The following is a 130,294-nucleotide window of genomic DNA, read 5'->3' on the forward strand; positions in this document are numbered from 1 at the left end:
GGGCGGGGCCATGTGAGGCCGTGGGGGCGGAGCCAGGGAGTTCTAGCCTGAATGCCGTTGGCTGCCGTCTCGGGGCCGGCCAATCGGAGCTCGGCAACCGTGCTGGGGCGTGTCGCCGCCTCCTTAGCGCTCGGGAGTGCCCGTGGATGTGGAGCTGCCGGCCTGAGGCTCACGGTCAAGTTCAGACGAAGTGTCTGAGTCCCTGACCGAACTCGAGACTAGGGATGATCCTGATTGACTGCCCCCTTTTCTGATGGGGCTGCAAAGAAAAGCAAAGCTGCCCCAGCATGAAGAGGATAGACTATCAATGGGTCTGGGATGTTAACCAGCTCCTGCCCTAGCCTAGGGTAAACAGTGTAGTGGGAGGAAGACCACCCCAGCTGGGAGGCAGGAGACTCTTCAGTCCTGCCCAGGCCACTAACTTCCTTAGGCAAGGTCCCCCTCCTCCCTCTCCCCCCCCCCCCATCCAATAAGGGGAGGGGTAGTTAGACCCTCTGGGCTCTGAGGGCCTGTCGAGCTCTGACATTCCGTCTTCTAAGAAGTCTCATCAGAGGTTTCCGCATTCGATTCAACAAAGATTTTTTGCTGAATTGAATTCCCCAAGGCTAGCTGTCGGAATGATTTCCCCTTTCCAGCCCCGGAAAGCTGGGAAAGGAAGGAAGCAGCAGACTTGAGGTACTGGCCGGCTAGCTTTGCACGTAAGCCACCACCTCGGGGCTGAGATTTGAGGGGTGAGAAAAGGCCTCCTTCTTCCTCTCCCTCCCCCTCATGTCTCTCACGCTTAGGCTAGTCACTTTTTGTGCCTTTGGCCTCCAGTGGAACACAAACACATAAGCTATTGTTAGTCACTAACACTCTGGTGTGAATTTGATTCTACAATTGTTTTCCACCCTGGCAACCAGCCAAGAGCCAGCAGGCCTGGATCTGGGAACAGGAAGATTTGCTTGGGGGGGTAGGGAGGGCAAAGCTATGGACAAGTTCAGAGCACCGGCACAGTGTGACAGGCCAAGCCTGGGTAGAGGCCCTGAGTATCCAGAGGGAAACTGAGGCTAGGCACCACAAAGGAGCCTGGTGAAGTCAAAGGCTAAGACATCTACTTCATACTTTCAACTCCGGCACAAACCTTGCAGTCGGACTGTCTGGCTGATACTGGCTGAGTTAATGAGGGTAGGAAGGTCTAGTAAAAAGAAGTTTACAATCCAATATAAAAAGTTTCACAGGCTTTGTCTTTAAAAAATCCTTTTGAAAATCTCCACAAAGCTGTTGGGAGTTGCTTGGAACTTTCCGTCCCAAGGAAATCATTAACCTTCCCCATTTCTGAGGGAGAGATGCAATCAGTTTATTAAATGCCTAAATTAAAGGGAGAGAAAACACGAGTTTGGGCTTTCCACTATAATTCATTTAAGGAGCTCTGTGTCAGGGATATTTGAGCCTGGGGTTGGTTGGCTGTGCTTTGGAACCTCTCCTTGCTACCAGTTTTACACCCATTTTCCCCTCCTTTGAAGGTCCAGAGGTCTTTTCTCTCTGCTGACATCTAGTTAACCTTTTGAGGATTGGGTCCTGTGTCAGTGGGAAAATCCACAAACTTACTGATACTCAACTACTGGCTAATCTTATGCCTGAAATGCTCTTCCTTGTTATCTTTGTTGGATTCTCACCTTTCCTTTAAAACCCAGCTCCACGATTACCTCTGTGAGATGCCCTCCCGGTTACCTACTGTTGGTGACTAACCTTTCTGCCTTCGGATGTCACAGAGCAATCGTGAACTTTCGTGCCTCCTCCAGCACAATCCCCTGCATACTTTGTAGACATATACTGAAGTGAATTTCTCCAAGGGCTGCCATCCCCATTAAGGATTCTTCAGCCACCAAGTTGGTATTCGCTGAGCAAGACAGAACCATCTATTTTGCTTATGCTTACTCTAGCCTTCCCAAACTGCTTAATATGGTCCCTGGAACATGCTGTTCTTGAATCATTTCAGTCCTGTCTGAGTCTTTGTCATTTTGTCATTTGACAGTTTTCAAAACCCATTTGGGGTTTTCTTGGCCAAGATACTGGAGTGGTTTGCCATTTCCTTCTCCAGCTCATTTTACAGATGAGGAAACTGAGGCAAACAGGGTGAAGTGACTTGCCCAGGGTCACACAGCTAGTAAATGTCTGAGGCTGGATTTGAACTCAGGAAGATGAGTCTTCCTGACTCCAGGCCTGGCACTCTATCCACTTTACCACCTAGCTGCTCTGGAACATAGTAGGTGCTTAATAAATGTTATTGAGTGAATAAATAAAATGCTTAAAATGTTCTTTGATAGTCATTACAAATCTTTTGTAAGTGGCCACCTGTACTGTGGTGTGTGTGTGTGTGTGTGTGTGTGTGTGTGTGTGTGTGTGTAGGAGTAGGTGGGTAAGGGGGCTTGGCCAACTTGCTTAGCCTTTGGGACCTTTGAGAGGATCTACTGGGAAGGGTGAAGACATGCCCACTGGCACATTCTTGAGAGGACTGGGGATGCCACAAAGATGATTTGCTTGGATTCTCCTCCTGGGGGACATTTGTGGGAGGAACCATTCCATGTTGGCCTTTTAAACAGAGCCCACAAACAATCTCCCCCTCCATCCACTTACGCCTTTCCACAGAGCTATGACCGGACTGGGATTCTGGCATTCAGGGAGCCACTTGGGGCAAAGCATGTGAGAGGCACAGGCTCTCTTTGAATAACATGGCAGCTTTTTGATGGCACCGACTGTCTTTTGCCTTTCTCTGCATCCTCTGCACTTAGTACAGGGCCTGGCATATAGCAGGCACTCAATACATGCTTATTGACTGACTGACTATGGAGCAGGGAGCCACGTGGCCAAGTGCTCAGAGATGGCATCCCAGAGATGGCATCAAAGATACAACAGCAGCCAGGTCAGTGGTGGAGTACTGAATACACTCTCAACCACATGGCAGCTGTGGAAAGGATTTCCTGGGTGGTACAAGACCAGTCTCTAGCCTTCTAGCAAGAGAAAGGATTTCCTATATAGTACCTGCCCCAAAGGTTGCCTCACAAGTAACCCCAGGTTCAAGAGTTTAGGGGGATGGCATTTTCTTGAAAGACAATTTCCTAGGCAGCAAGAGAAAAAGATCCTGACTATGGCCCCCAAAGCTGGAGGGGCCCTTGGGGGAGAAAGGTACCCAGATTTACTCTCTACCATTGCCCTGAGTTATAAACATGGTGACCATTTGATGGAAATGTCCAGGTGTCATCTGTCTGGCAATGTATTTATTTCCCTTCTGAGAGGAATCTAAACCACAGAGTGATGTTATGAGAATGAGGACTTTGAGTCCTGGGGGAAAGTGTGAATCATCAGACAGAAAAGATCGAGGCATTGTCCATTTAGAGCTGAAGAGACCATCTAATCCAATCTCATTTTACAGAGAAGGAAGCTGAGGCAAGTGAAGAGACTTGTCCAAGATCATATGTGGGATCTTAGGAATAGAGTTGGAAAAGCCCTCAGAGGCCATCTAGTCTAGCTCTCTCCCTCATTTTAGGACTAAGAACCTCCAACTGAGGTTGGAAAAACAGTTACTTATCCAGCTTTAGTAAGTGGCTAAGCTGGGATTTGAACCCAGCTCTTCCTTTTCCAAGTCCAGTGCTTTATCCAAGACATCAAACTGATTCTCAGGAGAAGAAAATGGTTCCTACTATTTATGGGTAATTGTGAGTCCTTTGTGTATTTTCTGCATTATGTACAGCCTCCTGTGAGTCTTTCGCATTTTGTGTATTTCTTGTGGGGTGTGATAAAGGTGATCTTAAATTTAGTATACATATTGCACCCTTTTACTCACATCTGTGAAGACCTGAGGCATGAGCTGTATTCAGAGATTTTCCCAAAATACACTTTGGGTGGGGGCATAATGAGCCAAAGAATTAGTGGATTTGGAGGGAGGGAAGGGGGAAGATAGCCCTTGCAATTAATTGGCTCCACGTAAAGCCACAACCCGGTATGCTGACGGTGCCCCTGTGCCCTCTGTTTAACCAAAGAAGGAGATGAGAGAGTGCTGAATTGGCATACAGTTGAGGGCCTGGGGTTCCAGGTTGGCTCTTGCTACTTGTGTGAACTTGTCCAAACTGTTTAACTTCTCTGGGCCTCAGCTTCCCAGTCTGCGAAATAAGGGGGAGGGAGGTGGGCTAACTGGCCGCTAAGGTCTCATTCAGCCCCAAAGCTGCGATGCTCCTTTTCTGATCTGGTAGCGCTCTGCCCCTCAAACTGGCTCGCATTTACTTATTTGTGTAAAGACGGGGACTGTTTTTGATTATGTTCTTGTATTCCTCAGCACCTTGTGCATCTCTGAAGGAGGATTTGCCGTATGTGTCATTTTGCTATGATTTCATGCATTCCGGTGTAGGAAGTCCCTCCACCAGTGCAGACAGCAGACAACCATCCATGACTTCATACTTCAGCCCTAGGAAACTGCCTGAAGAAGATGAGGTGACTGGCCCAGCATCACACTGCTGCTAAGCATCCGAGGCAGGATTCGAATCCAGGGTTACCGGACCACAAGCCCAACACCATTCACAGGACCGTGCTGCCTTACACATAACTGAACGTCAGGTGATGTTTGTCAAATAGCATTTCTAATGTCCCTTCCAGCAGGGGAACCCCAAATAAGTGGGATGCTTTAGCCAGAAGCTTGTGGATAAACAACCCTACCGTCTAGGGCTTTAAAAGGCAGCAGCTTCCCCTGTATGTCACCCAGGAGAACACTGGCTGAGCCCCAACATGCGTCTCGGACAAAAATTCGAAGCTTGGTGTTCAGCCCATCAAAACCACAAAGTTAGCTAAAGGCCCCAATTCAGCTGGCTTACCCGTGGGGGAGGGAAAGGGGAAACAAAAGCATTTATTTACTGTTTTTTCCTAAGGGCAAAAACAGAATGTTCAGCATTTCGGGGGCGGAGCTTCAAGGGCTATTGGCCCCGCTAATCTTAGCTGAATTGATGAGAGGACCAGTGGAGGGGTCAGCAGCGAAACTTTTCCAAAGTTCCTCCTCACAGCAGGTCTGACCCTGCAAAGGGGAAAGGACTTTTCTCTGGGTGCTTGTTTCCCATCAGCTCATCTTAGGGCTTGGGGGTGGGGCCGATCTTTTGTAGCTCCCAGCCCAGGGCCTAGTTCATGGTTGGAACATGGTAAATGTTTGTCAACTTCAATTCAACCTGCAAGTCTTGGTATCTTAGGGAGAGGGGCACCATTTAAGGGGGTGAGGCTTAAATACCCGCAGCAGAAAAATGGGGTCATAATTACAAGTATTTGAAAGGAACTAGCCTACCCCTGGTAAATTGCTAAAAAACGAAAATAAACTAAAAAAATCACTTAACTGAAGCACTGGGTCCTGGGAACCTCTAATTTAGGATTGAGAGAAAGGTGGTGGTTGGCAGGATCCAATTGTCCTTAACATGGTGCCTTAACAATAAGAATAGGTATTATTATTATAAGATTTGTGTAAGCGCCAACCATGTTATTAATAAATATTGATAATAGCTAGCATTTATAGGGCACTTTAATGATAACAATACTACTAGTATCACAATAATAATACTATTGTTAACAATAATAATAATGCCATTATTAAGGCAAGGGTCGGATAAGGGTGATCGGCTCCTCCTAACTGACATCTTTCTTCCTATTCCGAGTTGGAGATTAGAAATCATTATTATTATTAAAATACTAGCTATTATTACTATATTATATAAATGCTAATCATTACCATTGTTAATAATGTTATTAATCATAGCAATAATGGCTCATTACTATCATTACTATTAACAATAATGGTTACATTTGTGTAACGATTTAATACCAATAACTTCCAATAATAGCTAGCACTTACATAGCATTTTAATAATAACAGCTAGCACTTATACAGTAGTGTTATAAGGTTTGTAAAGTGCTCTACAGATATTATCTCATTTGATTCTTATGACAGCCCCAGGAGGTAGGTGCTATCAAGATCTCCATTTGACAGATGAAATCTTACACTTTATAGGCTGATCGAGGTCAAGGGTTAGATGATGCATACCAGTTCTAAATCCTATAACTCTGTAAGCTTTTCTGTTTAAAGAGAGCCCGGGTGGGCTTATACCCTGAGAATGTTAAAGATTGAAAGAAAGGTCCTTTCTATAACAAAACGTAGATTACAGGACTTTTTGTGGTAGCAAAAAACTAGAAATGAAGGCGATGCCCATCAACTAGGGAATGGCTGAACCAATTGGACGTGATGGGATAATACTCTTGCACCCTGAGAAATGTCACAATGGGGACTGAACCTGTGATTTCACTGATATAGGGTGCTCCCAGGTGAAGAAGCTCTCTCTACCAGTGCAGGTTGCTATCCTCTTCTACCCCATCTTCCCTGCTTCCATGGCTTTAGTCCTTTACCTGCAGGGCTCTCATTGGTAAAGGATCCTGTCCTCTCCAATGTAACTCAGAAACTCTCATTTGCTTAGGAATTTGCAAACAGGCCATTCTCAGGAATTCTAGTCTCTGAAAAAAAGAAAAGATGAAAGAAGGCATCCAGGAAGTGGGGGTCCAGCAATTCTACTCTCTAGCTCCCCATGTGTTTCTCATTTTTTGCTCCCAAGGGGTGGGGGGGGGTAAAGGGGGGCTGTTATTGGTCCTTCGTTTTCTAAGAGGACCAGTAACATCTTGGGTGAGTCTTGACTTACAGGTGAATTGGATTTAAGTGAGGCAGAGTTGGGTGAAGTCATCAGCCTCCCTCTCTCTTCCAGAGTCATTGACGTCCAATGGTAAGACGAAAGTCAGGACAACTGGCAACGACCCACGATGCAGGGGATGACCTTGGCATCTTCCATGTTTCACCAAGCTCTAAGCACTCACCATACCACCTCGATGGCCATTGGAATAAATTGTTCCTATCTGCTCATTCTGCCAGGGAAGTCTTCACATGCTTGGGGTAGACACAGCCCCTAACTCACTGACCAGTTTGAGGTCTGTCGGTTACCTCTAACCTGGTTTAGCTTGTCTGCACTGGGATGTGGCTTCTGTGCATGCTACAGCTTCTTGGAGCCCCAGGTGAGACACCAAAGGTGCATGAGCAGCCCTGAAAAGAGCTCAGCAGCTCTCATATCAGAGCCCTTCTGAACACTCTATACAGCCCTGCTAGGGGCAGGGACTGGGAGAAAACCTCTCTCCCTCCATACTTCACACTGGAAATCCAAGTTATAGAGAGTATGAAAAAGAATGTTAGCATAGAGCTAGAAGGGACCCCAGAGGCGCAATGGTACAGCTCTCTCATCTTATAGATGAGGAAACAGGCTCAGGAAGTGACTCATCCAAGGTCACACACACTGGATCCTAGATCTAGAGCTGAATGGCACCTAAGAAGAGGCCAGCTAGTCCAGCTTCTTCATTTTACAGATGGAGAAACTGAAGCCTAGAGAGGTGGAGTAGAGTGCCTTCTCTAGAATCTGCTTCCCTAAAAGGTAAAGAAAGGGCTGAACAGGTTCATAGCTAGCTCTTCTAGCCCACTGGGAAAAGACCAATAATCCAAGAAGAGTCCAACCTTCGGACTGTCAATTATCAGTCACATCTGAGGCAGCCTCAGTCACTAGGGACTAATCAGAGGAGGTCAAGGTCATGGTTACTTAGCAAGCAGCTAGGGCACATTTTTCCTTCATGGAAGTGTTTTTTTCCATGCCCTGAAATCTCATCAAGTTAATTGATCAGGAGCTCTCCAAAAAACAAAATAAAATAAAATAAAATAAAACCAGAGTCTGGATTCCTAGGGTGGGGGTGAGGGGAATAGACTCTTCTAAATTTTATTCTTCAATCTCCAACACCCCCCCCCCCCACACACACACATACATGTAATTCCCTATCAATAGTTGCACAGGGTTATCAGTCTTTAATGATGTCCTTTCGGACAAGGTGGGGTGGGGGGTGAGGTGAGGGGACCCTGCAGTAGGGGCTAGCTGATAATGGAGTTAGTTAGAGCTGGGGCTTAATGATTGATCTCAACCTGGAGAGAGTTTTTGAAGGTCAAAGCCTGCCTTAGGCTTTGTCTAGGCTTAGAGCCTAGGGTAAGCTCTGTGTTTTCTTTTTTTCCTTTACTTCAGTAAACAAGTCTCCCAGACTGTACTTCCTTCCTACATCTGCACCCTATTCTCCAGACCCACTGCTAGCACCCTGTTGAAGGACCTTGGTATTCCTTACATAGTAGGTGTTGTAAGAGTCCCCTAACTGGTCTTTCCAGCTCCAGCCTTTTTCCTCTTCCAATCCGTCTTTCACATCCACTACCAGAATAATCTTCTTGATGCAGAGATCTGATCATGTCAACTCGGCTCCAAAAATCTTCAGTAGCTCCCTAGTGCTTGCTGAGTAAAGTTACAACTCCTCTTTGGCATTCGAGGCCTTCCAGGCTGCAGAATTTCTCTACCTTTTCAATCTCATCTCCATGTTGTCGTTGAATTGTTTTTCAGTTGTGTCTGACTCTTTGTGATCCCATTTGGGATTTTCTTGGCCAAGACACGGGAGTGGTTTGCCATTTCCTTCTCCAGTTCATTTGGCAGAGGAGGAAACAGAGTGAAGTGACTTACCTAAGGTCACTTAGCTAGTAAGTGTCGGAGGCTGAATTTAAACTCAGGAAGATAAGTCTTCCTGACTCCAGGCCCAGCACTCTATCCATTGAGCCACATATCTGTAAGGGCAAGCAAAGTAGGACTTTTTACTCTTTTTTTCTTTGGGAGTGCTTCTCAGCACTAAGGCAATCGAGTTCCTTTGATTAAGTCTTGCCTTTGTTTGTAGGAAGGTCCCTTTTTCTAATTAGGTCACAAGAGATGTGAAGCCCTCAGGCCCTGAAAAAGGGTATATATACTCTGAGGATAGCCTTTAAGCTAGAACTCTCAGAACTGTGGGAGGAGAGGTTTTGCTTTGGGGGCTCACTCACTGGAAGAATGTTGTGTGATTTGCCCAGACTAGACTCTGGGTAGCCATTGGAGCCCCCCCACCCCCCCTTTGGAAAATCCAGATGTTGGTGCTTCTATGGTAACCATGTATGTAATGTCTTGGTCAGAAAGATAGAAGCCTGTGTTGATTTGTGTTTATTTGCTCTGTTTATATAATTTCTGCTTGTAATTTCTGTTTGTATTCTCTCTGAAGTCCAGGGTGCTGGCTTTCCCCCCTGAACTAAGTGAATGGTATATGTATGTTTAATTAAAGTAAGATTGTTAAACCCTTAAAGTTGCTTTCCTTAGAAAAGCAGATCAAAAAAGCTGTGCTAGCAGCCCTCCTGTGTGCTGGTGCTATTGGTCTTATATAGCTACAGTAGCGGCAAGTAGCATTGTTGTTACAGTATCTGCCTGGCATATACATTCTGCTCTTGTGTTTTCGTCACTTCAGTTGTATCTGACTCATTGTGACTCCATTCGGGGTTTCCTTGGCAAAGATACTGAACTGGTTTGCCATTTCCTTTTTGAGCTCTTTTTACAGATAAGGAACCTGAGGCAAAGAGGGTCAAGTGACTTGCCCAGGGTCACAAAACTAGTCAGATTTCAACTCAGGGAGCTGAGTCTTCCTGACTTCAGGCCCTGTACCCTATCCGCCAAGCCACCTAGCTGCCCTCCTTATTATTATTATACTAAATTATGTTACCCCCGCCCTTTACACACTCCAGTTTGCGCTTCAGCTTCAATGGAAAGCTCTGCCCCCAGAATCCTGCCTTTGCTTAATCTATTGCCACTTCTAGAGTGCCATCCTTTAATTTGCTCTGATGGCTAAATCCTTATTCATCCTTTAAAGCCCTAAAGAAGCCCTACCTACTCCAACAAACCTTCTGTGTTCCCCCCGGCCTTCACATATGCCTCTAAGCCATGCATCACATAGAAATTTGTTCCGCCTCTCTCCCTAGGACAGAACTGGGGTACTAGGTAGATGTAACAAAGAAGCCCATTTAGACTTGCTATCTGGAAACATTTCCTACCAATTAGAGCTGTCCTAACATAGAACAGGCCGCCTCCGGAGATAGTGGGGCTCTTTTCACTGGATGTCTTTAAGCAAAGGCTGGGTGACCGCTAGGGGAGGTTCAAGTGGTTGGGTTACATAGCCTCTGCTGGGCTTTCCACGTTGGAGATTCCATGAATATTGTGTGTTTTGATTTTATCTATCTATATGTTAACCCCCTCCAAGAATGTAAACTCCATGAGGGCAGGCACAGTTTGAACTTTGTATAATCCCCAACAAAGCTCTACATGTAGGAGGTGTATAATAAAGTTTGAATTTAATTGCAGATCTCTTATGGAGTGCTACTTGACTTTCCACTTGGCCTTGTTCTGATCAATATTCATTTGATTTTTTAAAAAATTAAATAATCTGTACTCAGAGTACAGATTGAGACATTTTTATTTTTTGGATATGGCTAATGTGGGAATTTGTTTTGCTGGAATATACACATTTATTATAAGGCCTTTGTTTTTCTTTACTTTTCAGTTAGGGGGCAGAGATGGGAGGGAGAGAAGGTGGACTTTGGTTAATTGAAAGAAATAAAATTTAATTAAAAAATAAATCTATGACCTATATCGGATTACGTGCCATTTTAGGTGGGGAGGGGGGAGGAGAGGGAGGAGGAGGAGAAAATTTGAGACTCAAAAACTTGTGGAGCTGAATGTTGTAAACTAAAAATAAATAAATTTAAAAGGAAAAAAAATATATATCCCCATTACATAGCATGCTTTCTTTTGATTTTAGATAGATGCTTTTTATGCCTATACTTTGTAGGGTTTTTAGCATAAAAGGATACAACACTTTGTCAGATTTTTTTTTCTGTATTTATTGAGCTGATCATTTGGTTTTAGATGTTTTTATTTTTAATATGATTAATTAAAGCAATTTTTCCCCTAAAAAATAAATAAATCTATGGTTCTTTGAGCCTATGAAAAATGTATGAAGGATGTTCAAGGTTGGGGCTCAAGAGTCCTGGGGGTGGAGAAATGGGGGAGAAAACCTCAAGAAAGGCCTCCTGGAGGAGGGGTAAAATGTTGAAGGGAGCTGGGGATTCCAAGCATTGATAGGAAGAAGGTATGGGAGAGCAGATTGCGGAAAAGCTGGAAGGGAGAGGGGACAAGTTAGGATAAGGTGAATTAAGTTTGGAAAGCAAGGCTTTGTGTCATTCAGTTTGGGAATGCCACCCAGCTGGTATGACTAAGTGACAAAATCGGAATCCTAGCTTGCTTCGAAACCCACCTCAGAGGCTACATCTTACGTTAAGCCTTTCCTCATTTTCCCAGTTGATAGCATTCTCTTCCTCTTGAAAATACTTCGTGTATATTATATGTTTAACAAATCTGTCTATGTTGTATCCTCCACTTCCTTCTCCCCCTCCAAGTTATACATTCCTTGAGGACACAGAGTATTTGACTTCTGTTATTATATCTGAATGCCGAGAATAATTAATATATGTTGAATGGGCCTACACTAATGAGATAATACATAAATGTAAAATCCTGCACTTAGGTTCAAAAAATCAACTGTCCAAGTCTAAGACAGGGAAGACTGGCCAGATAACTTCACATGAGAAAGGTCTGGGGGTTTTAGGGACATCACACAAGTGTGATGACGATATAACGTTGTGATGTAGCAACTAAAAAGGCTGTTGGGACTTTAGACTATATTAATTGAGTGTCTAGAAGGAGGACTGAGCCAGGCCAGGGTCAGATCACATTTGGAATATTACAGTCAGTTAGACAACTGGAAGAAAACTTAAAAATTACCCAAATCACTATCTTCATTTTATAGAGAAGGAAAATGAAATGAAGTAATTTGCCCAAACTTACGCAATTAAGAAGTAGCACAGAGGGCAGCTAGGTGGCACAGTGAATAGAGCACCAGCCCTGGAGTCAGGAGGACCTGAGTTCAAATCCGGCCTCAGACACTTGACTCTTACTAGCTGTGTGACCTTAGGCAAGCTATTGACCCCAATTGCCTTGACTTCTCCCCTCCAGAAAGGAAAAAAGAACCCAAAAACAAACAAAAAAGAAGTGGCAGAGAAGGGGTTTGGTGCAGATCTTTAGACTCTAAATCCAATGTTCTTTTATACCACAGCCGTCTCTGGGTACTCCATGGTAGGGAGGACATTGGCAAACCAGAGAATGTGTGCAGAAGGGTGATTAGGATGGCCAGCCCTCCAAAACCCGATCACAAAAGTATCTTTCACAAATACCTTGTGTGTCATGCCTATTTTCTGCTCAAGAACTTAATGTTGGCTCAAGAACATATTGAAGGGCAGCTAGGTGGCACAGTGAATAAGAGCACTGGTGCTGGAGTCAGGAGGACCTGAGTTCAAATCCAGCCTCAGACACTTGACACACTTACTAGCTGTGTGACCTTGGACAAGTCACTTAACCCCAATTGCCTTGACTTACCTCTTCCAAAAAAAGAACATATTGATATCCATTAGATGAAGACCAGACTCTTTGGCCATCTGACACTCCAGGTCATTCATCTACTGCTCTGACACTTCTCTACCTCTCTACCAACCACTCCAAGATCAGTGTTCATTATTCCTCATCGAGTCTCCTCTGTTGTAGCTAGGGTGATCACCCGGTATTCCCTGAGCACTTCTGGCCACATTTGGAAGAACTAGGGAGTTGTGAAACTGTCAGATTTTCCTGGGTGACCTTGGGCAAGTCACTCACCTCCAGGGGCCTCAGTTTCCCTCTCTGTAAAATGAGAGACTTGAACTAGATGGTCTCTGAGATCCCTTCCAGCTCTATGCTGATGATCTTATGATTCAGTACTGGAAAGATTGACCAGAAGCCCTTTCTAAAACTTCTGGAGAATGGGGCAGATGGTGGTTTGGGTTTCATGGTGGGGGGCGGGGTTCAAAGGGCTTCCATAACTATTTTTGAGTAGAAGAGGTACAACGATCAAGCAAAGGCTCCAGGGTTCAGTAGCATCTCAGGGAAACTTCAGAGTTTGTCCAAATGAGGTATACTGTTTACCCCTGTCTCCAGGCCTTCATCATGACCTTCCCGTGCTGGGGCCAGAGCCTCTTTACCTGCCCACCTCCTTAGTCTGTCTTCTGAACTTTCCCAGGAACTCTTCCTCCAGTCAGAGGATTCTAGAGGTCATTAGAAATGAAGGGACTTACCTAAGGTCACACAGCTAGTAAGCAGCAGAACTGGGATGTCTCGGCACCACGGGCAAAGAGTTTTCTGGGACTGTTTCATCATATATCAAATGAAGAATGATAATCTGTCCTCTTTTTCTTTCTTTTTGTTTTTGGAGGGGGGAAGGGAGGGCAATAGGGGTTAAGTGACTTGCCCAAGGTGACACAGCTAGTAAGTGTGTCAAGTGTCTGAGGCTGGATTTGAACTCAGGTCCTCCTGACTCCAGGGCCTCACTGCGCCACCTAGCCACCCCAGATAATCTGTCCTCTTTATCCCCTAAAACTAGTGCTAGGATCAAATAAAATTATCCCAGAGACACCTTCGGCTCCCCTTGATTCTGAATGAAGCTTCCAGAACACAGGGAATTTAGTGTGTGTGTCTGTGTGGACTCACTCTTGCACCTAGTAGGTGCTCAAGAAATGTTTATTGAATGAGGTGAAAGGGCTTCAAAAAACCAAGTCCCAGGAAGACGTATGCTGTTGTTTTTGTTGTTTAGGCCCCCACCCCCACCCCGGAAGGTCCATTTAGGGCTTTTCCATGTCTTCTCACGGCCTCCTTCCCTCCCCCTGCAGGTCTCCTGTGAACTCATATATGTGACTAAACAAATCTACACAAACAGTTCCTCTTATCGGGTCGACTAACCACTGTAACCACAAGGGCTGCCGTGTTTGTCTCTGTTTAACCGGGGTTGCCTAAGAAACTAAGTTGTGTTCTCTTACTTACCCCGGGCTTCACAATGGGACAAATTCGATTCCACTTCCCATACAGGAAAACTTACTGACCAAAGACCAGGGCTAAGGGCTTTGTTTTTTTCTTCTGAATTTATTTTGTCATTGGTTCTTACGCTAAAAACAGGGTGTAGGAAGCAGAGGGAACATGAGATCATAGGGTCACAGATTTTGAGTTGGAAAGGACCCTCAAAATCATCTTACAGTGGAACCCTCTCATTTTTTTTCTTTGACAGCTGAAAAATCCTGAGGTTCAGAAAGATCAGGGCACCTGACCAAGGTCTTGTAGCACAAGAGTATTGAGTTGGGATTCCAACCCAGATCCTCTGACCCAATTCAGCAATTTCCTCACATTTCCAAACACCTCTCTTGAAAAGTTGCTTATGAATACTCAGGCAATAGATCCAGCTCTATTGGAGAGGGTGGCTTATATGGCAGAGTTGCAGGGTTGCAAATGCTTGCCACTTTGAATGCTCGGGTCTGAAGTTTGTATTTGAGCCAGCAAGCTATGTAGCAAATGCAACTGTCTTTGGGTTGGGGGCAGAAAATGTTTCTGTTGGACATTAGAACAGCAAGAACATGGAAAGTGAGAATGTGGCAATGGATTGAATAGCAGGGGTGGGGAACCGGCAGCCTCAAGGCCACCTGTGGCACTCTAGGTCTTCAAGTGTGGCCCTTGGCCCGAATCCAAACTTCACAGAACAAACCCCCTTAATAAAAGGATGTTCTGTAAAACTTGGACTCTGTCAAAAGGCCACACCCAAGGACCTAGAGGGCCACATGTGGCCTACAGGCTGCAGGTTCCCCACCCCTGGTATAGGGTCTGGATGAATGAGCTGGTGTCCAGAATAAACATTAAAAGGAAAATGAAGTGTCTGGACCAAGCAACTAATGAAGTATCTGGACCAGGGCAGGGAAAAAGTAACTTCAGAGTCATCCAGAGGTTTGGGATTCAGGAAGTACAAGGGTCAGCTTGGGTGTCTTGAATGTGGGCTGCTCCAAGGGCATCCACCGTTGAGATTTGAGTCAGGAACATCCAAGTGAGAGATTCTCCCACCCCTAGCCAGAATCCCCTCCCTAAGTTTCTTTGAAAAGAGATCTGTCCCCCTAACTACTCCCCCCTGTGAGTCCTTTAGCAAGCTGTACAGGGTAGCCTGGGGGGCTCAGGAAGAAGTGAGTTCAAAAATTTTCCATTTCAGTGAGGGACTTTCCTCCTTATCTGCGCCACTCCCCCCCAATTCCCTGCCTTTGAAGTAGGGTATAACAAGCCACCCAAGCCAGGAAGGTCCCAATAGTGGACACCCCATGGACCCATTCCCATTCCCCTACCCTCACTCGTTTCCTGTAGTCCCATAACCCTCTGCTTTTTACAAATTAAAAGAACTCTAATTTTCTATTTAGAAAAGTTTATTGAAATTTCAGTCTACATTTCAGCAAGTAAAGACCCACTCTTGAAGACATTAGAATGGGTGTCAAAAAGTGGGCCCTGTCTGCTGCCACAGAGAAAAAAGCAGAACTCGCTAAGAAAACCATTAGGGCCATTCAGCTGAAGCCTGACCCTGTCTTAACTGCTGCTGGTTTCCATTTAAAAACAGGTTGTGTTAAAAAAAAAAAAAAGAACCACAACGACAACAACGCATACAGCCCTGTTCTGTTTTCAGGAATAGCCAAGGTGCGTGCCTTGGTTGTCCTGGGGCCAGTGGGTGTGAGCTGGGGTATCATCTCCTTGTGTAACTCAACTTCCAAAAAGAACTCTTTCTTCAGAGGTCAAACACTTAGGGCGGGCCCATGAAGGTCCGCCCTTTGAACATCTCAGCACCAGCTGATGCAGGCTGGGCAATTCTCCATGTGAGATGATACTTAGGGATGAAAAAAAAATCATATTCTTAAGGAGCTAGGTAGAAAAAAGTTCTGTGGCTCTGCCCACCCCCAGGACAGAGCCACTTACACGGCAGAACCTGCATCCTGCTCAGGTGAATTGGTGGCAACAGGGGTGGTCTGCTCATCAGGGCTCAGCTGGGACTCGAATTTCTCCAGTTGTTCGGGGCTGGCGAGGGTTTTGAGAAGGCTGTTCTCACGCTCCAGCTGGGAGTTTTTCTCCACCAACTCCTTGATCTGCTCTTTCAGGATTTCCACCTCCTCACGAACTGCATACATCAGGTGATTTTTCACTAGATCCTATACGGAAAAAACCAAACCCAAACCAAACACTTGATCACTAAGCCATACTCTACTAACCTGGAGAAGCTATCCTGAAGGCTTACTTACTTTTCTGGTGTCTTTCTTGTCAGTTTGGGGGTGGGGGTGGGGGTGGGGGGACTTCCAGACACTGGCCAAGGAGATACAGAAGGAAGATTCCCTGTATCCAAACTGGCCCCCCACATCTTGCAAGGCTTCTAATGAGGGAGGGCTGCCAGGATGCAGGGCTGGGGTGACAGGGTTTCTTTTGGTTCACCTGGATGCCAGGGTCTTGTTTGCACCGAAGCCTTTGAGCCTACCATGTGTGCTAGGGACTGGAGATATTGAGAAGAAAATGAAGCAGTCCCTGTCCTCCAGAAGGTTACATTCTATGGGGGTGAGGGGGGGAGGGGAATGATGTGTCCATATGGTCATGCCAGATGAGGGCACGGTTTAGGTTCCTCCCCGGCTTTCCTGGTATATTTTAATAATGGCCTGGCTGTTTTGATCCCTACATTTCTGTCAGCCAAAGCATTAAATATGCAGCTGTACTGCAGTCCGACCTCATCTCCTGGCTAGGACTCCTGCATCCATTGTGACAAGAGGCTGGCCGTGTGCACCGGTCCCAGGACCCGTGGCATCTGATGCAGTCACTCGGCTGCCAAGTACAGGAAACAGCCTGCATATCTCGGGGGAGGGGGGAACCCAGGGTCCCTTCCCCGTAATCCCGGTGGGGGGGACCACTAAACAACTCCTCTGTGCCTAGCAGCCCCAAGCGTGGCGTCAAGAAGCACTCACTGCAGAAGCGAGAGGCTGCTTCTGTTCCCTTGCTCTCTGCCCAGGGCTCTGGGTTCTCTGCAGAGGGACTGCAGCAGGGGCTTCACACTTTGTTAATGCAGGCTTCAGACAAAGGCAAGCCATCCATGTCTGCGGGGGGATCTCACCCAGATGGAAGCGCCAAGGCGGGCCCTGCCCTGCCCCGCCACGTCCTGGGCAGGTAGCTCTGGAGAACGCCCCAGGAGGCCCTCTCCTACTTTCGGACTCTGTCCCAACGAGCTATATGTCAGAGACACGGCCCTACCTCAGTGGTCTTAGCCGATCTGGGGGAGGGGTGATGCAGACTCGAGGGCGGGGGAAGGGCTGAGGAGAGGGTGGGGAGGGGGAGTGCATGGCAGGGTGCACCCGGGACTCACCATGGCCTGCTCGATCTTGTTGTCGATGGCCACCACGGTAGCTCCGGAGGCACTGAGGAGATACAAAGTGACAGGCACCCATCACAAAAGCCGCCCCGCAGTGCAGCCCCTCACCTGGGTACCCACAATCAGCGCCCCCAGGCGTTCAATCTCGGTCCTGGAAACCGCCCTCCCCTCCCTCCCCCTCCTCAGGCACCGTTGGCTCGCGCGCGCGCGCTCCAAGCCAGGCCCCGGGCCCGAGTGCCATTGACTCTGACCCTGACCCTGACTCTGACCCTGACCCCGAACTCTGTGCCCGGCCGCACCGCAGCCCCGCGGGCTGCCGGGGTGCAAGCCTCCCGGGCGAGCCGCGGGCGGGCTGGTTACCTGTTGTCTAGCTTGACAGAGACCACGTCCCCGCCCAGGAGGGACGAGAAGAAGGAGATGGAGAAGTTGTGCAGCTGGTAGACAGCCACCTCCATCGGGGACTGGTACATCTCGGAGCTCATGGCTCAAGCGCTTCGGCCTCTGCTTTCCCGAGGGCTCGAGGGGTGGCGGCGGCGGCGGCTGTCCTGCTGGGCCCTCGGGGGCTGCGGGGCACGGGCGCGGGCGGCGGGGGCGACGGCGACGGCGGCAGCGAGGGCACCACGGGCCACACGGAGATCGCTCGGACACCTCACCACACCCTCCCGATCACCCAGCCCGGATTCGGCTAGGGCGCAGCGCGACCGCCTTTTTGTAGAGGGCGAGCCCGTGACGTCACGTAGCGTCAGGCGGCATGCAAATGAGGCTTCAGCCGGCTTCGAAGCGCGAGGCCACGCCCCGCTCTGGCAGCCTCAGCCTGTAAGGGGGCAGCTTGCATTCCCCGGCACGCTTCTACCCCCTGGGCGGGAAAGCCTCGCCGAGCTCCCAGGCAAGGCAGGGTGCGATCCCCTGGGTGCCCGCTCAGGACACCGACGGCCGAGTTCGAATCCCGCCCAGGGAGACTTGGGGCAAGCGGCCGATGCATTTGACCTTGACCGGAGAGCCGGTCAAGGCCGGAGGAGTGTCTTTGTGTGACCTTGCGACCAAGTGTCCTCATCTTCTGACCCTCCTCTGTAAAAGGAGGGGAGACCGCTTCTGTGTAACCCTGGCCAAGTCACTTGAGCCCTAGCACCTCAGCTTACTCATCTGCAAAAGGATATGCAGCACTTTCCTGTCAGGATGAGTTACACGGAAGGCCAAGTGTGTGAGGAAGAGATTTAAGATTAACCAGCCATTTTCTACGGTTGTTTAATAACCCGACATCATTTATTTTCTGCCTATCCAAGTGCCAACCCCAGTACATTCTGACTCTTCCACATCCTCAAAAAGGCTGGAAGGTGCCCTCTCTCTATAAATACCACGAACTCGGGAGTTCCGAACTTTTTGGGGTCCTGTCCCTCCTGCTTTGGCAGCCCAGGGGAGCCTACCGGCCCCTCCTCAGAATGAGAATGTATAAACGCAGAAAAAAGGGAGCCAGTTATATTGAAACACAGTAATCAAAGCATTAAAAACAAAAGTTCACCGATGCCAGGTTAAAAACCCTGACATAATACAACCACTGCTTTTGATCCAGGGAGAAACTGAGGCCCAGAAAGCCAGAAGGGACTCCCTCCAAAGGATCGGTCAATGTGAGAAAGCCCCCTGACCTCCTACATTGGCTCCTCACTGGTAAAGTGAGGGGATTCAGTACTGGACAGCCTCTCCTCTAAGATTTCATAGCACGAGGCAAGATTCGAACCCAGATTTGGGTCCCAAACCAGCATCCTCTCTCCTCCAGCACCTCAGAGCTCAGCTAGTATTTATGACCCTTTGGGTACAAATCCAGTGTTTTCTGAATAAAGTGTGAGGGGTCAGACTCCGGCCTCCAAGGTCATTTCCAGCTTGGAGCCAATGTCTTATGACCCACAGCGATCTTTTCCTGGCCTCACACTGCCCTCTTCCACAGCTCCCCACCACAGGCTGCTGTTCTCCTTACCCATCTAACTCCCTCACTTCTCTGCCTACTGGCCCATCCTATGACAAGGGTGCACATAGAAGCCTGGTTGTAGAGCTGACAGGGCTCTCAGACACCATTGAGTCCAACCCCCTCATTTTACAGGAAGGGGAAGAGACTGACCCAAGGTCACACAGCCAGTACGTAGCACGGGCAGGATGGAAACCCAAGCCTTCTTAACTCCAAGGGTAACTCTCTATCCCTATACCAGGAGATGCCAACCTTTTTCTGTCCCCATACCCCTTGGCTCTCAGTAAATCCTCCTGTACACTCTAGTTACAAAAGGAACTAAATATGAGAGTTTACCATGTGTCTGCATATAATACAGTACATTAATTATTTACCAAACATTCCCTTATATGCTTTGCCAAGCGCATTTACCTGCTAGGAGCATGTGTATCCCAGGTTGGAAGCCCCTGATTTGTGTACTACATGGCCTCCCCCCAAGTGCCCTGGTATTTATTTTGCCTTATTCTGTATATGCTTCTATCTGCAGTGACTAGAGTACTGGGCCTGGAATCAGGAGGACTGGTGTTCAAATCCAGCATCATATACTAACGGTGTGACTCTGGGCAGGCACTTAACCTTTGCTTGCCTCAGTTTCCTCATCTTTCCCTACTTCTCAGGGTTGGTGTGAGGCTCAAATGAGATAATAATTGTAAAGACCTTAGCACAGTGCCTGGCACGTGGTAAATGCTATATAAATATGAGCTATTGTCCTCCTCCTTACCATCATCGTGATTATTACTATATGTACATGGGTCTGATTTACTTTTGTCTTTGTATCAGCATGACACTTGGCATCTAGTAGGTGTTTCATAAATGCCTGTTAACTGGTTGGCTGATGGCTCGCCCCCATTTTACAGAAAATGAGAGGCTCTGAGATTCAGTTGCTGGGTCCGGTTCATGGCTTACCACTCACCAGAAGCCCAATTCGAACCCAGTTCTCTGAACTGCAAGGCGGGTGCCCTTTTCACCTTAGCCATCTACAGTGCCCAGAGTTTACAGTGTGCAGAAGAAGCGAAATCACCCCTGCCCAGACCTGTCTGTGTCCCTTCTAAAACAGTGTCTCCCCTTGTTTCTTTCCAACAGTAAACAGCATTCCCAGTCAAAAGGCAGCCTGTTTCTCGCTGGCTGGGGAGAGCCCGCACGGGGCCCAAGCGCATCACAACGCTGGAGGTTCCTTCAGGAAAAACCAACAAGGCTGGGAGATTCCTAACCGCAGGGAACACAAGGAGCCTGTTGCTTCATAACAGCTCCAGATATTTTTTTCCACTGAAATCTATTTTGACTCTCCAAGTCCTTAAGTTACTCCAAGGGCTTTGCCCTCAAGATCCTGCTCTGTGGCAAGGCCACCTAGTGGTTCTCAATGGAACCTCCAGGCAGGAGGGACAGCGACATGAGGACAGGCTAGCTCCCTACAACAATCCAGCTTGGGTCCGTCTGGATGCAGTGCACTTTGGGGTAAACTGTCACCTGTAGACATGAGTCAGTGCTCGACAGGCTGTGGTCTGCTGGGATATGGTCTAATGGGAGTCCAGGGACACACGGCAGCATGGTACAGCATTTGAAAAAGCACTGGCTTTTAGAGTTGGAAGGCTTGGGTTCAAATCCCACTTCTGACACAGACTACCTGTGTGACCTTGGATAAGGCACTCACCTCCAGGCCTCAGTCTCTGTGAAATGAGAGTACTGGGGCTTTAAGACCTCTCTTCATCTCTAAATCTGGGATTCAGCCTTTTTCACTAGCTGGGCACAACTCTGAGACTCCTTAGCTTTTCTCAAGCCAATACTTTATCTGGGGTTCCTTGGCTGATCTGCCTTACCTACCGAGCGTGTCTTTAGTGGTTCGAGCAGCAAAATGGAAGAGCCTCGAGGGCAGGGATTGTCCTGTTTTTGTCTCCTTAGACCCAGGACCAAGGTAGAAGGTGGTGAACATATTTTTGTCGCAGTTGAGTGTGACATTGGGCAGGCCATTCCCCAAACTGAACCAATGGTTTCTTTTTCTGTAAAATGAAAGGGGTGGACTAGATGCTCTCTCTGGTCCTTGCCAGCTCGAAATCTTGTGAAATCTATGAAACTGCAACTGGAAAAGTACTAGGAACTCTTATCAGCAACAAAGGTGATCGCCATTTCTCCTGACCAGGTGCCTGGCACAGACATCCTGGGCAAGGCTCCAACTGAGCTCAGGCTGAAAATGCAGCTCAGACACTTGTTTGCCTAGAACACTGGGCTCAGAATCAGGAGGCCTCGAATTGATCACCAGGCTGGGGCGGTAGAAAGTGACTTTTGTAGTCAGAGGACCTGAGTTCGAATCTAACCTCTATCACTACCTGGGTGACCTTGGGTGAATCACTTCTCCCTCCTGGGTCTCAGTTTCTGCCTTTGTGAACAAGACTAGGTGGCTTTTGGGGGCCCTGCCAGCTATGAATATCAGATCCTAGGGGTAACCTCACACCAGTCACTAAACACATCCCCTCCTCAGTAACAGGAGGGGGTTGGACTCCATGGCTTTGGAGGGCCCTGCCAGCTATGAATCTGGGAGCCTATCTATGGGTGATCTTATGCCAGTCACTAAAGCTCCTAGGCCTCAGTTTCCCCTAAAGTCCCAGAAGGGAATGGGATTCTAAGACCTCTGTGAAGGCCTTGGCATCTCTAGGACTAGGACTGTGGGGGTGGTCTCACACTGGTCCCTTCAGCTCTCCAGGCCTCAGTTTCCTTGGCAGTAACAGGAGGAGTTGAACTCAGCCTCTGAGGGCCGTCAGCCCTAAATGTATGATCTTATGGCCTGGGACATGCTAATCAATCTCAGGTTCCAAGCCCTTCGAAAGAGGCATGCCGTAAGTAATGTGTAGCAAACAATAAAGTACTACCTGAAATTACATTGGCTAAAATTAGCTAATTCCCTAATCTGTCTGTGGTCTGGCAGCAGTCTGAGAGTCAGCATTTTCTTGCCTTATAAATTGTTCCCAAAGAAATGATTGCTGTCCCCTTCCTGCCCCAGGATGTTGCACTGGCAGCTGGGGGTGGAGGAAGGGGAGAAAGATTGGAAGACAGCTCTGGAGTGAGGGTGCCTATTGCTATGAGACCCGGGAAGGGAAAGCAAGAGGGTCTAGGCTGGGTGGGGGGATTTGTTCTGTGAAGTTCGGACTCAGTCAAAGGGCTGCCCTTGAGGACCTAGAGGGGATTTGTTCTGTGAAGTTGGGATTCAGTCAAAGGGCCACACCTGAGGACCTAGAGCGCCACATGTGGCTGCCAGGCTACAGGTTCTCCACCCCTGGGCTAGGCCGTCCCATGCTAGACCCACCAGCAGAGTCCATAGATAATGGTGACTAGGCCAATGAAGGGATGCACATGGAATGATTGCACATCTCGGGGGAGGGGAAGTGCACAGCTGGATGGGATGAGGTAGTGGTCAGGTGAAGAAGAGGAAAATATGGCCCTTGAGACAAGGGGACAAGGGATCAGGTGGGCAGGAAGAAGAGCAGGCAATTAAGCGAGAACCCAGGACTCAGTCAAGAGACCTGGGTTTGAGTTCTAGCTCTGGTACTTTCTGTCTGTGAGCTTCCTGAGAGCAGGGACTGTCTTTTGCCTTTCTTTGTATCTCCAGTGCTTAGCACAGTATCTGGCACATAGTAGGTGCTTAATAAATACTTAGGAGGCAGCTAGGTGACTCAGTGGATAGAGCACAGGCACTGGAGTCAGGAAGCCCCAAGTTCAAATCCAGCCTCACCCTTACTAGCTGGTTGACCCTGGGCAAGTCACTTCACCCTGTTTGCCTCAGTTTCTTCATCTGTAAAATGAACTGGAGAAGGAAATGGCAAACCACTCCAGCATCTCTACCAAGAAAACTCCATGGGTGGTATAGTCCACGAGGTCATGGACATGACTGCATGACTGAACAACAATAAATGCTGATTGACTGACTAGCTGGGGAAGTCTCTTCCTCCTTCTCTCTGATCCTCAGTTTCCCAGCTGTATGAAAAGAGCACTAGCCTTGGACTCAGAGAACTTAGTCTCAGCTCCTGGCTTTGCTCTTTCCTACGTATGTGAACTTAAGCACTGCGTGCCTCAGTTTCCCTTTTCTATAAAGCAAAGGAGTTGAAGTGGGTAGCTTCTAAACTTTGCTTCTAGGTTTTTGAAGAGAGGATCCGTAAGCTGAGAGCAAAAATCGTGTTATGCAGAGGAAGGCCAGAGAGCTAGCCTGGGATCAGGACTAGCTGATGGCAGTCCAGCACACCTTCCTATTGGGTGGGCTTTCTCCTGCCCCAAATGATCTTGCCTTTTTTGATTTGTTCTCGTGTCTCCCCTAGAGGACAGGGACTGCTTTTTATGTTGTCCTCATGTCCCCAAGGCCCAGCATACAGAAGAACCTTGAATTCAGTACTTGTTTGTTGAACTGAATCGATGTTAAACTGGTTCTTACGCTTCCTTGTGTGGTACCCAGCCTGGAAATCATTGAGTGTAGAGCTAATCTCATGGGGAGGGGTTGGGCTGGGCTTCCTGGGGAGTTCTGCTAACACTCACCATCTATCGATGACAGATGGCTTATCTGCAAGGGTGTCTGAGAGCCAGCATTGAATCCTAGGATGCTGGGAGGGCCCCCCTTGCTTTATTATCCCCACTAGAATGGGTACAGCCTCCGGGGTGGTTCTATCAAATGCTGGTTGTAGTGAATTGGGCTGCACTGAGTTATGATTATCTTACAGGAGTGCTGTTAGGGAATGCTTATGGGTGCATAAGCTTCTTGTAGATGGGACAGTTATTACTATTGGGTGTTCCAGAAGTAAGAATCTCTTCCTTAGATCTGCAAGGCAACTTAGATAGCTGCTGGCTTGACCCCTTCATTTTCCATATGCTCATGACCTTTCTATGGCAAATGCCTAGGGGAGAGGTAGCTGGTACAGTGGAAAGAATACTGTCTCTTGATTCAAAGCTCACCTCTGCTGCTTGCTACCTATGTGACCTTTGGCCAGTCCCTTCCCCTCCCTGGGCTTCAGTTTCCCCATCTGTAAGGGGGTTGGACTAGATGGCTTCAGAGGATCTTATTAGCTCTAAATCTAGGAGCCTATGGGTGACCTTGGGCCACTCCCTTCCCCTCTGTGGGCCTCAGTTTCCTCCTCTGTAAAATGAAGGGGTGGACTGGAGCATCCCTCAAGCCTTCATGGGAGCTAGGATCCTCTGATTAAGGCTAAACTATTAACTTCAAGTGCCTTCTAGATTGTTCTCCAAGCATTGGCAGGATGAAGGTGGGAGAGCAAAGGGATAGGGATTAGATCTGAGATTTCATTAATATAGAGAACTCCTGGATGAGAAAACTTCCTTTACCAATGCAGATTAGAAGCTACTCTGACATTTTTGGTCTTGCCCAGAGCATTGGGAGGTTAAGTGACTCATCTGAGGCCACACAGTCAGTACTGAGCAGACATGGTTGCAGGTCTTCCTAATTCTCTGTCTACTACATCATGGCTGAATCTTGGCAGAGAGAAGAAGAAAATTCATCTGGGACACCTAGCTGGAACAGGCTCAGGAGAGTCGGTTGTTAAATTTTCAGTGTGACCATTTACAGACCGGAAACAGGACTTGCGTATTTGTTTTGAAAGTTATGAAGAAAATGTTGATAATGCAGGTGAAACTGGAGAATGTTGAATACACTGTTGGTTTTTTTGTTTCCTGGAGAGTCGGTTGTTCAACATTTACCAGCACAGCCCTGGGGTCAGTGATGGGATTCAGCCAGTTTGCACTGGTTCAGTAGAACCGGTACCTAATTTTGGGTTGCTAGCGGGGGCACGGCCTGCGCCCACCACATCAGTGGTGGTGGGGGGCGATGCCTCGGCTGGGCTCCCTGGATACCCAGTAAGCTATGAAGGCATGATCACAATAACAGCAGTAATAATACCATCATCAAACTGCTGTTCACCAGAAGACAGGCCAATGACATCCTTAGCCACTTCACTGGCATGTGGTACATGGAAAATTCTACAGGCAAATGACTAGGAAGCAAGCCGGCATGAGGGACCTAATTAATAGACAAGCAAATGGCACAGGATGCTCAGAGCCCTGTTCATACCCCGCCTGATCTCCTGCTTCTTTTTGGAGTACTGCCTGAGGGACGAGAGCTCTCACCCTGAGACCTTGAAAACCCTTTAATCAGCAAAGATTCAGCTAATGCTGACTGGACTCCACTTATTAAGACAAGAAAATGGACTCAGGCATTATAGAAAGATTGCCAGAGACCAGGAGTGAGACAAAAGGGAGTTTATACTTATCCGGAGGCTAATCAGAGAATTTCATTACCCAGAACAGCCTGTTCCCCGGGCAGTCAGGTTAATAGAGGTCTGCCAGGACTTCATTTGTGTTGTCTAATCTAAAATCGCCAAGTGAAGAGCTACACTATTCACATCCCACCGTACTCGGGTCTTTGTCTGGCGGGTTGCGCATGGAAAATGGAAACACTGAAAGAATCATTGATTCCAATAACATCAGAGGCTCAGATCTGGAAAGGCCCACATGGGTAATCGGGTCCAGCCTGCCTTTTCGTTGTTCTCAAGGCTAGTGGTTCAGCAATGTAAACGTCGTGATCTTGAACCGATCGCTCAACTTTTCGGTATCTCAGTTTCCACAGCTATAAAATGGGAGCAGTGTCCTATGCTCAGGCCCTTCGGGTATTTTCTAACCACATTCATTGGAGGTTTATCATACCTCAGATTAAGGAGGGGGGATGATCTCTGGGCTAGGGCAACAACAGCAGGTGGCTCATAGGCTAAGTCAGTTCAGGCGTTCAGTGGGACTTTGCCGCTAAGACATGACTGAGCACATCCACGTGAGAGGAGAGGAGTTTCCTTACCTGTAAACTGAGGGAATTAGACTAGATGGCCTTTGGGGCCCCTTCCAGCTCTACATATGATCCTACTCATGACTTTCTCCTTCCTGGGTATCAGTTTCCTCCTCTGAAAAATGAAGACTAGTGGCAGCTAGGTGGTGCAGTGAGTAGAGCACCAGCCCTGGAGTCAGGAGGACCTGAGTTCAAATTCAACCTCAGACACTTACTAGCTGTGTGACCTTGGGCAAGTCACTTAACCTCAATTGCCCTGCCTTCCTCCCTCCAAAAACAGAAAAACAAGGACTAGAAAGGCCTCTGGGGGCCTCTCCAGTTCTAGATCTAGGAGCCTATGATCTTATATATGACCTTGGGCAATGCATTTCATATCCCTGGGCCTCAGTTTCCCCTTCTGTAAAACCAAGAGGTTGGACCAGATGGCTTTTGAGGTCCCTTCCAGCTCTAAGATAATGGAAAATGAATGAAAAGTATTTATTATGAGCCAGTCACCGCACTAACATTGATGACCCTGGGATCCAATGAGTGACCTTGGACAAGTCACATCCCGTCCCTGGGCTTTACTGGCTCTTCAATCTAGAGCTGGAAGGGATCTCAAAAGCCATCTGGTCCAACCTCTCATTTTATAGATGGGGAAATTGAGACCCAGGGAGGGGAAGGGACTTGAATAGGGTCACACAGTAAATGTTCCTTCTCTGTAAGATGAAGGGGTTGAATTAGCTGCCAGCTCTAACATAATCTGGGACAAGTCCCTTCCCCTCCCTGGGCCTCAGTTTCCCCATCTGTAAAATGAGAGGTTGGACTAGAGGGCCTCTCGGGTCCCCTCTAGCTCCAGAACCCAGAGCATTTGATCCTGTGTGATCCTGAAATGTTCAGGAGGAACAGGTCCCATCTCCCAAGCTTTTCAGAGAGCTAACAACCAGCTTACCCTGGGAAATAGGACCAAACGCTTTCTTCCCAACCAGCAAAAGAGGGCAACAGAAAGCTGGCCGCGTCAGGCTCCTGGGAGACCATGTTGGCAGCTGCTGGCACCAAGATTACAGAAAAAAAGGGTAGAAGTGAGGGTGTTGGAAACTCTTGCGGAATCACCAGGTGGCATCAGCCAGTGGGTGTGGGCACGAGAACATCGGGCCCAAAGTGGCGATGGGACCATTTCGCTCATTTTCCCCTTTGTCTCCCTTGGAGCCCCATGGGCCATCGAGAACGAGGCTATTTATAGGCCCTGCTTCCTTAAGACATGGTCTCTTTGCCAGCAAAGTCCTGGGGCCTGGGACAGGGTAGATGGAGGACGGGAAGCAGAGGTCCAAGGGGAGCCCCAAGTTAAAAGCTGGGAAAAGCAAAGTTAAGAGGAGGGGGCAGGGGAGACTTGACAAGGCTGACTTACTTGTCTTTTCTTTTGAAGAGGCTGGGGGAATAAGGAGGCTGGAATGCCATGGCCACTTTGGGTTCCTCTTCTCTTCGCTCCCTTCAGGTTCCACCCCAGTGTGGAAATCTATGCACGGGAAGGCCAATGGCCACTAGGAGAGCGGCTCTGCTCACATGGAAAATCCCCAAGGTTCAGACTGAGGGCCAGTGAGCCAGAAGGCGAGAGGTGGAGAAAGTAGTTGACCCTCCCCACAATTCGGTGAAAGGCAGGGGCTCCAGGAGCAGATGTGAAGGCAGCGCTGGTGCTGGTGGGGAGGGAGCAGAAAGGAACCCAGCCTGACAAGGGCTTTCTCTGCCGAGCAGTTAGCAATTTATTTTGGGTATGCACGAAGACCATATGATTGCAGTGGCAATGAATGGGGCCTTTCAGCTGCCTGCCTGTACAGTGTATGATGTGTGGTCCTCACAGCCCATCTCAGAATGACACGGGGGGCCAGGCGAAGAGAGGGATGATAAAACCCCAAAACAAGCCCCACTTCTGACAAGGAGATCTTTCTTCCTTTGTTCAGAGATGTCAGACACTTGTCCAGCACCTGTGACCCTTGTTTGTGTTAGAAACAGGGGGGTAGAGGCGGGGGAGGGGAAGGTCAGTCTTTCTCCTTCTCAAAGCAAGCAGCAAGACCAGGCGTGAGCCAGACCGGACATTTGCTTGACCTCCCTCATTTTCTCCTTTGGCATCGTTTGTCAGAGCACTGAGGTGCCCCAGGGATCTCACTGCTGGGCTAACAGAGCCCGGACTCTTTCGGGTCCTACTATGCTGAAAGGGTTTCACCTATAGCCCAGGGAGGAAATTGTCCATCTGTCTGAGGACCAGCCTGGCTATCTTTGGAGAGACTAAAGACAGGCTTGGCTGCAGGGAGAGGAGAAATGACTTACCCTAAGTTACACAGTCAGGATCCTAGACCTAGATCTGGTAGTGCCCTCAGAGACTGTAGAGCCCAACCCCCTTCTGTTACTGGGATTGGGGGGCGGGGAATTGAGGCCAAGAGAGCTAAAGTGACTGCTGTGAGATTCTCCCAAAAGGTACCCAGAACTTGAGGCAGCAGGGCTCTTGGAAGGAGGAAATGGAGGCCAGAGAGCTGAAGGGACTGGTGTAGGATTGCCCATATGATCCTAGACCCAGAGATGACAAGGCATTCAGAGGCCTTAAAGTCCAAGCCCCACCTGTGATTTAGAGGAAAGAGGCCTAGGGGGCTGAAGGAACTGGTGGGAGATCACACATAGAACCCTAGATCTAGAGCTGGCAGGGCCTCAGAGACTGTGCCCTCTAACCCCCTACTGTTACTGCAGGAGAAACTGAGGCCTTAAGGGACTGGTGGGAGATCACCCACAGCCTCCTAGATTTCAAGCCAGAATGTACCTGAGAAGCTATCTATTCCAATCTCTGCAAGGCAAAGGGAAGCAGGTATAGGGTGTAACCTGTCAAGCTTGGGGCATGAGCCTTTCTTTGTATGAGACTCGGCCAATGCAGAGTGACTCCCTGATCCTGTGTCCTTCCCCAGCAGCCAGCCCCACCCACCCCTGTAAACTGGGGGACACAATATTTGCAAGTTTTACTCTTCTTTGGGGAACACCCCCACCTGCCCTCATCTCAAGAATGGCCTTGGTAGCTGTTGGCCAACATCCACTGTCAGAACTGTCTCCCCTTGTAGAGGATGCATATAGCTCAGGGCCCCCGCTAAGCTTCAGGCTTGCAGCTTGAAAGAACAAGGCTCCTGGAATCATTTCTCTAGTGCTCCCTTTTCTCCACTAGTCGCTTAAGGTCAGGCATGATTGCAGACAGACACTGGTTGGCAGGACCTTTCCTCCCATGCCTTCTGCTAGCCCAAGCTGTCCCTAGAGCCTCCAGTCCAGGGCATTTTCTTCCCCAGTTGCCAAAGTTCCTTTCTCAGAGATGTGTAAGACTTGGGGCTATTGTTCCCCAGAGGTTCAGGAGGGAAGGGGCCAAAAGGGGGAGGGTCGGGGCCCTGCCTTCTATTGTGGGCCCTTCTATAGAGCCTTGGCTGCTGCGAGGCCAGGAGCCCAAAGGCATAAACTAACCCTGTGGCTTTGGAGAGCTTTCTCCCCAATCCCTGCCCAGTCTTCCCAAAGCAAGGAGCCCCTAACTCTGCTGGGAGAAGGGCTTTAGGAAGAGCAGAAATTCTCCCTTTAGTTCCCCGGCTGCTCCCTGCTCCCTCCTCTGTGTGGTTTTACAATGAGAAGTACCAGAGGACCAATGATGATGTTACCAACCTCCTGACTTCTGTCTCCTGACAGAGAGCTGAGGGTACAGAGTGAGAGATGTATATCTTTGGACATGGCCAATGTAAGAGTTCCTTTAAAGAAATAAGGATATTTCTTTCTCAATGGGGATGTGGGAAGGAGAGAAAAGAAATACCTGTTAATTGAAAAAAATAAAATCTAATGAGATGTTATGGGAGAAGACAGCCTCGCCTGAGGCAGGGGATAGGGATGGTGGGGCTGGCAAGGGGAGGAAAGGGAATGGAGAGGGAACTTCTAGCCCAGGAGAGTAAAATGAGAGTAACATGAACCCAGACAGGGCTCCCAAGCTATGGATGAGAACAGGGCCCAAGCCTGAAGGGAGGTCTGGGAGGGCACAGGTGGCCCTCACAGATCAGCTTGAGAAGCTTGACTGTGGAACCTGCCCACTTGTTACAACAGGAAAGGCGCCCCGCAGTAGTAGCAGAGAGCCAAGAAGACACCTTTGCTGTGTGTCCCCAGACAAGTTACCTAACCTCTCAGTGCCCTGGGCAACTTTCTCAAAGTATAAATTGCAAAGGAGGTGCCAACCTGAATTGGCAGAAGGTGTTTCCTCACTGGCAGTTCCCTACATCAAGTCCACTCAAACAAACACATGCATTTTAAGCAATGCTCAAATCTTGGCTCTGCCACATGGTACATGGTACACAGGTTCTGGCGTCCGAAGACCTGGGTTCAAATCCTGCCTCTGATGAACCTATGTGGGTTCGAGCAAGTTCCTTGCTGTCTATAGGCCTCAGTTTCCTCAGCTGTCAAATGGTCTCTGATGCCCCTTCCTTTGCTGGATCTCCATCTGGATCCTGATCATAGAAGGTGCTTGTCCTCTGTCCTGGGCCCTCTGCTCCTCCTCTTCTTCAATATTATTTCTCATAGTCATCTCATCGATTCCCATGGACTCGATGATCACCTCGATGATAATGATTCTCAAATCTACTTAACCAGCCCTAGCCTTTCTTCTGACCACGGTCGTGAATCTCCAGCTGTCTCTTGAGCCAGATGTTCTGCAGGCATCTTAAAGTCAACATGTCCAAAACTAAACTCATTGTCTTCCCCCCCAAACCCTCCCCTCCTCCACATTTCGCCATTACTGTTAAAGGTACCAGACTCACCATCTAGACTCTTCATTCTCTCACTATCCCCTGATCCCCCACCCCATCCAATCAATTGCTGGTCATTTCTACCTTTGGAACATCTTGAATATGCCTCCTTCTCCTCTCTGACACAGCCCCCTCAATGGTGCAGGTCCTCATTGCCTCGCACCTGGACTATTGCAATGGCCTGGGGTGGGGGGGGGTCTGCCTGCCTCAGTCTCTCCCTACTCCAGTCCGTCTTCCACTCAGCAACTAAAGTGAACTTTTAAAGCCCTGGGCTTCGAGTGTCACCCTCCTCTGCCTCACCCTCCAGATTCAGTCAATCTTCCCTATAAGCCCTAGGATCAAACAAAAAATCCTGTGTATGGAGCCCTTCATAATCTGGCCCCTCTTTATTTTTCCAATCTTCTTACACCTTACTCACCCCCACCCTCCATCTAGTGATGCTGACCTCAAACACAACATTCCACCTCCGGGCATTTGTACTGGCTGTCCCCCACGCCTGGAACTCACTCCCTCCGGACCTAAAGTCCCATCTTTTACAGGAAGTGTTTCCTGATTGCCCTCACATCGGCAGCTTGTACACAGTTGTTTTCGTATTGACTCCCCTGTTACATTTTGAGCTCCTGGGCCGCAGGGATTGTCTTTTGTTTTTCTTCCTAGCCCCAGTACTTAGCACAGTGCCCAGCACACAGTAAGCACTCAATAAATGCTTCCTGACTGATTTCAGCTCTAGGATCCCATGAACTTAACCTTTCTGTGCCTCAGTTCCTCCCTCTTTAAAATGGGCCCAGTGTCTTACGCTCCAGACTTTTTTCTCTGTTAGCTTTCCCTCTGTCCCCTATTTGGGTCACATCCCATCTCCTGTCTTGGCCCCATCACTGGGCCCCTTGACTCTCTCCTTCTCCCAAGGACGGGAGCTGGTTATTTCTGCTGGCTTTCCTACATTTCCTGAAGGCAGGCTGGGGTGGGGGGATGGAGGCCGTATTTCCTATTTGCCTTCGTATACTTTTTGTTTTTGCTTCCTGTGGGGGCTTGAGGGTTAAACAAAAACAGACTGTTTCCCCCACAACTATCCCCGCCACTGACTGTCAATGCCAGGATTACCTTCTTTGTCCTTTCTTCAGCTCAGGGAGACAGGTCAGCATGGGCAGATGGGGGATGTTGGGGGATGTTGGTGGGGTGCAACTATTCCAGACCAAAGGTTTGGATGGCCTGAGGCACATGGGAGCATTTGCTTCATTCCCCAGAAAAGCAGCCCAACAAAGTATGCCAAGTCCTAAAGCCAAAGGGCCTGGGACAAATGGCCTTGCAAGGCTACATCAATGCCAGGAGTATGAAGCAAAGGGTAACAGATTTGGAAACGTGAAAAAGCATTGAATTGAATTCCTTGTCTCATGCAGCAAAGAGAGACATAGACGGTGTCTGTGTTATTGGCGTAGTGGGGGTGATCAAGGGAAACCCATGGGGCACCAGGGCCTGTGTCCAGATTATGCTGGAGGTGCCTTGGGCCCACCAATCTGGGACACCCCTAGATCCTTCCTGCCCCTAACACCCCTTAACTGATCCTTCATCAAAGCAGGATTTCACTGGTATAGGGAACTCTCTCTACCCATTCAGGTCAGCCCCTTCTCTGCAGCTAATATAGCCAGGTCCCAGAGTAGTGCCAACCCTGACGAGGGTTCACATGGGTTCGAATTTTCACTATTTGAAGTTATAATCCTATCACATGTGGCCATCGGTTTGAACCCACTGGAAATATGTAGTGCAGATTTGGATAAGGCTGCTATTCAGGGGTTGTTGCCTAGAGAGTTGAGAAGTTAAATGATGTGGATAAGGTGGGAAAGAGAGGACCGGGGTTCCAATTTTGGCTCTGCTGTGTGACCTTGGGCTAGTCATTTAACTCTGAGACTCAGTTTCCTCCTCAGTAAAATGAAAGCAGTGCCTTCTTCTCCTTCACTTTCTCACCTTCCAATCAAAACTGACCTCTCCTGGGTCCCAGCCTCTCAGGGACCCAACAGTAACAGATATGCTATGTGAGAAATTAATTTGGGTCCAACATTTGATGGCTAACAATGAGTTAATAAAGTCTCTGTCTCTATCTCTCTGTCTCTGCTTCTCTCTGTCTGTCTCTATCTCTGTCTCTGTCTCTCTCCTCCCCTTCCTCTGTCTGTCTGTCTGTCTGTCTCTGACTCCCCTTTACATTTTTACCTGGGACCTCATTTGCCCCAAAGGAGTGATTGTCATTCTGGGAATTGTAGCCCTAAGGTAGTGGCTCAGTGTATGGAGCACAGATGCTAGAGTCAGGAGGACCTGAGTTCAAATCTAGCCTTAGACACTTTCTAGTTGTGCGACCCTGGACAAGTCACTTAACCCTGTCTGCCTCAGTTTCCTCATCTGTAAAATGAGCTGGAGAAGGCCATGGCAAACCACTCCAGTATCTCTACCAAGAAAACCCCAAATGGGGTCATAGAGAGTCAGACAGGACTGAAACAACTAAACAACAACAGGGCCAGCTGGGAGAGGGAGGAACCCTTCACATCACCCCAGGGATAACCACCATGATCAGAGTACTCTGTGCATTGATGTCCCCCCAAATTAAAGTATCATTGAGAGGATCATTTGTAAGGCCGAGGTCTACGGCTTTCACTACAGCGGTCAAAGTCTCCTTTTCCTCCACTCTCTAGCCCCTCCCCCCAAACCTCTGGAAAGCCTCCGACACCTTCCTCCAGTTAGGACATTCCAGCTGTTGAGCACACTATAGACTCCAGCTCCAAGCTCTCAGAGCTATCTGTGCTAGCTGAAGGTGGAGGCCCAGAGAGCTGGGCTCCATGGTCCTCTCCCACAGCCCAGAAGTGCTAACAGCTCCAAGAGAGCCTAGGGTTCCTAGCCAATGGCACATGCTCATTTGGCTGTGCCTGGGGCCGCCCGCCCCTTCTTGCACATGTAAACATGTCCATGTCCGAGGGAAGGAGGGTAGAATTCATCAGGCCCTTTAAAGCAGGATAAGGAAAAGCCAGTCTGGTATGAGAAAATCCAGAATTCCCCAGGAGACACCTTAGAGTAGATATCATTGACTGGTGTCTAATGGCCCACTAATACTAATAATTCACACACATACATACACACATACACATATACATGTGTATATGTGTGCATACACCATAGAGAGCTTTATGGCACCATGATGAGTTGGAGAAAAAGCTGGCCTCAGAGCTAGGAAGACCTAGGTTCAAATCTTATCTCTGCTCCATCCTGGCTGTGAGACCCTAGGCTGGTCACTCCATCTTCTCTAAGCCACCGACTGGAAGAGGAGGTGCTGGGATTTCCTTGTCTGGATCAGGCCCGGCTGGCACTCAGCCTCCCGATGCCAAGTTTGGAGATCTTTCCCTTTATCGGGCTGATCTTGAAGTCAGTGGCGGCTGCCAGCCCCCTAGCTTCTGCCCCTCCTTTCTGCCACTCATGGGGATTCCCAGCAGGGAGGAGAGTACAGTTGGCAGCCTGCTTCCCGTAAGGGACATCGCACTCCCATAAATGTTTCAGGAAATCAGGAGAAGATCGGGGAGCCCTGCATTAGCGGATGGATCCTCATTCTAGGAAAGGGTTCGCTGTAGCATTTCTTCAAACAATGGGCTGCCCTAACTCCTTTAAGATAGGATTTAATGGACCCAGAATCCATTAGCACAGTTCCCCCACCCCTTCCACCCACCTTTTTTTTTCTCTCCAGGAGCTTGCTGAGTCTGAGCTCTGGGCAAAGCTAATGAGTGGCCTCAAGTCCATCCAAGCTGTGGTGACAAGCTCATTATTTGGAAAGTAGCAAGAGAGGCTGCATAATGTGAAGGCCAGTGCCCCAGTACATTCCCCTGGACCTGCCCTTCTTGTAGAGTGGAGAAGGACCTGCCCAGGCCAGCCTGGGAAAGAAAAGTGGGTCTTCAGAAGCACCTTCTTCCACCTTTTTAGGGGAAAATTTGTTCCCCCACCCACATAACCTTGGGCAAATCATTTAACCTAAATCTCAGTTTCCTCCTCTCTAAAATGGGACCAGTGTCCCATGCTCCAGACCTCCTTCTCTCTCACCTTCTACCTTCTCAGAAGCTCCTAGACTCCTAGACTTCATATCAGGCTTGGTTCTCATCAATGGATCAATCAATGAGCATTTATTAGACACCTACTATGTGCCAGCAATCAGCAACCTAAACTCTAGAAAGTTCTTCTCTAGGCACTGTAGCAGAAACATGGCACATTTTTTTTTCATTAAAACAAACAAACAAAACTTCTATTTTATAGAGAGGAATGGTTTTCAATGTCTCTCTAATCTTGCTGTGCAGTCTATCTCCTGCTCTGACGATGGCTGAGGCTCGTTCTAGGTGTCAATACCACTGAGCTACAAGAATGAGAAAACCTTATTCGATGATCCTCTACCTATTAATATCAAGGGAGGCATAAAGTGCACAGATGAATGCTCAACAAATGTATTAGCCACTGCCAAGGAGGATGAATGGCAGAGTCTAGATGGAAGAGGGATTGTCTATAGATGGCCAGGGCCCCCATCGGCTCCCATTTTTGAGTGATGCTGGGCCAATTGCATTGAGTCTGAGAACGCTGCAGAGTCTCTGATGCAACAGCTATGATGGCTCTAAAAATGATTATCCTCAAAATCCATACAGGGGAACAAATGGCTGAGGAATGTTCCCTATTGCACAGTTGGTTGGTCAGCCCATGAAGTGAGTCCATCAATACAGCCACCTGGGAGGGGCAGAGCGGGCTGACAATGAGATGGGCTTGGAGATGAAGAGGAGAAAGAGAGAGGGCTAGATTGCAGCGGGGAAATTATATAGTGTTTTCACACACCGCCTCCATCTTTGAAACCCCATTACTCTTACAGTGATGCTATAAGGTGGCAAATAATGGAACACCACAATCTTCAGAGAAGCAAAATTGTGGGTGAGCCAAAGAATGCCACAGGCACAAATCGACTGCAGTATACAGGGTATCCCCAGAATCTAGTTTACAACTGCACTAGGATTTTCGGGACACTCTGTAGGGCAAACTCTTGATTTTTCACAGGAGAAGTAGAATCAGGAAGTGGACAACTCTGCCGGTCCCCACAGAATGCTAATTGGCTCTGAGAAAGAGCACTGGGCGGGGCTGATCCTCTTTGGAGGACTTGGGGCCAAGAGCGCTTCTAGCCTGCACTGCTGCTGACATCACAGACCTACTGAGTCCTCTGGGGTAATACAGTGCCCCCCCCCCCCCTCCAACATCTAGATGGTGACCTATTGGGAATTTTCTTCAAGTCTAGGAGGACAAGAGCAGCAAGGTAAAAATTCCACGACCCCATCTTTGCCTGCTTGAGCCTTCACGGAGGTAGGCAAGCAAGGATGGGGGGCAGGGACTCATACATTCCCTATCCCATCATTGAGAATCATATCATAATAACAACAAACGATAACTAGAATGTCTGCAGCGCTTTGAGGTTTGCAAAGCTCTTCACGAATAGGATCTCATTTGATCCCCACAACATCCCTGGGAGGTAGGTGCGATTATGATCCTTACTTTACAGATTCGAGGTAAAGTGACTTACCCAGGGCCACCCAGTTAGGAAGGGAACTTAAGTCTTCCTAATTCCAGGCTCGGAGCCACCTAGCTGCATATGGCAAGCTGGCTGGTTTGAGGCCAAGTAGATGAGGAGGTAGTCATCAGCCTGATCCCCAAAGGGCCAGCTCATAAGACGATAGATTTAGAGCTGGCGGGGATCTTAGAAGCCATTTAGTTCAGCTCTCTCATTTTACAGGGAAAGAAACTGAGGCACAGGGAGAAATGAAACAGCTTACTCTAGTAAGTATCTGAGGTGGGGTTTGAACCTAGGTTTTTCTGATTCCTGATCTCACTCCATTTGGAGGGCCCTGATCCAGCCATCAGGAATCCCGTAAGCTAAGGGCTTAGGAGAGTTGGGACATTAGAGGCCATAGCAGTCAGGCAGCAGGGCCATCTGGTGCTAGGAGCCTGTCTACACTGACTCCTTCCAAATCATGGGCTCAACAACCCACATGCATGTGAGGTCAGAAGGGGAGGCAGCTGAACCCAAAGAATGGAGAAACCCCAGGAATCAAAGATACATTTGACTAGAATACTTTTTAGGATAATGAGGCAAAACCAAGATAGCCAAGCTTGCATCAGGTCTTTTCTCACTAAACTCAAATCATCTGGGGCTCCTTCCACACTTGGCCCAACCTTCTGTACCACCTGCCAGTCACTTATTCTCCTGAGACTCAGTTTCCTCCTAGTTCGACCTTTAAACTCCCTTTCTACCATAAATATATGATTCCATGCATGACTTTGGACAAATCCCTTCTCTCAGTTTTCTCCTCTAGAAAATGGGAGGACTGGACTTGGTGGCCTCCAAGGTCCCTTCCAGCTTTGGGGCCAGATCCTATGATCCTTCTCTAGTCCTGGGAAGCTGTTACTGATTCTCCCAATCAGTGACTGGGAGGGCCCTCAGCGTCCTCTGTCAGCAAAGAAAGAGACATTGAAAGTGTCTGTTGCCGCTTGGGGTAGAGATGGAGAGATGCCTGGTGCCTTTTTCAGTACCACTTAGAGCAGGCAGGTCAAGCCAAATTCTCAGCTCTCACCACTGGTAGCCCTCTCTCCTCCTGGCAAAGTACACTATCAAATGTCTCTCAAAATTAGTAACAGGATCCTCCAAAGGCATCTTGGGTGTCCATGCTCCCCCTACCCGAGGCCCTCTTTTGGCCGGTCTCCTTTGCGTGGTGTCCTTGTCCTATTTCCCAGCCCACCCCCAGATGCCCAATCACTACTGCGAGTGGGGAGAGAAGGCTTACTGGCCTAGCCTGATGCCAGCCAGGGCCAGGCCCAGCTGCCAGGAGCTGGAAGAAGACAGGAAGGGGGTCTGTGTTTGCACAGGAGGTTTCAGGGAGGAGGCAAGTCAGGGAACAGATGTAGAAGGCATTTCCAGCTTTACTGTGCAAGGCGATGGAGGAGCAAAGGTTAGGAACGGGGGAAAAGATTTCTAAGTCCATTGAGCCGACAAGATTGATCCACTGGGAGGACCGACTGAGCTGTTCTGTCCTCAGGGCCAATCTCTGGCCACCGTCCAGGCTGGAAGGAGAGAACTGGAGAGAGAAGTGAAGTCCCTGTTCTTTGCCTGGTCAAGCTGGAGTGTGGAAGAGGAGGGCCCAAGTAACTCAGGATCTCTGAGTGTTAGCTGCATGGACCCCCACTGTCCTCCAGCCCTTGCTGGGATTCAGCTTCCTTATCTGTAAACAGGAGGACTTGGACTAGATGGCCTCTCTCGGAGGTCCTTTGCAGCCCTGCCTCCAGGATCCTATAATAGAGTCCAACTTCCTCATCTTACAGGAGAGGAAACTGAGGCCCAGAGAAGGGAAGGAACTTGGCTAAAGTTATTATTAGGCAAGTTCGTAGTGGAGTGGTAATTATAATTCAGCCATACTGTCAGACAAAGTACTAAAATCCTACTGTGAGTCAGGAGCTGGCCTAGGGAGGCCTAGGGTGGCACTGGGAATCTGAAGATAAAAGGGAGTCAGTCCCTGCTCTCAAGGTACTTACATTGTAGGGGGAGGGAGGTGTACAATATAGTCACAGATAAGTTAATACAGGCTACATCAAAAATACAAAATGGTCTGTGGGTATAGCACTAATAACTGGTGTATAGAGGAGCAATTCTTGAAGGAAGTTGGGGGTTTGGAGAAGTGTAGTTGAGGAGGGAGAGCATTTTGGCATGGGCACAGCCCAGGCAAAAGCGTGGAGGTGGAAGATAGAAGGGGGTATTTGAGGGAAGTGTAGTGTGCCTAAGGGTATAAGGTGGAGTGCAATGGAATCAGTCTGGGAATGTAGGCACTAGCCAGATTTGGATGAGTTTTAAATTGGAAATAGAGGAGTTTGGTTTTTATTCTAGAGGCAATAGGGAGTCCCTGAAGCTTCTTGAGCAGGAGAGTGACATGGTCAGCTCGGTGGTTTAAGGATATTGATTTGATGGTTCGGGAAGGTGGATTAGAGAGAAGAGAGATTGAAGGTGGCTTAATCAATTGGCAAGCTATTGCAAAAGCGCTAACAAGAGGTGATGAGGACCTGAATTTGGCTGTGGGAGTGGGAGATACAGATGGATAGAAATATTGACAACAAGGTGTTGAGAAGATTTGGCAACCAAATGGATTATGGGGTGCAGGTGAGAGGGAAGAGTTGAGAATTATTCAGAAGATTTAAACTTGGGTGATGGAAGAATGTAGGAAGTAGGAAGGGGGCAGGGCTTAGGGGGAAAGATAGTGAGTTCTGTTTTGGGCACGTTGACTTTGAGAGGCCTATGGAGCTCAGGAGATAAATGAAGCTGGATGTGTCATCTACATCGAGATGATTAGTTGAGCCCATTGGAGTTGGTAAGATCCTCAGGGAGAAGAACATAGAGAGAGAAGAGAAGAGGGACCAGGCCAGAGTCTTGGGGAACACCCTAAGTGGGATGGGACACGGATAGTAACCAGCAAAAAAGGCTGAGGATCGGTGAGACATGTAGAAAGAGAATACCTGTCACAAAACACTCAGGAAGGAAAAGGTATCCATGAGGAGAAGGTGGGCAACAGTGTCAGACACTATAAAGAGGTCAAAAAAGATGAGGACTGAGAAAAGGCTGTTGGGTTTCTCTGGAAAGAGAGCCGTGGTAGTCTTGGAGAGAACATTTTCAGTTGGATGGTGCCTATAGAAGCCAGATGTCAGGAAACTGAAAAGTGAATGAGGGGAATGGAAGCAGTGTTGGCAAGTGTAGATGGCATTTTATAGTAGTTTGACTGTAAAAGGGAAGAGAGATATAGGATGATAGCTCAAGTGAAGGTTTTTTCCCAAGGATGGTAGAGATCTGGGTGTCCTGCTTTTCTCCTGGACCAGTGTTCTTTCCACCAGATCCCATATCCCTCCTTTTCCCCAATTGCCCTTTGCGCTGCTTACATTTCTGCATGCCCGGCTAGCTTTCAGGAAGGCAAGATGTCAGCACCTGTAGATCTGATGAGGAGGTGCAATATGACTAAGGTTTGTGAGGCAGAAATCTGAGGATTCTTGGCTGTCTGGTGACCCTTGGATGGGCTCAGAGCAGGCCCAGGGATGGGAAGGTCAGTTGGTTATTGGCAGACAGTATATCTCTTCTGTAGAGATACTTGAAACATGAATTTGCCAAGTGAGGTGTGGGAAGGATTCCTCAAGCCTAGATCGGGGGAACCCTTGTGGGGCTGCCTCCCTTGAGTTGGGGACCTTGGGTTGTTGGGCCACCCTGGTGTTGTTGCTAGGCTCCCAAAGTACTAAGCCGCATTGTTGAGGCCGGATGCGAGAAGCACGAAGTGGGCCTAGCCATGAGCCAGTTGGCTGGCTGACATTGCAGGCTCCAAAGAGCTTGTGTATGCTAGACAAACTGTCTTTTGTGGCCTTGGCACTACCCAGACCTTGAGACAGCAACAAATGATCCCAAACTCGGGAAGGAGAGGAAAGGACCTGGAATCTCTTCTTGCACCCCATTGGTTCCCCGCAGCTGACATGCTGCTGGTGCCAAGGAGAGGAAATGCTTTGAGAGAAGACCCGACTCTAAATCCTAAGTCTGCCAGAGAAAGAAGAGAACAGATCCTGTGAACAGTTGTAAGTGAATAAAGATGTGACCTTGCAATTGCCCAGATGTGCAGAAGGCCAAACAATCAGCATCTGGCTATGGCTCCTGTGTATATCCCGCCAAGACAGATGTACACACACACATGCACACACGTACACACACACGAATGCACATATGCATGTGCATATGCACACACACACACACACACACACACATACACTCAGAATCCAGAAAATCTCACCAGCTGACACAGTCACATAAGCTGGCCTCACCACTCTTGGCCTCATAGACACACACGAAGGACTGGAGACAAATTGGGGAGGGAAAAAATGATGAAAGTGGCAAGAGGTAGGAAGATCAAAGTTGAAAGGGAAGTTGGTGTGTGGCAGAAGTACTACAGAAGAAACCTCAAGGGGTACAGAAGCAGGGTGGACCTGCCATGGGCAGGACTTGTGCTGAGCTGCAGGGGTAGGTCCGGGGGCAGGAGGGGCAAAATCCTGCAGGCTAAGGGCACTGAATTGTGATTCCGGCCCTGGGCTTCTGCATTGCTCCTAACCTTGAACTCTAACGAGCTGGCACTGCCAGGGGCTGGACAAACTCTGAATTGGCTTGGAGTCTGCTGAGCCTAGGTCAGGGTCAGTGTGCATGGATGTCTTCACACCTCTCCACCTTGCTACAGACCTTCCCCCTCACCACCCACCCTCGCCATTGTTAGAGACAAACAGATAACTCTGACAGCCCTGAAATAAGGAGCCCACTGGAGTCTTGGGTTCAGTTCTAGGCACCACATTTTAGAAAGGACGTTGATCATCAAGTATTGATTATGCACCTATCATGTACCAGGCCTTGGGCTAAATGCTGGGCATGTGAAGAGAGGCAAACAACCCCAAACCACCCCTGCTCCCAAGGAGCTCATAATCTAACACACAAACAAATTCTAGATGGAGACAACCATCTCTAGATAGAGTACATGTTCTAGCAGGAAGGAGGATCAATGAGGAAAGGCTTCCTGTAGAAGATGGCATTTTGTCAAGGACCTGAAGGAAGCCATGGAAGCCAAGACAGAAAGATGAGCAGGGATAGCATTTCAGGTATGAGGCACAGCTAGGGAAAATGCCCAGAGTTGGGAGATGAAGAATCTTGTTCAAGGGACAGCAAGGAAGCAAGTGTCATTGGATGGCAGAGAATGTGGTACAGCATAAAGTGTATGGGCAGCTAGGTGGCACTGCAGTGGATAGAGCACTGGGCTTGGAACCAGAAAGATTCATCTTCCTGAGTTCAAATTTGATCTCAGACACTAACTAGCTGTGTGACCCTGGGTGAGTCACTTTACCATTTGCCTCAGTTTCCTCTTCTGTAAAATGAGCCAGAGAAGGAAACGGCAAACCCCTCCAGTAGCTCTGCCAAGAAAACCCCAAATGGGGTCATGAAGAGTTGGACATGACTGAAGCAACTCAGCAACAATATAAGATGTAAGAAGAGTAAAAAGGTAAGAGGGAGCCAGGTTATGGAGGGCTTTGAATTCCAAACAGATGATTTTATATTTGATTCTGGAGGTGATAGGGACCCACTGGAGTTTATCGAATAGGGGGGTTACATGGTCAGACCTGTGCTTTAGGAAGATCATTTTAGCTGCTGATGGAGAATGAATTGGAGTGGGGAGAGGCTTGAAGCAAGTAGACCACTGCTCTCCCCTCCCAGACAGTAACAGGGAAGTTAGGAGGGGAGGGTTTGGGGGGAAAGCTTAATGAGTTCAGTTTTGGACATGTTGAGGTTAAGATGTCTATGGGACATCCAGTTTGAGATGTCTGAAAGGCAATTAGAGATGAGAGAATGGAACCCAGAAGGGAGGTTGGGGCTGGACAAATAGATCTGAGAATCATCAGCAAAAGTATGATAATGGGATGTGATAAGCTGATGTGATCCCCGAGAGTATTAGTATAGTGAGAGAAGAGAAGAGGGAGCACTGTGGGACAGTCACAGTGAGCAGATCTGGCAAAGGAGAACCAGGAGAGAGCAACATCACCAGAGTCTAGAGAGGAAGGAGGAAGAAGAGGGCAATCGATCGATTGATCGATAGCCAGTGTCCAAAGTCAGGAAGGATGAGGATTGAGGAAAGGCGATCAGGAGGTCATTGGGAACTTTGGAGGCAGCAGCTTCAGTTGAATGACAAGGTCAGAAGCCAGACTGCAGAGAGCTCAGAAGAGAGTGAGGGGTAAGGAAGTGGAGGCACCTATTGTAAGCAACCTTCTCAAGGGGTTTAGCCAGGAAAGGGAGGAGAAATGTAGGACAATGGCGGGCTGGGATGGGAGGATCAAGCGAGGGTGTTTTGAGGATGTGGGAGATGTGGGAGTGTTTGGAAGCAGCAAGGAAGCAGCCAGTAGACAGGGATAGATCGGGGATGCTAGAGGGGGGTAATCTGCTGGAGGAGGCAGGATTGAATGGGATCAAGATGGCATGTAGAAGGGTTAGCCTTGACAAGGAAAGGGGCCTCGTCTTTATGTGAGATGATGGAGTGGGTAGTGGGAGTGATGTGAGAGGAGGAGGGGGCAGAAGAGGTGGCTCTTGGCAAACAACCTCAATTTTTCAATGACACATGAGGCAGGGGTCTTAGCTAAGATAGTGAGGGCAGAGGGAGTCATGGGAGATTAGAGAAGAAGTGAAAAAGTTTGAAAAAAACATTGTGGTAAGTGGGATAATGAATCGATTGGGGAAGGTGTTAAAGGATTGTCTTGCTGCAATGAGGACCCAGTTGTATTGGATCTACTCAGCATGGTTTCATGACTTTTTTCCCCAGCTTTTTTCCCTCACAGCACAAGAATAGGACTGAAGGCAGTAGATGGTGGGAGTAATCCAAGGTTGAGGCTTGGCAGGGCAGAGGAGGGCAGTCTGAATGGTGAAGGGCCTTGAGTCCATGTCAAAGAGGAGCTGAAGGAATTGTGAATGTTTAGCATAGAGAAGAGCAGCTTAGGTGGGGGATGGGAGCTGTCTTTGTCTCTGTGAAGGGCTGTCCTTGGAAGGAAGAGTTAGCTTTGTCCTGCTTGGCCTCAGAGGGCAGATCCAGGAGCAGTCAGGGCCATTGTAGGTTCAAGTTCAGGAAAACCTTCCTAACACCACCAGCTGCTTCCAGAGGAGGTGAACTCAGTAGAGATGGGGCGAGCCCTTGTCAGGTCTAATGTAGAGGGGATTCGAATTTAGGTATAGACTGGGCTTGATGACTACTGAAGTCCCTCCCAACTCGGAGATTCTGGTGGTCACTCCTTCTGACCCCTCCTAACTAAACTGCCTTGTGAAAGCCAACATTTAGAGAAACAAATCCAAACAATTGGCTAATTAATGAATCTAGATGATACCATTAGAGAAGCTGCTGGAAAACAAAACAATGCAGCCAGTATAATGAGCCAACTCGGGAAACATGCTGTGGGTGCCTATGAAGAGACTGGGTATCCCCGGGCTGGACCTGTAGCCTGAGTGCCCAATCTAGGCCAACTTCTGGGCCCAAGGCACCCTAGGATCACCAGGATGGAATGGAAGTTAAGGACCCTTTGCCAGAACGTCTTGATGTTTTATCAGGTATACTTGGCTTCTTGAGCCTCCTGGACCAAGAAAGTGACTTTGTCAGATTCCCTAAAAGACGGAGGGTAAGGAGGAAGAAAAAGGAAAGGAAAGTAAGGACATGGAGACACTGACAGAAATAGAGATGCACAGGCACAGGAAGTGACACATGGACCTCTGTAGATAGCCAGAGAGACAGACATACCCACGCACAGAGGCATAGGGATGGGTATGGGTGACAGTCAGAATCCAAAAGGATCCATCAGGCTCATACACTTTGAGCTGGGAGATAAGAGGCCAGCCAGGGTAACCTCCTCACTTTATAGATGAGGAAACTGAGGCATGGAGTGGTTAAGTGATTTGGCTAAGGTTAGATAGAGTTGGGATTTGAACCCAGGCCTTCTGACTCTAAGAAAGGTGCTTTTCACTGCACAATGGTACTCCCCTCCAAATCTGGACAGGTTAGAATGTTAGGACAATTGTACTCATGCTCATAGAGCACCTGACAAGGGCTTGTCCCATCTCTACTGAGTTCACCTCCTCTGGAAGCAGCTCATGTTTTTAGGAAGGTTTTCCTGAACTTGAAACTACAATGGCCCCCGACTGCTCCTGGATCTGCCTTCTGAAGCCAAGCAGGACTCAGATGAAATTTAAGGGACCCAGATTTGTGATTTCATTAGTAGAGGGAACTCCAAGTAAGGAATACTTGGAGGGGAGAACAGCATCTGCTCCACACCTTCCTCATAGTCTTAGAGAGTCACCTTGCCCACAGCCAGTGTGCACTCATGTTGGGACTTGAACTCAGGTCTGACCTCTCTCTACAACATGATCTCTATCCACAGCCTCTTGAGATTTATGCTGATTGATGAAAGATGAACAATGTAACAGTTCTAAATGCAAAGTTTTTTGTGTGGGTTCAAAAAATCATAAGGATAAGGGTGAGGGAGGCATGACTTGGCAACAATTCATGAGAAAAAGACCTGGGGGTCTAGGTAAACAGCAAACCCCAAATGCATCCATATTGTAATATAGCAGCCAAGAAAGCAAATGCAATCTTGGGCTGCTTAACAAGAGAGGCCAAGTGTGCAAGCCCGGGGAGGCAATAGCTTTGCTGTACTTTGCCCTGGTCAGGCCACATTTGGAGTACTTCGTTCTGGGTGCCATATTTTAGGAAGAACATTGATAAGCTGGAAGGTGTCCAGAGAAGGGCAGTCAGGATAGCAAAAAGCCTCAAGTTCATGTCATATAAGGGAGGATTGACTGAAGGGACTGGGATTTAGCAGAGAGAAGAGAAGATTTCTTTGGGACAACCTTGTTTGCTTGGTCCCAGGAGGCAGAAGCAGGAGCAGAATGGGGAAAGCGTAGAGAGGCGGATTTAGGAGTGATGCTGTCCTCACAATCACAGCTGGCCCAGGGTAGAAGGGGATGACTGCGGGTGGTGGGGTCCCCCTCCCTGGAGGTCCTCCAGGAAACACTCAACCAGCTGGTAGAGGCTGGTATAGATAGGATTCTTTTTCAGTTATGGATTGGAATAGATGACTTATGAGGTGCCTTCCAGCTGGGAGATTCTGTTCTCAGGTATTATATAACAACAACAGGGACATAGAAACACACCCAGAGACATACTCAGAGGCAGAGCAAGACACACAGATACACACACAGTGAGAAGCATAGAAAAAGACACTCAGGGAAACATGGAGAGAGGTGCACACTGCAGAGAGATGCAGAGATGAAAGAGAGAGACAGAGAGACAGAGAGAGACAGGCAGAGAGACAGAGACAGAGAGGAGGGAGAGAGGTACATACATAGGGACCCACAGAAGGGTACATATATAAAGGCAGAGAAAAACAGAGACAAAGAGAGAGACAGAGAACACAGAGATAGAAAGAGAGGCAAGGGATGAGAGACACACACAGAGAGACACAGAGACAGAAAGGGAGGGAGAGGGATGAGAGAGAGAGAGAGAGAGAGACAGAGAGAGAGAGAGAGACAGAGAGAGAGAGAGAGAGAGAAACACACTCACAGCTGGCAAACTCCCATCTCCAGCTGTTGGGTGGCTGCTTCCTTTGATAAAGCCCTTGGCAGTACTCCCAGTTCTGGAGCCTGTGGCCTGGGAACACACAACTCAAGCATGTTGTCTTTGTTTTTTAGCTTTATACCAGGCCCCTCCCCTTTGATATAGCCTTCTCTCTCTCTCTCTCTCTCTCTCTCTCTCTCACACACACACACACACACAAACACACAAACACACATGTGAATGCACACACACACCTCCCCCCCTTCCCAAGAGGAGCCCACAGAAAATGACTTAATTTTGTTAGGTTTCATCTTGGCTGTGGGAGGGAGGTGGGCGAAGGTCATGAAGTGTCTTCCTTAGCAGTGGTCCCCTAAAGGAAGGGAAAAGGAGGGAAGCTAGTCTCAAAGCTTCCGAACATGAGACTGGGCCATGAGGGTGTCAGAGTCTCTAGCCATGGACTTGCATTCTTTGCTTTAACGCAGGATGCCTTCTGGGTGAAGTGAATACACTGCTCACCTGCACGCAGTTCCATCCATGATGTGAGGGCCCTCCCAGCTCTAGATGTAGGATCCTGAGTGTGACTTGGAGTAAATCACTTCCCCTTCCCCAGCCTCAGTTTCCCCCTCTGTAAAATAAGAGGCTTGGATGCAGTGGCCTCTGAGGTCCTTCTAGGGCTGTGAGCTGATGATCTCATTAATCTGACCCTGGAACTGACTGGGACAGAAGGCAGCTAATGCTGCAGAACAAGCCACCCCCGCCTTTTCTTCCTTTGCCCTCAAAGGGCTCATTTCTATGGTAATGGGAAAACTGGGAGCTCCCAGCCTCCCAACTGGACAAGCCCCCACTAACTCTCTTCCCATATTCCTGAAGGCACTTCATTCTGTCAAGGGATCTGTGCTGGCTCTGCCCAGCAATCCCCAGGAAGGAACGCACAGTGGGGGCTTCCCTGCAGGCCCCCTGAGGCCTCCCTAGCTTGGTCTCCAGCTTCTTTCCCTCAGCCCGGTGCCTCAGCAGCTGTTCAGAGGCTGGGGTGATCTTACCAGCAGCTGCCGAGGGAGAGAAGCAGCTGTGAAGGCGAGCCTCCAGTCCGACTGCCGATCCTGGAAGACTCGGCTCAGCTTACACCGTGTGAAAGATGGCGGCAGCTAGAGCCCCGCAGCATGGCAAAATCCAGTTCTGATGAAGCGGGCACAAACCTAAGCTCCCAAAATTCCAGCAATCAGGCTTCTCTTTTTCAACTGGTCCTCATCATGGCCCTTACTGATCTATGATTCCAGATCTAGAACTGACAAGGACCTCAAAGGCCACCAAGACCAACTCTGCCATTTCACAGCCAGGGAAACTGAGGCTCAGGGCAGGGAAGTGACCTGTCCATAGTCACAAATAGGATTACAGGTCTAGAGGTAGAGAAGATTAGTTGAACTGCCTCATTTTAAATATGGGGAAACTGAGGACCATGTAGGTAAAGGTGACGTCTAATGCCAACAGGAGGATTCTAGATCTAGAGCCAGAAGGGACCTTAGAGGCCATCTAGCCTAGCCCCTCATTTTACAGAGGCCCAGGGAGGGGAAGGGACTGGCCTACTCAGCTGGTAGAATCGAGACTTAAATGAAAGTCCAATGACTCTGGACCCAGTGTTCTTTTCTGCTGAGTCCAGATCCGGGGCATGAGGGAGCCCACGGTGTTACCAGACCAGCCAAGAATATCACCTGCATTCCTGTTTCTAACTCCTGTTAGCATCCCAAGGCAAGGTTTTCAAACATGGGTCCAACACTTGCCTGGGGACTCTGGCCCCATACTTTATTGTCCCTCCCCTGTCTACCCCCATACCCAGTTCTTATAGGCAAAGGCCCTGCCCCAACCCTTAGACAGTGAGTATGGGCCATGGGGCAGGGATGTGGAATTCTCCATTCCAGCTCAGGAACAGTGCTGAGGCTTGTGCAGACTACCTGGTCACTGGTCCGGACTGAAGGCTCACTCCATAAGGCAGTATGATGGCCCCAGCACACTCAGGCCTAAAGCCAGTGGGCCTTGGCTCAGCCAAAGGGGGACCCCTAGAGTTGCCTTATCTTCTCTGAACCTCCTAGGCTAGAGGCCAGGCCAGCCCTTGGTATGAGAAACAGCACCTCTTGCCATCAACTTTCTGAGTGGGAGAGACAGATGCTTCAAGCATAGGCTGTGATGTGTGTAGGTATGTGTAGGTGGGGGGTACCCTGAATGTTCACCTTGAAAAGAGAATCCAGTGGCTGGGTTGTGAAAGAAAGAACTAGGTGGTACTAGGTTTTCAGTCAGGAAGACAAGAGTTCAAATCCTGCCTCAGGCACTAGCTGTGTGACCCAAGGTGAGGCAGTTAACCTCTCTATCCTCAGTTTCCTAATCTATAAAATGAGCCAAGTAGACTTGATTATCTGATTACCTCTTAGGTCCCTTCCTATTCTAAGTCCAAGAGCCTATGGCTATGGTCTTGTGACAGGATGAGGATTCAGGGAACCTAGATTCTAATTCTGGCTCTGATGCTAACTAGCTGAGGGCCCTAGGCAAAGGCCCTTCCTGTCTGGGCCTCTGTTTTCCTCTCTCTACAATGAAGGGGGTGGCCTACATGGTCTCTATGGCCCCTTCCAGCTTTGCTGTTCTAATCTTCTAAGATTCTGAAAATGACTTTTCTTCTCCGGCACCCCCAAGCAACAGACCTTTCCTGACCCCAGGAAATAACATCAGAGAAATTAAATACAGTATCCCCCTACCCCCAAATCATTGCAGGCACCAGGCAGAGGCAGCACAAACAATTCCACAGGCTTGTGGCTCAGGGTTGACCTGTCACAGACCCTGCCCGGTTTCCCTATGTCAGTGATTTAACCTGAAGCCCCTTCACTGCACAAAGGAAAAGGAAAGCATGTGGAAGTGGTAGTGGGAGGTCAGGAAGACATGGGCAGCATAGAGCTGGCTAGAGGAAAATAAAGCGCCTGTCTGAGGGAAAGGGGATGGGAGCCCAGCTAAGGCCAGTCTTCTACCCCTGGAGCTTACTCTAGTCAGGGACCCAGGCCAGATCCTCATACTCCCCCAGCTGGAGGGAACTAAGGATGATAATCAGCACTGGGGGTGGGGTGGGGTTGGGGAGCATGTGTGCATCAGTGAAAGGAGGAGGAATCAGAGAGAGAGAAGGTAAACCAGACAAGTGATGAGAAGAGAAGAGAAAGACTGAAAGACCAAAAGTCCAAGGGACAGGGCCATGAACATATAGATATGTATATGTATATGTATATATTCATATCTCTATATATTTAAAGATCAACAGAGAAGCTCATAAAAACAGAAGGAAAAATGAACAAAAACTCAAAGAGAAGTCAAAACATAATGAACAAATATATTATAGACATGGAACCAAAATTTCCAGATCAAAAAAGGAACTCTACAGACAACCCAGAGATCATGAAACAGTAGCAGAAACTCCAGAATGGTTCAAAGGAGAAATAATGCTTTAAATAGAAAATATTAGGAATGAAATTAGATCAGCAATCAGAATTCTCAGTGAGGAATTAAAGAAGATAAACAACAGGGTCCAGAACTTAGAAGTATAGGCTAGGGGTGGAGGAAGAGATAGAGACACAGACAGAGATAGAGGGAGAGAGAAAAAAAAGGAGGGAAAAGGAGGGATGGGGAGAGGGAGGAGAGGGAGAGAGACAGACAGACAGAGAGGAAGAGAGAATGACAAATTTGGAGCACCAAAAATACAGAAATGGAAGAAAATTTGACAAACAAGAAGCAAAAGTCAACGTTCAAAAGAACATCTGAATTGTATATGAGCCAAAGCAAATGCCTTCGAAGACTAGGTATCTTAAGAATCATAAGTCTCCCAGAAGAATATGATAATTTTTAAAGCCATGTGTATCATATTGCAGGATAAATGAAAAACAAACAAACCTGCCCAGAACTTCTGAATACAGACAACAAAGCACTGATCAATTGAATTCACAGGTCACTGCCAGAGAAAAACCCCCTCTGGAAACTCTATAGCATGTAGTGGTTAAATTTCACAATTTCAACAACAAACAGCAAAGTCTGCAAGCCACCAAGAGAAAGATCTTCAGTTATGAAGGAACACCAGTTCCAATAACCCAGGATTACTTTATGGTCATGAGAAACTGGGTGAAAGAATGGAATAGGATTTTCTAGAAAGCAAAGGAGCTCAAGCTGTACTCTCGAAATAGCATATTCTACAAATGTGAGTCTAATCATCCTGGAAAAAAAAAAGATAGATCTTAAACAAAAGAGAGGAATTTGAGACATTCTTGCCCCCCCACATCCCCAAACAAACCAAAAACCTGAAGGTGAGCACAATAGTCACCTTGCACATACTCCAAACAAGTAAAGAACAAGAAACGTACAATTATTAAGGAAAGCACAATTATTAAGGGGGAAAATCTCGATGATTAAAATAAAATAAATTTAAATTTAAAATTTCATTTTAAATGAAATGAAAAGCACAACTATTAAAGAAAGTACAATTATTAAGGAGAAAAACCCGAAGTCATGAGATCATTTGTCTTCTGCTTTCAGAGAGTATTGTTTAGAAATAATAAATTGAACTGAGGGATTAAAGAAAGAACAGAAAGGGATAACGAAGTACCTAAGGGACTAAAGATTTTTTTTCTGATTTGATTTAATTTTATTTAATTCAATACAGTTAATTCAATACTTTTGAGGAATCTATTATGTATGAGATACTAGGTTAGGGACTGTGACAGAAAAAAATGAGTAAGATATAGTATCTTGTCCTCAGGGAGCTTAAAGTATAGCAAAAGAGCTTAAAATAAGTGTACAAAGGACCAATAAATAACTAGATAGGATATAATAAGAGAAGTATAAATATTGAAGTCTAATTTAAGAGGATTTAGATGAAGCCTTCTGAACATATCCACTTTCTTATATATTATCAGGCATTCAGTTCACAATAATCAAAATTATAGTGCTTTGTGGTCCTAATAAAGGGGTAAGGAAGAAGGATCAGAAATCAGGATTACCTTGAAGGATAAAACTATTTAACTGACACAGTGCATTCACACATACTAGAAATAGAAGGATGAAAATTTTATTTCAAAGTGAAAGATAATATCTGCTTGTAATTATTTGCATTTAAAGTGCATTTGCACAGCTAGAATAAATTATAGTAAAATCATTATGAAACTTATTTTAAAAGTTTGCATCAATTGATATGCCTGGTCCCCCTAGTGTTAAAAATTCACAAACTAAACTAAGTGAATCAATATATCTTTTAAAATATATTTAAATTATTTTTGTTGATGCTTTATGTTTTTATATAACATTTATTTCAAACTATGCCCCTCCCCCTTGCAAATCCTTTGAGTCTTTCTGTCAAAAAAGCCAAACAAACAACAAAATTATCTTCTGGTTGGGGGTGCATAGTCCTTGCTCCTGGTCTCTTACATCCCTTTCCCTGTCTACATCCCTACATCTCTTACATCCCTTTCCCTAAATGTGCACTGTGTTATCATTAGCAAATGCTATTGCTTCTCCACGTTGGAGAAGCTGCAGGAAGATGGGTACGCTTATACATTATTGGTAGATATGTGGATGTATAACGAACACTCTGTGAAGTAGGTAGTACAAGCATCTGGGGCTGAGAGAATGTTTCTTGCTCATTTTCACACATCTGGTAAATCACATTGCTAAGAATCTGATCCCAAATCCAGAGCTGTTTCCACAAAGAGGAAACATAGTTTCCAAATGAGCCAAAGTATTCACAACTCTCCAGTTTGTTCCCTTCTCTCCAATCGTGACCACCATCCTAATTCAGGCCCTCATTGTTCCTTGCTTGGATTACTGTAGCAGCCTCCTAGTTGGAATACTGCTTTTAGTCTCTTCCCACCTGCACATGGTTGCCAAAATTATCTTCCTAAAGCACAAGGCTGACCATGTTACTCCCCTGCCTAAGAAACTTCAGTGACTCTCTAACTGCCCTCAGGTTAGGAATACAAACTCCTAATCTTGGTTTTCTTTTTTTTTTGGAGTGGGGAAGGCAGGGCAATTGGGGTTAAGTGACTTGCACAAGGTTACACAGCTAGCAAAGTGTGTCAAGTGTCTGAGGCCAGATTTGAACTCAGGTCCTCCTGACTCCAGGGCCAGTGCTCTACTCACTGCACCACCTTGCTGCCCCTAATCCTGGTTTTCAAAGCCCTTCTCAATCTGGTTCTATCCTTCCTTTCCAGGATTATTTCGCATTACTAATCCTTCATTCATTCTGTTTCAGCCAAACTGGTTTACTTGCTGTTCCCTGAGCTCAGCATTCCATGTCCCATCCGTGGGCCTTTGTACTGCAGGCAGTCAGTCAGTAAGCATTTATTAAGCTTATATTGTGCGTGCTGAGTGTTGGGGACACAAAAAGAGGCAAAAGACAAGCCCCCGCCCTCGAAGAGTTGACAATTGGAAAGACAACATGCAAACAAATATATACGATTATTAAGGGGAAAATCTTGATTATTAAAATAAAATAAATTTAAATTTAAAATTTCATTTTAAATGAAATGAAAAGCACGATTACTAAAGAAAGTACAATTATTAAGGAGAAAAACCCGAAGTCATGAGATCATTTGTTTTCTGCTTTCAGTCTGCTGTTTAGAAATAATAAATTGAATTGAGGGATCAAAGAAACAGGAGAACTAGGAAATGGTTAAATGAAGAGGGGCTGGGAAAGGCTTCCTGGAGAAGGTGGGATTTTAGTTGGGATTTGAAGGAAGCCAGGGAAGTCAGTGGAGGAGGAAGAGCATTCCAGGCAGGGGGAACAGCCAGGGAGAATGTCGGGAGCCGAGAGATGGAGGGTCTTATAGAACATTCAGGAGGCCAGTGTCACTGGGTCAAAGAGTATGTGTTGGGAGTAAGGGGCAAGAAGACTGGAGAGGTAGGAGGGGGTTAGGTGATGAAGGGCTTTGAATGCCAAACAGAGCATTTATGTTTGTTCTTGGACACAATAGAGAGCCACTGGAACTTACTGAATAGGGAGGAGTGACATGGAGTTTATTGAATAGAGGGATGACGAATGGTTGTCTCGATGCCTGGAATGCACTCCCTCCTAATCTCTGTCTCTTAGAATCACTGGCTTTCTTCAAGGCTCAGTTTATAGGCCACCTTCTACATGACGCCTTTCCTGTTCCTCCTGGTTGTTGGTGCTCTCTTCCTTTTCAGATAACCAGAGCATCATCGATTTGGATCTGCAAGGGACTTTGGAGGCCATTGAGTCCAACCCTCTCATTTCCAGGTGAGGAAAATGAAACTGAGAAAGATTAAGTGATTTGCTCAGGCAAATGTCTGAAGCAGAATTCAAACTTAGGTCTTCCTGACTCCAAGGCCAGGGTTCCAGCCATATGTGAATCCATGTAATATCATCCCAGTAGAACATATGTTCCTTGAGGACCCTATTCTGTTTCTCACTGCTGTCTTTGTTTGGCCAGTGCCTAGCATAGTGCCCTACAAATAGCACGTACTTAAGGAGTGCCTGTTACATTGGATTCTACCCAAGGAATCATTTTTGCACTAGGAAAAAATAGAATTTATTACCAAATATAATCATTCATGCAAATTAATGCAGGCACATGGAACCAAGGATATAAAAGAAACAGACTCTGAGCAAGTAGTCTGCCTCTTAGGCCAGGAACTGCCCTTCCAAAGCTGCCAAAATCATGTTCTGAAGATATATTGCTCATCTTTTCACTTCCCTGCTTCAAGATTTACAATGGCCTTTTACTTTGGATTAATTCTAAAGTGTTCACCCTGACCTTCAAGGCCTCCACCCTGTGACCCCCACACCTCATCTTGCATGTTCCAGAGAAGACCATTGGCTTTGACAATTCCCAGCCCCAACACAAGCCAAAATACCCAAGTCCACAACCTTGCTTGAGCTGGCCCCAACTGGAAGGCCCTCCCTTCTCCTCTTTGCTGATGTATGGCCATTGTCTCTTTAAAAATTAAATCCCCCAATCTCCCTCCTCTGGGAAGTGTTCACAAATGAAGCCCACATCTCTGCTCTTTCCTTTCAGCACTTAAGAAAATCTCTCCTGGGAATTTGTTATATTGTTGATCCAGGATCCAAGCCAAAGAACTGTGTTAGATAGGAGGCTGGGTTAGAAGGTCCTGGTCCTTCCAGCCACAGAGAGCACGGTCCCACAAGCACAGAGCCACTTGATTCTACATGGTGCTGGAGTAGAAAGTGCTGTGGGGGGCTTCGAACCTGGTCCTCTACAATGGCTCTCATATGCCTGTGTGGCTAAATATTCCAATGGATCTGTGATCTAATCAATATGAATATTCCCTCCAGCAAACCACCTAGGGGGCAGTGTGGTACAGGGCAAAGTGTGCTGACTCTGGAAGCAAAAGACCTGGATTCAAATCCTGCTTCTGAGGCTGTGGGCAAGTCCCTTCCTGGGCTTAGTTTCCTCCTTCTGTAAAATGAAGGGGAGTGGGGCAGCTTGGTGGTGCAGTGGATAGAGCACCAGCTCTGGAGTCAGGAGGACTTGAGTTCAAGTCTGGCCTCAGATACTTGGTACTAGCTGTGTGACCCTGGGCAAGTCACTTCACCCTGTTTGCCTCACAAAAAAAATGAAAGGGAGTGGAACTTGATAGCTTCTGAGATTCCCTCCAGACGTAGATCTAGGATCACACCCAAGTGTGACCTTGGTCAAGTGATTTTACTTCCTGGCCCTCTTTTCCTTAACCTGTCAAATGAGGACTTGGTAGCCTCTAAGCTCCCTAAGCTCGACAGCTATGATCCAATGTATGACTGTTGGTAAATCACTTCACTACCGTGGGCCTCAGTTTCTTCCTTCTATAAAGTGAGGGGAGTGGTCTCAATGGCCTCTGAGATACATTACAGTTCCAGCTTTAAACTCTAAGATCCCAGGATTGCCTACCAGAGTTGATGATAGTTTTCCCATTCCTTCTCTAGAGCCCTTCCTTTGGGACAGCAGCCTGGTGTTGTGTTGACACACATTAAGAGTACTGTATTTGGAGTCAGAAAGACATGCCTTCAAATCCCTCCCCTGACACTTACTAGTTAGCTGTGTGACCATGGTCAAGTCACACTGAGCCTCAGTTTCCTCATCTGTGAAATGGGGGGAATGATGCTTGTAGTAGTTACCTCGCAAAGTTTGGGGAGCCTCAAATGAGAGAATGTAGGCTTTCACAAATCTTAACGCGCTGTAGGAAAGTCAGCCATTTCAGATGCTTACTTTCTCATCTTCCAAAAATCAGTAGGAATTACACAGATCAAGAGTGTCCTTGATGAAAGGATGAGAGGAGACCTGGCTCACAGACAGAAAGGTGTCAAGAAGACAAATTCTATCTGCATTTGTTGTTTGTTGACTGTCTGATCGGGTAAACACAGCCTTAAAGGTCGCCCTCCAATGAGGTGTGTCTAGTGCAAATGTTAGTATTATACAAGATTCTTTGATAAATGAAGCCACAGAAATAACTTTGTTCAATAACTTTGTCAATATCAAGTGAGGTAGGAAACGGAGACAGACCTGCATTCTCCAAAAGTGTTTGCCACTGTCATGGAGGACAGCAGTACAATGTCCAACTGGAAGGATCTCCCATAGATGGGGAGGTCCTCCACGTGCTCTTGTTTACAGGTGATATCAGTGCATTAAGCCCAGAAGTAGGATTTTGACCTCCTCAGTGAGATCTATGAGTATTCAAAAGATATTGGCTTAATCATCCACACTAGAAAAACTAAATGGATGAAAAATGCCTATTGTTGGAACAATGCCATGTCATTACATGGACAACTCATAGAACTAGTCCATCAGTACAGTACACTGTAGAAAAACAGTGAGCTGGGTCCAAAACTGAACAGGTTCAAGAGTGATGTGGATTTTCTTTAGGATATTGTCTAGACGTTTCAGTGACCCTAAGCAGCTTGCTGATCCCCAAACTTGTCTTTTGGCTACCATGTCATGCCATGTGGTCATGAATCTTGGAACACCAGAATCTTGGACTCTCAAGGAATAAAAATTGCTTGTTTAGTAGCTACTGAAAATGTGGGAGGAGTCTATGGTTTCTGAAGAATATCTAATAATTACTGAAAGCTGCAGTCCCACTTATCCGCTGTAACAAAGAATGAGCTGTTTCTGTGGGCCATTCAAGGTCAGCATGGCAGCTGACTCACTGGGCCTATCTTGCTGAAACAATAAATAAGTTCTTGAGCTGGGGGTGGGGCCCTTTATGCAGACTCACCATCAAACCTGAGAGCTGACTTTGCCTTCCTACCCTGCTCCAGAATCCTCACTGTACAAAGCATTCTGCTTTCCAAGTCCCAACTCTAGAAAGCCTTCCCTCCAGCAGGCTACATGGCTGTGGGAATGTTTGCAGCTCAGGAAAGGGTGGGCTGCTCCCTAAGCTCAATGAGTGCAATGGAAGCTAGTCTGTCGGTGGGCTTGATACCCCCTCAATCAAGAAAGACTTGGGGATGCGGGAATCATCCATACAGATAGCAGGAGCACAGAACAATATGTCTAATCCATTCTCACTATCATAGGAGCCATCTAATCCAACCCCCCCCCCCACTTTACAGAGGGAGAAGCTGAGGCCTAGGGAGGGGAAGGAACCTGTCCAAGGTCACACAGGTTGTTGTGTAAGAGGTAAATTTGAACCCAGGCCCTCTGATTCCAGAGCCAGAGCTCATTCCACTTTACACACTTGGCAGTATTTTTAAGAGCTTAAAGTAATTATTTACAAGGCTTTATGTAAAAATGATTGCTATGTGTATATATATGCATTTATTTATTCTTTCATCCATTTATTTATTTTTGTTTGCTTGTTTATTTATGTATGTTAACATAAAGTATCTGAAAAATAATTTGCAGGATAAATGGACTTGTTTGAGAACCCTAGAAACCTGCTGGCACAGAGATTCACACCTAACGGGATACGTCCAGCTCCAAGTCAGAGCCTTTCTCTTGTTCTTAGCAGATCCCTGACCTGGCAACATGAACTCCAAGCACTTACCTGTAGACAAGTGTTTTGCCTAAAGATTGGGAACTTGGGCAAATATTTCCTTCCTTCCTTCCTTCTCCAGCTAGAGATCTTTTCAGACATAGCCTAGCATAGTAGACAGGAAACTGGACTTAAACTCAGGAAGGCCTAGATTCAAATCCTGCCTTAGCCATTCACTAGCTTTGTGATTCTAGGCAAGTCACGTAATCTTTTTCTGTACCTTAGTTTCTTCACATGTAAAATATGGAGGCTGGACTGGATGGCCTCTAAGGTTTCTTCCAATTCTAAATCGATGTTCCTATGCCTTTCTTTAGCAGCATAAGGAACACCCAGTGCAGAAACTGCCTTCATTAATGCAGAACCCAAATCTCTGTGACCAGAGACTTGCCTGCCTTGGGCCAGTGACTTGCCTAGGGTTTTGCAGCCAGTGGGAAACCTTGAGATCAGGTCTTTCTTGCTGCTTCCAAGTTTGGCTCTCTAGCCACACCATAAAGCTGCCTCTTACAAAGGGAGCTTACTTTTAACAAATTAATTAATTAGGGCCATGTTTATACTTGATTTGCCAACTAAAACCACTCTCCTGTTTCAACTGAGCTCTTCAATTATTCCAGACTTTCTGCTGCTGTGAGAGCTTACTACAATTTCCCAGGCATAGAGAAATGCCTACCTTAGGCCAACATTCCTGGACCCCGGCTTCAGGGAAGTTAGGCACCAGGCTGGACTGGATCTAACAAATGATTTTCCTTCAGGTTTCATGGTACAGTGGGGTCTGAGCCTGCCTCTGCTGCTTGCCATCTCCATGACTTTGGTGAGCTCTCTGGGCCTCACCTCCCTCCCTTGAAAAGTGAGAGGACAGGGGTATTGGGCTTGGTGACCACTGAGGGCCCTCCCAGCTGCGTGATCTTACTGGGACCTTGGGCAAGCTGCTTCCTCCTCTCTGGGCCTCAATTTATAACTCTGTAAAATGAGGGGACTGTACTAGATGGATACTGAGGTCCCTCCATCTCTGAGCTAGGAGACATTAGCCCAGTGAATATTTGTTGGGCACCTAAGGTGTACCAAGCGAAGTTTCTAAACCTGTTCTGCTGAGTACCTTCCCAGACAGCCCATCTTGAGAATGACCCACAACAGATGCTAAGCCTTTACACAGTCACTCAAAATATCTTGATGTATCGATACCCACAGTCCCCTTCTGCTCCCTTCATGGACACAGCACACCAACTCTCACCCTATAGAGGGAAAACCACCCATAGAGTCACACACACACACACACACATACACACAAATGCATACACATACACATGCACACACGCGCACACACACACACACACACACACACTCCACTGCAGATATACTTTGTTTTTGAGATTGTGTCTTTCTTTTCACCCAGGCTAGAAGTTCAGTGACCACTCCTAATCCCAATCCTAAAATTGATTTGCTTGGAAGCTTTGACCCCCTCTGTTTAAAAAAAATTAATATTTTAATTTTTCCCCAGTTACATGTAAAACCAATTTTAACATTCTTTTTTTCAAATTTTGAGTTCCAAATTCTATCCCTCTCTCCCTCAGCTCTGTTGAGAAGGCAAGCAATTTGACATAGGTTACACATGTGACCTTCTCCATTTCTGCCCCGGCCCAGTTCATCCCATCCTTCGACAGCCTAGCGGCCCCTGATCCTGGGGGGCTGCCATATTCCTTCCAGACTTAGTGTGAACACTTGACTGGCTTTCGCCCTACCTACAACAGCTCAGAGCTCAAGTAATCCACCAGCCAACAGCAGCCTCCCTGGTAGCAGGAAGCCACAACGTCTGGCTTACCCATCTACAGAGATAGAGTTACTGTGTTTCCAGCTGTTCCTCCCTCAGAAACACATGTACACACCACACCCTGCCCCACATACATATATATCTTCACACATCCAGCCATCCCAGCAATCTGGATACACATGCAAACACACAGAGGCCAAGTTGGAAGGAATTAGAGGCTGACAGAATAATGAATGACATATTCGTGGGTGGGAGCTAGATCGTGAAGGGTTACTGAGAACACAGGCATGGTGAGGAGGAAACTCCCTTTTCCCATGCAGGTCGGCACCTGCTCTGTAACTTGATTTGGAAGTTTCTTGGGTGACACAGCCTCTAATGCATCACGGTTGGGACTTGACCCCATGTCTATTTGACCCTAAGGCCAACTCTCTAGCCGCTACACTAACCCACCTCTCATGGAATAACTCAACAATAACAGATGTAATAAAATAGGATATGCAAACCTCGGAAATATCTGCATTTCATCACTGCATGGAACTTCCACTGTGGGAAATGCTCTCTTGCAACAGAGATCCCAACTTAGCTGTGACCTTGTTTATAAGTCCTAGGGAGATGGGGGTTCAAGAGCTGCCTCTGGCACTGAATAGCCGGGTGACCATGGACAAGATGCTTAACATCTCTGAGCTTTAGGCAACTCTCTAAGACTGTAAGCGATAGCCAGGTTGTGACGTAACACTGGAAGGCATCAGTACTACAACAACAACAACAAAAAACAACAGGTCCTTGATGGGCCTGACTTTCAAGGTCCTCCACAATCTGGCTCCTGCCCATCTTTCCAGTCATATTTCATAGTATTTCCCTTCGTGAATGCCCTGTTCCAGACAAACTGGCCTACTCTATTGATTCTTGATTGATTATTAACTGTTCCCAGAACCCAATGCTCCACCGCCAACCTCCTATGGACAGAATGCCCTTCCTCTTCATCTTGCCCTCTCTTGGAATCTTTGGCTTCCTTCAAGGCTCAGGAAGGGTGTTTTGTCCTCCATGAAGCTATACTTTATCCCCCTTCCCCAGCTGTTGGTGTCCTCCCCCAGCCCCAGAATGCAACTCTTTGCGGCCATCTTTGCCCTTGTATCGCCGGCGTCCAGCACACACAACTCCTTGTACATAATAGATAAGTACTTAATAAATTTTTGTTGTTGTCTTTCAACTCATCGTAAAACCAGCTGTGCCAATGCCTTTATTGGTCTCTCTAAGGAGTACCTGTGAGTCAGCCTTCCACTGAGCTACAACTTCCTTTTGTCTTCTGGTTTCATTCACGGTGAGAATGTCAATATTGATATGGATCAGTTCCCTCAGTGGTATATCAACACGTTGGTCATCAGAAAAGGATCTCCCATTTAGAGCACCAATAGTTAAGTCAATATTTATAGAAAACTGAAAAACTGGGTTCCTTGGCCCCATCTGCTCCCTTTCCTAACACTGCATGGTCACTGTAAAAGTGGAGGGGGTTCCTTGGGGCTGAGGGTCATGGTGTATTGTTCTTTGCTCCACGGGTCTCCATGACTGATAGATTCACTATCTCATTGGTGATGAGCCCTCTGGAATTAGCTTAGCTGGTCTTAACACAGTCTACCATTAGGACCATACTTGTAGCCCTTCCTGCATGATAGAACATGCCAGAACTTACACTCCATTGACATAGCCTCTGAGAAACCCGGGGTCATCTATATTCCATGGTAAGATACTTGAGGAGGGCTTTCAGGATGTAATGAGTCATTAACTGAGTAGTAGGCAGGAGCAAACAGCCCAGTAAAAATGTCATGCTGCTCTGGTTAGAAGGCTGAGTCTGTGCCTATCAGGATTGGATTGATTCGGTACCTAGCACAGTACCTAACACATAGAAGGCATTTAACAAGTGTTTGCTGATCGACTGATTCATTGATTGCTGGCGACACTGATCCAATGATAACCAGTATCTGGGTATGCTCTCTAAGACCATATGCTCCCAGTCTATAGCATATAAGCTTCTTGAGCACAGGGACTGTCCCATTTTTGTCTTTTTATCCCTAGTGTCTGGCACATAGTAGGTGCTTAATAAGTAAATATTTGTTTATTGACTGATATCAACAAGTATCTTGTATGATACTTAAACAACTGACATTAAGGTAAAGACAGAGTCATTGATTGGTCTGTCTAGATGGACCAGGTTTGCCCTGTTGGTCTTAAGTCATGCTGGCTGCCACCTCCAATTCTCTTTGAGGCCCAAAGAAGGGAAGGGACTGGCCCAAGGTCACATCTAGGATCTCAGGTAGAGCTGGAAGGGCCCTCATAGGCCATCATGTCCAACCCCCTTGTTTTACAGAGGAGGAAACTGAGGCCCAAGGTCACACAGAGGCAGGATTGGAACCCAGGACCTGTGACTCTAGAGCTAGTGCTCTTTTCACTATATCAAATAGTTTCCTGTTGAAAATGAATTACCTAAGGTCACACAGGTGGTAAAGGTCAGAGCCAGGATTGGAACACACGTCCTTTGCCTCCAAATCTAACAGTCTCTCCACTGTACTCAGTGCCTTCCCTGAAGGTACTGACTGTACTAGATACCAAACACAACTAGTTAGATGGAAAACCTCTATCCATCAGTGTGTGCATAGAGCCCTGCAAGGACAAGGATAACATGTTCTCTAACCCTTCTCCCTCCCCGGGACCTAGCATAGTGCTCTTCAGACGCAGTAGATGCTCAAAAACTAGTTCACTGTTTGATGTTGCATGACATTGGGCAGATTGCTCTACATTTGCTCAGTTTCCTCCTCTGTCAAATGAGGGAGCTAGACCAGGAAATCTCTAAGGTTCCCCTTCCAACTCTGACATGCTCTGCCACACACAGACCACCACGCAAGTGGGTAGACAGATTAATGGGCTTGGGAATAACAGAGAAAGTGGTTGAGTGGATATGTAAATGGCCCACAAGTTAGTACAATGGAAAGAATCCTACCTTGGGATTTAGAGGATTTGGGTTCAAATTCCACTTCTGATATGGTGTGGCCTTGGATGGGTCACTTCTCCATGGGCCTCAGTTTCCCCTTTGGTAAAAAGGGGTGGTTGGACTAGCTGGCCTTTGAGGTCCCTTTCAGATCCATATCTAGGATCCTGTGTGTGACCATGGGCAAGTCAAGCGCTCTGGGCCTCAGTTTCCCGCTGTGTAAATTGGGGGGGCGGGGTTGGGCAGGGGGCCTCTGGGGTCCTTCCTAGCTCTAAAACTGTGCTCTTGTTGGAGAACATTACTCTGGTGGCGCCTTACTAGGTTTCCTAGGGAGAAGGTCCCCAAGGACATTTGAAGGCCCTCACACAGCTCTCTCCTTTGGCCCTCTGACAAAGCACCAGCTAACCTTTAGCACCTGCCAGCAGCTTCACTCCGAAGATTCTCCCAGTCCTGCTATGCTGCAAAGTCCTGGCCTTTGCTGCAAAGAATCCTGGGCATTTTCAAAGCTGAACCTTTGGTGAAAGACACAAAAGCTCTTTCCCTGTCATTCAAGACCAATCCCCAAATACCCAGCCTGCCCAAAAATAACCCTTTGGGGGGGCCAGTCTGAAGCCTCATTGTATCAGGAGCAAGGGTAGGGTCATAGATAAATAGGCACCTAGCTCTAAGGCTGGAAGGGGCCTTGGAGGCCAGCTAGTCCAAGCCCTTCACTTTACAGGAGGGGAAACCAAGGCCTAGGAAAGGAGCAGGGACTTTCCCGAGGTCACACATAGGATTCAAGACCTACAGCTGAAAGGGACCTCAAAGGCCAGCTAATCCAACCCCTTTACCCTATAGGAGGGGGAACTGAGGCCTAGGGAGGGGCAGGGACTTGAGCAAGGTCACACAGATATTGAGCATCAGCAGTTCTTTCTGTGAGGAAGGATTTGACTCCAGAGCCAGAGTTCTTTCCACTCATCCATGATGCCACCATACACACGCATTCACTAACAGTCTCCAAACTCCAACGTACAATTTGCAACTTCTGCTGAATCTACTAGTTCTGGCCCATCCAAGAATGAATCCTATTTGGGGATTGGGGAGCAGGGCAAGGCCACATACACACATCTGTTTCTTCATAGAGAGACCTTATTTATTGGTTTCTCAAGCTGTTCTTGCCCTTTGACTCATCTCTAGTCCTAGGTGAGCCTAATGTTTGGGCAGGAGCATTGGTCCTCCTCATCTCTCTCCCAGGTGGCCCAGGGCTAGGCACAGAAGGTCCAGTGCTCACCAGCGGGCTCCCTCCTCTTCTCCCAATCAAAACTTCCCAGTGCTGAAGTAAGCCTAACAGCCCCTGAGAACCAGGCCCTCTGTTTCGGGGATAGTGACCTGGAATATTCACTCAATGAATGCATATTTTGGTCTTTTCAAAGTAAAATCAGTGGTTGGGAAAGGAACGGATGGGGGATGAGACAGAAGAAGTGGGCAGATTGCCCAGTTCCATTTGGATCCACCAGCTAAGTTTGTGAAATCATTCTCTAGCCTTCTAGAGCTTTCTAATGAGCTGACCCGAGAAGGTGAAAAAGTGATTTTTTTCCTCTGGGACCTAGTTGTGGGTGAGAAGTTGGGGCTTCTTTTGTGAGGGGTGGGGTGGTGGTGGCTGCTGCTAGGCTCCTCCCCATCAGCCTTTCCCCTCTTCCTCCTCCCCTCGCTACTGTTTTCCTCCAGTTTCCATTTAAGAGCCTTGGTTTGGTTTGGTTGTATGTGCTGGCTGCCTGCCAGCCCGCCTGCTTGCCTGCCTGTTTGTCTGTCTGTCTGTCTGTCTGGCTGGCTGGCTAACTGCTGCAGCCTGAACCTTGTACCCATGTACAAACAGCTCTGGCTGGTTATGGGAGCCAAGGTGTGATGGGCGTGAGGAAGATGCCTTTCTCTCCCAAGGGGATTCACCCATCCTCCTGGTCATTAAGATCCCAGGAGTGCTAGCTGCTGGCTGCTAAACAAATTAGACTTTGCCTTCATGGGCATGTTCTGTCCTCGAGATCAGAGGCCCCTCCCTGACGTTTGGTTCATTAGTCATTACTCCCTGGCAGAGCCCTCGGGCACTCAGAGCAGGAGCCAGCAGCAAGAGCAGGCACAGGGCCTAGGCAGGGGGCTCCTTGCACACCCGGTGCTCCTGAAATGCTCATTAACTCACTAATGAACTAAGGAAAGCCTTTGTTGTACAGCTGGAACAGGGTCTGTCCAGGGATGGCGTGGCTTCCATGTTGGCATTCTGGCTTTGACGCTAGGCTTCCTATATTCCACCAGGGGTGTCTTGTACTCCATACTGATTCTCTGGAGCACATGTATCACCGTCTTCAAGGTAGTAAGTGGCTTTCTTCTAGCTCAATCCAGAAGAGCTTGAACTGGATGCCTCTAAGGGTCCTTCCAACTCTAAAGCTATGATTATCACACCTCAGTCTGAGTCTTAGCTCCAACCCACTTACTAGCTGTGTGACCTTGGGCAAGTCAACTAATCTCTGAACCTGGAGAACATGAGGGATTATCCAAGATGGCAGGCCTGAGGGGTATACCACAATAATAATGCTAATAATAATCATGGTAGCTAACATTTCTATATAACTTTACAAATGTAATCTCATTTGTAACACAACAACCCTGGGAGGTAGGTACTATTATTATCTTCATCTTACAGATGAGGAAACTGAGGCAGACAGAGGTTAAGTGACTTGCTGAGGGTCACACAGCTGGTAAGTGTCTGAGGTAGTATTTGAACTTGGGTCTACTTGACTTCAAGTTCAGCACCCACTCTACTTGGACACCTGTCTATTGTAATAAAGAACCCTGGCTCACACTTGGTTAGGGAATCAGGGTAGACACTGCCTCACCCCCAACCAAAGACTTTCAGATCAGTATGGTAGTAGGCAGTAGGAAAAGGGCTGGATTCCAAGGCAGAGGACCTGAGTTCAAATTACGGCTCTGCTAGTGACTATCTGTATAACTGAGGGTAACTCACTCCCCCCCCATACACACCCTTTGCCTCAGTTTCCCCATCTGTAAAATGAGAAGGTGGGACTAAAAGAACTCCGAGGGCCTCTCCAGTTCTAGATCTAGGATCCTATGTGAGACCTTAGAAAAGTCATTTTACCTCCAGGGCCTCAGTTTCCCCATCTATACGATGAAGGAGTGGGTTAGCTGGCCTCTGAGGTTCCTGCCAGCCTTAGAACTATGACCACTGTGTATAAAACATGGAAATGGTTGGGGGGGCTGTGGCTCTCATCTGGATTCACTGAAACCAGAAAGACATTTGTGGGGAGGGGAAGTGGGAAGAAGCAAAGGGATTCTGTTTACTGCAAAGTAGGCTAGCATGACAGAAATATCCTCCCCTGCTACTCCTACATAATTTGGAGTTTAGCTCCTGGTTTTTCTTCTCCATTCGGTGGCTGAGGGAGCCACCTCCTTGGGTCACACCTGGCACCAGAGATGTTGGATTGCGCTTTTGAAATGCAGTGCAAACAGGAAAGGGGCAGGAGGAGATGAGGCCAGACGTTTTCCCAATGGTCAGAATGGGGGTGGGGCGGAGAGCAGAAGGGAATGGAGTGTGAAAATTATATGCCTTGACTTTGCTTCTCAGCAAAAGCCGGTCGACAGGCATTTATCAAGTGCCTACCATGTGCCAGGCACCGTGCTAAATGCTGGGAATACAAACAGGTAGGCCAGATGCTCTACAGCTGCTACTTTCTTGAGTACCTAGCTTGATGGATACAAATAGGCAGGTTTCTCTCTCTCCTCCCTTTTCAGGGTAAAGCTCTTGAGCAGATTCACAAGATGTCAGGCAAATCTTTAGGTCTTGATTCACAACTAAGGTAGGATGAATGGGACTCTGTCCAAGGGCACAGAAATAATAATAGCTAACATTCTGGTAGCACTTTAAGGGTTGGATAATGCTTTACATATATTATCACATTTGATTTCCACAACAAATTTGTAATATAGGTGCTACTATTGCCCCATTTTGCAGATGAAGAAACTGAGGCTTGGTGAGGCTAAGTGACTTGTCCAGGGTCACATAGCTAATAAGTGTCAGGGGTGGGATTTGAACCCAAGTCTTCCTGATTCCAAGTCCAACACTCTGTCACCTATGCCAAGCTGCTTCCCCCCCAAATTTGCATAAACACTCCCTCAGTAGTAGAAACAACTGAGTATAGCACTTTTTTTAAAAAAAAAAAACAACAGAGAATAGGTAGTTTAAATAGGAGGCTACCCAGTACTCACATAGTTAATAACAACCATCTGAGAATTAATATAATAACTTATCTCCCCTCTAAACTGGATTTGGCTCAGTTACTTCTTACAATATTTTTACATAATGAATTACAAAGAAGATTTGAAAGCACTTTCATGCTGCATGCCCCAGGTGCCAAAACTGGAACTTATGGCTCTGGTTAGGTACACTCCATCCTTGGCCACAAGCCTGTCATTCCTATATTTGAAGCTATCATCCAGGAATCTGAATCACATCCTCAGACAGGATCTTTATAGCTGGTTACTCATTTCTCAAATATATCTTTCTCTTCTAAAGCCTTTGCTTTCAATCAGCAGCAAATATGGAAAAATTCCCTATGCCTTGATTGTCTTCAGTCTCTGGCTCAGGACTTCACAATCCCTAACCCTCTAGGGATTATTTCCTGAGACCTAGGGGAGAGTATCACTCCAAAAGGAAAGAAGAGCATTGGAGTCAAAAATAACTTTGAAACAGACACCTAGAAATGACTGCAACTTTAGCATATGGTGGTAGCTGACCTTTGGAATATCACTTTAGCAGCTGTGTGGAGAAGTTAGAGTCTCAAAGCCGGGAGACCAATTAGGTGGTTACTGCCATCGACCAGGTGAGAGGCGATGGGGCCTAAATTAGGGCGGTGGCTGTGTGAGTGCAGAGAAGGGGACAGAATGTGACTCTGTGGAGGTAGGATCTCTAAAACTTGGCATCCCATTGGGGATAGGGGTGGGAAGAGTCTGGGATGACTCCAAGGCTATGAATATGGTTAACTGGAAGGGTGCTGGTGCCTCCCATAGAAATAGGAAAGTTTTGAGGCAGGGGGGGTGGGTTTAGGGGGAGGATAGAGTTCTGTTTTAGATGTGTTGAATTTAAGCTGCTGATGGAAAATCCAGGTGGAGATGTCTAGCAGGGAGTTGATGTGGGCCTGGAGTTAGGGGGGTGGGGTTGTTCTCCCCGTCTTCAGCATTTCCCTTCTCCTATTCATCCTCCATACAATCTCCAAAATCATCCCAAGACACAGGTTTGACCATGTCATTTCCTGGCTCCATATTACTTTGAGGAGAAAATCTCAATTCAGCCTAGCATTCAAGGCCCTCTGCAGCTGGACAGAGCTTTATCTCGTCCATCTCGTATCACATTACTTTTCTTTATGTACTCTGTGCTCCCACCAGGCCAGCCTACTGGTTGTTTCCTGGCCTGTCATGCCATCTTTTTGCACAGGCTACCTCCCATGCCTGGAACGCTTTCCCTCCTCAATGCTAACACGCAGAATCCTTATGTGCCTTCAAAGCTGAGCTTGGGCATCATTCTGCCATGAAGCCTTGCCTGGTGCTAAAACTTGCTGATGTTTTCTCACTCCTAATTAAAGGGGCCATCCCTTGACTCACTTCTTAAAGAGGCCTATTCACTGAATGGGCGTTACCTCACTCTCAGTGAGTACATGAAAAGACCTTAGCCTAAAAGGGCCAGGGTCTCCCATTGCATCCTGGGCCATCTCCAGTCATCCTGATGAATTTCAGGCCACTGGACCCAGATGGCTCTGGAGAAGAAAGTGAGGCTGGTGACCTTGCACAGCCCTCCCTCACTCAAATCAAACTGAACTGCAAGTCATGTTATCATTTCCCTGATGTCATGGTCTTCTTCGAGAATGAAGGACAAACACAACAACATTTTCTCACTCCTCAAATAACCTTGGATTTAATCAGTGCACACACTACATGACAGATATGAGGAGGAAAGGATTCTTTCTTTCTTTTAGAGAGTCGCATGTCCCAAACATAGCAGGTAGGGCTCAGTATATAGACTTGGGAGTCATTAATGTGGAAATGATCTTTAACCCCATGAGAATGGATGAGATCACCAAGAGAATGAGTACAGAGGAAAAGACAAAATGTCCCCAGGTCAGAGCCTTCTGGGTAAGGAGATGGATGATCCTGTAACAAAGACTAGGAGGAGAAGAAGCAGGAGGGACCACCCTTTGAGGCATTGTGATCAGCATTGGGGTATAAGGTTTCTGGGGCCCTAAGGGTTCTTGCTGAGGGAGAGGGGAGTATATCTCGCCCTCCCCCCAACAGGTTGATGAAATGACAGATCATAGGTGTACTGAAGGGTATATGACAAGCACAATGCTGGGCCCTCTCAATAGGACTAAAGCATGGAGGAACTATGAGGTGATCTTCTGCCTCTACCCAGCACTCAGCAATGAAATAGTATGGTCTGGTTGGGGTGCCACCAGAATGATGTGGCTAAACTGGCTGAGAGCAAGGCTCTGACCCATTCCCTAAAGGACTGATGCCTTGGGGGGCCCATTGGAGCTGCTCAATCATCTGGCCACAGACTCTAAAGTCTGTTCATCAGTCTGATAAGTGGGTCATAAGAAGGCTTGTAGGGAGCCAGGATGGATGATGGAGGAAAACTCTATACCCTGGCCCTACCATTGGGAAAACAGCTCCAGGTGCACCCTACTGAGAGGGGGCAGCAGCATTGACCCTGCACAGCAGGCACAGGATTCAAGCGAGGGATGGAGAACTGAAAGCCCTAGATGATGTGAGTACCCACTTTTCAAGAGTGAGAGATATTTCCAAAGCCTAAGAACCGGAATAACTTTTCACTGGGGAAAGAGAAGGCTGGTAAAAACTCAGAATAACCACGCACTAGCTTATAGGCTCATAGGATCACAGGATGGAAGCTGTCCTAGGAGGCCATTGAGTCTAACTCTCTCATTTTACAGAAAAAAAAAACTGAGGCCCAGGGAGGGGAAATGATCTGCCCAAGGTCACACACAGGATCCTAGATCTAGAACTGGAAAGGACCTCTGAGGCCATCTAGTCCAACATTTTACAGAGGGGGAGACTGAGGCCCATGGAGGAGAAGTAACCTTTGCAAGGTCACCTGTAGGATCCTAGAACTTGAGCTGGAAGCGACCTTTGAGGCCATCTAATCTAATCTCCTCATTTTACAGAGTGCGGAACTGAGGCCTAGGACTGGGAAGGGACTTGTCCAAGGTCTCACAGAGTTGGGATTTGAACATTTACATTTGTAAATGTCAGACTTGGGATTTGAAACATGATCATAGATAGGATTCTCATTCTAGAGCTCTAAGGGACCCCAGAAGCCATCTAGTTCATCCCTCTCATTTCACAGAGGAGGAAACTGAGGCCCAAGGAAGAAAAAGGACTGGCCCAAGCTCACGCAGCTAATAAGAGCCTCAAACTTCAATCCCAGTGTTCTATCATCCCACACTTCTTCCCCCGCATGAAATGATTAATTAATGGAGAAAATAAAATAATTTATTATTATAATAAAAAAACTCCCATTCTAGAGGCTTAAGGTTTAGAAGTCACTTTCCTCACTGCAAGTCTGTGAGGTTGGGAATGCACTGGTTATTTTCCTTTCAATCCTTTCAGTCATATCTGACTCTCTGTGACCCCATTTGGGGTTTTTTGGGCAAAGATACTGGAGTGGTTTGCCATTTCCTTCTCCAGCTCATTTTACAGATGAGGAAACTGAGGCAAACAGGGTCTATTGACTTGCCCAGGGTCACACAGCTAGGAAGCATTCAAGGTCGGATTTGAACTCAGGTCCTCCTGACTCCAGGTCCAGTGTACTATTCACTGGACCACCTTAGTGAATAGGAAAATAGCTAGAGGATAAAAATAGAAGCAACATCCTTGGACAGAATCCTAAGAAATGCAGGTTTGATATGAAGAACAAGGAAAAGGAGAGGTGGAGGAAAAATGGTGGCTGCTCTCAAGAAATGTAGAATTCTCCAGTTTCAGTCTGATACTAATCCTGCCTGCTGAGTAGCTTGGGGAAAAGTAGAGCGTCATAGGTGTAAAAATAGGAGGTTATTCTTACACTTGGGGTAAGGTTGGCAAAAGGGCATGGAAGCTTATGTCAACATGAGAAACAACATTTTCAAACACATGTGTTGCTGCCCTCTACTCTCATGCCTTTTGAGGATCTGGTGAAGGGACTGGGTAGGTTTTGGGCTTGGAGAAGGGTGGAGGTGGGGGCAGTGGTGGGATTCAAATAAATTAACAACCGTTCTCCATGGAACCAAGCCGAGGCACCGCCGCTGCTAACAACGGGTTCGACAAACTCAACTTAAAATTAGGTACCAGTTCTGCTGAACTGGTGTGAACTGGCTGAATCCCACCACTGGGTAGGGGACACCAAATCCCAGAATCTGTGGGTTGGGAGGAACCTTTGCAGCCATGTCGTCTGACCCATGCTTGAAAGGAACCCCTACTAGAACACATTGGGCAAGTGGATGGCCATCCCCCGCTTGATGCCCTCCAACAAGGGAGAAGACACTAACTCCCAAGGAAACCCAATCCACTCTGAGGTAGCTCTCATAGTAAGGAAGTTTTGCCTGACATCAAGTCTTTATCTGCTCAAAACCTTTCACCCTAGAGTTGCTTGACGGTACAGGAGACAGCCTTGGTGTAGGAAGTAGGGGATGGCTGGAAAATGGGGTGTGTAAGTGTACATGGGTGTGGGTAGGTGGGATGTCACAGAGGAAGTGGGTCAGCGACATTCTTGCCCAGACGCTGGTCATTCTAGATCTGGGTACAATCGTGGGGTACTGCAAGGCTGATAATATGGTACCAGATGAGAACTTGGGAAAAGATGACGTTTAAAAACCCAAGCTAAGTCACCGTTGGTCAGCCTCTGCATTTTGGTTCCGACATTTTGGTGGCAACAAGGGATGCTTTATGGAAGGATTTGTCTCTGTTCTTAACCTCAAATATTAGGCATGTATCCTCATTAACTCACCCTGGATACTTTCCGTTATTTTTTTCTAAACTTTCGAGGAATTCATATCTATTTTCAGTGTATATCACCTCTTGGGGCTAATGGGCACCATAGTTTTACAGTCTCCTGTATGAAGGAAAACTTTCTTTCATTTGGACAAAATTTGTCACCTTCGAGCTTTAAAAAAGGTGAGCCTTGGTTTCCCCCTCTGTAAAATGAGGAGGTTGTGCTAGATAGCACCTGAGATCCCCTCCAGCTTTGGACAAGTCACCTTGCCTCTCTGGGTCTCAGTTTCCTCATTTGTAAAATGAGAAGGTTGGACTAGATGGCCTTCAAGGCCCCTTCCAACTCTTGCTCTCTGAGCTTTCAGTGTGTCGGGATTTGGTTCAAAGTCATTTGAAACATCAGTCTAATTATTCTACTGGCCTACCGCTTGAAAGAATTAAATATTGCTGCATATAACTAACATCCAATTGCTGGGAGTAGAGGGACTTGACCAAGAAGGACTCCTAATACTTGCCAGGAATGAAGGGCAGCAACCAAGATCAGAGCTATTGAAGGTGGCATTACAATGGTGAGTTTCAGAGAGGAGTAGAGTCTGACCTTTGCCTTCACAAAAGCAATATCCAGGACTGTACTGTGAGTCATAGGGACTGTACAGGTTCCTGGGATAGGGGAAAGGGGAATATATTTAAAGAGAGAAATTGGCCCTGATTCTGGCCTCAGTTGTGAATATATATGTATATATACATAAAGCCTATGCTTTGTTCAGTGCCTTATGAAGTTGAATGTTTATGAAAGTTCATTTGGGGAGAGAGTACCATAAACTACCATTTGTAGGTGTTACCTGGGTGAGGGAAAAAGCCAGAGAAGTGAAATGTCTCCGAAATATACCTGGGCAGCTTAAGTGACATACTTAAGAGAGGGATGGCTGTGATTACTGAGACCAAAATTCAGAGCTCCTGACTTTTTTTTTACCTGGCCTGGTATTGTTTCCACAACAGTGGTCATCTTTTCTATCATATCTACCTCAGTCTTCATCTTTCAGTCTATAGAGTCTTTTAAAATCTATTTCTCATCTTTCTGGGGACCACAGCTGCTGGATGAGAAAAACTGGAAACCTCCTTCCCATTCAGAACTAAAATTTCTCAATGGATTCCTGGGGCTAGATTGAGCTGGCTAGACATTGTGGAAACAGGAAGATACGCCTGTGTCCTCGGGCCTGAAGGGGCTCCCTCTCCTAGTCTGAACATAAGGGGTTTCTGATTCTGGCATTGACTGTCCTCTGCAAAGTCCTGGCCAGATTCCTGAGCTGAGCTCCCAGACCAAAGGGAGAGGGACTTCTGGGGGAAGGCCAGAGTCCCTCTGGGGAAGCATAAATAGCTTAAGTTGCCAGAAGGCCCCATGCAGTGGGCCTTTTAAAAAGGCAAATCTCTTGGTTCCAAAAGAAACTGTCACAGGCTTTCTGAAGCTAGTGACTTAGTATGAGCAAGATTTTAGGGTGAGGGCTCCCTAATAGCCAAATGGTCAACCCTGGGATTAGTCCACTAAGCTCTTCAGCATAATGGAGCCTAAGCCCAGGTCCCTTAGCTCTTGATTAGGGTCAGTTGGCCATTTTGGTTGCCTATGAGCCACTTGATTTGGTTGCATTGGTTGAGGTATCTCCTCTGGGGCTCCATTTATGTCTGTTATGGCCTCATGGGCCCAGATAAGGTCCAGAAAAATCTAGCCTCAAGAATCCATAGGAAACTGGATTTGTTGTATCCTCTTTCTCCCTTTCCTTCTCTTTGGGGTCAGGTTCATTGGCATGTGTATGTATGTGTATTTGCACATGTATGCATATATGTATGTATGTATATGTGTCTTTTTTCCTTCTTAAACTTTTTTATCAATGTCCTGTTTTTACAGTACCATCATTTCTGAATATATCCCTCCCCAATCCCTTACCCAGAGAGTCATACTCTATAACAAATAAAAAAGACAGAAAGTGATTCAGCAAACCCAACCAACATATCAACTTCAGTTCTATAGAGTATGAAACATTTCTCACCTATTCTTCCCTCACTTCTTCCAAGAAGAGAGGCAGTATTGTGTTTCTATGTCTTAATCAGCAGGATTCTCTGGGGGCATCTTCTAGTTGTCTCCCCACCCCCCATAGGGGCATGCTTGTGCAACCTTCCTCCAGGACCACTGGGGTTTTGGTGCCTGTACTCCCAAGCTAGCTGGAGAGGTGCCCCTCTAGGGAACTCCTGCACCCCCTGGAGGTTGCTCTTTAGCTACTTCTCTTCTCTCTTCAAGTTGGGACAGAGAGTTAAGGACTTGGAGAGTTAGAGGTTATCATTGAGAGTGTTGTTCTGCAAACCCTGAAGCAAATGGCAACATGAATAGTACTTATTATCATTATATAAGGGTTTGGAGTATGACTTCAGTGGAAGAACCCAAGGAGGCACCATAAAAAAGTGATAAAAGAGTTGGAAAATAAGATTGAATGGAAACCTCTTTCCTATTCAGAAGGAAAAACTAAAGACATAAAGATTATTTAGCTTTGTGGCAGGAAAGCACTGGAAGCAAAGCTGGTGCCTGTTGATTGGGGAATGGTTAAACAAATTGGGATATGTGAATGTAATGAGATATTACCGGGCCATAAGAAATGATGAATATGAAGAATTCATGGATGCATAGGAAGACTTAGATGAGCTGATGCAGAAGGAAATAAGCAGGACCAAGAAAGCAACATACGCGATGACTATAACAGTGTAAATGAGAGTAACAGCAAAACCAAAACCAAAATTAAACAGCGTATAACTCTATGTATGTATGTAATGATCACATTTGGCCCCAGAGGTGAGGGGCTGGGGTTCCACAATATATGGTACAATATACGTGTTGCTTGGTTTTGCTGGACTGGTTTTTTTCCCTTTCTTTTGAAATCTTTATTACCAGGGATAGCTCACTGGGAAGGTGAGAGGAGAGGGCCATATTGAGAAATGAAAGTGATGTAAAAACAAAAGATATCAATGAAATAAAATATTTTTTCTTTAAAGAAAAGAGAAGGCTGAAGGATGACAATTATAAAAACATGAAGCTGGAAGGAGCCCTCCTGGGCCCCCAATCCCTCCTGTCCCAAAGCATACCAGACATATAAGGCGCCATCCTGGTTTTAATGACCTCGAAAGATTTCCCAGATTTTACTATAAAAAGATCTGCAAAAGTACTTTCACCTATTGCAAATATTCCATATAGATTGCTGTTTCCAACAGTTTTGCTTTTCCACTTAGCTCATAAGAACGCTGAGTTGGTCCACCCCCGTCTTTCCCATTGTCTCTCTCTATCGTCCTCCTGCCCAAATTATCAACTGGATCTCAGACACTTTTAGACAGTGTACCATTCCTACTGTCCCAGAGGGATTTCACCCCTTCTATAGTTACAACCATGTAACCACCGATAAATTAGTTCAGGGTCTAAGAACTTTCTTTGTCAAGAAATTCTTTCTGACAGCTAATCTAAATCCTTCATGATGTCGTTTGTGCTGGCTTTCTTTTGGGTCTCTTTTTGTCCTTTCTAAAAGGTGACTCTTCATATGCTTGAAAATGTTTGTTAACCGCTCCCCTTCCCCTGTTCATCCCATCACCTCTTCCCCAGGATAAATAACCCCAATTCTTTTAGGGTTACCTCACGATTCCTACCAATCCCATAAGCAGGCCTCCTGTCACATAAACAAGTTCATGGTTACTCCCAGCTCCACTATTTTATAAGCTTTAATCTCAACTACTCTCAGTCTTTTTTTGTCCCTTCCCTCTCATCTCCTCAATCATCATAGCTGTCTTTCTCTGTACCTTCTCCAGGTCACATGCCAGGAGTTTTCCAACACAGATAAATCCATGACATTTGTAATCTATTCTAAATTTATATCTCAGGCCATCGAAATGTCAGAATGCTGTCAGGTGTCCAGCTGGGGCACACAAAGGCTTCTGGTCACCCTCGCCATCAGGGACAACCTTATATTAAATGGTCAACTATTTGGTGTGATCTGGAAGATCTAAGAGTAGAATTTCCCTTTAAATATTTCCCCTACTGGTCTGTCTTCGACACCCTTCTAGAGTCATTCTTTGGGGTTGCCATGGTAGTTCCAGAACTCCTCCATCTTGGGAGTTACCAGTTCAGGGTTTTGGTTTCTTCGTACTGGATTGATGTAGGGAGATTCTGGTGAAGACTTCATTTCTTTCCAGGCATTTTAGCACCTTCTCTGCCACTTTTAGGCAATTATCTCTACTTTACTCACATATTCAAAAGGCTCTGTGATTGCATTGATTTGGAAGGGCCTGTCAATGCTACATCCCTGTCTGCCCATCCTATTTCTGCCTTAGTGGGATGGAATTTACCAATTTAAAAAAGATGACATTTAACTGTGAACAGATGTTGCTAACAGAAAGGTTGAATACTGAATAGCCTGAAGAAGGTGAGGCCACTGAATCCAGGGAAGGCTATGTAGGAGCCAGGAGAGGAGGGGGAGGGGCATGGAAGTTGAATTTCACCAGCTCTGCTCACTCCTTCCCTCTTCCCTATCCCATTACTCTTCTCCTGCTCAACCAAGGGTTCAGGGGGTGAGTTTAGCCAGGAGCGTGAAGGTCTCTTCTCTCTCTTATTCATTAAAGTCCTCGAAGTCAGTATTCTAGCCTAGGAGGGATGAGAAGGACAGGAAATCCAACTAACTATCCTCTTCTCCTCATCCCATAAAATGGACAGATTCTCACACACGGAGAGAACAGAATCATTTCTGCCTCACCTGGTACTCTTACCTGAAATGCCCATCTCCCTCCTCTCAAACGATCTCGATCCTACATATCCTTCGAAGGATACTTCCTCTCATGCCAAAATACTTTCCTTGAGGAATCCATTCAGGGAGCTCTCTCTTTGAGGAACTCCTATTCCCATTTTAGGGAAGACTACAGTTTAGCATTAATCACTCTTCTGACTTGGTTTTCTCCTTGCTACTGTCTTGTCTCCAGGTTCCCATAACACTCCTATCTCCTGTTCCCCCTCCTGCCTGGATGATCTCTCCTTCTCGGTCTCCTTTGCTGGATCCTCCCCACCCCCCCCCATCATGCCTGCTAACTATCGGTGTCCCCCAGGGCCCTGACCTGGGCCCTCTCCTCTTCTCCCTCTATTTCTCTCAGTGATCTCATCAGCACCCCTGGATTTGATTATCATCCCTCTGCTGGTGATTTTTAGATCTGTCCAGCCCTAACCTGTCTCCTGAGTTCTAGTCTTGATCTACAACTGCCTAATGGACATCTCAAACTAGATGTCTCCTAGACATCTTCAACTCAGTGTATCTAAGCCTGAAGTCATTTTCTTGCCCCACAAGCCCCATTTCTTCTTCATTTGCTTGGTACTGTTAAGGACACTGCCATCCTCCCAGTTGTCCAGGTTTACAGCCTAGGTGTCATCCCCAGCTCCTCATTCTCTCTTATCCCTCATATCTGATCAGGTGCCAAGTCCTATCATTCTACCTTATTACCATCTTTCACATAAACTCCCTTCTCTACTCTGATACTGCCACCTCCCTGGTACAAATACCTCTGGCTTAGACTATTGCAATAGTCTGAATGGTCTCCATGCCTCAGATATGTCCATTCTCCACTCAGTCATCAAAATGATATTCCAAATGTAAAGTCTGATCATGTCACTGCTCTAGAAATTCCAGTGGGCTCCCTATTTCCTTCAGAATCAAATCTAAAATCCTATATTTGGCATTCAAAGCCCTTTACAACTTGGCCCCTTCTGCCTTTCCCATCTTCTTACACTTTACTCCTTTCCATGTACTCTGTGATCCAATGACACTGGCCTCCTGACTGTTTCACCAACAAGACCTTCCATCTCCTGACTCCATTCATTTTCCCTGTCTGTTCCCCATGCACAGAACTCTCTCCCTTCTTATGTCCAACTCCTAGCTTTTCTGGCTTCCTTCAAGTCTCAAATAAAATCCTATCTCCTGCAAAAAAAGCCTTTCCTGGTTCTCCTTAATGTTAGTCCTTTCCCTGAGAGTACCCCAATTTCTCCTGTCAATATATTTTTTGTACATAGTTGTTTGCATGTTGTCTCCCCCATTGGATCGTGGATTCCTTGAAGGCAGGGGCTGTTTTGCCTTTTTTTGTATCCCCAGGGCTTAGCACAGTGCCTGACACATAGCAGGTGCTTAATAAATGCTGGTTGACCTGATCTGTATACTCTAGAGGGACATAGATAGGGACTAGACCTGAGATTTCACTAGCATTGGGAACTTCCAGGTGAGGAAACTCCATCTACCAGTGAAAGTTGGCATCTTCTCTGCGAATTCAACTTTAGAGAACTGCCTAGAACACTGAGAGTTTAGGTGACTTGCCCTGGGTCACACAGCCAGGATATATCAGAAGTGAGACCCAAACTGAGTCTTCCTGGCTACAAGGCCAATTCTTCAGCTTCTCTGCTAAGCTGCCTCTCTCGTATGTTCCACAGACCCTACTAAGGACATTGGATATTTTTTGTTTAATGCATACTAGATGCTCAATAAATTGTCTATACTTATTCGTCAAGTGGCTTATTTGCTTGAAGTGTGTTAGCCATCCACTAAAGGACAACCTAGGTTGTTACCTTGAGAAGGGACAGCTGATAGAGTAGAGCATTTGAAATTTTTTTTAAAATGTATTGATATCTTTTTTATTGACCTTACCAACATTTCCCAATGTATCTCTCTCCTTCGAACTCATAGAGAGCCATCCCTTGCAGGGGTGGGGGAACCTGTAGCCTCAAGGCTACATACGGCCCTCTAGGTCCTCAAGGGCAGCCCTTTGACTGAATCCAAACTTCGCAGAACAAATTCCCTCTAGGTCCTCAAGGGCAGCCCTTTGACTGAATTCAAACTTCACAGAACAAATTCCCTCTAGGTCCTCAAGGGCAGCCCTTTGACTGAATTCAAACTTCGCAGAACAAATTCCTTCTAGATCCTCAAGGGTGACCCTTTGACTGAATATAAAGGTCACAGAACAAATCCCTTTAATAAAAGGATTTGTTCTGTCAAACTTGGACTCAGTCAAAGGGCTGCACCCAAGGACCTAGAGGGCCATATGTAGCCTCGAGGCTGCAGGTTCCCCACCCCTGCCTTAGAACAAAGAATGAAAAAGATTTTTTTAAAAACCCAGCTCAGAAAAACAAACCAACACATCAAAAGTCTGACATTATGTACAGGGTCCCCCACCCCTAGTCCCTTTTCAAGCATAGTATTCTAATGCACCTTAGAATCTCACTGCTAAACATCCTATATACACCCAAATCTTCATAACAGCACTTTTGGTGATAATAAACAACTGGGGATAAATCAGGTACCTATCCAATGGAGAGAACAGCTAGGCACACTCTGGTAGATGAATGCAATGGAATATTGCTGCACCATAAGAAAGAATGGATCTGAAGAATTCTGAGATGCAGGAATGGATGCCGAGTGAAATAAGAACTGGGAAGACAACAGACGTGATGGCTCTAAGAATGGAAATGGAAAGAATCCCCAAATCCCAAAAAGAGCCCACAGAAACTGATCACTGTGTAATTATAACGACCAGGCTTGAACCTCAGAGAAGAAGTAATTGCATCTCCTCCCTTTCTTTGGTAGAGGTGGGGGCCTATGGGTGTGAGCTAGTAGATATACCATCAGGTTTGTTTGAGAGAATGGCTTTTTTGGTTTTTGTTTTGGCTCACTGGGTAGGGGAGTGTGGAGGGGTATATTTGGAAATGTCATTTAAAAACAAAAGAGATTGCTGTAATTCATTTTGAACATAATTAATCAAAGTCTTCTAGGAGCAATAAAATGTTTTGCTGTGAGCAGAAAGACTGAGAGTTCAATCTCAAAGGTAGGGTACAGCCTGAAGAAGGCAAGGACACTGGAAGAAGAGAAGTCGTGCTCCCCTCCAGTGAGAGATTAGAGGCACAAGGATCGTTCTGTGTCTCCTTGCCGATTACTGTGGCATCGGGGCTTTGCTGGCCCTTCTTGTTACACCACTTCCCCCAGAAGGTACTCAAGGACCCTTGTTATGAACAAGATGGAGCTCTGGCAGTGGAGGTCCTTGGGGAAGTCCTAAGGATGCTGAGGATGGACCTCCCCATCATCAGAGGACAAAGTCACATTGTCACCATGGGAACATTGGCTTTGAGTTCGGGTCATGGACCTAGCCTCAAGGTGAGTCATGGACCTGCAGTTCCTTCTCATGTCCTTTGCTTTCTTATTTCTGCCTCTTTTTTCTATTTTACAAGTACAGTCCCCTTTTCCTCTAGCCTACATTGGCTAATGGAAGTGAAGACTGAGGAGAAGAAAGGGAAGGGGAGGACTAAGTGATTCAGGAACAATCTTTGAGCAAATGAAATCGATGATTAATGGGACCAGGGGGGTGGTGGTGAAGAGAATGGAGGCAGATTAGCTGATTAGATTAAGTCAATTCCTTCTTCCATGGGGGCTTAACTGCACTGAGCCAGAAGCCTAATTCTCAGGCTTAGCTGGGAAAACTGTGGAGAACCCTTCTGTACTTGTGCTAGCTTGGTGACTTTCAGAATTCAAGGTCAACAGATTTGGAATCCCCGCATTGGCAAGTGCATCCCTTTGACAGGTCCCTGGGCATCAGATGCTTTAACCCTCAGTAACAGCAGCAAAGACAAGAAGCAGATGCAGGGGAGGGGGTTTGGGGGGACCCCTACTTCTGACTCTTGGCCTGAGAGTTTTGAGGGGCCCATTGCCACCTGCTATCCTTGTATTGGTGTGCCCCTCATTAACAACAGTGCCATTATCATCAGACCCTAGCCTGTTCCATCATGGCATCTCCACCCTTCCCCAATAAACCAAGCCCATCCCGTTTCATCTTTTGCTTTTCCAGAGGCATGTGTGGCACCACTGAAGCCTGGAATGTTTCTTTGATTCTATGGATGCTCCTTGCAAACCACCCAGATGAGACTGTCTATTTGAAATCACCGTGAACTTGACCCAGGCTGGTACCAACCAGAACACCAGAGGAATCTCTGCAATGTGTCTCTATACCATAGGGCTAAAGCCTGGGTCAGGCCTCTCAGTCTGGCCTTGCCAACCAAGCTGAAGGATGGATGAATTGGAGAGGAACAGGCCAAGGCAGGAAGAAGACCCTGGCACCCTTTCCCTTCCTCTCACTTCTCCCTCCCTCCTCCAGCTTTAACTGATCCTCCACCTGGAAGGTCCTTCAAGGGGGAAGCTGGGCCAGATTCCTAAGATGTTACCAGATGGTTTCCATCTCCCCTGAGCAGAGGAAATGAGCTGAATACCAAACTGCAAATATTTGGTGAGGAAGGCAAGTTTCTTTGACGAAGGCCGCCTATGGTGTCTGCTAGGATCATAGCTCTAGAGCTATGAGAAGCGACCTCAGAGACCATCGTATCTAGCTTCTTCATTTTATCATGGAGGTAACTAAAGCCCAGGAAGGGGAAGGGACTCACTTAGAGTGAGGCAAGATATAAAGCCAGATCTTCCTGTGCCCTATCTACTGAACCACACTGCCTCTCTTCAGGTAGGCCTTGACTACAGGGAAAAGGAAGCTCAGGGTTGTGTGGTTGTGTGCCCATAGAGCTATGGAACAAAGAGGCTTGACAGTCCTCAGCTCCATGCAGGACGGTAGTGCATCCAGTACCCACCCTGGGTCACAGTTTGCAGCCGGAAGGGGGAGTGGATGGGTGGGAAGGCAGCAGACATCAGTTTCCCAATCTTTTCTCCTCCCCAGTTTTGCCAAGTGCTTGTCCCATCCCAAGCAGAAGGTCAGCCTGTTTCCATCCCCATCGCCCAAAGCACCTGCTATGCCACTCTAGCAGTTGGAGGGCAGTGGGGGGCAGGGAGCAGAGTAGAGGTCACTGCATGGCTTTGGTGGCAATGGAGAAGAAGAGGTATCCATTTTCTCGGCTATCCCTAGCTCTATTGTTTTGGTGTAGGGTCTGGTGGAAAGCATCTTTGATCCCCTGCTCTTCCTCCAGCCCTGCTTCCCCAAGGCATTAACTACGCCTTCATCCAAGGCTGCGCCTCAGGTCTTCTGACACTTCAATGCTACTGCATTGAAGTGGAGCCATGACCCTTGTCCCTTCCTGCTCGTCACTAGCCTGGCACAATCTGTCCCTAAACCCCAAAGGGAATCCATCTTTCAGAACCCTCTCTCTGGCCTGGTGACCACTCCAACTGGTCATCGAACAGAGCTATAATCTGACATTGGCAGCAGTTTCTCTTGAATGGTGCATTACACAAGGGAAGAATGTTCTTGTTGAACCCTAGTCCCAATAACACAGCCCCAGCAGGCAGCAGAAGACATGGGGGCCCTTCTCTGGTCTGGTGCAAACACCTCAGTCCTCACGGCCCAGACTTCCTTCCTAGCCTTTGGGGCTACTTCCGCACTCAACCTGGAGTCAAGGATTCAGGAAAACATCTGAGAGGCCCAAAATGAGCACAGGGAGAAGACAGTGCAGCCTGTCCCTCAAGGAAGGGAATGTAAAGCACCAAATGACCCAAGTGGGCAACTCAGCCAAATTAGCCAATGTGCATCTGCTGCCTTCCCACCTGTCCTTGTTCAGCCCCCCAGGATCCCCGAGTCCTCATACCATCTACCCATGCTGCCTGCTGCCTGACCCTGCCTCTGGCCCTGGCCAGACTTAGTCATCCTGTTCCCATAAAGCTATGCCCTTAGCTAGCTCAGATATGTAAAGGAAGCTGAGAAATTCATTCAAAGTAAATTATTAAATGGCTCGTAATGACTTGAAGGTTAGGCACTAATAGCAGACGTGGAGTCCGTAAGACCTAGGTTCAAGTCCTACCTCTAACACAGACTATTTCTTTTTGAGTCTGGGAGAGTTACTTAACCTCTTGCTGCCTCAGTTGACTCTCAAGCCCTGTAAATAACAGATGAATTGCTGATCAGCTCTGGTGGAGGGAGTTTTCACATCAGGAATTCCCTATAGCAATGAAATCACAGGTCAAGGCTCCCTCCTCCAGCTAACTAACTAACTAACTAAATAAATAGAGGCCTTGAAGTTGAAAAGGCTTCAAGGTGGCCTGGGATGATGGAAAGCGTTATATGTCTGTCCTCCAAGGACCAGGTGATGGATTTGTTGGCCGCAGCAGCTCTCAAAGTCACGGATGTGTCCAGGGATGCAGCTAGCATTAGTGGGAAGAGGACATCCCCTCCCCCCAAATCACAGCTCCTCTTCCCCAGGAGCATTTTCATTCTGATAGAAATTGCTTTCTAATGGTGAAAACGCCAGCACCATGACAGGCCAAGACAGAATGAGGTGGGGATGGCTTAGGGGTGGGGAGGGGTTGGGGTACCTCTCTGCCCCTTCTGCTAGTCCAGAAAAACCTTGAGATTTTTCAGCTTAGCTAAAAACAAACAAACGGGCTATGCCTGGAAACTTCTGTCTCTCATGCAAGCTGCCTGAGGCATCGGAGAAGAGAAACCAGCTTATATGAGTGAGACCCCACCCATCTCTGCAAAGCCTTCATGCCTCTTCTGCATCCCAGAGCTCCCCTGAGAGTAGTAGGTAGTGGAGGCCATGTTTGAAGTCAAGCACTCTGATTCCATTGGACAAAGTGAAGTCTGATAGAAACATGACCCTCGGTGACCAGGATAGTCTAGGTTAAAAAACAGATTTAAGCCTAAAGGCACTAGTTAGCTGGGGCAGCTCTCAATTCATGTTCCAAAGGGACTGGCAACTGGAGCAAGCAATTACCTTGCTGGGGAGGAAACCCTCATTCTAGCCAAGGTTTAAAGAAACCTTTGAAGATCCTTCCATCCTTCCTTCCTTCCTTCCTTCCTTCCTTCCTTCCTTCCTTCCTTCCTTCCTTCCTACCATCCTTCCTTCCTTCCTTCCTTCCTTCCTTCCTTCCTTCCTTCCTTCCTTCCTTCCTCCCTCCCTTCCTTCCTCCCTCCCTCCCTCCCTTCCTCTTTCCCTCTCAAACTTCCTTTCCTTCCTTCTCTCTCACCTTCCTTCCCTCTCACCTTCCTTCCCTTCCTTCCTTCTCCCCTTCCTTCCCTCCCTCCCTCTTTCCTTCCCTCCTTCCCTTCTTTCTTTCCTCCTTCCTTCCCTCCCTCCCTTCCTTCTTCTTTCCCTCTTGCCTTCCTTCCCTTCCTTCCCTCCCTTCCTCCCTCTCTTCCTTCTTTCCTCCTTCCTTCCCTTCCTCCTTCCCTCTCTTCTTCCTTTCCTCCCTCCCTCCTTCCTTCTCTTTCCTTCCCTTCTTTCCTTCCTTCCTTCCTTCTTTTCTCCCTCCCTCCCTCCTTCCTCTTTCCCTTCCTTCCCTCTTGCCTTCCTTCCCTTCCTTCCCTCCCTCCCTCTCTTACTTCTTTCCTCCTTCCTTCCCTCTCTTTCCTTCCCTCCCTTCCTTCCTTCTTTCCTCCTTCCTTCCCTCCCTCCTTCTTCCTTCCCTCTCTTCTTCCTTCTCTTCCTCCCTCCCTTTCCTCCCTCCCTCCCTTCTTTCTTCCTTCTTTTCCCTTCTTTCCTTCCTTCCTTTCTCCCTCCCTCCCCTCCTTCTTCCCTTTCTCCTTCCCTCTCTCTCTCTTTCCTTCCCTCCCTCCTTCCACAAACATCTATTAAGCCACTCTTAGTTCTGGGCACTCTGTCAGGCTCTAGGGATACAAAGACATAAAAGAAACAGGCCTTGCCTTCAAGTGGAGCTTACATTTTACTGTGTGTGGAAGGTGGGGGTGGTGAACATGAATTACAGATGCATTTCTGGGAGGAAAGAGCTAGCAATAGGGAGGGGAGGGGGCATCGGGATAGGCATGCTTTAGAAGACATCACTTGAGCTGAACTCTGAATCAAGTTAGTGATTCTATGAGGTGAAAGGGAGGAGAGAAGATAAGCTTTATAAATGTGTGGAGGTGGGAGATGGAATGTTGTGTGTAGAGAATAGCAAGCAAACTCCTTTGGGTGGGCCTTGGAGTACATGAAGAGGAGGAATGAGCCAGAATAGGAAAGCCTTTCAAATGTTAACCTGAGGGACTTTGATTTGATTCCAGAAGCAACAGGGAAGCCCTGGAGCTTTTTAGAGCAGGGGAGTGACATGGTCTGATCTGCCCTTAGGAAGATCACTTTGGAAGCCATGTGCATTGGATTGCAGAGCAGGGAGAGTGAATGCAGGGACACTGAATAGGAGGCTCTTGTAGGGAGACTGAATAGGAGGCTGGGGCAATAATCCCGATGAGAGGGGATAAGTGCTGAACTAGGGTTGTGGCAGTGACATGGGAGACAGATAAGGGAGTAGATGTGAGATAGAGTACGGAGGGAGAGTTGACAAAACAGGAGGGGAGGGTTTTGAAGGAAAGAGAAACAGCTCTGGTTTGGACATCTTGACTTTAAGATGTCTACAGGATACCCAGTTGGGAATATCTAGTAGGTAGTTGATGATGCAGGACTTGAACTACAGAAGGACAGAAGGAGAGAGAGAGAGAAAGAGAGAGAGAGGGGGAGGGAGAGAGAGGAAGAGAGAGAGAGAGAGAGAGAGAGAGAGAGAGAGAGAGAGAGAGAGGGGGAGAGAGAGAGGGAGAGAAAAGAGAGAGAAGGAGAGGAGAGAGAAAGAAGGAGAGGAGAGAGAGAGGGAGAGAAGAGAGAGAGGGAGAGAAAGGGAAAGAGAGAGAGAAGGAGAGGAGAGAGAGAGAGGGAAAGAGAGAAGGAAAGGAGAATGGGGGAGAGAGAGAGAGGGAGAGAGAGACAGAGAGAAGAGAGGAGAGAGGGAGGGAGAGGAGAGAGGGGGAGAGGGAGAGGGAGAGAGGAAGAGAGAGGGAGAGAGGAAGAGAGAGAGGGAGGGGGGAGAGGGACAGGGACAGGGACAGGGAGAGGGAGAAGGAGACGGAGAGGGAGAGGAGAGGGTGTGTGTGTAATGTCAGGAAAACCCAGAGAGGAGAAATTGTCTAGGAAGAGGTAGTAGATAGCAATGCTAAGTGCTAGAGAGAAGCCAAGAAGAAGCAAGGACTGAAAAAAAAAAAGCCCATTGTATTTGCCAGTGAAAAGATCATTGGTAACCTTGGTGAGTGTAGTCTCAGTATTAAGGTCCAAAGCCAGATTACAAGGGGTTGAGAAGTGGGAAGTGAGAGAGTGGAGACACAAGTGTAGACAGTTCTTTCTAGGGCTTTAGCTGCTAAGGAGAGGAGAGATATAGCTTGAGGTAGGGTTGGTAGGATCAAGTTAAAGATGTGTTTTTTAGGATGGAGGAGATCTGGGTCTGCTTGTAGGCAGGCAGGAAGGAGCTAGAGATTAAAGATTAGCAGGTGCATGGGGCAGGGGAAGGGGGAGTGATTTGGGGGCAATCTTCCAGGGGAGATTGGAGGGCCTGGGATCAAGGTCATGAAGTAGAGGGGTTTCGGACCCCAGGAGAAATGACACTTCTTCATCCAAGACTGGAGCAGAGGCAGAGATGTGGGGGTGGGGGGGTTGGGGCTGAAGATGATGTGTAGAATTGGAAAGGAGAGGGTGCTCTTGGTGAATGGCCTCAATTTTTAAAGCATGAGGCGAGGTCCTATGCTGAGAGGAAGGAGGTGGGGTTGGTGGTGTGGGAGACTTGAGGAAAGACAGCAAAGTTTGAAACGGATGCTAAAGGGAGTAGGATCAAACATCAATCAGGGAAGATTAAAAGGCTTGCTGTGTAGTGGTGGGAGACCGACCAAGATTAGATAACAAACGTTGGCCCAATTGTATGAATTCTTCCTTCAGAGTACAGCAGCATTCAAGCTAGAATGGATGAGGAGCATGGTGGCAGTAATCCAGGGTTGGGATTTGGAAAGGGATAAGACAGTGGAGTGAGAGACTCAAGGGTATGAAGCAGCACAGGTTAACTAGAAGGGCAAAACTTTGAAAGGAAGAAAGAGAGGCCAGAGCAAGAGTGATGATCTGCACAGCAGGGAGCAGTGGAGGGAGTGGAGGCTGTGGTCAGCATGGAGAACAGGTTTAGGAGAGCTGAGGCACAGTGAGAGATGGAAGAGTAGGAGATTATGTTCAGGGAGAGAAACAGCAGAGTTGTGATTTGTAGAGATCAAACACTTGTGGGTGCTGATTGGAGTGATGGTATGATCATCCCTGTGTGTGGCTGTATGGAGTGAAGGTGAAGGTCATGGGAGCTAAGGTGGTTGATGAACTGGGTCCCCAAGTATAAGGAAAGGAAGAAGGCATAACAACAATAGCTAGCATTTTTATAGCACTATAAAGTTTGCAAAGCACTTTACATATGTTATCTCATTTGTTCCTCACAACAACCCTGGGAGGTAGGTACTAGTGTAATCCCCACTTTACAGATAAGGAAGTTGAGGCACAGATAGGTTAAGTGACCTGCCGAGAGTCACACAGCTAGTAAGTATCTGAGGCAGAATTTAAACCCGGGTCTTCCTGATTCCAAGTCCAGCATTTTGTCCACTGTGCCAACTAGCTGACAGCTAGATGAGATGCTTGTAGGCCAGGTACTGAACTCCTTGAGAAGGAGAGAGAATGAGGTGGGGTCCAATAGGTAAAGCCCAACAGAAGAGGATCAGGAAGTGGACCATCTATTTGGATGGTGGAGAGCTTGCTAAGTGGCAGTGGGAGGGGGAGGCTCTACAGGTGGCACTGAGGTCCAGTGCCTGGGTATATTAGGGCTTTGTCTTTCAAAGAGAGCTCTAGCACTAGGCTCTGGGGCTTTACACTCAAAGAGTGATGAGATAGCTCACTCTTCCTCTTAAGGGGAAGAGGCTGCACCTCAGTTAAGCCTTCCAATTGAAGTCAGAAGCTGAAAGGAGAAGCCACACAAGCTCATACCTAGTATAGCAGTGCCCAAGGGACCCACAGAATAATGCAGGTGAGGATCCACTCCCACCCTAGTGCAGAGAGCTTAGCCTGGCCTAGACTGCACAGCACTAGTGGGGAGCAAAGCCAGAGTTATCAGGAAACAGCAGTGATTCTGAAGCCTCAGAGGCCTGAACTACTCCTCTACCCAATGGTGCTGCCTAGGTCCACTACACATTTGTTATCTAATCTCATTCAGTCCACCATGCTACACAACAGGTCTTTTAATCTATCCTGATTGATGTTTGATCCTACTCCCCTTAGCATCTCTCCTTTCTTTCCTCAAGTCTCCCACACCACCAACCCCACCTCCTTCCTCTCAGCATAGGACCTCGCCTCATGCTTTAAAAATTGAGGCCATTCACCAAGAGCACCCTCTCCTCTCTAATTCTATACATCATCTCCAGCCTCTCACCCCCTTTGTCTCTGCCTTGGTTCCTTTTGTGTGTGTTTCTCCTTATGTGCAATCTAGACATGTGTTCTTTACATGTGACCTTCTCCACATGCATACCTTACATATGTACCTATTTTCCCACTGATAGTGTCTTTGAGGAAGAGTGTGCCCTAGTTTTATAGGGGAAAAATCTATTCCTACTTTTCTTACTGTGTTATTTCATTAAATGCCTTTGCCTTGACCTAATTGTGTCCTCTGGCTGACTAGCAAAAGTAAACACATCAGTGGGGGCTCCTGAGCTATTATTTTGAGTGGCTGCAGACCTACAGAATATCTTGAACTTGAGGTAAACTTGTCTGAGGAACCCACTGTGCTAGCTGGGGAGTGTCCCAAAGTGCTATACCTTAAATGTGCCAAATAAAATTCTATTGTATTGTATGACCAACCCTTTGCATTACATGGGGGCAATTTTCCCATTTCATTCTTTTTGCCAAGAGTGGGCAACATTCTCTCTCCACCCTCCTCTCCCCTTGGGTTTCCATTTCACTCTCCCTTTTTCTTCCCCTCCCTTTCCCCTCTTCCAGTTCTCATTTTCTTTGCACTGGTCTGGTCCTTCAGAGAAAGGACAAAGATGTTTGAGGTAGGCCTTGCTCTGGGCCCCTTAGATGATAAGGAGCTCCCTGTCCTTGGAGAGTGTAAGGTTGAACAAGCCTCCAGACTCCTGTTGTAGACCTTAAGGACAGAGTTGAATCCTCGGCTTGCTTTTTTCAGTGCTCTAAGGTGTCTTTGCACAAAGCAGTCTAAGATTAACCATAAGAGGTCATTGCAGTGTAACGTCAACAGGAAAATGGCCTCACATCTCCCACACTCTACTTGTTAAGGAAACCTCAGCACATGGGGACTTGGAATGCTGACAGCTAGAAAGATAGGTCTGTGCCCCAATTCCCTGGGTGCTCCAGCTCCCTCTCTGGAGGGAGTAGTCCAGGCCAGACTGGTTTGACCTGCCTCCATGTTGCTACAGTAACCCTCCCCTTCCATCTACCCAAGTAAAGTAGAGGGCAGACTGTTGATTTTGCCAGCCAAGGACAGGACCCCCAAAACTAATGGGAAAAGACTCCATGGCCTGTGTCCCCTTTTATGATGGGATGGAAGTATCTGTTAACCTAAGCCTCCTGACAAGATTATGATCTGTTTCTTCTCATTCTCTTAGATCCTGGTGGCTGGGTCTGAATCTTGGGAAGTTGGGTGGTTAAAATGAATGTGGTTTGCTCCCATCCCCTCATCAGCAGGAAAAACCCTAGATGTCTTAAAAAAATCATTTAGCAGGCATGAGGATCCTTTTTTCAGGTATAGATTGGGATATATGACTTCTGGGGGGCCCTTCTTGCAATGCAGTTGTGGGATTCTGGGAGTCTTCGATTTTGTGAAACCTGCAAACAGCCCATGGATGCTGCATGTAGGCTGTAATGTCAGGGGAGATACCTTAATGCAAATCTGAGTTTCAATTATATCTTCAGAATCTTTAAACTATTAAGAAGCCTACCTCCAAAAAGCCATTGCTGCTTTGCTGTGAGATTTGGGTTGGAGTCTGGGGGTATCTTCTTGGAACCATAGAAGCAGCTAAACAACAAAAAGGAATTGGGGCAGAGGTATGGTTTTCCATGGTTCGATATCAGATATTGTTGTATTTGTAACAATGTGTATTTTCCCCCTCCTCTCTATATACCAACATCAATGGGAATACAATTGTTAAAAATCCTAGCAAAAATACTACCACAATATATCCAGAAAATTTTTCACTATGGCCAAGATGGATTTATATCAGGGAGGGAGGGTTCAACATTAAGACAATTAGGGGCAGCTAGGTGGCACAGTGAGTAGAGCACCAGCCCTGGAGTCAGGAGGACCTGAGTTCAAATCCAACCTCAGACACTTGACACACTTACTAGCTGTGTGACCTTGGGCAAGTCACTTAACCCCAATTGCCCTGCCTTCCCCCCTCCAAAAAAAATCCCTTCATTCATTCCTCCCTCCCTTCCTTCCTTCCTAAAAAAAATACAATTAACATAATTAATCATGTTAAAAGAAAGGCATCTCAAACCATGTGACTTTATCAATAGATGCAGAAAAATCCTTTGATAAAATACAATGTTCGTTTATGTTTTTAAAAAGAAATCTACAAAGCATGGGCAAATAAAGGGAATTTTTTATTGTGATAGAAAAGGTATATATCTAAAACCCAAAGCAAATATTATTTGCAATGGGAAAACATGAGAAGCTTCCTAAATAAATACAGGGTGTCCCCAAAAGTCTTTGTGCAGTTTTAAGCAACCAAAGCTTAAAGCTGCACAAAGACTTTTGGAACACCCTGTACAGAAGTAATCCCATTGTTATTTGACATAGTTCTAAAAAGACTATCAGTGACAATGACAAGAAAAATAAATTAAAGACAGAAGCTTTGGCAAAGAAGAGACAAGATTATTCCTCTTTGCTGATAATGATGGTTTACTTAGAAAACCCAAGAGAATCAGCAAAGGACTAATTAAGACAATTAATAGGGGCAGCTAGGTGGTGCAGTGAGTAGAGCACCGGCCCTGGAGTCAGGAGGACCTGAGTTCAAATCCGACCTCAGACATTTGACACAATTACTAGCTGTGTGACCTTGGGCAAGTCACTTAACCCCAATTGCCCTGCTCCCCCCAAAAAAGACAATTAATAGCTTCAGTAAAGTAGCAGATTACAAATTAAAGACACGATTTCTATTCAGCAATAACAAAATCTAAGAGGAAATAATAAAAAGGCAATCCCATTCAAATTAACTACAAAATACATAAAATATCAGGGAGTCAATCTACTGAGACACACTCAAGACATATAAATGCAATTATAAAATGCCCTTTAAAGAAATAAAGAATGACATTAAAATTGGAGAGATATTCATTGTTCACGATTATGAACAACTGTAAGTTAATTTGCAGATTTAATGCTATACCAAATTACTAAGAGATTATTTTGTAAAGTTAGACAAACTAGTAAAATTTATTTGAAAGAACAAAAGGTCTTAGAATCTCAAGGCAAACGATGAAAAAAAAATGGGAATGAAGAGTAACAGCACTTCCAGATCTCAAATTGTATTATAAAGCAGTAACAGCACTTCCAGATCTCAAATTGTATTATAAAGCAGTAACCTTCAAAAGTATTTGATCCTGGTTAAAAAAGTATAAAAGTAAAAAATGGGACAGACTAGACAAAGGAAGAACCAAAGACAAATGAACTCAATAACCCTGTGTCCAATTAACCTGTTAACACAAATTATTTGGAGAATTCCCCATTTGACAAATATTGCTGGGAAAATTGTAAAGAAGTTTGGTATAAATTAGGTTTAGACCATCATTGTATGCCATAAACCAACTAAGCTCAAAATGGCTGAGGAGGAGAAATCTTAACCAAATAAGGGATAGAGGTGATCACAAAAGAGAAGAGAGATCATATCAATTAGATAAAATTTAAAATCTTTTGCATGAATAAAACCAGTGCTGCTAAGAAAGGAAACCTTTGACTGAGAAAAATATTTGTATCAAATATCTCTAAGGTCCCTATATCCAAGATATATAGAGAACACACACACACACACACACACACACACACACAAGAGCCATTGGATAAGTGGTCAATGGATATGAACAAATAATTCTTAAATAATTGCCAGCTATTAACAATCAAAGATTTCTCCAAATTACTAATATTAAGAGAATTTCAAATAAAAACACCTCCAAAGTTTCACATACGCCCCCTCCCCAGAAAACTGGCAAAGATGGGAATGGTCAATGTTGGAGGAGCAGAAGGAACACAAGCACACTAATGTACTGCTGGTCGATCTGCGAATTAGTCCTATCATTCTGGATTGGAATTAGGCTTTAAAAAGCCTAATGTCCTTTGACCCCACTGCTGGGAATATACCCTAAGGATGTCAAAGATAGGTCCCATATGCACCCAAATTTTCCTAGCAGAACGTATGCTAACAAAGATCTAGAAACAAAGCAGATGCCCATCAAGTGGGAAATGGATGAACAAATTGTGGTCTATGAATAAAATGCAATATTACTTTGTTGTAAGAAATAACAAATGTGGAGAACTCCAAGAAGTATGGGGTGATTTAGATTCAGAACCAAGTCAGTAGCACTAGGAAAACAATATAAACCATGACCGTAACATGTGAATGGAAAAGACAACAACAGCAAGAAATATGAAGCAGTGTTGTACAGTTATAGTGACCCAGCTCAGAAGTGTTGCTCCTTCCTGCCATTAAGTGGGGCCTATGGATATGGAATAGTTTATATACCATCAGACTCAGTTGTGTTGGTTGGTTTTGCTGATCTGATTTCTTTTTCTCTTTTCTTTTTAATCTTGTTGTAAGGGATGAATGAAGAGAAGATGGGGAGAGGAGATGGATATATGTAGAAATGGAGAAGACAAAAGCTGTCAATAAAAATTTAATATTTAAAGTACGAGAGGTCATCTCTGTATCCCCAATGCCCATCTCTCTCTTAAGTTCTTAGCAAGATAAAAGTTCAATAATTTGTAATCTGGGATATTGGTAAAGTTAAGCTGTCCAGTAACACAAAGGCTGAGGTGGGATTTGAACCTAGATTCTTTTACTCCAAATCCATTGATTTATCCACTATACCACACGGTTATACTACACAGCTCTTTGAAATAGTTATCAACATTTTTTTAAAAAACAAGTTCATGGACCCCAGGTTAAGAACCCCTGATGAGTACCATCCAATACTTCCTTTTGAAAAACCAGGAACAAAATCTTCAAAAAGATTCACCTCAATTTCCATCCAGTAGCGTTTCTTGGTGGGGGGAGGTGTCCAGTGGGGTACTGGCTCAGATTCTGGTCAAAAGGCCCACCCAAGATCAAAGAATTGACTAGGGCAAGGGTGGGGTTTGGCCCATGGAAGTTTTCCTGGTATCCTAGATTTCTGGAATAGAGACCAAGGGAGAGTGTGATATAGAGAAAAGAGCAGGAGACTCTGAATGAGGAGACCTGGGGGTTTAGCCCTGGCCTTCTAATTAAAGGGGTCATCCCTTGACTCACTTCTTAAAGAGGCCTATTCACTGAATGGGTGTTACCTCTTAACCCGGGATCCGTGAATTCATTTTTAAAAAAAAAATGTTGATAACTATTTTGAATAGCTGGTTTCCTTCATAATCCTATGTAGGTTATACATTTAAAAACTGTATTTTGAGAAGGCTGCCCAAGGGGCCAGGACACCAAAAAGGGTACAACCTCCTGGCCCAAGTTCAGGATCTCACCATGGACACTCTCTGATCATAACCAGTGTTTGATCAGTGACTATGAATGATTCTATTAAGTATTCTGGGATGCTGGTCTGCAGGACTGGTTCCTTTATATAATTATCCAAGATGAGGACTTGTCCCCAGTGGCCTCTCTCCTTGGTTGGGTTACTTCGCTGCCATAATGTAGCAATTGGGAGAGCACTGAATGCTAAGATGAGTCGGCCTTTGATGAAGCTAGACGTGCTTCATGTGCTACCCCACCCTGAGGGTGGCAGCTGGGGGGGCCCTGCCCCATGTCCTTCTCTCTGAAGGGATACTGCTAAGGGAAGCCTTGCAGACGAGCCTTTTTATTCCTTTATTTGGGCATAAGAGGGGCTGTGTTGTATAGTGGGTAGAGAGTGGCCTTCTGAGTAGGGAAGTCCTGGGTCTGAGTCCTCTACTGCTACATCCTGGCTGGGAGACCCCTCTCAGTGGCCCCTCTGCTCTCCAAGACTCTAAGCCCCTATACATTAGTGAAAGGAGTTTTCTCACTGAGAATTCCCTTCATGAATAAAATTTCAGGTCCAGTGCAAAAGAATCTTTTGACCTTAAAAGTACTCCTGGAAGTCTCCCTCCCATTCATCAGGTTGCAAGGGTACATGCAGTGGTATCCCCCTTATAAAGCCAACTGCCTTTACAGTGGATTGCCTGGCCCCTGCCATGAACATAGAGCTGGAGGATCTCAGAGTGAGGAGGGACCGTATGGAACCCGAGGCCCAGGATGGAGAAGGGGTTACACAGCTTGTCACTGGCCCAGCTAGGTCCAGAAATTAAGTCTTTTTAAAAAATATTTATCATATTATTTATTTTGTCCTATAATATAGAACAACTTTATTTTTATGTTATATTCCATATGAATTATTCATGATTCAGATTTTTCCCCTTTGGAGGGGCATAGTTGATGTCTGGCTGATTTTTTTTGTTTATATTTAATTTTTTTTATTTTTTGTTTATAACAGTTCCACAGGTTTTTGAGTTCCAAATTTTCTTCCCCTCCCTCTCCCCTCCCCCCAAGACAGCATGGAATCCAATATATGTTCTACATATACCTTGGCATTAAACATATTTACACAATAGTCAAGTTGTAAAGAAGAACCATGATCAATGGAGTGAATCATGAGAAAGAAGTCTTAAGACATCTTCCCTCCCCCCAACCCAGCTCCCTTTTTACCAGGCCACAGCAATCCATTCCTTGGTGCCAATCTGACTCTTTGCAGTCATGTCTATATGGAGGGAAAATGCCAATAAAGCTTCAGCAATCCCTAGGAGGTCTGGCCCCTTCTTAAGCTGCCTTGCAGAGCATGCCTCAGAGTGCTGAAAACAGGAGAGAGACTCAGGAATTGGGTGAGGGGGCAGCAAGTTGCTGGGATTCTCTCCCTATTATAAGCACATTGAATGAGAGATGGTCCTTTTGCATGAGGCTCAACTTCCCCCTACTTGGCCAGCACTGGCTTTTCAAGGGGGCCGTCTCCCAAATCAGTGAGAGGGCTTCCAGCTTAGCCTTTTCTCAGGCATGAGAGTCCTGTCCCTTTAGAGTCTGCCTGGCAGGACCTCTCAGCATGCCCCACAGAGGCATGCTGAGCAGGCTTTGGTTTCAACTTTCTCTTGTGCACAGAGCCTAGAGCCCCTAGGCTCTCTCCCAGGGTTTGAGAGCCACATGTCTGCTTTTTTCGGTCACCATTCTCAATGCCCATCCATCCCACCTCAGTTGTCCTATAACCAGAGCATCAAAGGGACCCAGATAATTTCCCTCCCCCCCCCAACCCCACCTCGTGTACACCTGCACCTATTTGCTTCAAATTTGTGCTTTTCATCTATTAGGTGTATCAACTTTGAACTTGAAAGTCATGGCCAGTTTGCTGTTTCAGCTTGAATTTTCAGATTCCCATCCTGGCATGATGACCTTGGGGAAATTCCTTAACCTGGGTGGGCCTCAGTTTCCTGATCTGTACAAGGAGAGATTAGGAGTAGGTAACCTCAGAGGGTTTGTCCACTTCTAGATCTTTGATCTTGGGCAAGTTACTCTAATCTCTCTGGGCTTCAATTTCCTTATAATCAAGGAAATGAATTAGAGGGCTTCTGAGGTTCCTTCCAGCTTTAGATCACCTGTAGTCCATGAACGTGGTTTAAAAAAAACCCACAACATTTTGATTAATGTACTTCAATAGAATTAGTTTCCTTTGTAGTCCTATGGATTTGATTTTTATATATTTAAAAACATGATTCTGAGAATAAAGCCCATAGGCTTCACCTGACTGACATGGCACAAAAAAGATTAAGAACCCCTCCTAGAGATTTCTGAGCCTATGCTGGTAGAAAAGTTAATGTGCCTCTGTGGGCTCAGTTTCCTTATCTGTAAAATGAAGGGGTTAGATGAGATGGCCTCTTAGGTTACTTCACTTCTCAGGGCCTCAGTTTCCTCACCTGTAAAATGAGAGAGTTTGGGCTAGGTGGCCTCTGAGGACCCTTCCTGCCCTAGATCTGGAATCCTAGGATATCTGCTGTACTTACTCCCCAAAGGCACCCTGGGGAGAAAAATTTCTAGAGTGGTACAGGTGGGAACCCAAGGGCACCAGAACCCCCACGCAGTCTTTTGATCATGTAGGAAGGCAGATTGGCAACCCAGCCGAAGACAACCACTGCAGGTACAATTTAGGACAATGTCGGATGAAATCTCCAAGTCTTTCCCCCACCCCACCCCACCCCAACCCGTGCCCTTCACTCTACTGGTTCTTAACCTGGGGTCTGTGAATTGGGAGCAGGGAAGGGCTGGTTAACTATTTCCATAATTATATTCCCACATAACTGGTTTGTTTTGTAACCATATACATTATTTTATGGGTTTAAAGACATAATTCTGAGAAAGGGTCCCTAAATTCGCCCCAGGCTGCCCGAAGTGTGTATAGACGCCATATATAAGCAATCCCTGAATTCCCGCCAAGAGGTTGCCCGACTAGTGGTCCCTAATGGGCTCCCTATCCCGCTCTAAGGCGAGGCCTCCTGAAGCGCCAGTTCCTCAGTCCTCTCCCCCCGCCACCTCCTAATGCCACAGAGCGAGGCTAAGGGATTCTAGGCTTACCCACCTGTGGAAGAAGAGAAGGATGGACAGCATGGTCTGGTCAATGTTGCGGTTGCAGATGCCCTCGTTGAGCAGGTAGCAGGGGTCGCGGACCACTGGCTCCAGAGAGTCCTGCCTCATGATTCTGTTCAGCTTGTCTGCGTTCAGGTTCGCGAACGCCAGCTGTTCTCGCAGCTGCCGAAAGTTGCTCACGCTGGGGCTGGCCATGGCGCCGGTGCCCCCGCCGGTGCCGTCGCCTCCGCTGCCGTCGCCGCTGTCGCCGGCCTCCTGCCCGCTGCGGCTGGCCAGGTCCAGGCAGCAGGTGCAGCAGTCCAGCCCCACAGGTGAGGAGAGGGCCATCGTGGCTTGCTCAGGGCCGGCTCTGGAGGGAGCTGCGCCCAGACGGTTCCCGAGGGAAACCCCGGCTCTTCGCTGAGCTTCGGAGGGGCCAAACTCAGTGGCCCGCGGAGCCGACCCTCAGGGCTGCCGGTTCCCTGCTGCGGCTGCCGCTCTGTTGCTGCTGCTGCTGCTGTTGCGGCTGCCGCTCTGCTCACTGGTGCCACAGCCCCCAAACAGACAGCCCAAGTTTCTCAACTTAACACCCAGACTCAGGATTGGACCTGTAGCGGCAGTGGGAAGACTCCCAGGCGCGTCTGGGGAGGGGGCGGGGGCTGGGGTGGGGGGAGGAGAGAAGAGGCAGAGGGGAAGGCTCTTTCGTGCCTGGGTCCAGGGAGAGCGCAAGAGCGATCGAGAGAGAGAGAGAGAGAGAGAGAGAGAGAGAGAGAGAGAGAGAGAGAGAGAGAGAGAGAGAGAGAGAGAGCGATCGAGAGAGAGAGCAGAGAGGGAGAGAGAGAGAGCGCGCGCGAGAAAGCGCTGCGCACTGCAGAGCCACCAGAGGGCTATGACAGCGTGTAAATCACTCCTGGAGGGCAGGAAGAAAGTTGGCAGCAGCTGTTTATAGGTCCCTCGGCCCGGTGCGCAGCCCAGAGCCCCGCTCCGCACTCCCGCCTCCCCCACCCCGAGGGGCTTCGGGGCTGCTCTCTTCTTCCCGACCCCCTTGTCCAAGCTCACGGTTCCCTCTGCCACTAGCCAAGTCACATCCTTCCTTCAGAAAGCACAGGCAACCTTCCCTTCCCGTCCCACCCCTGCCTGGCTGCCCCCGCCTGGACTGAGGGTTTTCTTGTCCCTGGAGAGGAAGGAAGCAGGACTGACTGTAGGCAGCAGGAGGGATGAGAAGCCCCCCGCCCCAGCCCTGCACGCCTGAAGGGCAGGGAATATTTCACTCCTTCACTCCTACGGGCCCGAGCACATAGCACGATGCATGGCACATAGTAGGCACTAATAAATGCTTGTTGGTTGGTTAAAGGCAGGGAATATTTGCTCTTTGTCTATCTTCAGCATGTAGAACAGTGTCAGGCACCCAGAAGGTGCCTAATAAATGCTTCTTACGTGATGGACTGCTTCTGTCTGTGGCAAAGTCTCTATTCAATAAAGATGTTCTCTGTGCCTCAGCCCCTCTTTCCCCATGAGGCGATGGTCCCCAGGCCCTAGCACAGCCTAGAAATCCAGTAAAGAGCTTCAGAAGCAACCTGGAGTCCTGTTTGAGACCCAAAGTCCTGCTCGGCTACAGGGGTTTTGTCCCTGAATGCCAGGTTCCTTCTCCCTGGGGTTACCACAGCCCTGGAGAAAGCTTCTTATCAAAAAAATGGACAAGTGTTCCCCCAAAATGCTATTCTCCAGTTTTTCAACACCCCCATGGGTCTCCCTGCTGCAAGCAATAAAGAAAGTGGGGATACCCCCACCCCACCAAGCCATGACATTTTGGACCAAATTGTTGGGGGGAAAAGGGGGACACTTGTGTTATTGTTGTTCTGGGTTATTAGGTTCAACTTTGCCCTGTTGGCAAGGAAGGTTGAATGCCCAGTCACGCCCAGGTGTGCTCAGTTGTGTGGTCATCATAATGATAATAATGGCTATTTCGATACTGCTTTGAGGTTTAAAAAGTCCCCTACATATGCTTCCATTCCTCTTTGGTCTCCACAACAATCCTATGAGATAAGTGTTCTTCTTATACCCATTTTATACATGAAGAAACTGAGGCTCAGAGAGGTTAAGTCACCCAGGGTTATCTATCAATGGCGGAATTGGGAGGCAGCATGGTATATTGGATGGAGTGCTAGACTTGGAGTCAGGAAGGCCTGGGTTCAAATCTATCCTCAGACAACTACTAGTTGTGTGATCCTAGGCAAGTCACTTAACAGCTCTATTTGTTGCCCCATCTGTAAAATGAGTGAGCTGGACTCAATGATCTCTAAATCTATGATCCCAAGATCCTATGAACCCTTATCTTTCTGACTCCCAGTTCAGCACCCTATCCCCTAAAATTACCAACCATCAATTACCAACAAAATATTTTTGATTCTAGAATCGAGCACAGGGCCATGTGATCCAGGGGTGAGCCATGGTGGGATGGCCAGGGCTGCCTGTCTGTCTTGTGGCTCAGACAACCCTGATTGTTCTGGACTAGTCTAGGATGGTAAGTGTGTCTTAAGGCCAACAAGGATCTCCAGTTCTTGCTATGTTCTCATATGGAGGTTGTTTATGCCAAGGTATAAGATGGGAGAGCCATCTTGGGGAGGTGGATCACTCCAGTGAACAGACCCTGTACCTGTCTGTGCTCCATCTTATATGTACCCCAGGAACAGAAAAGGGGCCTTAGAGAGTGACTGCTCCCAAGAAGGACATCAGCCAAGTGCCATAGGGTCTGAGACCTTAAAACACTTAAATGCTAAAAAGAAAATGGATTTGTTTTACGCAATACCTTAGGCCAGGGATGTGGAACCTTTGGGTTCTCTGGTTCTCTAGGTTCTCAAGTTTAGCCTTTTGACTGAGTCCAGGTGTTACAGAACAAATCCTTTTATTATTGTTCTGTGAAGTTTGGACTTAGTCAAAGGGCTGCCCCTGAGGACCTAGAGGGGGTTTGTTCTGTGAAGTTTGGACTCAGTCAAAGGGCCGCCCTTGAGGACCTAGAGAGCTGCATGTGGCCTTGAGGCTGCAGGTTCTCCTCCCCACCTTAGGCAGACTCCTTTCTTTCACAGGGAGAATTGAGAGCTCCTCCCTCCCCCCCTGCAGCCAGGCCCCTTAACCCACAGGTTGCTACTATAAGAGTTACAGATACCAGGGGAAGGATCTGGCACTGGGGGAAAGAAATGGGGAAGAGGACATTAGAGGGAAAGCAGAAGGAAATATCTGGGCCAGGGAATGAGGGGGAGATGGGGGGAACAACAGGAAAGGACTACGACTCAGATGTGAACGTGGGAGAAGAAGGTCCCCTGGGGAGATCCAAGGAGAGAATAAGGGTGCTCCCAAGTGACAGTCTACGTGTGCAACAATGGACTTCTATCACTGATGTTGGTCCCCCCGCACTGGCTACTCCCAGGTCCATGGCTCAAAGGGGTCCATCTCAATCTACGTACATCTTGCAAGTCTCCATTTCCACTGAATCGTTTTTGCCCTTACCCCAATCTAACGGAGTCCGAATAGTGCACGTTACATCACAGTAAGGGAAATTTACTTAAACCAGCATTCAAAGTAAATAAGAATGAAATCAAGAGGCGAGCCCCTATCACTGCTGCCTCTCGAGCCTCCTAGGACCAGCAGCTGTTTAAGGCCATTCCCTCTCCATTCTCCCACACTGCTATATCTTTAACATACAGGAATAGAGAGAGCCAGACTGGTAACCCAGCTCTCAGTGAATTCTCCTTTCTTCACAACACAGCAAGGCGCAAGGCAGGAAGATTGCTCAATCATTTAGAAGAGGTAGAGCTCAGGGAAGCCCTGGGCTTCTCACCCGACATTCTACGTGCTGCTGACCTATTCACAGCCGTCCCACCTTCTGACTCCATCCCCAAATTCCACAGCTGGCTAGCCGTCATCCATGCAGGAGCATTACTATACTAGAGAACTGCCACACAGACTTTGGGGGGATGTAGTTCTCAAGGAGGGCATACTGTTATACATGGCCATAGACCCACCCCTTTACATAAATTATTTCTCTAGTGAAAAGCAGTGTGGAGCAATAGTAGCCTTGGAGTCAGGAAGATTGGATTCAAGTCCTGCCTCTGATCCATCTTGGCTGTGTGACCCCAGGCAAAACACTTAACCTCTCAGTGACTTAAGCAACTCTCTAAGACCATAAATAACAGAATACTTACTTCTGTGTATCCATTCGGGTAGTTCTGTCAACAAGTGTTCCTAGGTCCAGACCCCTCTCCCTCCTTTTTATAGTACTTTTTCTATCCAAGTTTCATTATATTATTATTTGTTTACTGATGACCATTTTCCACCACCTCCTTCATTTTGAATCCCCCCTTGTGCTAAAAAAGAACAATTGAGCAAAAAAAAATCTACATACATAGACCGTGGCTGACAATGTATGCAATATTTGGTCTGGGTCGGCCCCCACCTCTCTGCTGTGAAGGAGGAAGTAAGTTTTCAGATAATGAGCTAGTTTAGACAGAAAAATAAACACATAACTCTAAGCTTGATATGACTCAGCAGTGGAGCGTGACGGCCAAGAAGGAGAATGATTTCTTAGGCTGCCATCAAAAGAAGCAGAGGGTCCAGTGCTAGAGAGGCGGGCAAGCCACCTCAGGATGGGAGGGCTTCAGCTCAAGGTGGCCACATTCTGGGAAGGCCATTAATAAACTGGAGAGTGTTCAGATCCAAGTGTCAGGACAGGGAAAAAGCTTTCTCCCTATCCACCCCAAATTATTATTTTTTTTTGGAGGGGGAAGGCAACTCAATTGGGGTTAAGCGACTTGCCCAAGGTCACACAGCTAGTAAGTGTGTCAAGTATCTAAAGTCGGATTTGAATTCAGGTCCTCCTGACTCCAGGGTTGGTGTTCTACTCGCTGCCCCTTATTATTTATTTCTAACAGTCTTTTCTTTGAAAACTTCTGATATTGTCATGTCAGGTTTGGTTGAAAAAACTGGAGATATTCAGCCTGGAGAAGAAAAGCCTTGGAGGGTGGGATAGGCCCTGCCACCTGGTCTAGTGGAAAGAGTGTTAGATCTGGGTTGGAATGCTCATTCTTTCATTTGTGTGACCTTGGGCAAATCAGACCTCATCTGTAAAATAAGCACATTGGACTCAATAACCTGGGAGGTCTAAGTATTTGAAAGGCTGTCACACGGAAGAAGAAGGAGCCCCAGAGGACTGAACTAGGGAGGGGACAACTAGGTGGAGCGGTAGAACTTGGCGGAAATTCAGAGACGAATCTTTACACCTGATTTAATAATAGGGGACATTTCTTTAGTGCTTTAAGATTTGGAAAGTAAACTATCATCTATTATCTCCCTTGAACTTCCCAACAACTTTGTGTGGTTCTTGTCCCCATTGTACAGACAATTAAACCAGCTAAGAGAAATGAAGTGATTCACCTACAGTCACATAGACATGAGGCAGAGGGAGAATTGGAGCTCAGGTCTTCCTGACTCCACCATGAATTTGTTCAGTTGTTTAGTCATGTCGGACTCTTCATGACCCCAGCGGCCATACTGTTTTCTTGGCAGTGATACTGGAGTGATTTGCCATTTCCTTCTCTAGAGGGTTAAGGCAAACAGGGTTAAGTGACTTTCCCAGGATCATATAGCCAGCTAGTAAGTGGCTGAGGCTGGATTTGAACTCAGGTCTTCTGACTGCAGGCCCGGCATTCTGTCCACTGAGCCACCTAGTCTAATTACGGCCTTGTAAAACATAAGTAAAAACTTACTACACTGAGTACTCTCCAAGAGTGGTGCCACCTGCCTCAGGAAGTTAGGTTCCTCCACTCTGAAGGGCTTCAAAAAGAGCTGCGATGGCCAGCTGGGGGTTTTGCAGAGGGGCGTCTTGCTCAGGTATGCCTCCATGGCCTCAGAGGGCCCTTCCAATTTGCAGGATTGATGATTCTAATAGCCTCTGTCTGTTCTCCATCTGCCTGCTTCTAAGTAGTGTGGGTACTGTGGCAGGAGCCCTGGCTCTAGAGTCAGTTACTACCTGTGTGACATTAGCCAAATCCTTTCCCCTCCCTGGGCCTCAGTCTCTCCACCTGTAAAATGAGGGGGTTGGGCTGAATGGCCTCTGAGGGTCCTTCCTGCTCTAGATCTAGGAGCTTGGAAGCAGAATCAGCTTAGATTCTGAAATATACCAGGACATATTGCCACCTTGTGGCAAAAGCATTGAACGCTCACTACCAAATCAGGTGGGGTGTACACACCTGGTGATATTTTCCCAACTATAAATTGGGAGAGTCTAATCAAAGATGTTTCTTTACAAATGCTCGTTAAAAGTACATTTTGTTTCGTTAAGCTTGGTACTGGGCTGCTGTGAGAACTGCTGTGTGGCCTCTGCCACTAACTGTGAGACTCTGGGCAGGTTACTTAAGCTTTCTGTCCCTCCAGGCAACTCTCTGAAAACTTTTAAGTTACAGAACAGGTGCTGATTTGCATTACAGGAAGAAGTTTCCACAGTGATGAACTCCTAGAAAAAAATAAAACCATAGGCATGGAGCCCTGTAACATAATGGAAAGAGCCTCATACCTGGAGTCTGGACTTCCATTCAAATCTTGACTCAGTCACTGCTTGGCTCTGTGACCGTGGGCATTTGCCCTTCCATGTATGGGCCTCAGTTGCCTCATCTGTAAAATTGGAGTAAGGTAACAGTTAAAAAAAAATGGCAACAAAGTGGATGCCCATCAATTGGGAAATGGCTCGACAAAGTATGGTCCATGAATGTAATGGGATCTTACTGCGCTGTAAGAAAGAATGAATGTGAGGAATGCAGAGGAGCATAGAACAACCTATACGAACTGATGCAGACCGAAACAATGAAACAAATAGTTCCAAGAAAGCGATCTATACAGTGACTACACCAAAGTTAAAAAACAACCAAAGAGGAATGTTGCAAAAACGACAAAGAGCAAACGCAGACACCTTCCCTCACTCTTTCGCAGGTGTGGGAGGAGCACAGGTATGAAACATTGCATATAATGTCCGATTTTTAAAATGTATCAGTCAACTTTGCCGAATGTTTTTCTTTTGCTCTTTTCTTTTTTTAAAAAAATTCTTTGTTATATTGGAGGACGAAAGGAGAAGGATAGAGAGGGAAGTTTCGGTGATATACAGACAAATATGAATAACATTTATTTTCAAAAACTAGAATAGTGACATACTACCTCTGACTCATCACAGTGTCGAGATCACCATGGATTCTCATTGGTTATGTCAATGGAGCACAAGGTCTGGAAGTTTCTACCATGCTGGAAAGGCTTTGAGTATGATCTTGGGAAAAGATTGTCTGTTTTCTGAAGACAGCCTAGCTAAGTTGGAGAGGCTCATCATCACTAGGCTAGATACTTGGTAAGGAATTCTTTGGCCATGACACAAAGAAAAACACAAAATGGTCCTCAATTCTGTGTGACCCCTGTCTTCTTATGCAGTGATGGTGGCAGAGTTGCAAAAGATGGAGTAGATCTGTAATCTAAGAATCACAGAGTTTTTGAGCCATCTATATGTAGCACCCAGAGGTCCCTTCACATGTGGGGACCTTCAAAAATCAAATCCTTCTCTATCCACAGGGATACACTCTCTCAAAAGCTGCTGTATTACCAGGAAGAATGCACACATTCATACAACCTGGATGATCAGTCTTGACCCTGTCATTAACCAGATCAATGTTACACATTACATGGTCTTCTATTCTTGAATTGCTTGCCCCTTGTCCTATTGCCATTCATGACTTGCCAAAGTCCAGCCCTGGATTACCTCCACCACCTCCCTCTCTGTTCCTACTCATAATCTGCTAGATAGTGCTAGATATGTTATCTAATCTCAAGTGGCCTTCATTACCCACAGCAATCTTTTTCTTCCCTGGTTGAATATCCATTGCATTCCCCCAAATTCTCTCCTCAAACCTCCTATACCAAACTTTCACCCCTCTCAGGTGGAGGCCTTGTCACTTCCTTTACTTAAACTTACTGCCACTTTATAAAATAGAAACCACCTCTTCCCACCAACTCTGCATCTGAAAAGTTCTTGATGTCACCCTCTCTGCTCTTCTTCTTTCCTCTAGTCTCCAATAAAGACATGGCCCTTCTCCTCAGGGCCAAATGCTCTGCTCAGTCACTTTATCTTCTCCCCTCCTGTCTTCTCCAGCTGATTGGGCCTGTCATCATCCCCTGACTTAATTTGAACGTTCTCCCTCTTTACTGGTTCTTTCCCTGTTGCCTACAAATATGCCCAGTCCATCAGCATGTTTACAACACCAGCCTGTAATTGGCCTGCATCTTTCCTCCCTTTTACAGGTCAAACTCCTAGAAAAAGGATTAGTACATGTTGTTCCCTCTTTCTCTTTTCTCACTGATGACTCAGCCTCTTATACTCTGGCTTCTCACCTCATCATCCAACTGAAGCCGCTCTCTCCAAAGTCGCTGATGATTTCTGAATTGCCAAATCCAATGGCCTTTTCTCAACCCTCATTCTTGAGTTTTCCACAGCATTTGGTCCAGTTGCCCAACCTGTCCTCCCAGACATTGTCTCTTCTTGGGTTTTGAAGCCCCTCACTCCCTTGTTTCCCCTCCTACTTGACTGGCCACTTCTTGGTCCCTTATGTGGGCTCATCCTCCATGTCACACCTCTATGCATGCACGGTCCATCTTGGGTCTTCTTCTCTCTCAATGCCTTTTTCTCCTACAGGTTCTATTAACATCTCTATGCACATGATTCCCAGATTTATTACTGAGAATTGGCTACTCACTCTTCCAACCCCAATATCCAGCCAGTCCCCAACTCTTGCTTACTCTACCTCCATCTACACTTCCCACATATTTCCGTCTCTCCACTCACATGCTCACCCCCCTATTTCAGTCCCCTGGACTACCGCAGTAGCCTTTCAATTGGCCTCCCCACTTCAAGTTTCTCTCCTCTGCTACATGATACAACTTCCACACAGCTGCCAAAGCATAGGTCTGGCCACGTCACTCCCCTGCTCACAAAGCTCTAGTGGCTCCCAATTGCCTCTAGGATAAAAGAGAAACTCCTCAGTGTAGCATTTTAAAGGCCTTTCAAATCTGGCTCCAGTGTCCCTTTTCAGGCTCATTGTACCTTACTCCCCTTCACAAAATCTAAGTCTGGCTTGCCTGCTGATCCATCCCGTCTCCAGGCCTTTGCATACATAGGCTGTGCCCCAAGCCTGTAATACACTTCTTCCTTGCCTCCATCTCCCAGAATCCCTAGCTTCCTTTAAAACTCAACCCAAGAGCCACCTCCTACATGAGGACTGTTCTTCCACTCCAAAATTTATCTCATATTTACATATAAGTGTAAGATATATATGGCCATGTAAAATAGGTGTGTTTACTTGAGTTGCCTTCCAAATAGGCCTTGGATGTTTTGAGTATGATTCCAGAGTAGCAGAGAAAATGTTGGGTGTGTGACAACATTACATACTCCCAAGTAGAAAAAGTTTAAGAAGCCCCAGCCTAGAGAGGTGAACTGACTTGTCAAACATGGAACTTGAATCCAAGTCTTCCTGGCTTGATTTATGGAGCATGTGTGGCCAGGGCACCTCACACCTCTAATGCTACAGAGCCATTGCTATCCTCTGGTGATGTCATCGTGATGCATTCCGATGTTCTCTGTTGGGAGATGCATGCCCATTCCCTGTTGGATTCCATTTTCCTACAGGTTCAATACTGTCTCTACTGGGTATCTCTGTTGGACTTAATCTGTGTGTGGTGCTTGCTGAGTTGCTCTCTGCTACCACCTTCTGGTCTACATCTCAGCTAGCCTGGTCCTGGATCTGAGGGCACTGAGTCACACCCACCTCTAATCAAATTGTAGGACTTATTAATAGCACCCAAACCACTGGTGGAATATTTACTCACAGGAAAAGGATACGAGGAAACATGGGCTTCTGTCTCACTGCCACCCTGGGGTCCCAGGCTTGGTCTAGTTTTGTGAAATGAAGCAGCACACGGCCCAGAAAATTGACCCTATCCAGACTATAGACAGAGTTATGACGAGTCGGACATGATTGAAACTTAAAAACAACAACAAAAAGACTATAGACTGACTCAGAGTGGCCATAAGAGTACAGTGTGTGTGGTTTTGTACTAAGGTTGACAAAGGGAAACTAAAGCCTTTCAGAAAAATTCCATTTTATGCTCTAAATCACTATTGATTGGAGAAATGCAAATTTAAACAATTTTGAGATACCACCCCACACCTGTCAGATTGGCTAAATATGACAAAAAGGGAAAATGATAAATGTTGGAGGGGATGTGGGGAAACTGGTACACTAATGCACTGTCGGTGGAGTTGTAAACTAATCCAACCATTCAGGAGAGCAATTTGGAACTATGCCCAAAGGGTTATGAAACTGTTCATACCCTTTGACCCCGCAATACCACTGCTAAGTCTGTATTCCAAAGAGATCATAAAAAACGGAAAAGGACCTATTTGTTAAAAAAAAGTATTTATAGCATCTCTCTTAGTGGTGGTAAAGATTTGGAAATTGAGAGGATGTCCATAAATTGGGGAAAGGTTGAATAAGTTGTGGTACATGAATGTGATGGAATATGATTGTGTTATAAGAAATGATGAGCAAGCAGATTTCAGGAAAACCTGGAAAGACTTACATGAAATGATGCTGAGTGAAGTGAGCAGAACCAGGAGAACACTGTACACAGTAACAGTAACATTGTGTGATAATCGACTTTGATAGACTTAGCTCTTCTCAGCAATACAATGATCCAAGACAATCCCAAAAGACTCATGATGGAAAATGCTATCTATCCATTTCCAGAGAAAGAACTGATAGAGTTTGAATGGGGATCGAAGCAGACTATTTTCATTTTGGGGGGTTTTTTGTGTTTTTTCCTTTTGTTCTGTTTCTCCTCTCACAACATGACCAATGTGGAAATATCTTTTACATGATTGCACATGTATAGCCTATATCAGATTGTTTGCCATATTGGGAATGGGGGAGAGGAGGAAAAGAGGGAGGGAGAAAAATTTGGAACTCAAAATCTTTCAAAAAAAATGTTGAAAATCATCTTTACATGTAATAGGAAAAAAATAAAATACTATTAATTTTTTAAGTGTCACTTTCAGCATGAACTCCTTGTCCATTCCGTATGATACCCACAGCCTGAGGGTTCCTGTTCTTGATCCTCCTTCCTTCTACTTTCTTTTATTTTTATCAAGTACATGTTGTTCCTTGTTTGTTAATTCATTGACAGATGTTAAGTCAAAAAGCATTTATTAAGTACTTATTATGTGCTAGATACTTGCTAAGGGATATAAAGAAAGGCAAAAAACATGCTCAGCTCTTAAGGAATTCACAGTTTAATGGGAAAGACAACATGCACACAATTATGTACAAACAAGGCATACACAGTGTGAATTAGAGACAGTCTCACGGTTAAGGCACTAGCATTAACAGGGAATGGAAAAGGCTTCTCATAGAAGGTGAGACTTTAGCTGGGGCTGAAGGGAAGCCAGAGAAACTAGGAGACAGATTTCCAGGTATGAGGAAAAGTCAGTAAAACTTCCCAGAGTTGCAAGATGAAATGTCCTAATAATTGCTAGTTGACCGGATTTGACCTTTTGGTGAACAGCCAGTGTCACTGGATCGCAGAGTATGTGGAGAAGAGTAAAGTGTAAGAGGACTGGAAAGGCAGGAGGGGGCCAAATTGTGAGGGGCTTTGAATGCCAAATAGAGGATTTTATATTTGATCCTGGAGGCTATAGGATAGCACTGGGATTTATCAAATAGGAGACTGACATGGTCAGATCTGCACTTGGAAGATGAATTTGATGGCTGAGTAAAGGATACACTGGAATGGGGAAAGATTTGAAGCAGGGAGACCAATCAGAAGGCTACTGCAATAGTCCAGATGTAGGTGATAATGGCCCACACTAGGGTGGTAGCAATGTCAGAGGAAAGAAGAGGGTGTATATGAGAGATACTATGAAGGTAGAATTGACAGTTCTTGGCAACAGCATGGATATGGGAGTTGAGAGTAAGGAGTCAAGGATAACATATGATTATCCTTGTAAGCCTGAGTGAATGAGAAGATGGTAATATCTGCAACAGAACAGCCAACTTGGGAAGAATGGAAGCTTTGGAAGAGAAGATAATGAGTTTGATTTTGGACATGCTGAGGTTAAGATGTACGTGGCACATCTAGTTTGAGATGTCTAATAGGCTGTTGGAAATATCAGAGTGGAGGTCAGCAGAGAGGACAAGGGCAAGACAAATAGATTTGAGAATCATCAGCATAGAGATAATTGAATCCATGGGAACTGATAAGACCACCCAGAGAAATAGGACATATGGAAAAGAGGCCCAGGAAAAAGGCTTAGGGGAATCCATGGTTAGCAGGCAAGATCTGGACACAGATCCAGCGAAGGAGACTGAGAAGGTACAGCTAGACAGATAAGAGGAGAAAGTAGGAGAGAGCAAGAAGTATCAAGAAGAGGCTGCCTGTGTCAAAGGTTGCAAAGAAGTAGAGATGGATGAGGATTGAGAAAAGGCCATTAGATTTGGCCATTAAGAGATAATTGGTAATTTCAAAGAGAACAGTTCTGGTGGAATGAAGAGGATGGAAGCCAGACTGCAGAGTTCAGAAGAGAGTGAGAGGAAAGGAAGGGGAGGAACTGATTGTAAATGACCTTCTCAAGGAGCTTAGCGAGTGGAGATGGCCAGATTAAGTGAGGGTATTTTGAGGATGAAGGAGACACGGGCATGGTTGCGGGCAACAAGGAATGAGCCAGCAGACAGGGAGAGAATGAAGATAAGTGAAAGAGTGGGGATGATAGAAGGGGCAAACTGATGAAGAAACCATGATTGAATGGGATTACTTGTATACGCAGGTGGGTTTGCAAGGAGAAGGAGTGAAGGAGACAGTAGGAAAGGTATTTGAATGATGTGAAATGAGTTAGAGGGGAGAAAACGGAGTGCTCAAGGAATAGACTCAGTTTTCCCAGAGAAATAGGAAGAAAGGTTCTTAGTTGAAAGGGTGAGGAGAGCCGTAGGAAAGTTCCCACTTCTTTCAAATCCCCTTTGAGACCTTTAGTTGTCAGACAAGAAGGACTTTGCTGATGTTCTTATGTTTAATTGAGTCAATGTCTTTGTGGCCTTGATGTTCATAAAATCACAGGCCTAGAACTAGAAAGGATCTTAGAAGTCATTGAGTCCAACCTTCTTGTTTTACAGATGAGGAAATTGAGGCCTAGATGGGTGAAAAGACTGCCCAGGGTCACACAGCTAGTAAGTATCTGAGGTTAAGACCATCACTGGCCATAACCACTACACTGGATTTTTTCTTATCCTGAGTAACATTCATGATAAATTTCCCATGCAGTTCTCCCCTCTTCTCCACCATCTTATCAGGTGACAATGCATCTACTCTTGTTTTGCCAACCCATGGACTCAATCTACATACATTTATTAAGCACCGACTATATACCAGAAATTGTAGATAGATGAATCTCTACCTGGTGATTAATTGACTCAGAATGTTACCATTGCTTCATATGTCAAATGTCCTCAACTGGTTTTGTCTCTCCAGAAATATATCTGAATACCTGGATATGTCAAAAGATGCCAAAATGTGTATGAACATTTTAAAAAAAGATTACAGGAGGAAATACAGGCATAGTCTGTCATGCACTCTACATTTTGTGTGACCAGACATCAAAAGGAGCAGAGAAAGGATTGGTCTGATCCAGAGACCTAAAATTTTGTTGGGCAAGACAGCCCAAAGGGGTGGAAAACTCTCAAGGGAAAAATTCTTGAAGACATAAGCAGAAATGGTTCTGATGGAGAAGGAAAAGGGGGTCTGCCTCAAGTTACCTGATGTGGAACTCATCAACCAGCTCAGTTTTTAAAGCCAAAGAGAAAATGGAAGCAAGGGCATTGATCTCTTAGTTGCCAAATCTGATGGCTTTTCTTAATCCTTACCCTTCTTGACCTTTCACCCTCTTCTCCTTGATGGCTGCTTCTCTCTAGGTTTCTGTGAACCTGCTCTAGCCTGGTTGGCTCTCCTACTACTCCTTCTCAGTCTCCTTTGCTGGATCTTTTTCCAAGTCATGCCTGGGTATCTTCTAGGGTTCCCCTTCTTCTCTTGTCACTCTATACCACAGGTGTCAAACTCATGGCCCTTGGGCCACAAGCAGCCTGCGAAATTAAAATGTAATTGGGAAATGCTTAACAAAATACATAAAAATATGATACAATATCATCTTAATTTGTGGTATTATAAGATCCTTTTCTATTTGAGTTTGATCTCACTGATTATTCTGTTTCACTTGGTGATTTATCTCATCTCTTGTGGATTCAGTCATCATCTCTATGCTAATGATTCTCCGATCTACTTAGCCAGTCCTATAATCTCTCTGCTGATGCCCAGTCTGGCATCTCCAACTGCCTATTAGACATCTTAAACTGGATATGCTGTAGGCATCTTAAACTCAACATATCTAAAATAGAGCTTGTTATCTTTTCCCCTAAACTTTCTCCTCTTTGTAAATTCCCTATTCCTGTTGAGGGCACCACCACTGTCCCAGCTCTCAGGCTGATGAGCTAGGTGTCAGCTACTCAACACTCTCTCAATCCCCATATCCAATCTGTTGCCAAAGCTTGTTACCTTCGTAACATCTCTTGAATATTCCCCCTTCTCTCTGACACTCTAGTGCAGGCCTTCTTCACTTCAAACTTGGACCACTGCAACAGCCTGCTGGTTGGCCTCCTTGCCTCAAGTCTCTAGCTACTCCAATCTATCCTTTACTCAGCTGTCAAAGTGTTCTTTCTAAAGCTTGACTATGTCACCTGTGCCCTTCCCCCTCAACACACACACACACACACACACACACACACACACACACACACACACATGCACAGACGCATGTATACACACACTCCATAAACTCCAGTGGCTCCCTACTATCTCCAGGATCAAATATAAAATCCTCTGGCATTCAGAGCTCTTTGCAACTTTCCTTCACTACCTTTCCAATCTTCTTATGCTTTATACTCCCCTCCCCATGTGCTCTCTGATACAGTGATCCTGGACTCCTGACTGTTGCTCACACAAGATGCTCCATCTCCAGACTCTGGGCATTTTCACTGGCTTTCCCTCCTCCACTGTACCTCCTCATCTCTCTGGCTTCTTTCAAGTCCTAGTTAAAATCCAACCTTGTACAGGAAGCCTTCCTCCAATGTCCTTTAATTCTAGTGTTTTCCTGCTGTTGATTATCTCTAACTGATCTTGTCTAGATCCTGTTTGCACATAGCTGTTTACACGTCTTCCCCATTAGATTGGGAGCTCCTTGAAAGGCAGTGACTGTCTTTTGCCTTCTTTGCATTCCCAATGCTTAGCACTAACATATAGTAGGAGGTGCTAAATAAATGCTTACTGACTGATAAGATGATGAACTGGCAAGTAATCAAGAAGGAATACACACTCTATAAAAATTATGTCAGAAACACTAAAGCCAGAATGCAATACAGCTGACATTTACACTAACATTGCACATCTACAATGGGCAAGGTACTATGTTAGAGGCTGGGGCTATGAAGTCCAAAACAAAATAACCCATCATCTCAAAGAGCTCATTAGGAAATGAACTGAGGCTAATGATGAAATAAAAAGATGTTTTAGCTTTGTTGGAGGCAAGAAAAAAGCCAAAGTGGGGGGTTCAAATGACAAGTTTGGGATAAACAGGATAATGCAAATGGCAAAAACTCTTATTTTGCTCTAGGGTCAATAGGGCCTTTAGGGTCCATTGAATCCAGTCCTGTCATTTTAAGATAAGGCAGCTGAGGCCCAGAGAGAAGTGCCTAAGATCCTCTATAGGATACTGGAACTAGCATTAGAAAAGACTTTGGGGGCTAGCTATTATCACCCCTTCACTGAAGAATCCACTGACCAGAGAAATGAAGTGACCTTGAATCGAGACCCTCAGAATCAGTACTTTTTCCACCGTACCACACTGTTTCCTTTCTTTGCCAAGGAGAATGATCTTTGGACTGGGAAAACTAGAACATGATGTTTAGTGTGACAGAAACCCAAGATAAGTAAGACAGAATCTGGCTGGGCTCAGATATCACAAGTCACCAGGCTCATACAAAGTAAGTTATTATGATTGATAAGCCACTATCAATAACGCGGGAGATGGTGCCTCAGGACTGAAGATGGGCATATTTGTCACAATTTGCAAAGAAGGGATGAGGGTGAATTCTGTAAACTCTAGATTGGTGAGTTTGATTTCTAGTCCTGACAAAATTCTAAGATAAAGTTACAAAAGGAATAGTTTGTGAGTATTCACGAAGCAGCAATCACTGAAATCCAGTATGGCTTCATTAAGAACAGATTGTGCTGCACTAATCTCATATCCATTTTTGATAGAGTAAACTAGGCTGGTAGGTCAGGGGAGTATAATAAACACACTATCCCTAGATTTCAGCAAAATGTTAAAAAATCATGCTATTTTCCCTTTCCCTCCTTATTGGAATCATTTCTGCTTGTATCTTCATAATTTCCTTATAGTTTTTTTTTATCATTCTTGGGCTGTCTTCCTCAGGAAAATACTAGGTCATTGGATCCTATTATATGTGATCTCTCTCTCTGTGTCTCTCTTTGTGTGTATGTCTCTGTCTGTCTCTCTCTGTCTCTTTCTCTCTCTCTCTCTCTCTCTGTATATATATATATATATATATATATATATATATATATATATTCTATCTCTCTCTCTCTCTCTCTCTCTCTATATATATATATATATTCTATCTCTCTCTCTCTCTCTCTCTCTCTCTCTCTCTCCATATATATATATATATATATGGAGAGAGAGAGAGAGAGAGAGAGAGATAGTGATAGAGACAAACACATACACATACATACTAGGTCATTGGATCCTATTATATGTGATCTCTCTCTGTATAGACAGGTGGATAGACAGACAGACAGACAGATAGAGAGATAGATAGATAGACAGGTAATGATAGAGATAGACACATACATATACATGCTAGGTCATTGGATTCTACTATATGTTCTCTCTTTATAGATAGATAAGTATAGGTATGTCTATGTATAGATATATCTATATAAAGTGTATATATATATATATATATATATATATATATATATATATATGGAGAGAGAGAACATGATATGGTAGGATCAAATGACCTATTATGTATCTGTATGTATGCATGCATGTATTATGTATATATGTGCATACACAATATATATACATATATACACATATACATATACATCACCAACATTTCTTCCAGTATTCTTTCCCCTTCTCCTCTGAGAAAGCCATACCATATAACAAATGATATTATTTTAAGAAAAAAGAGAAAAATCAACAACATTAATAAATATGTTGAAAAAGTCTGAAAATACATCTAATGTACCATACCCATGAAGCTCCCATCTCTGCAGAGGAGTGGGATGGGGGTACCTTCTTACATCTCTTCCTTGGAGCTATGCTTGTTCTTTATAATTTTGCAATATTATTTTTTATTATTTTGTGATTGTTGGTTTTTCCATTTATACTGTTGTAGTCATTGTGCCAACTTTGATGCAGATGACTCTGTATAAGACTATGCAAATCTTTCCATGTTTCTCTGTATTCGTCATGTTCATTGTTTCTTATAGGACAACTAATATTCCATTCCATTCATGGATTACAGGTTAGCCATTCGCCAATGGATGAGCTCCTACTTGGTTTCCAATTCTTTGCTATCACAAAAAGTGCTGCTATATTTTGGTATCGTGGAGTCCTCCTCCTTATCTACAGCCTCCTTGGGGTATATGTTCATGGCTGGAATCTCTATGTCAGAAGGCAACTTTTAGTTATTTCATTGCATAATTCCAAATTGCTTTCTTCACAGCTCCACCAACAATGCACTCTTGTGCCTATCTGCCCACAATCCTTCCAACATTGACCGTTCCCATTTTTTGTCATCTTTGGCAATTTACAAGGTGTACCTCAGGGTTATTTTGATTTGCATTTCTCCTATCATTAGTGGTTAGAATGTTTTTTACATAAAGATGTTAATAGTTTGCAATTCTTTTCAGAATTTTTTGTTCATATCCTTTGACCACTTATTTATTAGGGAATGGATTTTGGTTACACATAGATTATATACATACCAAGTGGTACAGTGGACAGAGTGCTGGGCCTGGGGTCAGGAAGATCTGAGTTTAAATCCAGCTTCAGACACTTACTAGCTGTGTGACCCTTGGGTAAGTCACTTAACCCTGTTTACCTGCCTCATCTGTAAATGAGCTGGAGAAGCAAATGGAAAACCATTCCAGTATCTTGGCCAAGAAAACCCCAAATAGGGTCACAAAGAGTCAAATACAACTGAAATGACTAAATGACAACATATATGTGTATGTAATATACACATGTATACATATACATATATGTTATTTATACATTGTGTCCCCAAATCTTACTGCCATTTTAAGTTTTTGGAATTGAGATTTTTGGAACACTCTATTTCTTAAATACCAAACTTTTATCTAAAAAATTCATTATAAAGAGCTTTTCTCTCAATTCCCTTCTTATTCTAGGTGCATTAAAGAGGTTAAATTTCTTAAATACCAAACTTTTATCTAAAAAAATTCATTATAAAGAGCTTTTCTCTCAATTCCCTTCTTATTCTAGGTGCATTAAAGAGGTTAAATTAAAGAGGCCTATTCACTGAATGGATGTTACCTCACCCTAAGAGAGCACCTGAAAAGACCTTAGCCTAAAAGGACTGAATATCAGGCCACTGGATCCAGCTGGATCTGGAGGAGAAAGTAAGGCGGGTGACCTTGCACAGCCTTCCCTCACTCAAATCAAAGTCGACTGCAAGTCATGGCATCGTTTCCCTGATGCCATGGTCCTCTTTGAAAATGAAGGACAAACACAAGGTGCATTAACTTCATGCATAAATTTGAGTTTCATGCAAAAAGTATCTATTTTATCTTTTGGAATTGTTTCTGTCCCTTGTTTGGCTAAGAATATATCTCCTAGGGGGCAGTTAAGTGGTACAATGGATAGAGCACCAGCCCTGGAGCCAGGAGGACCTGAATTCAAATCTGACCTCAGATACTAGCTATGTGACTCTGGGCAAGTCACTTAACCCCTATTGCCTCTTCCCCTTCCCCAAAACAAATAATATATCTCCTACCCATAGTTGTGAAAGCTATATGATCTCTTCTAACATTTTTATGGTATGATCTGTAATGTTAAACCCATGTATCTATTTCACTAATGCATTGTTGATAGAGTTGTGAACTGATCCAACCATTCTGGAGAGCAATTTGGAACCATACCCAAAAGCTATAAAATTGTGCATACTCTTTGACCCACCAACAATAATTCTAAGCCTGAATCCCAAAGATAACAAAGAAAAGGGAAAAGGACCTATACATACAAAAATATTTATAACAGTTCTTTTTGTGGTGACAAAGAATTGAAAATTGAGGGGATGCCCATCATTTGGGGAATATCTGAACAAATTGTGATATATGAATGTGATGGAATATGATTGTGCTATAAGAAATGATGAGAGGGGTGGTTTTGGAAAAACCTGGAAAGTGAAGTGAACAGAACCAGAACATTGTACACCATAACAGCAATACTGTACAATCAACTGTGAATGACTTAACTATTCTCAGCAATACAACAATCCAAGACAATTCCAAAGGACCCATGATGGAAAATGTTATCTACCTCCGGAGAGAGAACTAATGAACTCTGAATACAAATTGAAGCATAATTTTTTCACTTTACTTTTCTCGCATTTTGTGTGTGCGTGTATGCACATGCGTGTGTGCACATGTGTGTGTGTGTGTGTGTGTGTGTGTGTGGTTGTGGCAACATGGCTAATACAGAAATATGTTTTACATGACTTCACATGTATAATTTATATTATTTTGCTTGACTTTTCAATGGGTAGGGGAAGGATGAGAGGGTGGGAGTTCCAAATTCCAAAATTTGGAACTCAAATTTTAAAAAAATGAATGTTAAAATTTTTGAAAACCATATATAAGTGGGAAATATTCAATGAAATAAATAAAAAATATAACCAAAGGGAAAAAACCCTCATATGTCCATTTAGAATGGATTGTGGAACTTTGTGCAAGGTTTTGATCTAAGCTTAATTTCTACCTCCAGACTGCTTTCTAGTTTTTCCATCAGGTTTTTTTTTTTAACCAAATAAGGAATGCTTTCCTAAGTATTTTGTTTTCTGGTTTATTGCTGGATCATTGAGTTCCATTGTTTCTGACTCTCCCTTGTCTAGTCTGCTCTGCTGACTTACTTCTCTATTTTTAAAACAATACTAAATGATTCTGATGACTACTGCCTTATAAAAGAGTTTGAGGTTTGAAAACGCTGTTCTCCCTTTCTCTATACATATTTGTCTCACAAAAGGAGTCTGGTAGAGTTCTTTCTCAATTTTTGAGAATAATTAGTGCGTTATTGGTAATCTTTTCTCTTTAAAAGTTTGATAGAATTCTCCTGTGAATTCATCGGGACCAGGAAGTTTCTTCCCCCTTCCCTCTCCCTCGGAAGCTCCTTCCCAGGTAGCTGTAATTCTTATGATATTAGACTATTCAAGATCTCTTTTTGGTCTTCTGTTAGCTTGAGTATTTTATATTTCTGAAGATATTCTCTTATTTCTTTTGTGTTGTCAGTTTTGTTAGCATTTAACTGGGCATTGTAGGTTCAGATAATTTTTAAAATATCTTCTGGATTTATTGCGACTCCACCTTGTTTGCTATTTTGTTGATTTGATTTTCTCCCCTCTTCTTTTTAACTCTAAGAATTTATCAATTTTATTAGTCTTTTCAAAGAGCCAGCTTTTAATTTTGTTTATTGTTTCCACAGTCTTTTTGGTTTCCAATTTATCTATTTCTCCCCTAATTTTTAATATCTCTTCTTTTGTGCTTATTTTAGGTTTATTTATTGGTTTTTTTTCTTTTCTTTATTTATTTTAGGTTTATTTGTTTTTAAAATGCCTATGAAGTTCATGAATCCTCTTCTTTTCTATTTTCTTAATGTGTGCTTTTAGGAATAAAAGTTTTCCCCTTAGGACTGCTTCAGCTGTATCCCAGAAATTTTGGTATTTTGTTTCATCATTATCATTTTCTTTCACGGAATTACTGTTTCTATGATTTGTTTTTTGATCCGCTCATTATTAAGTCTTCATTAGGGTCTGGTTTTTTGTGCTCCTTGAATTGATTACTATTTTATTATGTAATAGTTTATAAAGGATGTGTTTATTATTTTTGCCTTTTTAAGGTTTATTTACAACATCTCTGTGTCCTGACACATGGTCAATTTTTGTAAAAGTTCCATGAGGTACAGAGAATTATGTATATTTTTTATCAGTCCCATTTAGAAGATTGCATTCTTTTAGCTACAGTTTTTCCAGAAATTTGTTCAATTCTAAATTTGTTTATCTCTCTGTTAGATTTGTCTAAAACTTAGAGAGGGATATTAAAGTGTCCTGCTATTGCATTACTATTTCTTTGTGTAATTCAGTTAATTTTTCCTTTATGAATTTTGATGCTAAGGTATTCGGTATAAATCTAATTTTGATATTGGTTTGTAGTTTATGGTTCCCTTCAGCATAATAGTTTCTTTGTTTATCTCTTTTTATGTTGTGAATTTTTGGTTTTGCTTTTCTCTTTTTTTTTTTTGGAGGGAGGAAGGCAGGGCAATTAGGGTTAAGTGACTTACCCAAGGACATACTAGTGACCACAATAGGTTGCTAGTAAGTATGTCAAGTGTCTGAGGCCAGATTTGAACTGAGGTCCTCCTGACTCCAGTGTGCCAGAGTCCGATGCTCTACTCACTGGTGCCACCTAGCTTCCCCCTGTTTTTGCTTTTCTAATAGCATGGTTGTAACTTCTGCTTTTTGGATTCACCTGATGCCTAGTACATTTAGCTCTAGCCCTTCATCTTTAGTCTATGTACATCTGCTTTTAGATGCGTTTCTTGCAAGCACCATATTGTAAGATTTTGTTTTCTTTTCCAATCTGTCACTCGTAAAATTTTGTAGGAACATTTAGTCAATTACTATTTAAAGTTAATATTTTCTTCCATCTGTCTCTAATATTGTTTTCCCCCTGAATTAGGAATTTTTGGTCCCTCTATAGAGGTGGTATTTTGCCTTTTCAGTTATTTTTGTTTAATGTACTACAAGACAATCGTATTCCAATAGGCTCTCTTCCCTCTCACTTTCAAACCCTCTTCTCTTCCTGTTTGTCAACCTTTCCCCTAGTTCCAATGTTTTGTTTAACCTATTAATTCATCTTCTTTTTATCTAGTTATCTAATCCTTCTCCTTTTTCTGTTAGGTAGTCAAATAAAATCTCTCCCCTCCCCATCCAACTCTTCAACTTGTTTTATTAGTGGTTTTTTTTAATTCTGTACCTTTTTCTACAAAAGATTTCTTTCCCTCGTTCTCTTCAATAATTTTCTTTCCTTTCTGTTATAGACTTTTATGCTTTATCTTTTTACTTATTTATTCCTTTTGTCTGTATTCCTCATGGAACCAAAGCTTCTAAGGTACCTATTTTGAGTTTCCTCTTCTAAATTTATTGTCTTGTAGATCTTGCTCCCTGGCCTCCTTTTTTTCCTATTGTGCCTCATTCTTACAAATATCAATTCCTACCAGCGATAGAGAGACTAGAAATACTGCCCCATGACAGGACTTTTCCTGTCTCTAATTGTGCTTTTCATTACTACCCTTTGCCTTCCCCATGATCATTTTTCCCCCATTTAATGGAATCTCCTCTCTGGGTCCATGCCCCACACTCTTTTGGATGTCAGCAGCCCCCAGGAGTTCTGATTTCCCCCTCTCCAGAGGTAAGATGAGTGGTCTATCTAAGCATCAAAAGCCAGTAGATTATACCCATTGTAAGTTTCCCATCTCCCATTACAGACCCCCCCATACTCATGGATGCATTTCTGGGGGACCCTCTCTCACCATTTAAGGGAAATTTTGCCCTCTTTCTTTTCTCCTATTCCAATTCCTCCCTTTGTTACACTCATTCTCCTGTAGACCCTTTTGTTCCTGTGAGACTACAGGAGTTATTTTCCCTTCGATGTTTACTACTGACTTGATTAGAGTACGTCACATATTCCCTTCTATATTGTTGTGCCCCTTTCCATTTTTCTGCACCTTCCCCTTTTGCATTTTTTTAATCCCATTTTTTAAAAAAGCACATTAATTTCCCCAAAAGGGAGGATATCCATGGTTTTTCATGGCCTGTTCCTACATCATCAGTTCTTCCATTTAAGTTCTACTTTCAGCCTTTTCTCCTTGTATACCTCCACATTCTCTCTGCTATTGTTGTTGTTCTTTTTGGGGGAAGGGGGGAGGCAGGGCAATTGGGGTTAAGTGACTTGCCCGAGGTCACACAGCTAATAAGTGTGTCAAGTGTCTGAGACCAGATTTGAACTCAGGTCCTCCTGACTCCACGGCCGGTGCTCTACTCACTGTGCCACCTAGCTACACCTATTGTTGTTCTTAACCCCACAGGTGTCTTTCTCTTTCTAGTTTTTTGTCCTCTTCTTTTATTTTCTGAGATAATTTAATTATCTGTGCCTTCTTTGTTGTTTTATTTGTTCGCCTTTACACTTCTGTTGTCTGGGGTGTTTGCAAAGCAAATAATATGCTCAGGTCTGGTTTTCTTTGTAGCAATGCTTCTCTTTTATTGAATGTTCATCTTTTTTCATTGATGATTTAGGCTCACTTTTACAGGGTACGTTATCTTGAGGTCCTTTGCTCTTCTGAACACACTATTCCATTCCCTTCTGCAGTTTCTGGTTCGTGCTAAGTAGTTTTGTGTCCATTGAATTTCCTTTAGTTTATACTGGATTTGAAGGTCTTGCAGTTTGTTGTCTATCACTGGAACTATTCAAGTTAACCACCATGTGTCTTGGAGTTTGCAGCAAAGGACTGTTCTCTGGAGACAGGCTGCAGATTCATTTGATTGGCACTTTGTTTTCTGTGTTCAGAATTTCTGGGCAGATGTCTTGTATTATTTTTGCATTATGGCATTTGGGTTTTTTGATTTATTGTGTTCTTCTGGGAGACTATTTTACTTAAATTGTCTGTATACATCTTGTCTTCAAGATCAATATTTTGCTTGTACAGAGATCATGCTTCCTTTTAATATTATTACTTTTTGCTTCTCTTCTTCTAGATTGTTTTCCACTTCTGTGTATTTGCATTCCCAATCAGTTGTTCTCTCTTTTGTTTCTTGGTAAGATTTGCCACTGCGGATTCAGATTTTTGTATTCTGCCAATTATTTCTGTGCAGGCCATAAATTCTGCTTTTGCAATTCTTATTTCTCTCTTAAACTCTTTGGGGACATCCTGTTGTGGTTCCACACTCTTGACAATCCACAGGGCCCTCTGCCTCCTCAGGTATTAATTCATTTTCCTTTGTTTTGCAATATTTATTTATATATGTTGGGATTCATTAGAATTAACTGGAGGCTTGTTGGTTCATCTGCTTGTGCTCAAGGTTTTTAACTTTTTTTGTATTCCTCCCGAGATCTTTGGTACTTTTGTCTTTTTTTGTTATATTTCCCTATTGACTGCTTTCTCATTTCTTGCCCTTTGGTGGCTGATCCCCCAAGAGCTAGACTTCCTCTCATACTGGGTAATTCACTTTTCAGTGGCCTTAGTCTCTACCCCAAGTGACTTCTCAGGGGACAGAACTGGCCTCAGCTGGTTGCCAATCCTCTTTCCTTCAGGCTCAGTGGAGGTTCCCTCCATCCCCAACATGCATATTGGGGCCCTGCCCCAATTCCCTCTGTTCCTTGGCTCTCTGGCTGAACACTACTGCAACACAACTGGGACACTATCACTCTAGGCAAAGCAAGCATTCAATTGCCTGTGTCTCCACCTCCATTGCATACGTAAGGGGAGGGCAGAGTTGAGTTCTATTGCTTGCTGCCTCAGTGCCTCAGAATGTTAGAGTGAGGGCAGAACTGGTGGGAGAGGAGGCAGGTACAGGAAGTTAGCTGACAGAGACTGCAACAGCAGTAGCCAAAGCTGACTGAATCCCAGGGGATTGGGTTGTGCCATCTTGCCAGATGGTAGGCACTGCTGGGGAAGAGAATGCTGAATGAGCAAATTGAGGATTAGAGATTAACCTTCTTTGCTGTTAGTTCAACTGTTACCTCATTCGGGTTCTTGATGTCTTACACCAGAGGTATAAAATATGAGGCCCACTGGCCATGCAGCCAGCAACATTTGACTGCCCAAACCAGATTAAAATGTCATTGGGGAATATTTAACAAAATAAATAAAAACAGAGTAGAACTTAGATAATGTTACTATGTGGTTTTCTAAGTCAATGTGCAACTCAGTTGGGTATCTTACCCTACGGGAAAGTAGGGGGGAAGGGGATAAGGGCGGGGGGATGATAGAAGGGAGGAGGTAGTCAAAAGCAAACACTTTTGAAAAGGGACAGGGTCAAGGGAGAAAATTGAATAAAGGGGGACAGGATAGGATGGAAGGAAATATACTTAGTCTTTCACAACATGACTATTATGGAAGTGTTTTGCATAATGTGTGGCCTATGTTGAATTGCTTGCCTTCTCAAGGAGGTGGGTGGAGAGGGAAGAAGGAAGAGAATTTGGAACTCAAAGTTCTAAAAACAAAAGTTCAAAAAAAAGTTGTTTTTACATGCAACTGGGAAATAAGACATACAGGCAATGGGGTACAGAAATTTATCTTGCCCTACAAGAAAGTAAGGAGAAAGGGGATAAGGGTGGGGGAGGGAGTGGAGTGACAGAATGGAGGGCAGACTGGGGAAAGGGGCAATCAGAATATATGCTATCTTGGGGTGGTGGAGGGTAGAAATGGGGAGAAAATTTGTAACTCAAAATCTTGTGGAAATCAATGTTGAAAACTAAAAATATTAAATAATAAAAAAATAAATCTAAGTCAATGTGCACCTGTAGGGATCGTTATATATAGGTTGAGTGGCCCTGTTTCTACTTGAATTTGACACTACTGTCTTAGACTATGGAGACAACTGAAATTGCTTTACTTCTTGTGCCTAATTCTTATTTTGGAGAGGTTTACAAGGTTATGAGGACAGAAGAAAATACCTATTCCTCCGTCTTGTTCTCTTCCATATGCTTTTAAACAAAATAAAATAGAAAGGGGTAGTTACATGGTTTCAGATCTGGTTGAATGGCCAGATCCAAAGAGCAGAGAGGTCTCTATTGGAAGGTCATAGGGTCTTTGACTTTGTGCTTGTCCCAAGATTTTGTCACTGACTTGGAAGAGGACATAGATGGCATACTTATCAAATATACGGATCTTGGAGGGGGAGTGAAAATGTTAGATGGAAGGATCCAGCACCAAAAGGTCTTGGCAGACTAGAACAATGGGCCAAATTGAATAAGATGAAATTTAATAAGAACAGATAAAAAGTTCTATACTTGAGTTTTTAAAAAACTAAAACTTCACAAGAAAAGATGGGGGAGATGTCATTAGATAAGAGTTCCATTGAAAACAATATAGAGATTTTAGTGTATTGCAAACTCAACAAGAGTCAACAGCCTGACAGAATAACCAATGTTACCCATTAGGTAGGGCAGCTAGGTGGCACTGCAGTGGATAGAGAACTGGGCCTAGACTCAGGAAGACTCAACTTCCTAAATTCAAACCTGGCTTCAGACACTTACTAGCTGTGTGACCCTGGGCAAGTTGCTTTACCCTGTTGCCTCAGTTTCCTCATCTGTAAAATGAGCTGGAGAAGGAAATGGCAAACCACTCCAGTATCTGGGCAAACCAATCCATATCTGAACTCAGGAAGATGAGTCTTCTGGACTCCAGGCCTGACACTCTATCCACTATGTCATCTAGCTGCCTCTTGGATGTCCCATAGGCATCACTAACTCAACATGTCAAAAACGGAACTCATTATTCACCCCCACCCCCCATCTACCCTTCTTCAGAACTTCCCTATTTCTAGCAAGGATATCATTATTCCTCCAGTCACCTAGATTCACAACTTGTGTCATTCTCAGTTCCTAATTGTCATTCATCCCACATATCCAACCAGTTGCCAAATCTTGTCTTTTCTATCTCCATAACATCTGTCAAATATGACCTTTCTCTCCATTCACATAGCCACAACCCTAGTTCAGGCCCTCACTACCTCTCAACTGGACTATTGAAATAGCTTTCTAACTGTTCTTCAAGTCTCCACTCTAATTTATCCTCCACGTAGCTGTCTGTGATTTTCCTAAAGACTAGGTCTGATCATGTCATCCCACACTAAACAAATTCCAGTGGCCCCCTATCACCTCAAGGACCAAAAATAAACTTCTTTGTTTGGCATTTAAAGCTCTTCAAAATCTGGTCCCTTCCTACCTTTCCAGTCTTCTTCCATTTTATTCTATGTAGTCTATGGTCCAGTCTTTTTGCTGTCCCACACAGGATGATGGATCAGTCATTTGGGTGCCTCTGCACTACCTGCCCCCCAGGCCTGGAATGCTCTCTCTACTTATCTCTGCCTCTTGGGATTCTTTCTGGGTTCTTTCAAGACAGCTAAAGTTACACATTCTTCATAAGGCTTTTCCTGGTCTGTTCAGCTGTTAGTATCTTCCAAACCCCCAAGGTTGTCTTGTATTCAAGTTCTGTGTTCCGTTCACCTTCTATATGTGAATATCCTTGAGAGCAGAGACTAGTTCACTTTTGTCTCTGTGTCCCCAGTACCTGGAACAATGCCTTGGCACAGACTGTGTGCTTACTAAATTGATATACTTCATACTTAAAGGATCTGTGATTTCATTGTCGCACATTCCTTTTATGAATATAAAGCATAGCCCCAATAAAGAATCTCAAAATTTTAGTTGGAAGGGACCTCAGTGGCCATCAATTCCAATCCAAAGGAATCTCCAGCATCAGCTATAACAAATGGTCAATGTAGCCTTTGCTTGTAGACCTTCTGACCAGGAGGAACTTGCCATCTTCCCAGGTGGTCCATTCCACTTTGGGATGGCTCTGTTTGTTAGGATGCTTTCCTTTGCATCAAACCTAAATCTGCCCATTGCTTCTCCTTTGATTCCATTTCCTCTTCCACACTATAGACCTTCAACTACTGGAAGACAGCTACCATGTCCTGTTGCTACCCTCTCACCCTCCTCAAGCTTCCCCTACCCCGGGCTTAACATTCAGCATTCCTTCACCTGATCTTCCCATGACATAGGACCATGAACTCAAGACTGTTCACCACCGTTGTTGATAAGCTGCAGTGTCCAGAGAAGGGTAATATTCTTAAACTATAGTGCCCAGATGTTATCTGACCAAGGTAGACAGAGGGCAGACGGATTATTACCTCCTTATTCCTGCCAACTCTGCCTCTCTTGATGAAGCCCAAGATTTAGTCTTTTTGGCAGTCACATCACACTGGTGACTCACATTAAGGTTGTTGTCCACTGACTCCCCCAAATCTTTATTAGATAAATGTCTCTCATATTGTACCTGTGAAGGTGATTTTAAAAACGGACATGCAGGTGCTTGAGTCTTCGGAGCCTAGGCATACATAGCCATACACTTTCAATTCAATGAGTATTTATTACACACCTGCTCTCTGTAAAAACACTGTGTTGGCACCTGGGGAAAGAGAAAAACTGACTTATGTTCTTATGTTCTCCTGAGGGCAGGTGGGAGGAGAGATGCAGTATGGATGTACCCTAAGTAAATATAAGATCATTTGAAGGAGAGTCTTGGAGGATCTGTGGAATTCTAAGAAGTGGAGCTAAGGAGGGAGTACGTGCCAGGTATGAGGGATAGTCTAAGGAGAGGCACAGAAATGGAAGAGAGCATATAAGTAACTCAGAGCCAAACTGCAAAGGGCTTTAAATGCCAAGCTGAGAGCTCTTTTGTGGTGGCAAAGAATCGGAAATAGAGGAGCTGCCCATCAATTACAAAATGGCTGATAAGTTGTGGTACATGAATATGATGGAATATTTTTGTGTGCTGTAAGACATGAGGAAGAGGATGGTTTCAGAGAAACCTGAGAAGAATTGTATCAACTGGTACAGAAGAAAGTGAGCAGAACCAGGAGAATAATTTCCAGGGGTGGGGAACCTGGGGCCTTGAGGCCACATGTGGCCTTCTAAGTCCTTGGGTGTGGCCTTTTGACTGAGTCCAAATTTTACAGAACAAATCTTTTTATGAAGGAGATTTGTTCTGTGAAGTTGGGATTCAGTTAAAGGGCCACACTTGAAGACCTAGAAGGTCACATGTGGCCTTGAGGCCACAAGTTCCCTACCCCTGATATACAGTTACAAAAATATTATAAAGAAAAACTATTCTGAAAGACTTAGGAACTCTGATTAATGCAGTAACACTGATCCCAGAGGATTTAGGATGAGACATGTTACCCACATCCTGATAGAGAAATAAAGAACTCAGAATACAGATTGAGGCTTTAAAAAAAAGTGGGGGGCAGCTAGGTGGCGCTGTGAGTAGAGCATCGGCCCTGGAGTCAGGAGGACCTGAGTTCAAATTCAACCTCAGACACTTGACATATGTACTAACTGTGTGACCTTGGGCAAGTCACTTAACTCCAATTGCCCTGCCAAAAAAAAAAAGAAAGAAAATTTTAAAAAGTGGGCATGGCCAATGCAGGCATGTTTTGCTTGACCGTATATCTGTAACAGGGATTTTGTTTTTCTTGCTTTCTCAGTTGGCAATAGGGGAGATAGAATGCCTATCTGAAAATAATTTTTTTTGAAGAAGGCAACTGAGGCATTTGTATTTTACTTTAGAGGCCATTGAAGATTTTTGGAAGACTGCTTTGCCAGGCATATGAACAGATTGGAGAAGAGAGAGACTAGAGATAAAAAGGTCAATTAAGAGTCTATCACAATAGTCAGGTGGGAGATGGTGAGGGCCTGAACTGCGGTAGAAGCTAAACGAGTGGTGACAGGATGGATATGAGATGCCGTAGAGGCAGACTTGCCAAGACGTAACTGTTGAATATTGAGGTGGGGTGAGGGAGGTGAAGGAGAGGGCACACTTGAGGATAACTCTAAGGCCGCAAACTCGTATAACCCAATGGGAGCAACCACAAGAAATGACAATCATATTTAATTTTGAGTATTTGAGAATAATAGCGTGTTCCTGGTTTACTGACCACCTCTTTGGTCCTTTGAAACTGAGACCATAGAAAGGTCTCATCCCAGGCAATCAAAGTCACTTCTGTCTCTAGGCAGGAGCAATTGAGGGAGCCCTGAATTACTCATTCATTGATCAGACCCCACTCAGCACTGATGGTCCCAGGCCACAGGGTTCCTGAGTTTCCCTGACTGGATTCTGATTTTGCTGCCCTGTGCTTAGGACCACCCCTTACAATCCATTTCTTCAGCTCAGGTGACCAGGATCCTTCCTTGTGCCTGTCCCTTCAGCCCCTGTGGATTTGTCTTTAAACCTGTGTCCCTGGGTCTAATAACCTGATATTTATGGCCAACCTCTTCAGTGCCAACCATCTTGTCCCCTGAACTTCTGTTGATATCCCTGTACGCCTTGAATGGGCATTGAGTTCTGGTTTCAGGGTCTTTGGTGAGGACTTCTGGCTGTTGAAGCAACCACATACTCCCTGGTGGTCAAACGATGGCATGGCACTAGAGGTATTTCATCTTAGTTATGTTCAGCAGTCAGGTATTGCCTGCCTAGTCTGGTTTCACGGTGACCCGTCAGTTCTGACCCCTTGGTAGCTGAACCAGGATGATGTCCACTGCTGCCAGGACATTTTGAACTGCTTGAGCCTTTCATTTCTAGTACTCACACCCTTCCTGTCCCTCTGCCCCATAGATCAACAGCCCAGTCTTTTACACATCTTGGGAGTAAGTACTATCTCTCTGTGCTCATTCCTAGAATAACTAGCTCCCAATCCTGTGAGCCCACTTAGATTTCAAATCCCACCCTGGCTGTCACCAGAGCCCCCATTACAGCATAACCATTAGGACAGCTAATCATAATCATTAAACAAATAGCATCTGAAAAGATACCAAGTTAAAGGACCCATCACCAATTGAGAAAGCAAGAGCCACCAGAACTATGGCTCATTGAGGGCCTGGGAGATCCCTGCAGGATGGTGGGACCCAAGGGGAAAAAGAAAATGTGGTCCAAGGACAACATATCAAGAAAGATCAAGAAAGTGGCCATCTAAGCAGGTCTGCGGTCAGAAAGGTCTGTATGTTTTCTGTCTCAATATGGAGGGTGTGCTTTTGTGCCCTGGCATGAAAGACTAACCCTACCCTCTATGGCTTTGACAAAACTTCAGCTGTGTGAAATCAGTTACCACTAGTTTCTCACATGGGAAACAGCAATATCATGGCAGCAGTGGACGTCATCATGGTTCAGCTACCAAGGGGTCAGAACTGATGGGTCACCATGAAACCAGACTAGGCAGGCAACACCTGACTGCTGACCATAACCAAGATGAAATACCTCTACTGCCATGCCATCGTTTGACCACCAGGGCGTATGTGGTTGCTTCAACAGTCAGAGTCCTCACCAAAGACCCTGGAACCAGAACTCAAAGCCCATTCAAAATGTACAGTATTTGTCAAGAACCCTGCTCGATGTGTGTTCTGTATTACGTTTTGTGTCAAGGCCCCTCTCTGGCTGTTGGCAGCTCTGTTTTTTCTCATGATCCTTAATACCGTTGGGTAATCAAAGGGAAGCCATTCATTTTCCTTTTGTTTTCTTACACATTCCCCACGAGGTCTGAGAAAAGGGAAACAACTTTGCTAGCCTGACAACAGTACTCCTGGTTTCCATTTTCTCATGCCCCCCCTCGTTTCTCAACTCCTTGCAATCTGGCTTCTTATGTCACCACTTAACTGAATTGGCCAGTGCTCTGGATTACTAAACCCAATGGGCTTTCCTCAATCTTTGGCCTTCTTGAACTCTGAAGCTTTTGACACTGTTCCCCATTCCCTCTTCCTGGATCTTCTTTTCTGTGGGTTTCCGTGACAAGCTCCCTCCCTTCTCGATCCTCCTCCTCTCTGACTTCTCTTTCTCACTCTCCTTGAATGAGTGATCATCCATATCTAGTCCCTTATGTGAGGGTGTCTCCCAGGGCTCTGTCCCTTCATCTACTCTGTATATATTTTTCTTGGTGACCTTGTTGGATCATAGCCCCTAAGCTGGAAGGGACCTCAGAGTCCACCTAGTGTAACTTCCATGATACTGTGGTTTTAAAAAAATACTTTGATAACTCTATTTCAAGATAATTCTTTTCCTTTGTAATCCATTTTATTTTTTGCATTTAAAAACATGAGTCTGGGAAGGGGTCCATAGGCTTCCCCAGACTATCCTAAGGGGTCTAGGACCCAGAAAAGGTTCAGAAGCCCTGCTATGGTCCAACTGCTCATTTTAGAGCTGAGAAAATTGAGGCCTAGGAAAGTGAACTGACTTGGTCAAGGACATTTGGATAGTAAATATCAAAGGCAGGATTCGAACCTAGATTTTTTGAATCTCTAGTTGGTACACTTCTCCTTATACCATGATGCTCACTGGCTCTGACAGGTTCAATTTTCATCTTTGTGCAGATGCCTCCCAAATCTAAATCAGCCCAGCCTCATCACCAAATGCCTACTGGACATTTCCACTTGAATACTAATAGCCACAATGAATACTCACTGAATACTCAAACTGAACTTATACAAAATGGAATTCATTAACTATGCTGCCTCCCTACCTCCTCCTACCCCCTTAACAAGTCCTAAATTGGAGAAGCATCATGGAATAGTGGAGAGCTGGAATTAGTGTCTTGAGGACTTGGCCTCCATGTCTGTCTCTGCTTCATACTACCTATGTGACCTTGGACAAGCCACTTAACCTAGGATTCTGAGCCTCAGTTCCTCACCTATAAAATGAGAAAGGTTGGACTTGGGTCCCTTCTGTCTCTAAATCTATGATCCTATTTTCTATTAAGGGTACCATCATTCTCCCAGTCCCACAGATTCCTAATTTTGGAGTTAGACAAATGAATAGTGAATAGTGAGTATTCACACCTCCACCCCCCAATAGCCAATCAGTTAACAAATCTTGATTCCACCTCCACAATTCTCATCCAACTGCTTCTCTCGATTAACATGGCCTCTACCCTAGTTAGTCTTTATTACACTTCTCCACCAGACCACTGAAATACCCTAACTGGCTTCTCATCTATCCCCCAGTCCATTCTTCATATGACTGCCCAACTTATACAACTAAAGCACAGGCCTGACCATATCAATGACATGCTCAAAATTCACTGGCTCTTCAATGCCCCTAGGCCAAAGGACTAAGTTCTTTGCTTGGAATTTAAATCCCTTATAATCTAGTTACAATCCCTCTTTCCGGACTAATTTCACATGACTCCCCTTCATAAACTGTTCCCTATGTGAGATGTTCCACTCCTTGCCTCCTGTGTCTTCGCATTCTTACCTTGGTCTCTACTTGTCAGTCAACAAGCATTTCATAAGTGTTTCAAATGATGGGGATACAAAGAATGGCCAAATAAAAAAAGCCCCACACCAGTCCCTGCTTGCAAAGAGCTCAAAGTTTAATGGGGGAGACAGCATGAAAAGAACTATGGACAAACGATATACTGGAGATAAATTTAAAGAAGGAAGGCACTAGCATTAACAGGGGTTGGGAAAGATGTCTTATAGGTGAAATTTTAGTTGGGACTTGAAGTCAGGAGACAGAAATGAGGGAAAGAAATCTAGGCAAGGGAGATGGCCAGTGAACATGCTCAGTCAGGAGGCAGTAGCCTGTTTGGGGAATAGTGAGGGCAGTATAAATGGACTGCAAAACGTGTTGGGGAAGCAAGAGGTGTAAGAAGACTGACAAGGCAGTGGGCCAGGACATGAAAGGCTTTGAACATCAGAGGGTTTTGTGTTTGATCTTAGAGGTGCTAGGGAGCTACTGGAGAGAAAGAGACAGAGAGAGAGAGAGAGAGAGAGAGAGAGAGAGAGAGAGAGAGAGAGAGAGAGAGAGAGAGTGTGTGTGTGTGTGTGTGTGTGTGTGTGTGTGTGTGTGTGTGTGTGTGTATGCATGTTGGGGGTATCAGACCTGAAGGGAGACAAGGCTGGGAGACCAACCAACAGCCTATTTCAATAGCTCAGATGTAGGTGATACGGACCTGCACCAGGGTGGCAGTGTCAGAAAAAGGGTAGGGGTGGGATGGAAGAGCTGATAGGAAAGTAGAAACAACAGGAATTGAAAAGCAATTGGCTCTGGGAGACGAGAGTGCAAAGTCCAGGATGACACCTAGGTCATGAGTGTGGTTGACTGACAAGATGGGGGTACCCTTGACGCTAATAGGAAAGTTAGGAAGAGTGGAGGATTTGGGACGAAAGCTGAATTCAATTTTGGAGATGTTGAGTTTAAGACATTCACTGGACATCTACTTCTTCATGTCCAATAGGTAACTGGAGAGACAAGACTAGAAGTTAGCAGAGAGGTGAGGGCTGAATAAGGTGTTAAGAATCATAGAGGGAATTGAATGTGTGGGAGCTGCCGGGTTCATTGAGTGTAGAGGGAGAAGAGGGCCCAGGACAGAGCCTTAAGGGACACCCATGCTACTGGCTGTGACTTGGATTCTTACCCCAGAAACAAACTTCTGAAGGAAGCCTCTTCTGATGCCCCTCCCTTTTTTAATGCTTTCCCCAAATTTACCTGGCACGTATTTTGCATTTACTTCTATGTCCATATGCATTCCCGCAGTAAG

At 45.6% G+C, this 130,294-nt stretch overlaps 1 protein-coding gene across 2 annotated transcripts; it reads right to left on the minus strand.

Annotated features, from left to right (window-relative positions):
- Window positions 1–15,274: 15,274 nt before the first annotated feature.
- On the minus strand, window positions 15,275–96,343 carry TSC22D3 (TSC22 domain family member 3). Of its 2 annotated transcripts, none has more exons than XM_036740377.1 (3): window positions 95,488–96,343; window positions 17,257–17,308; window positions 15,275–16,063 (listed from the first exon to the last, which is right to left on the minus strand). In XM_036740377.1, the coding sequence occupies exons 1-3, from the start codon at window positions 95,820–95,822 to the stop codon at window positions 15,830–15,832; spliced, it is 621 nt and encodes a 206-aa protein (XP_036596272.1). In that variant the 5' UTR covers window positions 95,823–96,343; the 3' UTR covers window positions 15,275–15,829. The 2 variants fall into 2 exon arrangements, with proteins under 2 accessions (XP_036596272.1, XP_036596273.1); XM_036740378.1 differs by lacking the exon at window positions 95,488–96,343 and adding an exon at window positions 17,623–17,945.
- Between the last annotated feature and the right edge of the window lie 33,951 nt (window positions 96,344–130,294).

The sequence above is a fragment of the Trichosurus vulpecula genome (assembly GCF_011100635.1).
Source record: "Trichosurus vulpecula isolate mTriVul1 chromosome X unlocalized genomic scaffold, mTriVul1.pri SUPER_X_unloc_1, whole genome shotgun sequence".
In the NCBI taxonomy this organism is placed as follows: Eukaryota; Metazoa; Chordata; class Mammalia; order Diprotodontia; family Phalangeridae; genus Trichosurus; species Trichosurus vulpecula.

Coding starts and splice junctions, on each gene's coding strand:
- TSC22D3 (XM_036740377.1), bottom strand. CDS start 95,822: ATGGCCCTCTCCTCACCTGTGGGGCTGGACTGCTGCACCTGCTGCCTG. Junction 17,309..95,487: donor ATCCTTCTCTTCTTCCACAG/GTGGGTAAGCCT, acceptor GTATCTCCTCAG/TGCCTCCGGAGCTACCGTGG. Junction 16,064..17,256: donor ACAAGATCGAGCAGGCCATG/GTGAGTCCCGGG, acceptor TTTTCCGTATAG/GATCTAGTGAAAAATCACCT.